The sequence below is a fragment of the Sarcophilus harrisii genome, chromosome 2, assembly GCF_902635505.1.
Source record: "Sarcophilus harrisii chromosome 2, mSarHar1.11, whole genome shotgun sequence".
Taxonomy (NCBI): domain Eukaryota; kingdom Metazoa; phylum Chordata; class Mammalia; order Dasyuromorphia; family Dasyuridae; genus Sarcophilus; species Sarcophilus harrisii.
The window spans coordinates 218,204,427-218,348,605 of NC_045427.1; the positions used below are offsets into that span (position 1 = coordinate 218,204,427).

The 144,179-nt window shown below is 35.4% G+C and overlaps 3 protein-coding genes across 7 annotated transcripts; 1 reads left to right on the plus strand and 2 right to left on the minus strand.

Moving 5' to 3' along the window:
- Positions 1-15,511: 15,511 nt before the first annotated feature.
- On the minus strand, positions 15,512-57,184 carry CCDC25 (coiled-coil domain containing 25). 2 transcript variants are annotated; one of them, XM_031951474.1, is made up of 9 exons: positions 57,027-57,184; positions 48,829-48,876; positions 36,488-36,527; positions 30,318-30,369; positions 29,772-29,847; positions 26,876-26,979; positions 26,266-26,468; positions 22,810-22,855; positions 15,512-19,235 (listed from the first exon to the last, which is right to left on the minus strand). In XM_031951474.1, exons 1-9 carry the CDS (start codon positions 57,049-57,051, stop codon positions 19,206-19,208), a joined length of 624 nt encoding a protein of 207 aa, XP_031807334.1. In that variant the 5' UTR covers positions 57,052-57,184; the 3' UTR covers positions 15,512-19,205. The 2 variants fall into 2 exon arrangements, with proteins under 2 accessions (XP_031807334.1, XP_031807335.1); XM_031951475.1 differs by lacking the exons at positions 48,829-48,876; positions 57,027-57,184 and adding an exon at positions 38,122-38,500.
- A 4,110-nt stretch (positions 57,185-61,294) lies between these two features.
- On the plus strand, positions 61,295-84,456 carry ESCO2 (establishment of sister chromatid cohesion N-acetyltransferase 2). Of its 3 annotated transcripts, none has more exons than XM_031951470.1 (11): positions 61,295-61,965; positions 63,152-63,214; positions 64,323-65,106; positions 65,791-65,887; positions 70,854-70,905; positions 75,729-75,876; positions 77,640-77,771; positions 79,909-79,998; positions 80,386-80,529; positions 82,448-82,629; positions 83,480-84,456. In XM_031951470.1, exons 2-11 carry the CDS (start codon positions 63,165-63,167, stop codon positions 83,610-83,612), a joined length of 1,812 nt encoding a protein of 603 aa, XP_031807330.1. In that variant the 5' UTR covers positions 61,295-61,965; positions 63,152-63,164; the 3' UTR covers positions 83,613-84,456. The 3 variants fall into 3 exon arrangements, with proteins under 3 accessions (XP_031807330.1, XP_031807332.1, XP_031807331.1); XM_031951471.1 differs by lacking the exon at positions 61,295-61,965 and adding an exon at positions 62,503-62,956; XM_031951472.1 differs by lacking the exon at positions 63,152-63,214 and having other exon boundaries at positions 61,299-61,965.
- An 11,293-nt stretch (positions 84,457-95,749) lies between these two features.
- PBK (PDZ binding kinase) lies at positions 95,750-118,948 on the minus strand. Of its 2 annotated transcripts, none has more exons than XM_012539766.2 (8): positions 118,845-118,948; positions 114,516-114,614; positions 109,700-109,796; positions 108,691-108,833; positions 102,752-102,921; positions 99,186-99,315; positions 97,598-97,771; positions 95,750-96,709 (listed from the first exon to the last, which is right to left on the minus strand). In XM_012539766.2, the coding sequence occupies exons 2-8, from the start codon at positions 114,571-114,573 to the stop codon at positions 96,510-96,512; spliced, it is 972 nt and encodes a 323-aa protein (XP_012395220.1). In that variant the 5' UTR covers positions 114,574-114,614; positions 118,845-118,948; the 3' UTR covers positions 95,750-96,509. The 2 variants fall into 2 exon arrangements, with proteins under 2 accessions (XP_012395220.1, XP_031807336.1); XM_031951476.1 differs by lacking the exon at positions 118,845-118,948 and adding an exon at positions 118,591-118,609 and having other exon boundaries at positions 96,011-96,709.
- Positions 118,949-144,179: the final 25,231 nt, after the last annotated feature.

Here is a 144,179-nt window from a genome sequence, read left to right on the forward strand (position 1 = left end):
GTGTGACCATATATATCATTCTCCTGCTTAATAAGCTCTAGTGGTTCCCCACCAAATCCAGGATCAAACATAAACTCCTCAATTTGACTTTCAAAGCACTTCACAAGGTACTCCCATCCTACCTTTCCAGTTAATACACAATTACCCCCTTTTATGTGCGTCAGCATTGAGCTAGGTTGACCCTCTCACTGTCCCTTGTGCCAGATTGCTTTTGTACAGGCTGTCCCTCTATGCCTGGATTACTCTCTTTCCATCAATGATTCTTAGAATGCCTAATTTCCTTCAGAGTTCAGATCCAAGGTTCCCTACTATGGGAGTATTTCCCCAATCCCTCCCCCAAATGTCTAAGATCTTTCTCCAAAACTACCTCATTTTTATTTTGTTGTTATTTACACATAATCATGTTGTCTCCCCAGAAAGAATGTCAGCTCCTTGAAAAAAGGGACCATCCTTGAATCCTTAGTACCTAACACAGTGTCTGGAAATGGCTGATATTCAGTGACACTGAATAAATATTTGATTGATTGATTGACTTAAAAGACTGAGCCCCTAAGTTTGAGTTTCAACTCTTATATTTAACAGTGGTGTGACTGTAATCAAGTCTCTTGACAATGTTAACCCTGAATGCCCTTTCTGTTAAATGGGGATAATTTTATTTGTTGGATATTGTCCTTGGTTCTCAAAAAGGACCAAAATATCACTATGTCAGAGTCAAGTTACACTGTGCCTGACTGTGGCTGATCAGATCAATATGAGTTCAGAACACTATCATAGGTCAGGCACAAATAGTGTATGTGAATGTTCAAGAATAGATTTTCTAAATTTGCTCATCTCACCTTTTTTTGAGAGTTATACTTGTACTATTTATTAGAGTTGTTGTGAATCACTGAATTTATCAGAGGCAAGTAGATGGTACAGTATATAATTCACTGGTCATCAACTCAGAAAGACATGTTCAAATTAGGCCTTAGATATTTTCTAGCTATGTGATTCTGGGTAATTCATTTAACTGTCTTCATTGGTTCATCTGTAAAATGGAGATAATAGTAGGATTTCTCTCCCACATTGATGCATTGTTGGTGGAGTTGTGAACGAATCCAACCATTCTGGAGAGCAATTTGAAACTATGCTCAAAAAGTTATCAAACTGTGCATACCCTTTGATCCAGCAGTGTTACTACTGGGCTTATATCCCAAAGAGATCATAAAGAAGGGAAAGGGACCTGTATGTGCACGAATGTTTGTGGCAGCCCTCTTTGTAGTGGCTAGAAACTGGAAAATGAGTGGATGCCCATCAGTTGAAGAATGGCTGAATAAATTGTGGTATATGAATATTATGGAATATTATTGCACTGTAAGAAATGACCAACAGGATGATTTCAAAAAGGCCTGGAGAGACTTACACGAACTGATGCTGAGTGAAATGAGCAGGACCAGGTGATCATTATATACTTCAACAACAATACTATATGATGACCAGTTCTGATGGACCTGGCCATCCTCAGCAATGAGATCAACCAGATCATTTCCAATGGAGCAGTAATGAACTGAACCAGCTACGCCCAGAGAAAGAACTCTGGGTGATGACTAAAAACCATTACATTGAATTCCCAATCCCTATATTTATGCCCACCTGCATTTTTGATTTTCTTCACAAGCTAATTGTACAATATTTCAGAGTCTGATTCTTTTTGTACAGCAAAATAACAGTTTGGTCATGTAAAAGAAAATAAAAAATAAAATAAAAATGAATGTTAAAAATGAATAATAATTAAAAAAAAAAAAGGATTTCTCTCCCAGGATTGGGAGGATAAAATAGCATTGGGTAAAGTGCTCTGCAAACCTTAAAAGAGGCTAGAAAGTGCTAGCTTTTATTGCTATTCACATTATTGTGGTTATCTCATTCTTCTTATCTCACGTTTCCCATTAATTCAATCAGAAATGGTCCTGTTACTACTAGGTAGTAAAATGGATAGTGCACTGAGACTGGAATCAGGAAGACCTGAGTTCAAATCAGACTTCAAATATTTACAAGTTAGATGGCTATAGGCAAGTTACTTAACACTGTTTGCTTCAGTTTCCTCACATATAAATAGAAAACGGCAAATCATTCCCCAGGAAAACCCCAAATGGGGACATGAAGAATCAGACACAATTGAATAACCACAAAATTTTTATTTTTTTCCTGCAGATTGGTGGATCAATAATTACAATTACTGTAATTCAAAAGTGGGATAGGCATTCTCTATAGACTCACTGGAGGCATCTTTAGTGAAATTTCAGTAATAAATAGGATTTTGGAAATAGCATGTTTCTCATCCCATTTCCACATGATTTTGATTTCTTATGTTAGGTCTGTATATTTTAGAATTCTTTCTTCCCCTTGTGCTTGGAGATTATGAAGGTAGGATTCCTTTGGGCTACCTCTGCCAACATGTACTTACAGACTGCTTGCCAGGTTCAAAGTATTTTGTGGATATACAGTTCTAAAATTACAGTATACGGCTTATCATGATTCTGGTCATCCGGATGACACAATCGACTCAAAGCCATTTCCTGAAATGATAAAGCAAGAACAGTCTCAACTCAAGCCATCTTTAAACTGTAAACCTGAAGTACACTTTCCACAATACATGGAATCAGCAAGAAGGGTGGACCCATAAAATTCACAAGCAGAGAAGTGAATATATAAGGAACATATATAATCAAAGCAACTTGTATCTCCTATACCAAAGCCTCTCACCTCTATGGCTTTTCATAATATCCTTGAGCTATTTCTCATAGGGTGTGATACCTGTACAGGGCAAGTCACCCAGACCTACTGCTAGGCTAAGAATTCCTAGGCTCCAATTCTTGGCCATGGTTTGCTATATCTCTAGTTTCAGTTGAAATCCTGGCTTTAGATATTGTAATTCACTTTCATAAAGAACTAGTCATTTAGAAGCAACAGGAGTTTCAGCTCTGGGGCCTGCCATCTCCCAAGCAGGATGTTGGTTCCTAGTCATGTCATCAATTTTTCTCACTGATTTGACTCTAGAGCTGGACCCTATTGTACTGGACACTGCCATGTATTTTCATTGAAAAAATGGGAGATGGGAAAAGAACAAAATCTCCTTTTTTTCACCTCCACTGTGTTTAAAAAGAGACACACACACAAAAAAAGGTGAAGAACAAACTCTTAACAGCTGAGTCCTTCCTCCATCAATGACTGTTTTCATAAGACTACTTGGTTCAAATCTAGCAGGGTTGGCTTCTTCACTTTCAAAATCACATTCTCTTCTGTTTGCTGCCTCAGTAAGTAGATGGAGAAAAGGGTTCATTGTCTTTGCCAGTTCTCAACTATGGGCAAGTAGGTCACTCAACATTTCTTGTTGTTACAGGTGCATGGATCACTCAAAATCTGAAAGGGCGTACCCACCCATCTCATTGTCTCTGTTATTTTCCCCTTGCATCCTCTACCTTCATCAAGTGGACAGGGAGATTCAATTGAAGAGGGATCCTGTCATTAACCACAATGCATAAGTATTTGGTATGGCAATATCGATTAAAAACAATAAACATAAATTTTTGTAGATAAGTGTGCTATCTGTTGGATCAATAGTTCTGGTTGTGATAACAGGTCAGTAGCAATATTTTGAAGCCTATATTTATAGAACAGAGATTTGTTGTCTATTCAGTTATTAAAGACCAAACTTCAAATGAATAATTCTAGCTAACATGCTATGTTTTGCTGGGTAATCAGTAGGTGCTAAATTTTTGAACCTTAGGGATGAGTTACACATTTTCTATCATTTTTTTCATAACTTTGATAAAACCAGGTTCTTCAAGGATATGACTTTTATAACTTCTGATGGCAATGACCTATACTGCATAAACAAATGTGACAGTCATTTTTTTGCATGTTATTGTTTTCTTTTTATCATTTCCGAGTCATTTTTTCAGTCATGTGTGACTCTTTGTGACTTCATTTGGAATTTTCTTGGCAAAGACACTGGAAAAGTTTGCTATTTCCTTCTGTAGCTCATATTATAGATGAGGAATAAAGGTAAATAGGATTAAATGCCTTGTTCAGAGTCACACAGCTAGTAAGTATCTGAGGCCGAAGAAGATGTCTTCCTGACTTCAGGCCCAGCCTTCTATCCAATGTGCTGTCTAGCTTCCCCCATTATTGTCTTACTAAAGTCTTCCACCCAGCCCAATAAAGCCAAGAGCATTTATCCTACCTAGGAAAGTCTACTGTTAGGATGTGGCCCATTTTCTTCTTTTTCTTTCCCCAGATAGATGTTTCAACAGCATCTATCATACAAAAGATAACAAAAGGGGAGTAAATAATCACCTTAAGTCCAGGGTTTTAGAAGTGGGTTTTAGAAGGCCATGAGGACCTCCAAAGGGTCAATGGGGCAGCAGATACAGAGTCCAACTGAATGGTAGACTGCAATCATACCAAAAGCTTTAGAAGAAGAAGGAATCAATATTGGGGAGAGAAAAAGGGACCACAAAAAAAAGATTAGACTTCATAGACTGCCCTCTGTAAACCATATAAAACAAATTATGTCCCCCAAAATCTTACATTAATTAGACTCCTCAACTGACTGTACTGTAGTGTTGTTAGTAGACTCTGGTTCTAATCATTCTTTGCTCTTTTTGCTTATCATTTCCTTTTCTCTGTGGGAATCAACTACCTATTTCATACCTACTTCATATGTATGTTGGATACCATTTTTCTTTTCCTATTTCCTGAAGGGAACCATAGACTTCAGATCTAATCCCTTCTATAATTGCTATTAAGTAGCAATTTTGTCTGGAATAATAGCCATAATCAATATTGTTTCTAAAGAGTTAATGAATAAGAGAATTGGGGAGCCTATTTTCCCTACTCAGAAGTTAGGCAACCCTACAGCAATAAACATGAGGCAAACCACAATGGCACAAGACATTGGCACAGGATGATAGGCCTAGCGGCCTTAATCAAGTGGTACCTGGGCAGCACAGTGATGTCTGCTGTTTGCAAACCAGCTTAGCTGGGATTCGAGAAATTTCATCACTCACTTGACTGATGAGCAATTAATTTTTTGGTCACAGCTCTCAAAGACTATTGAATAAAGAGGGACTACCTCTTTAGAGTGTGACACTCTGCCTTGGCACTGGGAGTTTGGGTCCCTCAGGGATAGAGGGCCTCTCAGCACTGGATGGCCTGGCTTCAATCAGTTGTCTTGGGTGCCTGTGTTTGAGCAAAATCACCAAGTGATACCAGGTCACTCAATAACACATGAGCAAACACACTTGGCTAATCGAGGTACCTGCTCCCTGACATCTACATGTCCACAAAAAGCATCTTACCATCCTGGGCTTCACCAGAGAGATGTAACATTGACTGGGTCCCTGCCGCCTTCTTGGGTGAGGAAAAGAATTTACCTTTGACTGAGATGGTTGAATAACAAGTTGGAGAGGGAGGGAGGGAAAGAGACAGAGACAGAGAGAGAGGGGAGAGAGAGACAGAGAGACAGAGACAGAGAGAGGAGGGAGAGAGAGAGAGACAGAGAAGGAGAGAGGGAGGGAGGGAAGGAGAGAGACAGAGAAAGACAGAGACAGATAATCAAGAAACATTTATTTAGCATCTACTATTATACCACACTTTGCTAAGGACCATGAATACAAATAAAGAAAAAAACAGTCCCTTCCCCTCAAAGAGCTCATAATCTAATGAGGAAAGATACATTAAAAACTGAAAAGTGGAGTAGGGAGGAAGTTGGTATACAGCAAGGCCCATTGGTGGTAGTGGAGAATGATGAAGTCCTACAATTGGGTTGGAAATGATGTCAAAGCTGGTCCCTCATTAAACAGAAAATCATGGAAGAGCTGTCTGATGTTCACTCTCCAATCAGAGAAGTCCCAGAGGTAAGGATGTGAGTTTCAGAATTGACAGAATCTTGCAGGAAGATGAGTGTTTTGAAGCAATGAAGTGACAAACAAAAACAAAGAAAAGAGAGAACAGAAACAGAGAAAAATTTTAAGTATTTACTATATCCCATTGTTCAACAATGGGAATATAAACAAGAGCAAAAATACTATCCTGTCCTTCAAGGACCTTCCTTTTTAAATGAGGAAAGTCAACATGTAAAAAAGTTCTTGAACAGGATAAAGAGGGCTGGAAAGGGAAGGTACTCACACGGGGGCTTGAAAAAGAAACTGAGAGGGTGGGAGAGAAGGAAGGAAGGAAGGAAGGAAGGAAGGAAGGAAGGAAGGAAGGAAGGAAGGAAGGAAGGAAGGAAGGAAAGGAAGGAAAGGAAGAAAGGAAGGAAGGAAGGAAGGAAGGAAGGAAAGGGAAAGGAAGGAAGGAAGGAAAGGAAGAAGAAGGAAGGAAGGAAGGAAGGAAGAAAGGAAGGAAGAAGAAGGAAAGAAGGAAAGGAAGAAAGGAAGGAAGGAAAGGAAGGAAGGAAAGGAAGGAAAGGAAGGAAGGAAAGGAAGGAAAGGAAGGAAGGAAGGAAAGGAAGGAAAGGAAGGAAGGAAGGAAGGAAGGAAGGAAGGAAGGAAGGAAGAAGGAAGGAAGGAAGGAAGAAGGAAGGAAGGAAGGAAGGAAGGAAGGAAGGAAGGAAGGAAAGGAAGGAAGGAAGGAAGGAAGGAAGGAAGGAAGGAAGGAAGGAAAGGAAGGAAGGAAGGAAGGAAAGGAAGGAAAGGAAGGAAGGTTGGAATTGGTAGGAAGATCACATATAAAACAAGGAAATTTTAGATTGAAATTAAAAATTAGGATGAACCTTCTGAATTTTATCAGAAGGTATTGATTTAGAAGGCAGAAAATAGAAAAGAGAAGGGAACGACAATCATTGCTGTGCCAGGCACTTTGTTAAGTTAGTTTACAAATATTATATCCTTTGATCTCACAACAACACTGGGAAGTAGGAAACACGGACAAAGATTAAATGATTTAATGAGCTCATACATAATGAGCCTAAATTTGAACTAAGTTCTTTTCAACTCAGACTCATCACTCTAACCTTTGTTCCACCTTGGACCTAATTGCCAGAGATACCCTCAATTGGGAGGCAGAACAACCAGATGGAATCTTGGTTCTACTTCTTATCTTATTAGGTTTCTACCTCCCAGACTCTTGGTTTCTTCCATTTTTTAAGTGAAAAGGAGGTCAAATCAGGGATTCTTAACCTAGGGTTAAGATATAGATTTGAAGGAGTTCTTGACATTAGATGGGGGGTAAAATTACAGCCTTTTTTTCATCATATTGTATGTATATGTATATATATATATATATATATATATGTGTGTGTGTGTGTGTGTGTGTGTGTGTGCATGTGTGTGTGTAAATTATGCATACAGAAATTATGTAATATAGAAATATATTTATATTTCATCTTATGTTTATATTATGATGTAATAAAGTATTTTATATTATAATCCTATATTTTTATGCATTTAAAATCATATACCAGACTGCCAAAGGGATCAATGACAGAAAGAAAAATTAAGAATCCCACTAGATCATAAATTCCTTGAGCATAGGGGACTGTCTTTGCTTCTTTTTGTATCCATAGTGCTTAAAACTGTATTTTGCACATAAAAGATGCTTTATAACTGTTTATTGGTAAGTAAAGAGTTTTTAAATTTCCCTATGGCCATCTTGCTTATTCCTCTCTTGCTTATCTCTGGATCTAGCTTGTCTCAGATGCAATTTTTTTATTTTTAATTTTTTTCTGTTTATAGATGTATATTAATTTTTCAAATACATATTTCTTTATAAATCATGTCAGAGGAGAAAAATCAGAACAAAAGGAAAAAAACATGAGAGAGAAAAAAAACAGAAAAAGGAAGTGAACATAGCATATGTTGGTTTACATTCAATTTCCATAGTTCTCTTTCTGAACGTAGATGGCATTTTCTTTCCAAAGATTATTGGGATTGCCTTTGATCACTGAATCACTGAGAAGGACCAAGTCTTTCATAGTTGATCATCAGATGTATATATTGATAGACAAAGACCATAGGGCATCTAGCCACATACCTGGCACATAGTAGGCACTTAATGGTTTTTTATTAAGAATCCCTGCCACATGGTTTCTGAGGTACCTTTCTAATCTGAAACATATAACATCAAATAAGGGAAAAGCTTTAATGAACTGATGGCTCTGATCTCTTGAAGTCAGAAGACCAATACAACTGAGGCCTAGGAAAGAATAATGGTGTCAGGGACTGAGGTCAATACTTATTCTCTCCTGCCATCTGCTGGGCTTTTTACTCACTTCCTATTTCTCCCAGGTAGACTAATATTTGTCATTTAACACTGGAAAAGCCCCTTGAGATACTCTGTACAATCCAATTCAAAAAATCGTTAGTGAAAATGATATCTTTCTCGTCTCTCTGGGGTCCTGGGAGTAAAAGCAAAACATCACCTCTGCTCAGGAGTCAGGAATCTCCCAGGAAGCAAAGGGAATATTCCCATCTTCAAAGACTTCATGGATTGTTTGACTATTAATAGTGAGACCTTAGCCATCATCTCAGTGATGAGAGTTGGAAAAGATTGCAGGACCTAGAGTCAGTCAGATGCAGTTTTAAATCTCACCTGACACCTTGTGATCATGAAGAGATTAGAGATTTCCTTACCGAGTGATTTTTTACAATATTCTAAGTCTTTTTTCTAAGATCTATATGGAACCTGGCCCAGTCATATTGTGCCCATTAGCCTGGGAACACTCAGGGCAGTATTGAGAGAAAGTAGAGTTTATAAACTAGTATCCTCTTTAAACTAAAAAGATATTGAAGACATCAGGAAAGTCACAACAAACACCTAATGAAGCTACTGGACTGCTATATTATATATTATATAAAATATTATATATATGCATATATATAATACAGAGTCAGTTGTGTCTGACTCTGTATGACCCCACTTGGGGTTTTCTTCATCAGGATACTGGAGTGGTTTGCCATTTCGTTCTCCAGCTGGTTTTACAGATGAGAAAACTGAGGCAAACAGGATTCAGTGATTTGCCCAGGGTCACACAACTAGTGAGTGTCTAAGGCCCAATTTAAACTCAAGAAGATGAATCTTTCTGACTCCAGACCTTGTACTCTATCCACTGTGCCAACTAACTGCCTGCCCATTACACTTTCTTCCTGATTAATTAATAGCCTGCTTCTATGCCAGTGAAGAAAGCATGGAATGCTAGTGGTTAGTTACAGCTTCCTAGCATATCCATAAACATGCACATGAATACATACACACATCACATATGCAAAAGATTTTGCAAACGTTGTGCTATATATAATTGTTGAAATGTCAACAATTATCAAAAAAACCCAGTAGTTTTGAACTTTTCAATATGATAAAAAGGGCAGGATGTAAGGAAGGATTTAATACGTAGAAAGGAAACATAAGGATAGACATGAAATTATGAATTAAAAGCCCATTTATAATCACATTAGACTTTAAAACTCTCTTTAAATTTAAACTTTGTTTTTGTTTGTTTCTAAGTATGCTGTCTCAAAAGCCTTTTAAGAAAACGCTGCTTGCCCAAAATTAAACATGCAAATGATCAAATTAAATATTTGTAAAATGTCCTTATCACAGTGCCTAGCACATAGAAGGCACTTAATACTTATTCCCTTCCCCTTCAAACCTAACTCTATTCACTAAATATGACGAATCCCCTGTGAATAAAACACAGAACTTCACATTTTAGATGGCCTTAATATTATGAACTGAATCCTAGGTATTTTTTCACTGTAAAGGCTAACTTTAGCACAGCTGGACTAGATAGATACCCTCCGGGATCTAATATTTTGATTACCATTTCAAAAATCATAGATCCTATGATAACTATTAACTCTAGAATTCTCATCAAAAAGCCAACAAGACCACACTATCCTAGGACTACTGTCTGAGAGTTTCTGAAAACACAGGCAAGTTCTGGATGCCTCTGGGAAAGGTAAGTGCTGGAGCTGAAACCCAAGTACTAGAGAGCCCCTGCAGCTGGGGCCTCATCTGGACAGGATATAAAATGTCAAGCTTCGCCTTTATGTTTTTACTGCAGTGGTTACAGGGTGGGGTTGATGTGGAAATGAAAAAATAATACTGACTTTGGAGAATTCCCTGCCATTAATTTTTTTTTTATTTTTTTCCTGTCTTAAAATCAGACACCCACTTGGTAGTTTTGGTAAACAGTATAAACTGTTTGGGGGCTTCTGTGGCAACAAAATGTCCTGAAGGGAGGGAGGTACCAGCCTCCCCAAGTTCTATACTCCCTTTTATTGCGGATGCAGATGATGCCAAATTGGCACTAATGAGAGCATTCTGGGGGGTTTTTGTTCTAATTGGGTCAGGATTAAAAAACTAAGCTAACTCTGGTCTTCAGCATCAATTAGGAAATCATAAAGATGTCCATTGTCTCTACAAAAGGAAAAACACTGGTGTGATCTTCCTAAGGAAGACTGGAGCGAGGTATCTTTTAAGAACTTGTGCAGCTCTAAATCCTACAACCCTCTGAATTGGGTGATAGCAGTAGGAACAGAAGAGAAAAACAGATAATGAAATGTTTTAAAAGTAAAAACAAGATTTGGTGACTGATCGACCAAATGGGGAGAAAGAGACAAACACTGAGTCCAATTCAACATTAAGTGACTGGGAGATGGTAAATATAACTAAAAGATATCAGGGAAGTAGGTTTGAGGGAAAATGTTTCACTTGACCTCACACTCATTATATCCAAGTGGAAATATCCTATAGATAATTGGATATAGGAGTTGTAGTTTGAGAGATAAAGATTGAAAAAATTAAATTCATCTCAAATTAGGGTGGCTGGTGCTCTCTTAGTTGCTTAAGATAGAGTAATGAGAAAAAAGCAGGGGACTGAGGACAGTGCTTTAATAAATGTTCACAGGTAGGGCAAAGGATTGAGTATGATGTAGACAAGATACTTGCCAAGGAACAAGTTGAGGATTATTCTAGCTCTGAGATTCCCTGAATTTATTTTTGTATTTTAGTTGGTTTTGGACTTTCTTGGAGCCTTTGTGTATAATGAACAAAACAAAACAGAATCATAGCTACAAAGTAATAAGGGACCTCAGAGACCATCTGGATCTCTACTCACTTGGGTAAATATGAACATTTTCTATATTTAAAAAAATTAGGTTTCATCCTACATTCAACTGTTAAATAATATTTAAGAATTCATTAAGGGAAAGTGTATTAAGGGATTACTATATGTGAAGTACTGTTCTAGGTACTGGGATATAATAACAAAAATGAGAGTTCCTGTTCTCAAGGAAATTACATTGCCTAGGGAAAACGTTCATTCCTCCAAAAATATAAACTTCACTCAAGCTTTCCTCAAGCCAGGAAAGCAAAAGACAATAAGATGCAAATTTTTGCTCAGGTCAAGGCAAAGCTTTGTGTCACTAAAGTTCCTCAAAACATCATTCAAAGACATCTAACAACTTCTAAACCAAACCAGGCCAGATGGCAATTCAAGTGTTAAGAACTAATTGCTACCATATCAATTTTGTAAAGCTGTATGATGATTATGTGATGTTCCCAAATGAAGTGGTTGGTGTAGACAGTATAGTGGATAAATCACTGACCCAAGAGTCAAGGATACCGGAACTCAATTCCCACCTCAAACACCTAATAACTTTATGACTTCTGGCAAATCATTCAGTGTCTCCTGTTTTTAGTTACCCAATCTATAAAATGGAGATAATAGCATCTACCTCACAAGGCTGTTATGAAGATCAAATGAGATGATGCATTTTCTTAAAATGAAATATTTAAAAACCATATTTATATAAATTTGCATGTAAGTTTATATGCATATAATTTATATAAATAAAAATTCTGTATAAAATGTATATTTAACTTTATATTAAATCTATTTATTATATATAAAACTTACATTAAATATATTTGTAGTCTTATAAACCTTAGCACCTGACAAAGTCTTTCATGAAATATATGTGGCCAAGATGAACAGCGCTATATATATAATTCAGCTTTTATTATTATATCAAGGAAGCACTTAGACTAGAACTGATACAAGAGACTAAGGTTTAAATCTTAGCTCATATGAGCAGTAATGATTTTAGGCGATTCATCCAAGTCTTTCCTAAATTTCACACTTAGATTAGGTGTGTAAAAACTTCATTCCACATAGGAAGGCTATTTCGGTAATTAATTTAGCCAACTATCTAATCACTGGTCCCCCTCACTTGACTTCTGTTCTGCCTGGAATCATTCCTCAATGATTCTTCCATCCTTCCAGCCTACCACGTCTTACTCCGATGATTCAGAACCCACAATGTCATTGGATAAATCCCGGTCTTTGACCCAGTCTCCTCCAAAGATCCCATCTCCCCATGGGCTTCCCCTATACTGTGGTTCTTCCACAAGTCCAATCTTCCGCTCAGGTGTCTGCCTCTTCTCCCTTCACATCCGTGTATGGCCCTTTCTCCTGACACATTAGTGGCCATTTTTCAATCCTTACTTAGCTCGAGGCTTTGCCGGTGCTGATCTCCCTCCTCTCTCTCCAGGCTTTCCTGCTATCCCTCTGACTGCTCCTTCATTGTACTTTCTATGCTGACCACCTCTCACCAGGGCTGGTCCTCAAGTTCTGGCCTGGGGGCTCTTCCCTTGCCCCACAACACTGCCTCCCTTGATGATCTCACCGTTCCCATGGATCTAATCCCCACCTCTGTGCCTGACGACCCTATCCCGACCTCTGCTGACCTCCTTTCAGCTCCCTCTTCCGCCCTCAAAGCTCCTCAAGCCCACTCCCCTCCTAGCTTTCCAGTCTTCTTAAACCTTACTCCTCAGCAGACACTTTTTGATCCAGAGACACACTGATTTCTTTGATGTTCCACAAACAAGACAGTCTATCTCTTGGACCTGGGCATTTTGTCTCCCATGGCAGGAATGCCCTGCTTTCTCAGTTCTATCTGGCTTCCCTGACTTCCTTTAAGTCTCAACTAAAATCGCATCTTCTATCCTTTCCCAATCTGTTCACTAACTTAATGTTAATAATTAACTATTTATTATTTATATGTATATCCTGCATATAGCTTGCTTTGCATATATTTGTTTGCATGTTGTTTCCCTCCTTAGATTGTGAGCTTCTTGAGGGGAGTAGTAGTCTTTTTGCCTTTTTTACTCATAGCACATAATAACAATAAATAATGAACTACTTAATGGAGTTGTTATATAGGCTAAGCATTCTTTAAATTTTGTTTAAATTACTGAGCAGTTTTTTTTTTCATAGACAACACAAAAGTGGACTTAGTCAACAATTTGATCAACAAGCATTTATTACGCACTTAATATATGTGCCAGATAATGTGCCAAATACTGGGGATATAAAGAAAGTCAAAGATAGGTCCTGATTCTAGTCACACAGCTACCACTCTGATGCAGGCTCTCATTATCTCATTCCTTAGATTAATGGAACAGACTGCTAGTTGGTCTTCCTATTGTAATCTATCTTCAGTTCAGCTGCCAAAGTGACATAATATGGTATTCTCTGTTGATATTTAATCCTTTCAGAACCTGGTCCCTTCTTAGCTTTCCAATTGCTTTTCCTTGAACATTAACTCCATTTCTCTCAATTCCCACCTGTTTATAAGCTATTATACATGTCTCTGACTTCTGGCTTTCCTCAAACTTTAATCCCTGCAAGAGGTTCTTCCAACTCCTTCCCAGCCCCAACTTTTTCCTCTAAGGTTATGACCCTTTTGCCTTATAAATATTTCATATGTATGTGCATGATTATTTGCATATTGTATTCCCCATTACAATGTCAGCTACTTGAGGGCAGGGACCTATCTTCAGCTTTCTTTGTATCCCCAATATTTGGCATATTGCCTGACACATATTAAGTACATAATAAATGCTTGATTATCTTGTTGACTAAGTTCACCTTTGTATTATCTATGGAAAAAAACTTTGCTCCATAACTTAAACAAAATTTAAAGAATATTTAACTTACGTAACACAATTAACTTCTCTAAGAAGTTAAATGTCAAGTATGTGACATGAAATCCAAAAACAGAAAGTAAAACGACTTAAAAGTCAAGAAATATGGATTCAAATCTTATTAACTTTGAAATGATGGACAGATCACTTACCTTCTCAGAACTCTTTCCATATCTGCAAAATGGGCATAATACTGCTTGGATTATCCATGTACAAGGTCATTTGCTCCATACAAAACCTCAAAGCATCATATAAATGAACCCATAGTTTAAAAGCTAACACAATCACCAACAGCCATGAGAAAGAACTACCCAGGACTTGTGAAGTTCAATGTACTTGACGTACTCAAACCATAACCCATGCACCGTAGTCAATTCATGGAAATAGACTTTTAGGGGATCAGGCTGGTGAATGTCATAGATCATTTAAAAGAATTGGGGAATTTAACCTGTGGAAGAAAAAATGTAAAGGAGTTCTGATAATGGCTGACATGTGCCCAAGAGATTAGATTCTGTGTGTACCATGACAGCAGAACTAGGAGTAATGGGTCTTAAGTTGCAGAGGAGCAGAGTTAGCCTAGATTTAAGGAAAAGTATCCCCTCAGAGCTCAAGTGAAATGTGTAGCCTTGGAAGATTCCCTCAGCATAAGTCTTCAAGAAATAGCTGGAGGACTGTTTGAATGAATTTATTCAACCAGTTCTGAATTCAGCTACCATTATCTTGGTTACAAGTATGTATTTCATGAAAGCCTTTGCCAGTTGTTTAGCTGAAATTCAAATGCATTAGGTCCATTGCATTCCCCTCATTCACTATTCTTGTCATCTTGTTTAAAAAACAAGCTTTTAGAATCACAATTTAAAGAGGCTTACGACCCACCCATTCAATCCATATTTGAGTAAAAATCCCTTCCAAAACATGTTTTCTATTCACACTTTATGAATCAGAGATCCCACTTGCTACTCATAACATTTATTCTTTGTTTAATCTTTTATTATAAGGAATGCTTGGGGGGGGGGGGCAGGAAAGGATATATTTAGAAGTTAAAGTGACAAAAACATACCAAGGAAAATAATTTTTAAGTTGGGGGGGGGGGGGGCAATATTTAGTTTGGAGATTTAACAGGTTCGGGAGGAAAGTCAAGGAAGATGTATAGTTGTCTTCAAGTAACTGAAACTTTCATGTAGAAGAATAATCAGTATTGTTAAAGGGCATTAATAGGTGCAATAAAGTGGAAACAAGCTGATTTCAAATGAATATAAAGAAAGGCTTTCTGAAAGTAGAACAGACCACTTAAAGTAGCGAGTTCTCCTTTCATTGAAGGTTTTGAAATGAAGGCAGATGACTTGTCAGGATTGTTGGAAAAGATTCTTACTTAATCAGGAAAAGATATCTCTTAATCAGATAGAATATCTGAGGTCATTTTCAACTTTCTAAGTCTGTAATTATATGAAATGGTTTTGATCTACTCTGCTTTCAGAGTATTCACTTTATTGGAGAGTGGAAAATGAGGTACAAAGGAGTCCCATAAACATGCTAACAAGGCTCTAATGAAACCAAAGATTTTATTTGAGTTTTACATACCACTTAAGAATTAGAACAAATTGCCTCTCAGCTGAATGATCAAATTGGCTTGAGGTTGCTATTGTCCAGGATTTTCCATTTTAAGCTTGGAATAAAGTTTAGCCTAATCTCTTTCATGAAAGCATCTTCAGACTTCAGAGATAAGCTAATCACTTCTCTGTGAGACAGTTGAAATTAAGTGTAATTATAGTCATAAAACTGGGCTATAAAAACTAGGCTTCCATCAAAATAAGAGACACTGTGATTAGGAGGAATTGAGAAACCATTCAAAATTCTTATCTTGCAATCCAACTTGGAAACTTTCCTTATTTAACCATTATACAGTGGGAACCAAGTTTCATCTTTCTGAAAACTGAGAGGAATAGTTTTAGCTTTGAACTAGAGGGTACAAGTAGGGTGAGCTATCAAGGCTGCTAAAATGTCATCCTCTCAGCCTTAACTTGTTTCAAATATGGTTCACACCTTTCTTGAATGAGGAAAATAAATGTTTGGGCTTAACTGACCTGCTGAACTAAAGACTGCAGCAATAAAAGAACATAATAGAAAGTGAATCATTTCAACAAAGGCCTTTATCATCTACATTGAGGGGATTTTCCTACCAATGAAATCAAAGAAAATTCTCAGACTGTTCATCGGGTTCCACTGGACAGAATGCCAGTTCTTGGAGGGTGATGAATCTTCTGCTAAGGCACTGTAATCACCCCTTTCTTCCCTCCCACCCCTATCATATACACACAAATCCCTATAGCATGATAATTGACCCTAGACCAGCTAGGGTGGATGTAATTCAATGTAAATTCAGAATCTGAAGAATATTGGAGGCAGAAGTATGAAATAGATGGGAGAAAAAATGTGAAATACTAATGTATCTAGTGTATCTTGCAACCAATTATATTAGTGAATCTGGTGGCAGTTGTGTAAGGTTCATGGGCAATGCAAAAAGTGCTGATTGAGACTGGAGGCTCAGAGGAACCAAGCAAAGTGCTAAGTACATGAGAAAGAATAGAATATAATCAAACAACTTCTGTAATTAGGATCCAAAGGACATCTTACAAAGTATGATATATTGTTCCAACGAGAATAATTTTGAATTGAATTTGTGGAATGGGCCTGAGAACAAAAGGAACTGAAATATTCCAAGTCTTGGACTAGAAACTAGAAGTTGGACCATTCTCCCACTCTAAAAACTAAACCCTAAGGATGAAAGCTAGAAGGGAGATCATCTGTCTAGTAAGGCAATGAAAAAGGGATTTTGAGATGGATTAATATTTTTAACAGGCAAAATGAACACCATGAATCAATGTAACTACAACTTATCTCATCTGTATATCTTCCTCTACAGAAAGTTCTAATTTAATTTTAATTCTGCTGTGAAAATCATGTTGACTTCTCAAAGGCTATGTCAGTAGACAAGCTCTGGAGATCCTACTCAAGATGAAAAGGCTTTAAATATGGACCTAGAATCTTTCTCTCTCATTTACAAAAGAAATCTGTTAAGTTTAGAGAGGCTCATCACCTGAAAGTCAATAGATAAGGCTTTGGCCAGACAAATTCATGTTGGAAATGTCTACACCAATGAAATCATAATATTTTAAAATTTTAAAGGGTATAACTTCAAGATCTTCCTCAAACTAGTAAAAAAATGCATAAATATGCATTTTAAACTGGTTGACTGCCCTTTCATTACAGAACTAGACAAAGCAGGAAAAAGCTCATGGAAGTAGGAGATATTCTGAATCCTGGAAGGTCAGATTAAAAAGAGAAAATTCCTTGGGTGAAAGATGTGGGAAATAACACTGGAAAACAATCAAAGATAGTGTTGAAAGACAGAATTGTTTGGATCATAGTATGTTACTTGAAAAAAATGTGACAGATGAGAATGAGGATCCCTATTTTTTAAATGATACCAGAGGTATTTGGAATTATCATTGATTTTCTTAATCAGTGATGATATTTAATTCTTTTCTAATGGTAAAAACCCTAAGTTTAGAAGAGAGAGAAGATTATATGGGAAATCATTACTTTCTAGCAGCCCTTGTTCCAAAGTTGATTCCAGTAGTCTGGAATAACATTAACTTTTCAAGTCCAACTCTGCACATCACCTTGGAAATACATATAAATAGGCCTTCCAAATCAATTTGGCCAAATGGCCTCTGAAAATGCTTTAAGTTGTAGTACTTTTAGGTTAAGGCTTTTTCCTGGCCCTAGAGCACAGGGTCAGCAAGTGAAAGAGTGAGAGTCTGGACAGGGATAGGTTAAAAAGTAAACTTACTAGTTTTTGTTTTTTCTTTCATTGTTTCTTTATCCTCTTTTACAGGACTAAAATCACTCTAGTCATTAGACATAAGATGATCCAATTGTAAGAACCTACTTATGCTTTTATTCCAGATCAAAGGAAGAAATCTAGAGTCTGGAATTACAACTATAAAAAACAATCCTACTATTTGAAGACAACAAAGCTGGCCCATTGATTATAAAACTCTTTAAATTTTCTATTTTTTTCTGGTATCATACCTGCATTGTGGACATTAGCTTCTTGCTACATTCAGGAGATAAGAACCCTAAAAACAAAACTCACCTTTGAAATGAAGATTACAAACCTAGAAAAAGGTTTAGAAAATACCATCCTCCCACTGCAACCATGTTATTTAGCTGCTCTTAGTGAATCCCTATAACTATAAATCATGCTTTGGTTGCTATAGGGTTTTTAAAATAAAAGAGCCTGAAGTACATTCAGAGAGGACAGGGATCATTGTACTTAAAAACTCAATAACAAGAAAGGTGTTTTGGATGGATGGCATGCCTCATCAAAGCAAATTGGGACAAATAAGACTGAGGTCTCAGATACTAAAAAAGTTAAGAAACAATAAAAGCCAAGAATTTGTATGTGTAGCCAGAGTTGAATGTCTGCAAGTTGGTATGAATCCCAATCTCAAGGATCATGGACTGTTCCTTTTAATATTATAGTATTATGATGGTCAATGGATGACCTCCCTTGTCTTAAAAAAGCTAGAACCTGGGGTTTGACTAAGAGATCATAGGATCATTATACTGATAGGATAAGAAATGACAACAGAACGTGCATATTAAATCTTTCCTTGAATAAGGTAAGCAATACAAAAAGTAATTAAGTCCTTCTTAATTGTCTTCATTCAAAAAAGTACAGGTCCAAGTTCCTGTCATTTCAAATCACATACATATCCATTTCTAATTGGTGAGATTGTGAGAAAACATTGTCCCCCCAAATACCCCGTTCTACTATACAAAACATACACGGGGGTGAAATTTGCAAAATAAGCGGGTCTTCTATGGCATTATTTTTTTTCAGGGAAATAATACAGCAACACAAATACTTCCCCAAGTTAGTTATTTTGGAAACCTATTCCAAGAGCAAGGAGAGCCAACTCTCATAAGGAGCCAAGACATGTTCTTCTGGTACAAACATTTCCTCATTCTTAAAGCTACACACTTGCTGTCTCCAAGCTCCACTGTATTACATGGGATCATTTTCCACAAACAAAAATTGAACCAAGTTCCCAAATCTCCAAAGTGAATGATATTCATGTAGATTTTAGGTGGGGTTTTTGGTATGCAGAACACATCTGAAAATCAAAATGTCTATCTGTCCAAAAATTCACACAGTCCATTTTCTTCATTCACATGAATTCATCTGAATCATTGCCATCCTGTGAAAAGAATAGTAAAATCATTAAAATAGTCTTGCAAATGAAGACTTCCAAATTTTCTAGTTCAAAATTTATTTGTTTTGCTTTTGTTTTGACTTTTTAGTGTTATTCACATACTCCTCCCTCCTTCCCTGGTTGTATATAGGAAATTAAATAATCACCTCTCTTTATCAATTCCAAATTATTACAACTGGGCTAGTAACCAGTTTTTAGAGTGGCAAGAGATCAGATAACTGTAAGTGAATGCGTGCTCCAAATTATCAAAACTATTACCCAGTTGAGCAACTAAACAAAGGTGTGCTGTGATTTTTTTAATTCAACACACCAGAATTTATTCCAAATGAGTGTTATGCCTTTTCAAAGTAATTACTTTGTGAAATCATATATCTTTATTCCAAGTATTATGACAGCAGTTAAGAAGAATATGGGATTTAGAGTCAGAAAGACTTTAATTCAAATCTTGCCCTCAGATACTAGCTGTGGAACCCTGGGCACCTAACCTCATCTAAACACTAGTTTCTGCATGTGTAAAATGGAGATAACAATAGCATCTAGCTCTCAGAATTGTTTTAAGGCTCAAAGGAGATAACATGTAAAGTATTTAATAAACCTTAAACTACCATATAAATGCTAGCTACTATTATTGTTATAAGGTACAACTAGGTGGCACAGTAAGTAGTGCTCTCTGCCTAGAGTTAGGAAGTTTCACTTTGCCGAGTTCAAATCTACTGCTTTGTTATATTATTTTTCAAAATATTTCTAGAATTCCTCTTTGAAAATTCCCTTTAATGCTCATATTATGTGCTTTTGAATATTACCTTGGTTACACATTTTTGTTTTGTAATGGGGGCTTTGATTTCTCTGAAATACCCAAATCATTAATAATCAAGTCTGATCAATCTGGAAAATGATTCAATTTGGGGAATAACGTGTTTTGTTTAAAAAATGAGTTGTCTCTATAGAACAGTGAGGCTGAATTTCTTGTGTATGGCTCATAAATGAGCTCCAAAGGAAATTCCCAAAGCAGAGTTCCAAGAACAGTCTGAACAAATAAAAATACCATTGAGATAATGCCTGACTCGTCCAAACTGATAATTTTGGAGGTGATAATTCACACTGGAGTTAGGTAATTTCCAGTCTATCAGAACTCAGTCCCATTAACTTTATGTACATGGTTCTTGCCTCCTTTCCCATCTTAAGGCCCTGCTCTTCAAAGTTTTCACTACAGGACTATGCAGGAGAGAGAAAGAGGTCTTGTACTAAAAATTTAATGCAGTCATTTGGGGGCTTCTTAGTAAGCTCTATAAATATTAGACAGAGAAGAACAAGGGTCAAGAATACTGAGAAATCTGGTGATCACCTGTGGATTTTAGTTTAAGATCCCCACAATCAGTACAATTAATTAAAATATAGGAAAAATAATGTCATGTGACAACTCTGGACATATAAATATAAAAAGCACAGAATAATACAAGGGTTTGGCATCTAGATACCAAGGGAGATTATAGCTTTTCTCTGGAAAAATTATGAGAAGGAAATCAACGTCTTATTGTTCATTCAAGTGCCAAAGTGAAATAAAAATGTCACCAAGGTTGAAAACAACCTTAAATGCAGGTCTATAGAACCTTTTATTGACCAACTTCAAACAAACTGATGGATTAAAATATTTATTTCAAGAAATTTAACTGATATCAGTAAAAATTCCTTAGAGGCTAGATCTTATAATTGGAGCTCAGTGATGCTTTTAATTACCATTGGTCCATGTCCAAATCCTTCTATTTAGCTCAGTAATCATTTCAATATAGCAATCAGATTTGTTGCTGTTGTTTTTTCCATCTATTTATGAGATGAGGCATAGAGGAGTTGGGGGTGGGAAGGGCACAATAATTCCTTGTGCCCATACAACTTCAGACGGTAATTAATTTGGCTTAGTTCTTCCTTGGAGACCTGAACCAGATTCAAACCTAGTACAAAGAACCAAGCCTGGCAACCCCTGCAAAGGAGGAAGCACAAGAGAAGCACGAGGATGGGGAATAAGGAGGACAAGAAGAGGAAAGAAGATCATGAGGAATAAACTCCTTGCTCTATAAATTACATTTCTGAGCACGGTGGTTTTAAACATCTGTCACTAATCAGATGGTATTTGTGCACACATATTAAAAGTTCCAGATTAACTCTGGCACAATGTTCAAAAATTTTTATTCACTAATGCTTGGCATGAAAATGTTTAAGGTCATAACACAAGCTGGGAGCCAGATTCTGATGAAATACAGCCGGAAATATTCTTTATACAACAAATAACAGAGAGCTTTTATAAATAATGTTGACTTTGGACTTGGGACATATCAAAATTTTCAGCAGGAAAGTTTTGAGAACTTCAAGCATAGGGTCCCCAAAGTGATAAATATGTATTACTTGTTGACATGGATACCGTGTGTAAAAGCAGCATCAGGGGCATACACAGACCCTTAAGTAGGAGTTCTAATGGTAACTTCTTTAATCCAAATGGATGTTAATGCTTCATAACAGCAGAAATGAGTCTAGTAGCCTTATTATTAATCTTTCAGAATTAAATTATTAACCGTACATTAAATACTTTTCATAAATAATTCTAATATTTTACCCAAAGATCAAAAACATATTCAAATAAAATCACTAAAACATCTGCAATATTATAAATGCATGCTCTATGGGCATTAATTTCAATGTTTTGCAAAAGACATTAAATGAAACAGCCTTATCTCTAAAAGTTTCAAGAGAAATACTGAGAAAAGCAATTCTTATGGGATTTCTCAAGTGTTTAAAGAAGTTACAAGCTATGTATGTTACAAAATATTTGCTTCATAGTATGTGATAGTACAAATATGATCCCCATTCTCACAAAGAAACTGAAGTTCAGAGAAAACTGTAACCTGCCTCAAATAATAGTGCTAGTCACAAAATTGGGATTCAAAACTAATTCTACTGAGTTGAGGTCCAGTGTCTCTTCTACCTAGTAATTGTGCTCCTCCAAAAGGTATGGTTGGCACATTTGGAATATAGAACATGCTTTCTTCTTTGTTCTGGGTAGAAGTTATGAATCAAAAAACTTAAAAAAACAAAAAACTCCCAAGTAGCAAATGAATGTGAATACTCTCACTATTATTGTTTTTTTTTTTTTTTTTTTAATTTATTTTAAAATTTTGTTTCTGGCTCTACTTTTAGAAAGAATATGCTGCCACATAGATACAGAAAAAAAAAATAATAATAATAACAATAAACAGTCTTGTATGACCAAGGCAGGGAAACACAGTGAGAAAACAGAGAAAAGGACCTACAAGATCACTAACAATGGAAAAAGTACATAGATTTCTTGACATTTATTATAATATCATTTTTAAAAGTCCCACAAGGAGGAGCAAAGATTATAAGTGAGGCTTAAAGATAATGGAATCCAGCCCTTGTATAAAACAGATGCCAACTAGTCTATAAAAAGAATATAAATCAGGGATATCACTAATGAGAATTCAAAAATGAATCATTTTAAACCAAGCTCACTTAAAGGATATATTAAAGCAAATAACCTGGAATATACCTGATTTGAAGACATATTCTCAGACTTCATTAATGAAGAATAGCTCCTAGAAGAGAAAATATATTCAAGAAATGTTAGGGTTTTTCTGGAAGATGCTTATTTTTTAAACTGGTATATCTCTTCTATACACACAGCAGTGTAATAGTAGCACTTACACACAGCAATGTAATAGTAGCACTGACCTAGACAAGTCTAAGTAAAAATCAGTTTTAAAGTAATTTTGCTCTCACATATACTATTGTATTGTATGCTATGGTCACATGACACTATTGTACAAGCAAAGCATTTCTAAAGCATTGGAAAACACCAAAAGGATACAGGAAACAAATGTTTGTATTTCAATGACAAGTAGAAAGAGAAAGAAAAGACTAAGTACACTCTAAAGCAATTGGGAAGATAACAAATCAACTGAAAAATTGCTTGAGATTATAAGTGGTAAATACAAAAAGAAGCTTGAGACATGTTACCTAGCCTACAGTTGGGGTGACAGGACTTATACACATGAAAAAACAAAGACAATAAATAATTAAGAGCTAATATTTGCTACAAAAAAAAAAAAAAAAAAATAAGTCTTATAGAAATCCAAAGAAAAGATATAGAGGCATGAAATGGTCAGGAAAGAACTGGGACTTGGATCACATTTTAAAAGTATAGAGAGAATTTTAGCTAGCCAGAACTGTGAGGAGATATATAAGAAGTATAGTGGATCCACTGGACTAAGAATAAGAAGACTCTCACTCTAGAACTTACTTTAGTGATATAACCCTTGTGCAAATCATTTACCCTCTCTGGGCCTCAGTTTCCCCATCTATAAAATGGGGGGAGGAAGGAAGAGGTGTTGTATCTGTGTTCTAAAGTCCCTTTCAATTCTAGATATATGCAGGGGACAAATAAGCAGACCTACAGGAAATTAGGATAACACAGGAAGAATATTATGAAGATCAAAGCTCAAGGAAGAAAAGAATGGAAAATAAATCTGAATCATAAATTAAGAATTAGAAAAGGCTCTAAGATAATCTTTACAAAATGAGGCACATAAAAGTTAAGTAACTCATAATTAAGTGACCCAAAACACATCGGTATCAGGTAACAGAACTGTTACTTGTTACTGACAACAATTCAAATGTTCTTTCCACTAAACCTAGATGAAAGCAAAAGAGAATTGGTTTTGAAAATCAAGAAAACTTTCCAATGGATGTGAAGTTTTCTAATCTTTTTTATTCTGAATTTAATATTAAATAAGGTAGACATTTACATACAAATATAGTAAAATAGAAGAGGAGGATTACATGTGAAGCTGCAAATTTCTATCATGAGCAACTTGCTTTTCATTTTGAGTATATAAACTTTGGCTAGATAATGTTATATAATGATCTTTGTTCTGTGCATTTTTAAAATACACTGTGTTCTCTCTTTTTCTTTTTTTAAATTTAGCTAACTCCACTGGTACCTTTCTTCTGCCCAACTTTCTCCCCACCTCCTTAAAGACATATGAAAACCCATATATCAGAAAAGTATACTCAAGTAAAATTATATTTTCACATTAGCCATGTCCAAAACATGTCTCATTCTGCATCCTAAATCCCATCATGACTGAATCTGGAAGTGGATAATAGCATGTTTTATTATCAGTCCTCTGAAATAATAGGTGGTCACTGCACTGACCAGGGTTATTAAGTCTTTCAATGTTGTTTTTCTTTACCCTGTTGTTTTTGTATAAATTATTCTACTGGTTCTGCTTATTTCATTTTGCATCACTTGATACATCTCTTTCCAAGTTTCTCTTTCTTGATTTCTTAGGGCACAATATCATTCCATTATGCTCATATGTCATAATTTGTTCAGCTAATCTCCAAATGGCGAGTACTCCTCACCTTTACTTTCCAGTCCTTTAATACTACACAAAGAGCTATGATAAATGTTTTTGTACTTCTGGGTCCTTTTCTTTGTCTGTCTGGTTTTTTAAAAAACTCTTTTAGTTAAAAGCCTAGTAGTGCTTTCATCGAATGAAAGGGTCTATGCACATTTCAGTGACATTAGTGGTATTGTCCTACCTAGTATATTGAATGACTAAATGAATTCACAGAGCCAACAAACAGCATACCAATGTGCCAAGAGAGCAATTTTCTCTTATTGATATCTCTATTACAAAATGCTCCAAATCACTAAAGAGAAATACATGTAACAGTTTGGGAATGGCTGAACCAATTCTGGTATGTGAAAAGTTAGATTATTGCACTGTAAAAAATGTCAAAAAGTATGGAATCAGAGAAACGTAGGAAGATCTCTACAAACTGATAGAGAATGGATTTAGATGAGTGAGAGGGTAAATAGAGTAAAAAGGATAGTAACGAAAAATAGGATAGAAAGAAATACACAATAAATAATTATAACTTTGAATGTAAATGGGAAGAATTAACCATAAAATGGAAATAAGAGAATGGACCAAAAATCTGAATTAAACATATCACTTTCAGGAAACACAATAAAAAGGAGAGATACACAAAAAATTCAAATAAAGAGCTGGAGTAGAATTTATTACGTAAAAAAAAAGCAGGATCTCAGACAAAGTTAAAGCTCTGATTAAAAGAGAAAAAAATAGCGAAACTACACTATGTGTCACCAATATTCTATTGTTTAGGTATCATTTCTCAAATATATAAAGAACTTTGTCAAATTAATTAGTATCTGAGTCATAACCAATTGATAAATGGTCAAGAGAGAAAAAAAAGCCAATTTTTCAATGAAAAAATCAAAACTATATATAATCACATAAAAAAATGCTCTAAATCATTACTGATTATAGAAATGCAAATTAAAATAAATTTGATATATTATCTCACACATATCAGTTGGCTAAAATATCAGATGCTCACCAATTGGGGAAGTTACAATCTGTGTGTGTGTGTGTGTGTGTTTTATTATAGCCTTCTCTCTAGTGGAAGGGAGGGAGAGAGAGAGAAAAAAAATTTTAAAATACACCCCCCCCAAAAAAAAAAAAAACCTAGAAGAAAGCACAGAAAAACTAAGTATCTTTGAAAATAAGGCACAGATTTTCTTGAAATGGACATTTATTATTTTATATTAAATCCTCTCTTACATTTTACTGTGTATATGTAAAAGTGTTTTTTTTCTTTTCTTTTCTCATTTTGTATTTAAGTTTAAAATGAATTAAAAAAATTTCTCATTAGGGAGAAAGTTAGAAAAGGGTTAAAGGGTAAGGATCGGGTAAGACCAGAAAGACTGAATTTGTAGCCCACAGTTCAAAACCAGATTAAAATGTCATTGGCAAATATTTAACAAAATTGATAAAAATACAACACAACACAGATAATGTTAATTTGAGGTATTTAACTATTTCTATTTGACTTCTGACATTGTAGATTTATTCCAAACTCTTTTACTAAGAAAACTGGAAATCAGTCTCTAAAGTGAGCCCTACAAGTTCCAACTCACCTAAGTTCATCCATTTCCTTCTTCTTCTTCATTTCCTCTTTTTCTTTCCTCTTCATTTCTTGGATCTGGGCTTTCTTCTCATTCCTCTCTTCTCGGTCTCTGCATTCCTTTTCTGCTGCTAGGTCTGGGAATCGCTCCATTTTAGTCTTTTCTAATCGGTTCAGAATCTCATTTACTTTCTTTTCCACTGTTACAATTTTCACCTTGATAGAAAAAAGGGAAATTAGGGTAATGGTAGAAGGAAAAGAAAGCTTTTTTTTCCTGTTCTTTGGAATATTTTTTTCTTTTTCTTTTTTTAAATTTAGCTAACTCCACTGGTACCTTTCTTCTATATATAGAAGAGAAACAAGCTAGTTTAGAGATGACTGCGAGAAGAAGGAGGAAATATTGAGGAACCTATCAAAGAAGCCATCAGCTACTGTATGATCACTCCCAGTTTATTTCTTTTTTTTTTTTTTTTTTTTTTTTTTTTTTTTTTTTTTTTTTTTTTTTTTTTTTTTTTTTTTTACTTAAAACATATCCATCCCTCAAAAATATAACACTAGTTGGAAAAACTGGGTATGTATTCAATACAGGAGCCTATTTCCTTCAAAAGATAGGAAACACTTACATCCTTTTGCCTGTGAAATCCTATCTGTCCCACATCCATATCTGCTGTTTTCTTCAGATTAGACCACGGTGTATATACCACATTAACATTGTTCATCTTGCAACCTGACAAGAGAAACTTTTTTTCAGCATTTAGGACAACAGAATACTAGACAATGCTCTCCCCTCAAACTTCCCATCAACAATCATAATTAAAATTAAAATGATAAAATGTTTAATCATTCATGTATTTTTCTATTAATCACAAAATGACAGCTGATTCTTTAAATAAAATCACACTAAATTATTATACTATAGTAGAAAGAGCCTTAGGGGCAAGAAATAAGAAAATCAGACTCTGCTGTGTGTACCCTTAAGTAAATTAACCTCTCTGACCCTTGGGTTACCTCATATGTAAAATGATGACGTCAAACATAGAATTCTCCGAGGTCCTTGGCTATTGCTATTCTAACATTATGATATACATTTGCAATCCTTCAACTAGCTATATCTGAATAATGAAAGTTCCATGAATTACAGTCCTCAGATAGAGATAGTCTTTTTAATTTTTTTTTAACCACACCACAAAGACACCAAAAACACCAAACTATAACCACAAAGAAAAGAAGCTAAAGAACAAATACCCCCATTCTTCCAGTGGGGAAGTCTCAGGGGCATCAAGGGAGAACAGGATGGCAGCACAGGTTCTGGTGTTGTGGGATAGTAAAACATGGTAGTCTTGAGATCTCTGGGGTGATTTGAGAGATGGGAGAGTCTTGGGTGTAAGCCATGTGATATTTGGGCCTCTGCAGTAGAAGGCATGCTGTGAGGTGAGACTTGGGTTCATTAACTACCTAAGCAAATATGAACTTAACACTTACCTTCTCTGGACCTCAGTTTGGTCCTCTGTAAGAGGCTTGGATTAAATATGATTCTAGTTATGATTTATTTCCTATGCTAACTCGTAGGAGCTGCTTTGATTTTGCTAGGCTGATTCCACTAATATAGAAGAATAGAGGACAGAGAGAAAAAAGGGAATGAAAAAAAAGTTCAGTGTGTTGGAAAGATGAGCAAGACTTCCATACAATGAAATTGGGAAGGAGAGAAGGGGTTTGCGGGGGCCGGTCTTCCTTCTTTTCTCTCTCCATCCTGGAACCAAAAGAAGGGTATAAAGAACTAGAAAACACTTAGAGCTCACATAAGAAATGAGAATGAAAGAGCTAAAGAAGTGAGAAACATTATTTTAATGATTAAATTTCATTAAGAATTTTAAAAATCCTACTTTTTATTTACAAAAAGCTAAGTGTCCTAAAACAACAAAGAGAATTTACCAATTTGCAAAACAGAAAAGAAGGGATTTTACATAACTATTACCAGTAAGACAATATAGTATAAAGAAAAGAACTCTAGGCAACAGATCTGGTATCTAGATGCTAGACTTATAATTTGGAAATTCATTTAAATTCCCTGGGTCATGATTCTCTCATCTATAAACAAGCTAAGACTACATGATCTTTAACAGAAGCTCCTCATATAACATCTTATTTAAAAGTATACTTTATTTCCTTGAAATATAGATTGTCTTAAAAAATGTATGAAGGGCAACTTGTCCTAAAAAATGTATGAAGGGCAACTAAGTGCCAAGCCTGGAGTCAGGAAGACTCAACTTTCTAAATTCAAATCCAGTCTCTGATATTTACTAGCTGTCTGACCATAAGTAGGTCACCCCTGTTTGCTTCAGTTCCTCATCTATAAAATGAGTTGGGGAATGAAATGGCAAACCACTCCAGTGTCTTTGCCAAGAAAACTGCAAATAGGATCACAGAAAGTCAGACATAACTGAACAACATCAAAGAAAATGTAGGCTATATATTTCAACTAACTTTAAGCACAACGCCTATCATCTTAACACTTCATTTCCTCCCAAGTAAAGAGTACTTCCTTTTTTTAAATTTTTTTATTTTTTATTTAATAGCCTTTTATTTACAGGTTATATGTATGGGTAACTTTACAGCATTAACAATTGCCAAACCTTAAAGAGTACTTCCTGATGAGATAATAATAATAAACAGAACAAAAGGGAGAGTGAAAGATAAATCTACTTGCAAGACCCCATACTATCTTCTGACACTAGGGACATATCCCCACACGTCCAATCCCTATTTGTATCACAAATTACATTTCTTTCCCACTTTTACCTTCTTCTCATAGATTCCTTATCAAATTCCAATGATATCTGTTCTATCTGAACTCTCTTAACTCCACTTTGGTCCTATATGTCAATCTGTCTCTCTCAACAAACTCAACTTCTAATTTACTTTTTGGCATTCATCTACCTCTAGAATACATCAATCTGAAACTCTCTTCATTACCTGCCTAATTATCAAGAGGTTATAGCTAGAACATATGCTCTAACAAAACAATGGATGACAAAAACTGTTCTATTTCCTCCCAAAAGGAAAAAAAAAGGCAAAAGGAAAAAAAAAAAAAAGACAAAAAGTATAAATGTATAAAAAGAATAAAGGAAAACAAGTGATCTTCAACAATGGAATCTGATGACCAATGATAATGACCTAAAAATAAATGCTTCTTTTTATGCTGACCTGCCAGTATTAACTTAGTGTACAAAAACTTTTTATAACTCACCTAAGTGGCAAACTTTAAAGCATGTAAGGCATCTTTCATTTCAGGCAAGAAAAATAAAGAGATGGGAATAAATAATATGCAGGGAAATGAAAAACATAAAGTTTTATAAGAAAAGTATAAATGTTTTTAATGTATCAAAGTCACAGTCTATAGAGAGTAAACTAAAGAAGGCATGCTCCCTAAAAATTAAAAATAGTGTATTTTTAAAAGAAATAGAAACATTCTTGAATAAACTCAATACAAATTCTGAAAATGCCTCAAGTAAACATTACCTTGAATACTATTGGCCTTCACAAGGTGTGCACAATCCATCAGCACTTCCTTTGGAATGTCTTCTATCCTTTCCCCCTGAAACCCAAAGGTAATTTAAATGGATGATGTGATTTTAATGCTGATCAAAATCTAAGCATGAGCATAGTTCAATGTTCCATTGGTTTTAGTTAATTCAATGAGAGTATCCTAATTATAGCAGAGAACAAAAAAAAGTAAAGTTGACAAGAACAAAGCTTATTTTTATTCTCTCCAATTTGAGTAATTAATATATTATTTTAAATAAATTAACTGCAGAAATATAAATAACATAATGCTTCTCATTGATATAAATAAATAGATACATATATACATACATAAATGAGGCATGGGATCATAGATTTGAAAGCAGAAAGAACTTTAGGTTATCTATACCAATTCTCTCATTTTATGGATGAAATAGGTCCTGAAAAGTGACAGAGACAGGATTTAAACCTCTTGATTCCAAATCCAGGCCTCCTTCCATTGCACCAAAAATATATGTTTTAAAAGGAGTTGGCTCTAACTACCTTGTGTAACCGAAGATACACATGAGCTGAAGAAAGTTTGTCCACGTGAAACCTATAAAAGAGGAAAATAATTTTTAAGGAGGCTTAGGACTACCATCAGTACAGTATGAGGAAAGAAAGAAGATTAGTTAGTATAATGAAAGAAAACTAAATAGACAGGGCATGATCATAATAGAAAGTCTCAGGAAACAATCCAAGTTCTTCAAGACAGGTCTCAAAACATCCACATATCCCAAGTATATATAGTTCCCCTTCCTTTCTTTTAAATAATCCATTCATTATAGCAGTCATTCATTTATTTAAAGTTTCATCAACCTGTTTACAACTCCAAGCTACATGTAATCTCTTGGGGGTAATGATTTTTACATGTTAACTTTTTATGTAGTAAAGAATTACTGCTTTTTATTTCAAGCTTCAGTAAGTACTCCCAGTTCTGGTATGACCAGATTCTGTTTACATATCTGTACCTACAGCTACCATATGCTTCGATGAATTTGATCATTCCAATCATATCCCTTTCTTACTTTTTCTTTCCAAACTAAGGAGTATCTTCTCTTTTCTGAGAAACAGTGACCTAGTGGCAAAAGCATCATGATTCTGCACAAAGGTGAAATTATGTTGTTGTGATTCCAGTACCATTCTTGCTGATATCTGACAACTGAGAAGCAACACAAGAACACTTTATCATTTTATATTGCATTATTCTTCCCATATAAATTCATCATCTATTTTTTACCCATTCACAGAGCCAAGATGAGCTCTTAATTCTTCATGGCATTTCTTCATAACATTTCACAGCCCAAGAGAACTAAGTATCGTCTACATAAACCCGGAAATTTCAGTGTACCATTATAAACCATTCTCCATCACCCAAAAAAAGGGGACTTTTTCTTTCCTGTTTACAATCCAACCCCCTGTTTTTGTAGTTTTTATTTTTTCAACCATAGAGTATTTAGTATTAGCATTCTTTTTTAAAATTCTGAGTTCCAAATTCTTCCCCTTCCCCTTCTGACTCTCCATTCTACTGAAAAGGCAAGCAATGATATCAATAATACGTGTAAAATCAAGCAAAAAAATGTTAGCTATGTTGTCCCTCCCCCAAGGCAAGAAAAATAAAGTGAAAAAAATTACACCTCAATTTACAATCAAGAGCACATGAGTTCTCTCTCTGGAGGTAAATAGCATTTTTTCATCAGGAATCCTTTGAACGTGTTGAGTCAGTAGCTGGCTGTTGCTGTCTACAATTGCTGATATTGTATACAATGATCTCCTGATTTCATTTTCATTAGTTCATATTGAACCATTCCCCCTCATCATTTCTTAAAGTACAGTAATATTTTATCAGAAATATTCTACAACTTGTTCAGTCATTTCCCAAATGATGGATATTTTGATAATTTCCAGTTCTTTGCCACCATAAAAAAGAGCTGCTTAAATATTTTTGTACAAATAGGTCCTTTTAAATTGAATGGATACCCATCAATTGGAGAATGACCAAGTAAATTATGGTATATGAATGTTATGGAATATTAATGTTCTGTAAGAAATGACCAGCAGGATGAATAATGAATACAGAGAGGCTTGGAGAGAACTACAGGAACTGATACTAAGTGAAATGAGCAGAACCAGGAGATCATTATACATTTCAACAATATTATATGAGGATCAGTTCTGATGGAAGTGGCTACCTTTGGCAATGAAGCTACCCAAATCAGTTCCAATTGTCAGTGATGAACAGAACCAGCTACACCCAGCATAAAAACACTGGGAAATGAGCGTGAACCACAACATAGCATTTGCACTCTTTCTGTTATTGTTTGCTTGCATTTTTGTTTTTTCTTCCCAGATTATTTTTACCTTCTTTCTAAATCCGATTTTTCTTGTGCAACAAGATAACTGTATAAATAATGTATACATATATTGTATTTAACATATATTTTAACATGTTTAACATGTATGGGACTACCTGCCATCTAGGGGAAGGGGTGGAGGAAAGGAGGGGAAAAGTTCGAACAGAAGTGTTTGCAAGGGTCAATGTTGAAAAATTACCCATGCATACATTTTGTCAATAAAAAGCTATAATAATAATAAATTAGGAAAAAAAAAAACAAATAGGTCCTTTTTCTTCTTCCTTTGATCACCCTGGGATACAGACCTAGAACTGATATTGCTGGGCCAAAGGGTATGCAGTTTTATAGTCCTTTGGATATAGTTCCAAATTGTTCTCCAGAATAGTTAGACCAGTTCATAATTTCACCAACAGTGCATTAATGTACTGTATTTTGCCCCCTCAGCATTTGTCATTTTCTTTTTCTGTCAATTAGTGAATCTGATAGATATAAGGTGGTACTCTCAAAGCTATTTTAGTTTGCCTTTCTCAATTCAATAGGGATGTAGACAGGGCTGCTAGATGGTACAGTGGGTAGAGCACTGGCCCTGAAACCAAGAGAACCTGAGTTCAAATCCAGCCCCAAACACTTAACGCTTAATCCGAGACAAGTTACTTAATCCCAAATGCTTCACAAACACAAAAATAGTGATGCATACTAATTTTTTAATATGAGTACAAATAGCTTTGATTTCTTTTTCTAAAAATTGCCTATTCATATCCTTTGACCATTTATCAACAGAGGAATGGCTCATTTTTACAAATTTGACTCAGATCCCTAAGAAAAGAGGCCTTTATTGGAGAAATTCACAGTAAAAATTTTTGTTATTATTTCAATGTCTATGGTACTTTTACATAGCTTTCCTGATTATCTCTCTTTTAATTATTTTTTTTGTTTTTGCTTTGTATGAGATTATAATTGCTTCTCCTGCCTTTTTTTACTTCAACTGAAACATGATAGATTCTGGAATGCTCCAGCCACTTACATTAACTCTTTGTATATATTTCTGTTTCAAGTGTGTTTCTTATAAACAATATATCACTGGATTGTGGTTTCTAATCCATTATGTTCTTTACTTCTGTTTTATGGATTAAGTTCATCCCATTCACACCAATGTTTATTTCCCTCAATCCTATTTTCTTCTATTTATCCTTCTCTTTCTCTTGTCTGTTTTGCTTCTAACCACTATCTTTCCTTAATCTGCCCTCCCTTTTATCATATTTTCTCTTATTTCCTTGGCTACCCTAATTCCCTATTGGATAAAATAAATTACTCTATCCAATGAAGTGTGTGTGTGTGTGTGTGTGTGTGTGTGTGTGTGTGTATTCTTCTCTCTTTCAAACAATTCTGATGTGAGTTTCAAGTGTTGCCTACCATCTCACTCTCCAATTTCCCCTCCACAGTGAAACCTTTCTTGTGTGCCTCTCTTTAATGTGAGATAATTTCCCCCCCTTTTTTTTTCCTTTCCCTTTCCTTCCAGGACATTCTTCTTTCTCATGCCTTCATTGTTTTGGGGTTTTTTAAAGGAACATCCCAACATAATTAACCCTCTGCTTTGTAGGCATTTTCTAGCTTCCCTAATTATGATAAAGTTCTCAGGAGATTATGTATCATCTTCCCATACAGGAGTATACACAATTCAATTTTATTAAGTCCCTTATAATTTCTCTTTCCTGATTATCTTGTTATTCTTCTCTTTTGTTTTTAAATGTCAAAATTTCTATTCATCTTTGGCCTTTTCATCAAGAATTCTTAAAAGTTCTCTATTTCATTAAATATCCATTTTCCCCCCATGAAGATTTATACTCAATTTTGCTGCATAGGTGATTTTTGGTTGTAATCCTGGCTCCTCTGCCTTCCAGAACACCATATTGCTCCTTTATTTTGGAAGCTGCTAAATCTTGTGTGATTCTGCCTGGAATCTTTGATACCTCATTGGTTTCTTTACAGTTGTCTGCAATATTTTCTCCTTGATCTGGGAGCTACAGAATTTGACTCAATATTACTGGAAGTTTTTCTTTTGGGATCTCATTTCAGAAGATAATTGATAGATTCTTTCAATTTCTATTTTACCCTCAGTCTCTTAAGATATTGGGCCTCTCTTAATAATTTCTCAAAATATGATGTCTAGACTCTTTCTTTGATCATGGCTTTTAGCTAGTTCAATAATTTTTAAGTTATCTCTCCTGGATCTATTTCCCAAATCAACTATTTGTCTAATGAGATATTTCACATTTTCTTCTATTTTTTTCATTCTTTTTACTTTATTTTTTCTTGATGTCTCAAGGAGTCATTAACTTCTACTCGTCCAATTCTGATTTCTAAGGAATTATTTTCTTCAGTGAGCTTCTGTGTTTCTTTTTCCCTTTCACCAATTCTACTTTTTAAGGAGTTCTTTTACTCAGTGAATTTTTGTGGCTCTTTTGCCATCTAGTCAATTTTTTTTTAAATTAAAGCTTTTCATTTTCAAAATATATGCATGGATAATTTTTCAACACTGACCCTTGCAAAACATTGTGTTCCAATTCCCCACCCCCCTCCCCGCTTCCTCTCACCTCCTTCCTGAAATGGCAAGTAATCCACTATAGGAGAAACATGGTAAAAAAAAAATATGTTAAATCCAATATCATGCATACATATTTATACAATTATCTTGCTGCACAAGAAAAATCAGATCAAAAAGGGAAAATAAGAAAAAATAAAATGCAAGCAAACAACAACAACAAAAGTGAAAATGTTATGTTGTGATCCACTCAGTTCCCATAGTTCTCTCTCTGGGTATAGATGACTATCTTCATTACAAGATCATTGGAACTTTGGTCAAATTTTTTAAAGATATTTTCTTCAGTATTTTTCTTCTGTGCCTCTTTAAGCTATTAATTCTCTTTTCATAATTTTCCTGCATCACTCATTTCTTTTCCCAATTTTTCCTCTATCATGATTCTTTCTTTAACTTCAGCCCTAAATAACATACCCCTAACCACTATCATATCCATGGTGAACAATTGGAGTGAGGAAACCTGGGTTTGAATATTCCACCTCAAATGCTGACTGTTTCTCTAATCAAATTAATTATCTCTTTTTTTTTCATCCACTTAAATGGAGATAATGACACCTTTCTCACAGGTTTTGTTTTGGTTTGGTTTGGTTTTTTGGTGAATCTACATAAAAGGGACCTGAAGGAGCAGCTAGGTGGAGCAATGGACAGAGCACCAGCCTTGAAATCAGGAGGACCTGAGTTCAAATCTGATCTCAGACATACCACTTCCTAGCTGTGTAAGGGGGCAAGTCACTTAACCCCAATAGCCTCAGCAAAAAAATTACATATTTTATATATATATATATATTTATAATAAATGACTGAATGGATAGATAAATAGATAGATAGGACCTGAGAGGCCATACATCCTAACTCTCATTTTACAAATAAGGAGACTAAGGCTCAAGATCCTGCCCAAGGTCAGAAAGGTTATATAAGAGACAAAAACTGAACCAAGCTTCTCTGTGCCAGGACTCATTATTACTAGAAGTTTTTTTTTTTTTTTTTATTCAGTCTTTAACAGACATTTAATTTATAATAAAGTTCTTTTTCTGAGTCAATGAGCTATGGCAAATCAGCCTTCTTGGTGTACCTGTCAGCGTAGCTTATATGTAGATGTTTAAACCCTCATATCTCATAAGACAATGACTTTTCAAGTAATAAAGTGTCTTTTGTCTTCCTCAAAAGATGGCTCTAGATAAAAAAACAGAAACTTTTAAAAAGTAGACTTTTCCTATAGATAGATAAAGGGATCTTGGACTAAAAGAAAATCAATGGGGCTGGAAAAAGGTATCCAAACTAGAGGAAAAGAGTAAACACTACCTCCAAATCTACACATAAGAGAAACATATAAATGCCATGCCTTTAAATATCTTACATTCAACTATCTTCATTCTTCATAGGAAAATAGTGATTATATTATTTAAGAAGAATATGAGGAAAAAAATATATCAGTCAAAAAAGGTCCCATAAGAAAAACAAAAAGAAAAGTATGTATTGATATTCTGATGATTGCCAAGACTGTAGCATCTGGAAAAAGTTCCTGTCTTGGGCAGTGGTAGCAAAAGCTGAGAGCTAACAGCATCCAGCTATATATAAGTTAATCCACTTAAATAAGAATACAAGACACTAGATGCATTCTCAATCTTTGAGGCTTTATCTTTGATCATGAAGACTTAAGATACACTCTTCTTCATAGTTAAGGAATAATACTCCATAAAAGAACAAAGAGAGTTACTTACCAAATATCTTCTGGCCAGCCATATTTAATTAGATCTTCATCTGAAGGAAACACAAGAGAAGGGTAAGAAACATATTCTTGTTACCAGATATCACTTAAGTTTGGTCAGGGTTTATAATACAAAAACAAACCAACAAACAAAAACTACTCAGTTGTTGTTTTGTTTTGTTTTATCACATTTCAAGCATTTTTAGGGGTGGCAGTAGTAGTAGTAAGCTATTTAAACCAATAGTTCTCATTAGATTGTTGTAAATATTCAAACAAAGAGGTCAGCAGGTTAGCCCAACATATGAGATGTGTTTGATTGAAAATTCTTTGAAGCCAAGCACTTTTATGTTTCATTAATCTTTGTATAGCTCTCAGTACCTATAATGGTGCCTTGAATACAGTAGGTTCTCCACAAATATGTGTTGAATATCTGAATGCACAAAAGTTTCTGGTCAAAATTTCCAAATGGAAATAAGAAGTAGTGAGTATGTTCAAGTGATTTTACTGCTTTAAAACAGATAAGTTAATTTTTTCAGTTGAGTTTAATTTATTTTTTTTTAATTTGACAAATGGTTAAGATTCTTTTTTTTTTTGAAAGATTTATTAAAAACCCACAATCATAATCTTAATAACCATCTGCTCTTGGACCTTGATGGCAACAGCCCAAGAGTCTTGGGAATAGCAGTGATTCTGGCCTATGGATGCCTACTATCATCTTGGGAAGTAATCCCTAAGGAAATGCAGGTTGATAACTGTTTCTAGAGGAGTTTTTGCTACAATTACTGAATATCAAAAAAAGAAAGTTCTTGCCACTAAAAAGCCCTTGGCACTGTCAAACAGTCCAACATTAGAATCTAATATTTTATCAATGGAAATGACATTAAATAAAAAATATTTCATGTGTTTTACTCTTCACTCTATGGACCATAAGACTTCTCCATCAGACTTGCAGCTAAAACTTTCATTTGTGTTTTCTTCTCCATTAGAAATGTGAATTTCTTGAGAACCTAGACTGTTTTACTCTTCTATTTATACCCCTAGCTCTTAGCATAGCGCTTTGCATGTAAAAGTAATTAATAAATGCTTTATAATCATTCAATCATTATTATATTTTAACTTCAGCTTAAATATTTCACCACAGAAAAGGACTTATAACTACTGAGAATTAATTTAACATCAATAAATTCACTTAGCCCTTTTAGAAACATTTTAAATATCAAATGTTCTATTATAAATTTCCAATTCATGTTTCTTCCAATATTCTTAATATCCAATTACCATAGCTATTTGCTAATTGCAGATGAAGAGTTTAGTGTTATCCTAATATGGGCCATTAACAGTACATGTTCTTGATACTAACTACAATAAATCATACAACAGTAAAGCATAAGAAATGTGTATACAGATAAGTGTGTATTTATGGGGGAAAAAAAATCACATCTGAAAGGAAAATTATTTTGCTTTTTGCAGATGAGACAATGGTTTGCTTAGAGAAGCCCTAAAGAAATAGCTTAAAAATTAACTGAAATTTACAAGCAAAATATCAGAATATAAAATAAATCCATAAAAATAATTAAAATTTCTATACATTATCAACAAAATTCAATAGGAAAAGATAGAAAGAAAAATTCCATGAAAACAACTTACTGTAATTCAATTGTGTCCAACTCTTCATGACCCTAGGGCATCACAGCACATCAATTCTATCTATAAGGTTTTTTTGGCAAAGGTCCTGGCATATTTGCCATTTCTTTCTCCAGTGAATAAAAAACAGAGGTTAAGTGTTTTGCCATGGGTCACACAGGATAATTATCTAAGGTCATCTTGACTTCCAGTGTAGCACTCTATTTACTGAGCCACCTAACTGCCTCTTAAAATAAAATGACAGAATGTATAAAATACTTAGGATTCAACCACCAAGATATATATAGGAACTACATGGCTATAACTACAAAAGACTTACCAGAAATAGATCTTTAATCATTGGAAAAATATTAATTGCTCACAGAAAGACTGAACTAATAAAATAAGAATGACACTAATACTTAGCACCATACCTATCAAATACCAAAAGTTTATTTTGTAGAACTTAAAAAAAAAAAAGAAGAAAAGAAAAAGAAAGAAAGAAAACTGAAGAAACAAAAGGTCAAGAATTTTGAGGGGCCCAGTAGTACCCAGATCTCAAAATGTACTACTATGCAATAATCAACAAAACAATTTGGGACTGGTTTAAAAATAAAAAGACTGGTCAGTGAAAAAGACTAGTGATAGGTATGGTGCTAAGTATTAGTGTCATTTTTATTTTATTAGTTCAGTCTTTCTGTGAGTCACATACAAAAGCAAAGGAACTTAATTACATAGTGTTCAATAAATCTAAAAGCCCAGCTATCAGGGTAAAAACTGGAAATGGGCCTTGCAGAAATTAGGTTTAGACCAACTTCACATGACTTAGATTTAATAGGTCACATCTTAAACAAATTAGAGGGTCAAAAAAGGAATTACCTTTCAAATCTATGAATAAGAAAAGAGTTCATGATCACAGAAGATAATAGCTTATCTTGTTTACTTAAAATTTAAAAAGTTTTGCAAAAACAAAATCCAATGCAGCTGAGGTTAGAAGAAAAAAAATAGTTAACAGGAAAAAATATTTTCAGAAAACTTCCTAACTGATAAAGATCTCATTTCTAAGATATACAAAGAAATTATTCCTATTTTTAGGAATAAGAATCATTCTTCAATTGATAAATGGTCAATGGATATAAGCAGTCAGTTTTCAGAGGAAGAAATTCAAGCTACCAATAAGCCATACAAAAAGCAAACATTATCCAAATCACATGCAAATTAATTCAATTTTACCACTAAAGTATTTCAGCATCAATCTCCTAATCATGAGGCTTTCTGAATTTAATTAGCTTTGTCCTCAGATTATAAGCAACTGCACAACACAGGCCTATATTCAAAGGCTTTTTTTTTTTTTTTTAACATGACCTTCCAGAACTATCCTGAGATTTCTCAAACGAAACATATTTGTAGACATTTATGGACATGGGTAATGTGAGAATGTGTTTTGTATGACTATGCATATGTGACAAGAGTTTTGTTTTTCAATGAGGGATGAAATGGAAAGAGGAAATAAATGTCAAATTTATAATTGTTTTAAAGAATCATGAGCATGATCTCTAGAATAAACAAAATCACACCAGTAAACTAAGGAAAGTTATTTAATTTGAATGCCTAGATTCAAAGACTACTAAAGTGCTAATCCAGTTTTAACAGCAATAGCATTCTCTATGCAGGGGTCCTCAAACTAGGGCCAGCGGCCAGATGCGGCAGCTGAGGACTTTTATCCCCCTCACCCAGGGCTATGAAGTTTCTTTATTTAAAGGCCCACAAAACAAAGTTTTTGTTTTTACTATAGTCCGGCCCTCCAACAGTCTGAGGGACAGTGAATTAATTGGCCCCCTATTTAAAAAGTTTGAGGACCCCTGCTGGTTTAGAATGAGTATTGATTTCTCAGGCAGTTAAGATGGCTCAGTGGATAAGAGCGCTTGGTTTGGAGTAAGAATTTGACCTCAAGATACTTTGTAGCTGCGTGACCCCTCACAACTCATTTAGTTTTTGTCTCTGGAGGAAAAAAAATGGCAAACTAGTATTCTTGCCAAGAAAAGCCCATGGCCAATATTAATGTGATATGGTTCACAGGGTCAGGAAGAGTAGGATACAAACAACAACAAAATTGATTTTTTCCCTCAATTCATTGCAAATTGAGGAACTCCCTGATAATTTAAAGATAAATTCTTATTTTTCTTATATAAAGTAATGAGGTATTTTATACTTGTTACACTGAATTGGCTTAAATAATCTATTTAATTTTCTTCTTAAAATACTTAGTTATCAAGTATCTATATTTTATTTGGTGTGGGTTCTCCTTCCATTAATGTAAACCACAATTTTACTATGCTTATCAAAAAGTCTATAATTTTCACAATCATAACACTTCAGCACCAACCTTCTGATGAGGAGCTCAGATAATTAGCTCTGCCCTCAGATAATAGGTATGAGGACCGTATTTCAAAGCTTTTTTTTTTTTTTTGGTCTAACATTAGTTGCCAGAAATTACTATTTCCTGGCATAGCCCTCAAGACTCTGATTTATAATCATACCACAATGAGATAACAGAGTTGATCTCTGGTGGAGGTTAAAAAACAATAACAAAACAAGAAATACACAAATAAAGGAAAACATATTTAGCATGATATAACTCCGAAAAATGAGAGTCAGAAGACTAAGAATTAAAATTCTGGCTCTCTGACTAACTAGTAGAATGACCCAGAATTAACTGTTTCCTTCCTCATAAATCTTACATTTAGTAGCACTTAATAGTTTATAAAGCATTTTTAGATATATTACCTCATTTAATTTATTTTCCCTTACAACAAGCCCTTTGGGATAAGTTTATCTCTCTTTTTTTTTCAGATGACAAAACTAACACTACTCTAAAGGTAATGTTGAATATAGACATTCTGGTAGTTTAAAGAACAATCATTGCTTTTTAGTCACTTTAAAACATAATATTTAGTCATTTGAGTTTCTTTTTGTCCTCTCTTTTTGGTATTTGCCCTTTCTTTTGGTACGCATTCTTTCTTTTTGGCCTTTTTGCTCTCCACTGTGGGGTGGACAGAAAAGATAAAAATACATTCAGGAATTTCAATGGTCTCCAGAGAACCTAAGATGAAGTATACCATCTCTTAATAGAGAGGTGATAAACTCAAGATGCAGAAGACATAATTTTCAGATACAGCCTAATGTGGACATTTGTTTTACTTGAAACTAAACATAGCCTCATAAGAAGGAGGAGGAAAGAAAAAAGAGAGGGAGAGAAAAAAGCGGGAAAGAAAAGAAAATCACTGAGGCATTTTCCCTTTTTTTCTTAAATACAGAGAAAAACGATCAGGAAGAAACATAACCAAATGGTAGAGTTTGAAAGTTTTAAGTTGAACTTGAAAAAAAACAAACAAAAAAACAAGCTATACATAACAAAGATCTAGAGTTTTATGTACAATCTTTTTCTATTCTACTATGTATATGGAAATGCCCATTTTGTTTGGGGTTTGTTAAGTTTAGAATAAAAATAAAATTATAAAAAGAAAAAAACAAATGAGACTATATCCAAGCTGAGAGATTCTATGATTTACCTCTTTTCTCTCATTTTCAATAACACCAAGATTGATTCTCTGCTTCCACCTCCTGGCCAATGAGAGAAATAAGCTAACCTCAAGTAAGAGAAAATAAGCAATTGCCAAAGCTATGATTTTTAGTTGTTTGTCCATAAGATCAAAGAACTGAGCATAACAAAGGCTACTAATTGAGAAGATCTTGCTTATACCAAAATTTTCTTTGCTATATATAAAGTAATTTTTCTGCTATACCAGAAGATAAAAGGGTTGTAAGATAAGAAAAAAATTTCCATAATGTAAGAGCAGTGAAAGGTTTAATTTAAAGAGCTTCAGGTAAGAAAGCAAGATTAGAAAATCAATAATTTCTTACTACTATCTCTGGCTATAAAAATAAAGGAATAGCCAAAATTTAATAAAATGGGTTTCAACATAGTCCACATCCACCAGGCAACAGAGAGGGCAAAAATATAAAGCATCATTTTTGGCTCAGAGAAAAGTTAATACATGCAGGTGTCATAAGCCTCCTATACATGTCTACTAATCTTCTATAACTCCTTCTACTGCCATTATTTTGAGGAGACAAATGGGGAAAAGGCTTCAACTACAAGACAACTGAAATCACTAACACTGTGAACACTTTTGGTGAGCATACAATTTCCCTGTTTTATGCCTTATTTGATATTTATGATCAGCGTATCAAAGAACAGGGATATTTGTGTTATTGTGTGTCAAGGAATCTTGAATAATTACTGTAAGTGGGAGATAGTTTATTGAAAAAGTCTTTAAGGTGATATTTTTCTGACCTACCTTTTCAAAATCAGTAAGAGTAAGATCTTATTTTTTTTTTTTTTTTAGGGGAATTTCATTTATTTTTTAAATTTACTTTTAATACACATTGCTTTATGAACCATGTTGGGAGAGAAAAATCAAATCAAAAGGGAAAAAATCATGGGGGAAAAAACAGAAAAAAAAGAAGTGAGCATAACACAGCATATATTGATTTATATTCATTCTCCATAGATTTCTTTTTGGATGCAGATGGTATTTTCTGTCCAAAGTCTATTGGGATTGTTTTGAATCACTGAACCACTGAAGTTGATCATCGCACATTCTTGCTGTTATTGTATGCAATTATATATTTCTGGTTCTGCTTGTTTTGCTCAACATCAGTTCATGTAAATCTTTCCAGACCTTTCTATAATCAGCTTGTTCATCATTTTTTATAGAATAATATTACATTACTTTCATGTACCACAACTTGTTCAGCCATTCCCCAACTGATGGGTATCTACTCATTTTCCAATTTTCTGCTACCACAAAAAGTGCTACATTTTTGTACATGTGGGTCCTTTTGCCTCCTTTATGATTTCCTTGGGATATGACCTCATAATGGCACTGTTGAGTCAAAGGGTTAACCACAGTTTGATAACCCTTTGAGCATAGTTCCAGATTGCTCTCCAGAAGAATTGAATCATTTCACACCACCACCAACAATGCCATAGTGTCCAGTTTTCCCACATCCCCTCCAACATTTATCATTATTTTTTTCTGTCATCTTAGCTAGTCTGAGGTATTAGGTACTACCTCAGAATTATTTTAATTTCCATTTCTCTAATCAGTGATTTAGAGCATTTTTTCATAACTCTAGATGGCTTTAATTTCATCATCAGAAAGTTGTCTGTTCATATTCTTTGACCATTTTATCAATCAAGGAATGACTTGTAGTCTTATAAATCTGACACAGTTATTTATATATTTTAGAAATGAGACCTTTATCAGAAATACTTGCTGTAAAGATTTTTTTCCCACAACTTTGTACTTCCCTTTTAATCTTGTTTCTGTTGGTTTTGTTTGTGCAAAAACTTTAATTTAATGTAATCAAACTTGGCCATTTTACCTTCCATGTTCTCTAGTTGTTCTTTGGTCATAAATTTCTCCGTTCTTCAAAAACCTGATAGGCAAATTATCCTTTGTTCTCCTAGTTTGTTTATATCATCCTTTATGCCCAAATCATGTATCCCACCATTCTTTGTATTTTTTTTTTCATTAATTCCCTTGATATTCTTGACCTTTTGTTCTTCCAGATAAATTGTTATTATTTTTTCTAGTTCTATAAGATAACATTTTAGGTGTTTGATTGGTATGGCACTGAACAAGTGCCATTTTAGGCAATTAGGCAACCAATTTAGGCGAAATTATCATTTTCATTATATTAGCTCAGCCTAGCCATGAACAGCTGAGATTTTTGCAATTGTTTAGCTATGATTTTGTGTGAGAAGTGTTTTGTAATTATGTTCATATAGTTCTTCAGTGAATTTTACATTTTTTTATAGCTTTCAATCAATTGTGAAATGGTAAAGATATAGCCTATTATGGCACCTGAAAAAAAAAAATCTGCTTATTCCCTAATATCCTCAATGAAGATGACCTCAATTTGCATAAATATGACTCAGATAAAAACTTTGTATGGAAAAAAACTTAAGTACAAAAGTAGGCAGGGTTTTGTTTTGGGGTTTTTTTTTAGTTGCCTTTTTTTGGTATTAACAAAGATTTTCCTCCAAATCTTTGGTATTTCTCCCTCCTTTAGATATTTTGCATATTGAGCCCTCAGTTCTCTTACAATTATATCCCATATACATTTAATCCAATCTGGGTGGTTTTTCCATTTCTGTTTCTCATAGGCCCATTTTAGTTCTCCCATGAACACATTTCAAATTAGTGTTCAGGCTAGTAAATCTGGTAGCTCCATATCCACATGACAGTGAAATATTTAAAATAGTAAGTTGTACATAGATAGTGAAGCTGTTCCTCAAGATGTTCCTGTTTATAGTTAGTTATTCCTTGGTCCTAGAACAGGGAAGCTTAGTAGAAAAGGGTTATAACCCATAATCAATTTAAAGAGTTTAGTAGTTTAGTCTGGATGAAGAATGTTTATTGTCCAGATTATGACAACTGGATGGAAAGTCTATAGACCTTGTCTATCAGGGAGTTGATTCTGAAGAAAAACAAAAGGATAGTGAGTTGTGTTGATTATGGAAAAATGCAAATCTCCTTTACCCACATTTTCCATAAAAACAAAGGCTCAAATTTCAAACTATGCTCAAAAAGTTATCAAACTGTGCATACCCTTTAACCCAGCAGTGTTTCTTATTAGGCTTATATCCCAAAGACATCTTAAAGAAGGCAAAGGGACCCACATGTGCAAAAATGTTTGCAGCAGTCCTTTTCGTAGTGGCAAGAAAATGGAAATGAGTGGATGCCCATCAGTTAGAGAATGGCTGAATAAGTTATGGCACATGAATGCTATGGAATATTACTGTTCTGTAAGAAATGAGCAGTAGGATAATTTCAAAGAGGCCTGGAGACACTTACATGAACTGATGCTAAGTGAAATGAGCAGAACCAGGAGTTCATTATACTCGGCAACAACAAGACTATACGATGATCAATTCTGATGGGCGTGGCTCTCTTCAACAATGAGATGATTCAGACCAGTTCTAATTGTTTAGTGATGAAGAAAGTCATCTACACCCAGAGAGAGGACTGTGGGAGTTGAGTATGGACCACAACATAGCATTCTCACTCTGTTGTTGTTTGCTTGCATTTTGTTTTCTTTCTCAATTTGTTTTTCCTTCTTGATCCGATTTTTCTTGTGCAGCAAGATAACTGTATAAATATGTATACATATATTGGATTTAACATATATTTAACATATAATATTGGACTACCTGCCATCTGGGGAGGGGGTGGAGGGAAAGAGGGAAAAATTTGAAACAGAAGGTTTTGCAAGGGTCAGTGTTGAAAAATTACCCATGTATATGCTTTGTAAATAAAAAGCTTTGATAAAAATTTTTAAAAAAGAAAAAAGGCTCATCATCTATGTAATACCAACTTTCCATCTTCGCTGTATATGAGAGAGACATAGAATACAATAAATAGCCTCCTAAGAATTAAAAATGAGTATCACACAGGTGGCAATAGATAGCTCACTGTGGGTATGAGAGCAAGCTACAATTTATGAACAATAAGGAATTTTGAAGAAGAGGAATAAAACATGTCTGATATGGAAAAATATATTTACAGTCCTGATATAAGAGATAACAGAATTCAGTATGTTCCCATGTGGAAGCATGTTTCATTGTCTGTAATTGTGGCTGGTTATGATGTGGATCAGAACTCTCAGATCTTTTGGGCCGTTTACCTCTATAATGCAATGACCTTTTACAGGTTATTGACCCATTTTGCCTTTTGGGCCCTACTTTTGTTAACTGTTTGATACTGAACATTTAAAACTGCAAAACCCCAATACTTTATGTGCCTCTTCAAGTTCAGCAATCCATTTTACACTTTGCTTTAAGAGACCTAGATTTTCATCCACATTTCAAGAAGAAAACAGGAAACTAAGGGAAAAAAAACAAAAACTAGAGAACTAGAGGGATCATACAGTGATTCAGCTTTATATTCCCAGGGCAGAGTTATTTTGCCAGTTGGGGGGAGAGACAGTGACTAAAGGGAGTACTGGATAAAAACCTCTGCTCCATGGCTATGGAATGGAAGCATTGTGACTAATTTTCCTCTGGACATCACTGCTGCTTTTCCTTTCTATATCTAACCACTTCCCTACTCTCTCTTTTTCTCTCTCCCAAGGTCCCCAGGAATCCAAGCAACAAAACTACAAACTATTACCTTAAGTCCACGGGAGTCAACCTGTAGTCCAACCTCTCGCCTCAATTTTTGTAATGCAAAAAATATACCCTAAATTATAAAATCCAAGCAGCAATTTGGACTATAAAGAAGTGACCATCAAAGTGACACAAGTTATAAAGCATAAAAAATGTTTCTTATTCAATCTCAGAAACATTACAGGTATCAAAATCAATTAACAAGCAATTATTAAGAAGCTAATAAGTGAAAAATAAATTTTAAGAAAATAAGTTAATAAGCTTCAGGCACTGTTAGGTGCTGAGGATACAAAAACAACATTAAAACGGAACCTGGCCTGATAGAATCCAGCTTGAGGCGACAATAGGTACTTATATAGGTACATACAAATTAAGTTGAGAGGAAAGGCACTAGGACCTGGGAAGAAAAAATGGGGAGGACTCATGAAACATTTAATGTAGAAGGTGATGTTTTGCGCTGAGGCCTGAAAAGAATTAAGGAACTCTTTCTTCTCTGCTGTCTGACTTTCAACTTCATCTTTCAACTAAAAATTTCAAATTTATTAATGCTCTTTTAAGTGTTAAATCTAATGGCTTTCTCATCTTTCTCAATCTCTCTGAGACAGTTTCTGTTTTCAGGACTGTCCTCTTCAGAGTATCTCCGATAGCCATAGGTGTCCCAGAGTTCTGTCCTAGAGCCTCTTCTCTTTTCTCCCTATTTAACCTTGAGTCTTATCAACTCCCAAAGATGAAATTGTCTCTATAATGATTCTCAAATCTACTTTGAGGACCTAATCTCTTTAGTATTCTCCAATCTCAGAATCCAACTACCTACTGGACAATGAATTAGCTATTCCTTAGACATCTTAAATTCATTATCTCCCAAACTGAACTCGTCTTCTTTCTCCCCAAACCTTTTGCCCCTTTCTAATTTTTCCATCCCCCCATTCAGCCAAGTACGTTGTAACCTAGGTGTCATTCTAAATTCCTTGCTCTCACCCTACTTCACACATCCAATCTATAAAGGCCTATAAGATCTCCCCTTTCTCCTCCAACCCTGCCAGCTTCCAGGCACAGACCCTCATTACCTCACAGCTACACTATTCCAATAGCCCAATGGCTTGTCTCTTGCCACAAATCTTTCCCCACCCTACTCCCCCCTTCCTCCACTCCTGCCAAAGTCATCTTCTTAAAAGCACAGGTCTATCAATGTCACTCTCTCTACTCCCTCCTGGCTCCCTGCTGCCTCCAGAATCAAATACAAAACACAAAACCAAAATCTTCCCTGACTTAGCATTCTCCCCAACCTTTCTGGCTTTCCTGCACCTAACTTACTCCTGTCCTGTCCCATTCTGGTCTTCCCCTCTCCCTCACCCGCCCCCACAGACATACTCTACAACCAGTGACCCCAGCCTCCTTGTTCTTTCTCCAACAAGAGACATCATTTCCTGCCTCTATATATTTTCCCTGGCTACCCCAAACACCTAGAATAACTCCCTCCTCATCTCTCCCTCTTGGTTTCCTTCAAGACTCAATTATAATCCCCCTAAAATACTTTCCTGATTCCTAAATCTCAGATCTTTCTACTGTTGAGATTATCGATCCAACTTTATCTTCTCTGTAGTTTAAGACCCAGTTGTTTGCATATTGTCCCTCCCCCATTCAAACTGGGAGCTTCTTGAGAGCAGAAATGATCTTTAGCCCTTTTTTTGAATGCCCTACATCTAGAATAATGTCTGGTACATACTAGGGGCCTAATAAATGTTTACTGAGTAGTTGACAGATTGTAAGAAGTGGGACTAGGTAGTGCATTCCAGGAAAGGAATTTTCATTCCTATGAGAAACTATAAGGACAGTTTAGTTGGAGTTCTGAATGCATCAAGGGGAGCAATGGTCAATTTGAAAAGGACTCAAAAAGTCTGAGAAGAATTTATATTTGATCCTTGAAGTAAGTAACAGGGAGCAATATAAGTTTACTAAGTAGAAGTGGGAAATGATCAAGTATTTTGGAAAAACCTGTTTGGCAGTATTGTGGGGAATGGATTGGACTTAAAGCAGGTTGATCAGTCAAGAGGCTATTAAAATGGTCCAGGTGAGAAGTATTGCTTTTCTAAACTAAGGTAGCAGCTGTGTGTTTGAGGAGAAGGGGAGAAGCGGGGAGAGAAGGGGAACAATGTGAGAACAATGTCTTCAAAACCTGACATATAGGCTTTTTATCTGATCTCAATGAAAATAGGTTGCTAGAGGTTTCAAATTTCATTAACAAATAGCATTGAAATGAAATTATAACATTTTCAAGCATCAGCTATCCTAATAATTTCAAACTAATAAGCACAAACAAAATTCAAACCAAAACATTTTGACACTTATTTGAAATTCTTAATAGTGAGATTTTGATCTGAAGGGCAGATTCACAAAAGCTCAAAAACTCATTCCCAAAGCAAAATCGAAGAAAAAGAAAAATAGTATCACTTACCTGTTGGAAATTTCAAAATCAAATGTTTTGTAAAACTTACTTTCATATTTATCCTTTCCCATATAAATGGTGTAAACAGATGAATCAGCTAAGAAGAAAATGCAAAAAAGAAAAAGAAATCAGGTAACGTACATTACAGATCTATGGCATGAGGAAATTCATCATCACTTTTCTACTTCCTCTGAATAAATATTATGTTAGTTTTAAGATCTTTGTAATTTTTTGCCTCCTGAAGAGCAAGTGGTCTTATAAAATGCACAAATATTAACAAACTTCATTCAAATAATTTTTCTAGGAGTACTATTCAGCATAACTTTCAAGTCAAAATAATGATTGGTAGCCTTAAAAAACAAAAACACCACTATAACATAGTGGAAAACTGCTCAAGCACTTAGAAACCTATGAAATTTGGTCAAATTTTATTTCATAAACTTAGATTACAAAAACTTAGCAATCTGGCAAAAATCTTCATGCCAACAGAAAAGATATAGCACCTCCAGGTCATATAACTAACAAGATGGAAGACAAGATAAATCAAAACTTCTCTGAGGTTCTACCTCCCAACCCTGAAAATTCACAAAAAATGAAAAAAAAATTAGCAATAGTTAATGTGGGAGAGAGATTGGAGAATGATAATCATACTAATACATTATTGGTGAATCTGTAAAACAGTGCAACCATTTTGGAAAGCAATTTGGAATTATACAAATAAAGTGACTAAAATGTCCATACCACAGATTCTATTACTGGGCTTATACTTCTACGAAATCATATCTGAAGAAAGTCACCATATATTCCAAAATATTTATAGCAGCATGCTTTGTGTTGACTAAGAATTGAAAACAAAGTAGATGCCCATTAACTGGGAAATGGCTAAATAACTTGTGGATATTGAATGTAATGGAACATCACTATGCTATAAAATATATATATATATATATATATATTTATGTGATGAATATAGAAGTATGGAAAGATCTACATGAACTACAGCAGAATGAAACAAGGAGAGACAAGAAAACAACATACATAATACTTACAACAATGGAAATAGAAGTATCAACCAGACATTGTAAAAATAAAAAAAATAAATGAAACAAAATTACAGATCAAAAAAGATCAAGCAGGACTGGAGTGAAAAGATATGAGAAGACTTCAGGAAGCCCAAAAGTATTTAAACACTGAATATTTTCAGACTTTTCCAATGTGTTTGGTAGTTATGCACTCTAAAAAGTTCTGTTATATGTGTCTCTGGGAAAGGAAAGAGAAAAGATGCTTGAAAACCTCTGATGATGTAAGAAACAGAAGACAGCAACAAAACTAATTTTTAAAAAGAAAAAAAAATTTAAAGGTATGGCAGCATATACTATAAATTCATATGAAAACCATTTAGGAGAAGAATAATTGAATATTTTGAGCAATTATGCTTCATAAAAAAGAAAGAATGCTAGTCATTAGACCTAACTATACTAAATTATCCAGAGAGAATTTATGGATGAAAATTATAAGAAAAATAAAGAGAAGTGAAATGGAATAAGTATTTCCATAGCAATTGATTCCCATCACACATAATAGTGGAACTGCAACAAAAGAACTTTACTCTCATTATCCAACATGCCAAATGAGAGCTTAGAAAGTCACTTAAGAAGATGAAATTGGGAAAAGTGGCTAGGCCAGAAAACATACAGAAGAAATCACATGGTGACCCCTAGGATTATTGAATTTAGGTCCTCTGGAAGAGCACTTAAAAAGTCACTGAGTCCCCATTTCCTCATTTTACACATGAAGAAACTGAGACCTAAGAGTTGAAAGAACCTAATCAAAGTTACGTAGAACATAGCAAGGCTTAAACCTAGTTCTTCTCTATACTCAGTCCACTATATCAGGCCATCTCACCTTCCTCAGAGGTTAAAGTTTGAAAGATCCCATGTAATATTAGCACAAAAGGACAAGCATACAAATATCAATTTATGACCCATATATATATATATGGGTCTATATATATGCCCCTCAGCTCTATAAAACTGAGTTCAAATTAGTCAGAGAAATACCATTATCATAATCATTTCCACCTATGAAATCAAGTTTCAACTATTAAAATATTTTTCTAATTCTAACGTTTATTTAGGCAAAAGTGTGCAGAAGAGGAAAGCCTTTAAGACTAAACATTGGACAACTGAATTTAAGGAAAGAATTTCAAAGTTGGAAAGGATTTTCATATCTGTGGACACTGAAACAAAGAATTCCTCTCTTCAATACACTGTCAACACCCTAATTCATAGTTTTAACTAGATGTTCAGTGAGAAGAAATTCATTTTCTCCCAAGGCAGCCATTCCCCTCCTTTCACTACTTTAATTGTGAGATTTTTCCAAACATCAAAGCCAAAGTCTACCATTCAGGAATTTCTATCAATTGTTTATAATTCTGCCCTCTGGGGAAAAGAGAAACAAACCTAACACCTCTTCTTAAAGGCAGCTAAGCAGTTGGAGTAACATAGCATTGGACCTAGAGACAAAAAGGCCTGCATTCAAGTCCAGCCTAGGTACATTTACTAGCTCAGTCACTTTAACAACTCAACTGTTTCAACTGTAAAATGGAACTCATAATAGCATCTACCTCCCAGGACTGTTATGAAGATTAAATGAGATAATAATTATAAGTTCTTAGGGTAGTGCCTGGCACATACGAGGCTTATATAAATGCTTATTCCCTTCCCTCATCAACATGACCTGAAAGTCCTTCAAATATTTGGAAATAGCTACCATAATACCTGACACTTTCAAAATCTCCTTTCCAAGCTAAACATCCCCAATTAAACTCATTCTCATAAAACAAGAACTCAAGGTCCTTCACCACCCTAGTTGCCCTCCTCTTAACATTCCCCAGCTTTATCAAAGTTCTAAAACATGATATCCAAAACTCACACAATTCTTCAGACTATATAACAGAATACAGCAAGATTATCTCCTCCTTCTCATCCCTGGTTGGTACACCTCTCTTAACACAGCCAAAGATCACGAGTTTTCCTGCCCACCACCTTATACTGCTGATTGACAAGTGATCTCGAATTCTATTAAAAATCCCCAAACTTTTTTTTTTTTTAGTTATCCCATTTGTGTTCTAGTCATTTCTTATCAAATCTTATACTTGTTCAGATGATTTTTTTTAATCTAACTGTAAGATTTTATATTTATCCTCATTAAAAAAAAGAAAGCACTTATCAGATTTACTAAGGTGTTGAGGATACAAAGTCCAAAACAATCCTTGCTCTCAAGGAGCTCACATTCTAATAAATGCATGGAGGGCAAGAGACAGAATACAGTGTGAAAGGAATAACAAGTAGGCCATTATAGCTGAATCATGGAGTGCACAGAGAACAGCAACGGATAAAACAAGAAACTATAGAAAGAGGCCAGGTCATTAAGGGCTTTAAATGCCAAAAAGAGGCATTTCTATTTGATCCTGAAGTTAACAGGGAGGCACAAGAATCCTCTTGGCGGGTTAAGGGAGTTGACATGTTCAAACCTACAAATTAGCAAAGTCACTTTGGCAGTTGAATAAAAATTCATTGAAACAAAAACAGAAAAACTAGTTAGAAGGTTACTACAATAGTCTAGGCAAGAGGCAGTAAGAGCCACCATGTGAGGAGAGAGCAAAATAAAGATGCTGTGAAGCTAAAAACAAGATTTAGCAAGAACTGGATGTCATCGTATGGATGATAAAGTCATACCACCTTTGAAATCTGCACTCCCCAAATTTAGCTTTTCTTATCCCCTAACACCAACTTCTAGACGAAAAGGTATCCATCACTTCTGGGCAGTCGGGTAGATAAAGCGCGGAGTCTGGAAACTTGGGCTCTTGTCTTAGGAAAACGAGTTCAAATCCAGACTCAGATAGTTAATAGCTGCGTGACCCTGGGCAGTAACTTAACACTGATTGCCTCACTTTCCTGATTTGTAAAAATGAACTAGAAAAGAAAATGGCAAACCATTTCAGTATCTTTGCAAAGAAAACCCTCCAAAAAAGGGTCACAAAAAATCAGACATGACTGAAAACCAGCTAAATAATATCTATCGCTTTTACCTTAGCAAATATTTCTACTTTGTTTATGAGAAAAGAATTCAAAAAATTAAATTAAATGTGCCCTGATAGTTTCCTCCCATTTTTGACTATCTGGACTTTTGTCAGCAAGGTAATGTTGCTACTTTTTAGTATGCTGTCCACATTTGCTGTAACTTTTTTTTTCAAGGAGCAGGCATCTTTTAATTTCATGGCTACAGTAGCTGTTGGCAGGGATCTTTGAGGCCAAGAACATAAAAGACCATGCTGCTTCCAATACTTCTTCTATTTGCCAAAAAGTGGTGGGATCAAGTGCCAAGATAAAAGGTATTTTTTAATATTAAACTTCAAGTCACTTTTTATACTCTTCTTTCACCCTCATCTCTTGATCCTAATTTCTCTTCACTTTCTGCCATCAGAATGGTGGTATCTACATATGAGACTGTTGATATTTCTCCTGGCAACTTTAATTCTGGCTTTTGATTCATCCAGCCTAGCATTTCACTTGATGTATACATATGATGATATACATACAAGTTAAATAAATGACAGCCTTGTCATATTCCTGTCTAATCTTTAACCAATCAGTTGTTCCATGTTCAGCTCTAACTGCTGCTGCATGGTCCACATACAAGCTCCTCAGGAACAATATGATCTACTCCTTGCTCTTCTGGTAATTTAGTTCACGTTACCAAAGCCAAGCTTGTACAGTCTTAAGCATAGCCTTGCTATAATTGAAATGAGTTCAATTGTTTGGTAATTTGAACATTCCTTGGCATTGTCTTTCTTTTGCATTGGGACATAAACTGATTATTTTCCATTCAGTGGTCACTGTTGGGTTTTTCATATTTGCTGGCATATTGAGTGCAGCACTTTAATAGCATCATATTCTGGGATTTTAAATAACTCAGCTGGAATTTCATAACTTCCATTAGCCTGTTAGCAATACTTCCTAAGGCCCAGGATGCTCTGGTTCTAAATTATACCATCATGGTTATTGGTGATGCTAAGGTCATTTTTTATATATTTCTTCTGTGTATTCTTGCCATTTCTTCTTAATCTCTTCTGTTTCTGTTAAATCCCTAATAATGTCGTCTTTTATCATAGCCATTTTTGCATGACACTTTTCCTTGATATCTCAGAGTTTCTTGAAAAAATCTTTGTCTTTCCTACTCTTGTTTTCTTCTATTTCTTTGCTTTGCATTTAAGAAAATGTTCTCTCCTCACTATAATCTGAAATTCTGCATTCAGTTGAGTATAATCAAGAATAAGTTTTTGGAAGGAGGAAGGGAAGAAGGAAGGAAAGGATGGAGGAAAGGAAAGGAGGAAAAGAGGGAGGAAGGAAAGAGAGGGAGAAAGGGAGGGAGGAGAGAGGGGAAAAAAGCATACAAAATATTTCTTCCACAGGTAGTGGACTAAAGATTAGAAATCAACAACCCTAAATCTCAGATCTATGAGAATCAGTGTTTCAAGATGAGAGCTTTATTGCTTTTCTCCCACAGTAAAAACTTCCAGAGACACTAAAACTCATGAATTTCAGAATTAAAGACAAGTACACAAACCCTAATTTTGTATTTTATATTCAATTCTAACAAGTGTCCCTGTCTAGATCCATTGCAAATAAACCTCAAATTGGAAGTCAAGTTAATAAGCATATATTAAGTGTCTACAATATGCTAAGCAATTTGCAAAGTACCAGAGATACAAAGAAAACCAAAAATAAATAAATAAAATAAAACCTCTATTGTCAAGAAGCTAAAATCTAATGAGGTAGTCTACTTACAAATAACTTTGTACAAAGACTATATACAGGATAATGTCGAAATAATCATAAAGAAAAGGCACTAGTATTAAAGAGAATCAAGAATTTTTAGCACAGAGAGACATACTGATGCAGCAAAAAATGACTAGTAGTTTTTAAAATAACTTATTATAATCATCAATTCATTCAAAATGTTAAATTATGTAAATCAGTATTATATGAAAGACAAACTACACCAGAAGGTCAAGAAAATAGAGGCTAAACTTGCCGTGGGGACTTGGAAAATATTTCTTCTTTACTTCTCCGAGTCTCAATTTCCTCATCTCTAAAAGGTGGGGAATTGGACTAGATTACCCTTAAAAAGTCTTTAAAGCTCTTCAACTTATAAAGTATGATCCATTATCACTATGAAATTGATGTGTCCTTAGCAAAAAAAAAAAAAAAAAAAAAAAAAAAAAAAAAAAAGGTAAGTACTTTCTCTGGGACTCAGTCTCATGTATAAAATAAAAATGGATCAGACCAGGTATCAAAAATCCCTCCCAGTTCTAAAAATTATCACTGTTCCATTAATATCAGATCCCATTCCAAAGCAAACTCAGAAATGAAAGTAATTATGAAGGTAGATAAAACAAGGCAACATCAAGGCTCAAAAGCCACTATTCTATCTAAAAGCCCTTTACAAAAGAACATACCAATCTAATAAGTAACATAAATCAATCCTATCACCACTTAGCTGGCACAAGATGAAATTTAATAATCTTTAATAAAAAAAGACTCACCTCTAGTAAAGAATCAGAAATAGAAAAAGCTTTATAAAGGACTAAGGAATAGCATTTTTTTTTCTCTCAATCATCAGTGAGGCAAAATGCCTCAGGTTTTTTTAAAAGATATACACAGAAAAAAGTTTCTAAGATCTATAATACTGACCTTACAGTGACTGAATTTCAGCTTCACAAGATCATTGGTTTTTCTTCCACAGGTAGTGGACTAAACTTCAAAAGGGCCTTAGATTTAAACTTCAAAAGGCACCTCTAATCACAAATGTGGACCTGGAAGTACCTTTAGAAGGTTTTCTAATTAAACTGGAGGAAAAACTCATATGTAATCCAAGTTCAACTCACTCTACTGAAAAATGAGACCACAAAAGGTGATTTGATTTGATCAAGATAATAACAGTAATAAAGGTTATAAATGACAAAACTCTTAACTGTCCCACAGAGTTCTCCAAATTACAGGTGTCAAACATGAGGGCCCACCAAACCTCCACTCTCCACTTGGATTGGGGCCAAATCATATTAATTAGTGGGAAATTTTTAACACACACACACACAAAAAAATGCAATAGAACATAGATAATGGAATATATGGTTTTCCATATGCAGCCTTTAGGGATCCTTTTTTTTTTTTTAAAGTTTCATTTATTTTATTAAACATTTCCAATTACATTGTTTTTCCAAATTCTTTTTTTTTTTATTTTGAGTTCCAATTTCTTTTCCTCCTTCCAGCTTCTCCAACCACTGAAAAGGCAAGAGATATATCATTTATACATATGAAGTCATTGCAAAACATTCCCATATTAACCATGATGCAAAGAAATAAATGTATGTGTCAATAAAAATAAAATGAAAAAAGTGTGTTTCAATGCTAGGATCCTTTTGTAGGATTTAACGGTCCCCTTTTTTCCTATTTAACTTTGACACCAGCGCTCTAAATCTTCGTTTGTGTTTTCCCATCAGATTTATCCAGAATATTCTTGGTACAATTGATTCAGTGATTCCCCCAAGAGTTTCAGCATCCACGTGGCATGTCCTGTGCTGTATAATGCATCAAGTTCAAGTCATCTTTTCCCGCTTTCTAACTGTTTCATCTAAGTCCCTGTAAGCGTTTAATAAATGTTTGTTGAATCCTATAGGCAGACTAGCGAGCCCTGCACAGCTCTGTAAGGGACGCCTTCGCTAACCCATAGCTGTCACAAGGTGGCACTGGATCTCAGCAGGTTCCCAGAAGGAAGAACCAAGTGAGGCGAGCCAACTCCGGGGAAAGTAGGGAGCAGAGAAGCCCCCGCGGGTGCACAGCCTTGGAGGGGAGGGGGAGTAAGATGATAAGTGACAGCACCTGAAACAAAGGGGCAACGAATGGGTTCGTTTTTATCAAATGGGGAAACTGAGGCCCAGAGAGAGGGAGTCACTGACTTGCCTCAGGGCTGGAACTAGAACGAGCTCCGGGTCTCGGCCTCCGCGTCGGACATGCTCGTCTACCTGATGGACAGCGCCCAAGGAGAGCGAGGCCTGCACTGAGCTGGCCCGGGGAGGCAGGGCTCTCTCCGCGAGACCAGGCGCACTTGGAGGAGAGGAAGGGGGGAGAGAACCTCCCAGCCCTAGGGTGCCGCAGACTCTCCCTTCCCGCCCTCACTCACCGTGGCTGGTGAAGTAGAACACCATGATGCTGGTGCCGCCGGCGGCTCCTCCTCAGGCCGCGCTGGGCTCCGAGATAAGGGCTCAGAGCCGTGGCCGGGAAGCAGAACTGAGACCGTCTGTCAGTCAAATTGTCTCTCCGCCGGAACTTTCTCCAGGCCCCGCCCCTCCGATAGTCACTTCCTGTTTTACGTCACCTCTCAACGTCATAACGTCGACTTCGCCATCTTAGTAACTGGCGCGTGAGCGGCGCTCCTGTGTGGTTTTCCGCTATTTAGTATTGGCTTGGGTAGGCAAGACTATAAGAACTGAAATATACGAAGTATCTTGGGCAAGTTTGAATTGCGTCAAGATCCCTAAAATCCAATTTCTCCTCTAAGTTGCTTCCACTTCGTTAAAGCAGAAACAATGCAGTTCAATTTCAGTGAAATTCAACAAGCGTTTGGTGGGAACTGGAATGCAAGCACGTTTCCTTTTCTGTTTTTGTCTTTCTAATGCTGTGCACACAGCAGCTTGGGAACTAGATCTGTTAATTGCACCAGTGCCATTAACCAGGGGCACAATCTCTGCTACTTAATAGTCAATGTCCAGAAGCTGCCTATTGGAACGCTTAACTTAAATGGTCCTCAACGTGACCACAGCCAGTATGTGTCTCGAGTCTTGGACCGAAATCTCCCTGATACCACGAGGTTGGCTCTAGATCCCACACCTTACATATCAAGCTTGGTAGGAGCATAATAACATGGCATTGATTAAATTACTATGATTCAGGGAATGTAGGAAGAACAGAGGAACTAGTATACAAAGTAAAATACAGAGTAATTTCTGGAGGATAGGGAGGATGTGTTGACACCTTAAAAGAATATGGGGAAAATCTCTTGTAGGTTGCTACCTTGTAGGAGGTAAGCCTTAAAATTTGAATGGAGCTGAGGAAGCCATTCATCGCAGGGTGAACCACACCTTGGGTGGAGGTTGCAGAGTTGGGAAGTGAGAAAATATAGTCTAGCTTGGCTTATAGATAGGTAAAGATGGTCTTGTGAAATCAAGACCATACTGTTCTTAAAACTGCAATTCAATGACTTTCAAAATTGCATCACTATTTTTCAAAAATTTTTATTTGTATTTTTTTTAATATCCCCAGAATTTCTCACAATATAGTTCCTCCTCCCAAAGAGCTATCCCAATACATTATAAAAGGCTGAAAGTATATGTAATCTCTACAGCTGTGTACCTCCCACCTCTGCAAAGGAGTGGGTGGGTGCCTTTTCACCTTTGGGGAACTTGAATTTCTTCTTTGTAATTTTGCAACACTCACTTTTGGTTGTTTTGTACTTATTTACATTTTTGTTGTCTTTGTGAAAATTGTTTTCTTGGTAAACAGAGCCAACTTACCCGCATTAAGATAATGTAAATCTTTCCATGCTTTTCTGTATTCAACATATTTCTGCTTTCTTATAGCACAAACATATCCTTTTACATTTGTTAGTCAATGGATATCTGCTTATTCACTTCTCACTTAAATTCAATGCATTTGAAAGTCAAGACATGGATGTAGCAAAGTCATTGGTCAGCCGGAAACATGAACAGCAGCACTTTTGTATTTTAATCTCTTTTGTGTTTCCTTTGTGATTTTATGTACTATATTTTATACATTTTAAAATATTATTCTTAGAAAAGTCACCAGACTGCCAAAAATGTCCATGACACAAAAACAATTAAGAGAGTGGCCTCTTCAAGGTTAACAATATTTTCTCTGTGAAGTCCTTGAATATTGTGTCAGATAGCCTGGCAATTGGCTCAGTGTAAGTATGGTGACCATATTCTCTAAAGCTTTTTTTTTTAAATAAGAACTGTCATTGCCTCCCAACCAAAAGAGGAAAACAAGGAAACTCCCTTCCAAATAATGAACCATAGACTTTTAGGTTTGGATAGAGCAATTATCTAATCTGACCTTTTATAAATAATATGAATACTTTATAAAGAAGGAAAGTCAAGCGGTCAAATCAGGATTGGAAAGTAGATGTAATTTTTAACTTTAAATATGATGTTTTTTCTATCTAACTCCATTTTTTGGCAAAGATTCTAGAGTTGTTTACCATTTCCTTCTCAGCTGAAAGCTGAGGTTATGTGATTTGCCCAGGATTACTTAACTAGTAATGTCTGATGTCCAATTTGAACTCGGGAAGATGTTCCTGATTCTGAATCCAGTGCTTTATCCATTTCAACACCTAGCTAACAATTCAGTTATATAGTAATAATACTATAATATTGCTTTCTTTTGTTGAAATCAAGGTTGCTTGAAAAATAATTATTTACCTAACTAACAAATATTACACAGTTCCTGACTCTACTTAAGGACAGACACAGAAACATCAGAAGTCAGACATGCGAGGAAAAAGCCAGGTCTACAATATGTCCCTAATTTCCAATTTTTTTCCTTAGAAACACTGGGGAATTTCCCTTTGGGTTAGATCAAAGATTCCCTCTCTTGATTCAGCTGAAATATCTCACTTTCATCTAAAGAGCTCATTCACTCATTCTAATATATATAATTTTTTTGATTTCTGGAATCTACAGATAAATGGATTTACTTAACTATTCACTACTTGTGATGGTCTTTTCTATAACTGAATATATATATAATACATAATTATAGTTATTATAAATTATAAAAATAAGCATTTGATGGAAAGAATCAAGATTTCAGATTGAGCTTAAGATACTCCTCTCTTTTTAAAGAATAATGAACACAAAAGTGTTCATTTCTCTAAACTAGCAATATTTAGGCTGTTGATGGAGAAGGAGTAGAGTAGTGGATATAAAAATAATTATAGTTCAATATCATTTTGAGGAGATCAGAGGGGCCAGTCTTTGACCATTTTCTCTTCTCAGCAAGAATCAAAGTCTACTTTGGAAAGGAATGAGTAGGATTCTCAAAATCTCTAGCAAAGCCTCCTCCCAAACTCCCAACTACAAAAATAAAATGTGGATATAGACTTTCACAAGCAATGTACACTCTTTACATCTCTATGCCTCAGGCAACTTGCAGTTTTCCCTAAGTCACAGATAAGAGGTCCTTTGGTAGAACTCTCCAGGCTGACACTCAACTCCTTCCCTTGTACTACCTCCCTAATGGGATCGCTGATACTCATTTAATGAATTAAGTGCCTGCTATAAGCTAGATGAAAAAATACTAAAGAAGTTCACAAATAATAGAAACAGCATGCAAACAATTATGTACAAATAAGCCATATATAGGAGTTTATTATTGAAAAGTCGATAGAAAGTACTCAAACTAAAGGTAATTGGGAAAGCCTTCTTGTAAAAGATGGGATTTGGGGGAAATAGATTAGTGGAAATGAGAAAAAGCCAAGGAAAAGGATTGGAGTTAAGAGATGGGAGCGTCTTGGAGAAACAATCACTAGATAGAAGGGTGGAAAGCCAAGGTGGATGTAAGATGTAGGAAAACTCAACATTGGTATCATTTGTAAAATGAAACACTTGTGCAATATGACCTCAAAGGCCCCTTCCAAGCAGTCAAACAAGCATTTCAATGCCAATTCTTTGCCAAGTTTGGGGTAGATTTTTTTGTCTTGGGAGAGGGGGTAAATAGCGTAGGTAAGAAGATTGAATCAGGAATTTCCCAGCTGTGTTAATCGATGCAGTTGGGCCCATAATCTGCTGTTTTAAGGAGTCCTGCGGCACTGAGAGATAAATGTTACTTGTCCAGGATCACACAGCCAACTTGATTCCCTTGTAGGACTTGGTACCAAGACATTACAATCTGAAGAAGCAGATTTCATTAGACTTGAACCCAAGACATTGCAATCTCAAGAAGCAGACTTCTATTTCAAAAAAAAAAAAAAAAAAAAAAAAAAAGGCAGCAAGAGCAGCTATGTGGGGCATGCATGAATAGATTAGAGGAATTGAGTCCAAAATTGGCCCCAGACACTTACTAGCTATGTTACCCTAGGCAAGTCACTTAATCTTGATTACCTTAAAAACAAAACAAAAATTTTAAAAAACCCTCCTATTTCCAAGGAACTTATTTTCTATTGGGGGCGGGGGGGAGGGAGGGAGAGAAGATATCATAGAATTTGTAGGTTTGGAACTGAGAGGGGCCTTAGAGGCCAACACCCTCCAAAGTAATGAGAGAACCGAGACTCGGATTATTACACAAGGGAGGTAAAAGATAGAGCATTTGAGTACCGCCAAACCCTTTGCTCTTACATTGGAGGGCACGGAAGTACTAACGAGCAGCTGGGAGAGCTAGAAAGGCCACTTTGCCGCCTCTTGAGTTCAGCTTTGAGAGGAGTTTGTCATCCAAATGCGGGTAAAGCTTAATGCCTTGCACACAATGGGGTGGGCGATAACAAGTCACGGGAGCGGACAAATGGTCCGGGAATGGGAGCAAGGTGAATGATGGGGCCTGCAAAGCTAAGCGCGGCCAGCTGGGGAAGGACGTTAAATGAGAGAGCTTGCCTCTGACCTTCAGAGGAATAAAAGACCCGCTAGGTTTTTGAACCGGGAAGTGACATCATCAAGCCCAAGCTTATGAGCTCATAAAAGAAAGGCAGGACTACAACAGCGCCCGGCCGGCGTCAAACCTTGGGCTTTAGCCCACAGTGCCTCGCCAGCGCCCTCCTACAGTCACGTAGCGGGGAGCGTCCCGTAACAGCGAGCACCCTGGGACTTGTGGTTCTCCATGGGCTTGACAGACGCGAGGTTTCTAGGTTGAGAGGCGGCCGCCCGAGCCTAGAGCGGGAGAGACTTCATTGGAGAGCTAGTCGCTCCGAGGAGTCAGGACGAGCCAATGGGAGCGAAGGAGGCGTGGCCGCGTCTCCGCGCGCTAATTTGAATACACGTTTGAAACGGTCGGGCGGCTTCAGTTGCTGCTAGAATACAGCTAGTTGAGCCGCTGCTCGTGGGCGCCGGCGAGAGGTAAGAACCCGCCAGTCAGTCTTCATGGGTGGCGTGAGGGAGGGGGGGCGCGGAGAGCGTGGAACCTCAGCGGGAGGGAGGGCAGAGTTGGAGCACAGGAAAAGCGAGCTGTTGCGCGGCCAGCCCTCGGGAGGCTGCTTCTGGGAGCGGCGAAGGGGGTCGGGTCGTCCTGGGCAGGGGGCAGCGTGAGCCGCGGGGCGTCGGAAGGTGGGCGATGGAATGCCCGCCTCGCACCCTCAGGCTTGTGGGCGCCTCGCCTCGCCTCGCCTCGCCTGCAGCTTCCTCCTCTGTGAAATGGGCCAGCGGTGTTCGCAGTGCCCGAAGCAGGGGGAGGGGCGTGACCTTGGACGAGTCCCTTAACTTCTCAGGGACCCGGGCAAGCCTGGGGGGGGGGGGGGGGCTTCCTTAAAATGGCCCAGCCGAGAAGTTTTCTGGTAGCGGGGAAAATAGCGCATCCCGGCCGAAAGGCGGTGGGGGGCTTAATTACAGTAGTATTCTGCTCCCCGAGGGGGCCTTGGGACTAGTGCATCTTTCCCTCCCTCCCTGCTGAACTCTGTGACTCTCTTTGCATCTTCACACTCAGAAACCTCCTTCTCAGGGTTCCCCCGCCTTTTTTTAGTTCTGCTTCTACAAAAACCGAAGGAATATAACCCAGTTCAGCAAACTTATTATTTAGTGCCTACTATCAGCATTGGAGGGGAAAAAGCCTCAAATCTGAAAGCTTCCTCTAATGCCCAAGTGCACTGTTAACTTCTGGGTGAAAGCTTCCATTTTATCTGGAAATAATATAATAGCTATTCCAGCAATTTAACATAGACTCCAAATAAAATGGTGTCAGGTATAGGCAGCTGCACTGGGCATTGGTGAGATTGTGAGCAAGAAGTAAATCACTTAGCCTTTGAGCCTTAGCTTCCAGATATTTGTGCTGCACTGCCAAGACACAGGGTTTTCATGAGGAAAGCACTTTGTGACCCTTCATTATATATAGCAGGTGAGGAATTACTATAATTCTCATAACTTGCAAGCAGACCAGAACTCCTTTGTTAGTCATTGTTAGTCATTCCTTTGGGTTTCTGGTGCAGAGTAAATAAGTGTGGTTAAATATGTCAGTATGGCATTTATGCAAGGGTTCTGGTGGCTAGTTTATTTTATGCATTTGGTTATCCTTGAAAATCTTATGTTCCAGGCATTCATATAAAATGGCAAATGTCACTCCAAGGAAGAGGAATCAAAGTTCTAAATATGGCAGGTGAGTTCGTAGGACCCCAGCCCTGGAAAAAAGTCTTGCAGGCCCATCTAACCCATACCTGAATCTCTTCTGCAGCATGCCTAACGACTTCTGGTGAGACAAGGGGAACCTAGTACCTCAGTTAAATTTTCTGCATGGCTCTCATTGGGAAGGTTTTACTCGCATCAGAATGTCTAAGCTTGTGGAAATCTTCCTGCTGCCTTTTTTTTTTTTTTCTTTTTTTTAGAACATAAGGATTAAAAAGGGAATTTGTCTTGCATATTTCTAATGAGTTTTCTCTTTTCTTCTCCAAGGGAGCCAAGGGGAGAGGAAAAATTCGGAACTGAAAATCAAATAAAAATCTTTGTCCTTGCTCTTATCCCCTTATCCTTAAAAGTCTTCTACCTCCATGTGTCTAATCTTTGCAACCTTAATAAAGAGGCATTATATCCTGTCACAAATTTTTAGTTAGTATACAACTTGGCAATAACTTTATTTTATACTTTTCAAAACAAAAAATCTTGGTGCTGCCTCGGGTAAACAACAGGACTGATTCCTAGGCTCCATAGTAAATTAGCAATTGAAAAGAATATTCTAAATTCCTTGTTATTTTTGAGTGAGTTTTTCCTGGCAACTAAGTAGAAGAGTGTTGGTTAGAACAGAGGTGTCCAACTTGAATTAAATGAACAGTAAAAAATACAGCATAGATATTTTGTTCTGTGGTTTTCTAAAGCAATATGGAGATGTGAATTTTAAACCACAGGACTAACATTGCAAATGGAGAAAAGTAGAGTTAAAACAGCAGCCTGACAATATTTACGTAATAAAATGAGTAATTGTTATGAATTCTGTTTATCCAGGTCAATAAAGTAGTGTCACTGTGCTATATAATAGTCTCTTCTCCTGAACTTAAAAATAGTTCTTATAAGATGCTTCTTTGTAAGGGCATCTTGTTCTATGAAATTTGTTAAAATAGGCTTTTTTTGGGGGGAGGGGATTAGAACCACAAGTAATTAGCACAAAAGTATGGAATCTCATTTTTAGTAGGATCCAATAATTGTTTCAGTATTATGTGATGTTAGATCTGAAAGTAGTAATATTTAATAATTGATTTGTTTTGTTTTTATAGTCTATTTGAAAATCCAATGAAGAAGATAATATTGGACTTTTCTGAAAGTGTGTCTCCATCCCCAAGTGAAACCCCTAAAAAGGAAATAGCACAAATTAAAGATTTGGATAAAGAAAATGTATGTTATCTCTTCCAAGGACACCACGGTTCAAGTCAGGTCAATAAGTATCCACTAGAAACGGCCTGTGCTATTCAAAAAGGAGGAGGGGAAGTGACCCCAATGAAGCCTCCACAGCAAGGATCTCCCTTCAAATGTGCCATGTCGACTAGATCCTTTTATAACAGAGATAAATGGTACTTGAATCCACTGGAGAGGAAGCTTGTCAAAGAGAGCAGATCTCATGGTCAGAAAAATGATTGTGGATATAACAAGCCAGTTCCTAACTTGACAGAAAAAAAACATCAAAAGGTGAAGAAGACAAAAGCTAAAGTAAAAAGGAATTCAACTCCTAAATATGGAAATTATAAAGGCATTAAAACTGTGTTAAAGAATGCTGTAAAACCCCAGCAAAAGAGAATTATTTTTAAATCGGCCATGGGACAGGAGGATAACAGTCATGAACCTGACAAGAGTTTGACCTCCATTCCTCGAGTGCTGAGTCTAAAAGTTAAACCCCAAGTGACTCTTCAGAGTGGGGCAGCGTTTTTTGTGGCTGGGAAAAAATCTCACTCTTTGTTCAAAAAAATGATTTTGGATAGTCAAGCTATGTCTGAGCTCAAGACCAATAAACCTAAATCAGCAGTGATTAAGAATCCTAGCCCTAATGAAAAAGAAACTTTTGAGGTGAGTCAAATGATCTCTGGATCTGAATCAATAGGAAAAAAGATGTATGTTGGCAAATTTAGCTTAAGAATTGAAACAAGGAAAAAAAAATAATAAAGGGTTGAGGAGCAGTTTCCTGATTTATATTTGAGGTATATAGTTGGGGGGGGGATCTCTAATCTGTACTGGATATGATGTTACATGAGGAATGTGTTGTTTTGAAATTAAATTTAGACCAAGAGGTCAATTTATATAATTTCCATTACATTTCCTCAGCACACAAGAACTGGTGACAAACAGGTGTCATCAACTGTGGTAAGTGGTTAGCAAGGGAAATACCAGGTGTTAAATTTCTGGGATAATCCTGAAGGTTGAAACACATGAACCATAGAGTTGACTGTAAATTTTGAAAGTTAATGGATTCATTAATAATTTTCTTCTGACTAGATAGCAAATAGCAAATAAATTAATAATGTTCCTTTAAGTTAAATATTTTGGTTTTTATTTTTTAAATGCATCTAGGAGAAATTAAATATGAAAAATCAGATGAAGGAGAACTAACAATTTTTTTTAATTTTTAAAACATGCCTTTTAATATATAATCTACTATGAAACATACATAGTATGGTGTGAATCTTATTAATTAGAAACTAAACATCATTGGTGATTTTTTTTTTTTTTTTTTTTTTTTTCCCCCCTGTTTAGGGTCCAAATAGTAGAGTAACTTCTCCTAAAGAAGGGAAGCTTGTTGAGAATAAGTCCCTTTCTTTAAAGGGGCCTCACAGTCAGAACAGTAATAAAGGTAAGTTTAAAAACAAGATTTTTCAAAAATTGTTGATTGTTAATATTTTAGGAAAGCATGCTGACTCAGAAATTGAATATTGGCAACTGTATTGGGAGTATATTTTTTCTACACCTAGTTCTGTATGGGAGTATATTTCTACCCTCATTTGACCAGTTCAAATTATAAGATTCAAATGGCCTTTGTCATTTCTCTACCCTCCTTATCTACTATATTCTTCTCTTTTTTTCTTCCTTTAAAGATCATCAAAACATAATATAACCACTTCAAAAAAAGAACACACCCAACAAGTAATCTAATCTTTGACCAGTAAGGAAAAACAACCCACTTAAAAGATGACCCATTTCACTTTTTTTTTGTTTATATATTTCCAGTTACATGTAAAAGTTTTTTGTTTCATTTTTTGTTTTGTTCCCCACACCTAAATTGAGAAGGCACATGTAAAATTATTCACAACATTTCCATAGAAGTCAACAAAGATTTTTACTCTTCTAGTTTGAGCTGCATTAATTGGTGCAAAACTTTTTTATGCAATCAAAAGTATAAACTTTGTTTCTTAATCAGTGCCAAATTTGAGATCTGGCTATCTTGTTCAGTGGATAAAAGCAGGACCCCTGGAGGCAAGAATACCTGAGTTCAAATTGGGCTTCAGAAATTTAGTAAGGCACATTGTATTTTTTTTTAATATGGTCAGTGGCTTTCTTTTTGGCTGTGTTTGTTTTGCATCACTCTGCATAACCCTCTACTGCCTAAAACTGGAAGAAAAAAAAAACTTCATGACTAATCATGGTTAAATAACATTAACACCACTTCATACAATACCTTCCAGTTGCACCAATACATTTCTGTGCCCTTGTTTGTATTTTAGAGGTCCTACTCAGGTCTGATCTCTTATCTTTTTTTTTTTTTTTTTAAATCAGAAATGATTGGAAGTCTTCTGTTCCATTAAAGGTCATTTTTTTTCCCTTTGCAAAATAAGTTATTAGTTCCGAGCCTTTTTATTTTATCTTTTAGAACACTGTATTCTAAGATTTCTTGGGATTTTTATGAAAGCTACCATTTTTGTGTGGTCCTGACTAGTTAAGTTAAACTTAAATGTTTTGTTTTTTTTGTTTTGTTTTTTTCTGAATATTTGATTTTTTTTTTTTTCCTTTGACTTAGGAGATTTAGATTTTTGTATGATATTCTTGGAACTTTTTCCCTTTCTTCCCCAGGAGGTGATTGGGGGAATTCTGTCTGTCTATCTTCTGGTTCTAATAGTTCTAGACAGTTTATTTTTTCTCTTTCAATATTATTAAATAATTTTGCTGGATGTGATATTTTTGGCTGCAGGCCTAGTTCTTTTGATTGTCAGAAAGTATGACTCCTAGACCTTTGGTCTGGTCTTGTGGCTGCTGTATAATTCTAATTGTAGCTCCAGCATTTTTAAATTGTTTTTTCTTGTTTCTTTTTGATCAAAATTTGGCAAATAATATTCCTATGTGCTTTCCAAAAAGGATCTTCTTGTGGTGAGTGATGATCAATGAATTTTTGCTATTTCTAATTCCATTCATGTTCAATTTTCCTTTCTAATTTTCAGGACAATTTTCTTAGATTATTTCTTGCATTACTGTGTCAAGGTTCTTTTATTATTATTATCATCATCACAGCATTCAGGCAGTTCAATTATTGTTTCTTTTTTCTTTATTGTTCTCCAGATCTGTCATTTTTCTTAAGTTTCATATTCTATTTTTTCATTCTTTAGAATCTTTTATTTCTTGGTCTCTCATAACTTCACTTGGCTTCCCCTTCCCCATTTCTTTTTTTGGGAGGGGCTGGGGAGAGTGTGGACTATTAAGGATCTGAGGCCAGATTTTAACTCAAGTGTCCTCCTGACTTCAGGTGCTGTATCTGCTGCACCACCTAGCTGTCCCTCCCAATTCTTTTTTTCAAAGAATTATTTTCATCTTTGAGACTATCTCCTTTTCTAGTTGATTTGCCCAAGAAAACTAAAGATTTTTTTAAAGCTGTTTTTATTTTTATTGGTTTTTCCTCAGTATCTCTCATTTGATTTTTTTTTTTTTACTTTTTTTTTGACATCTTCAAATTCTCCCTGGGCAGGGAGCCATTTCAATTACTCTTTGGGATGGAAGTTTTGTTTTGTTTTTTTACTTCATTGTCCTCCTCTGAAGATGTCATTCCCATAGTAAGTTTCTATGGTGAGGGTCTTTCATCTTTGCTTGGGTTTTTTGTCTTTTAATGAGTTATTAAGTATAATCTCCTCTAAGGGTTGGGTGGGGAGATAAAGATAAGCCTCTAGCTTCACTTGAGCTCTCCAAACCAAAAGTTCCCTCTTCCTGTTAAGGACTCACAGTCAGCAGTGTCCTTGCCCCCCCCCTACTTTGGCCCTCACTGTCTGCAGCACAGCCAGGCCTGGCAGTTCCTAATCGGCAAAGGTGCCTTCAGTCTTCCCAGACTTATACCCTAACTCCTCCTGCAGTCTGGGAGATGAGTCTGGCTCCCGCAGAGGCTTCAGCCACACCCAGGTGCCCCAGGGCCCTCCCTCTTAGTGTTTCTGAGGAGCTCATACACATACCCCTCCCCCAGGTCTATCTTCAGATCTCTGCTGTATCTGGAAGGACCCCTGTTCTGTCCCAAGTTGTCTTCATTTTTTTACCGGTCTATGCTCACAAATTTGTTGTATATATGAGAGAGATCTGGAGAGCTTTAAATTTACCAATTTATCTGCCATCTTCCTAAAATCTCCAGTTTTATTATTTCTCAAAATAGTTTTTAGGATTATTGTTTTTTTATTCCATGATTTTCAAGGAGTCCCATCAGGTACATTTCTGTTTAATTTCAGATTTACACATGTGGATTTGTTTCAGTTGTATTTTTTTGTTGTTGGGTCGTTTTTTAAAAAATTGTTTTGTTCTAATATTTCTTGCTTGCATGGAATCGTTGGTTTCTTTTTTATCTAATTTTCAGAGAATCTGTTACTTGGGTGAAGTTTTCTAAATTATATATTTTCTAATTCTTTGCTCCAGAACTTAAATTTCTTTTTTTCCCTTTATTTTTTTCTAGATATTCATGTAACCCCTAATGGAAACTTCTTTCCTTTGAGTCTCTGCTTATAGTTATTAAAGAATTACTCTTTTATTATTTCTCTAGATATATAATAATTTTTAATTATTGATCAATGTCTTTTGGTTTATTTTTCTCTGAAGCTTTGTACTAGGGACTTGCTACATCCCCTTTTTGTATTCTGTGGCCTTGCCCTGCATCACCAGGGTTTCTGAACAGACTTCTCCTACTAAGGGATAATAAAGGAGGTAACTAATAACCCAGGGTGCCTGGGCCTTCCCAAGTACTGACCTGGTCTTTGCTGCTCCCCAGGATTCCAAGGCTTTCTCCAAGGCCCTGTATTCTTGTTTGCTCTAGATATATAGTGCCTTTACAGGCTACTACAACATTGCTGCTAGTTTGTTTTCTGGAGATGGGCACTCACTTTCCTGAAAATCCCTTTCCTAGTATTGCTTTTGGATTTCTGGCTGACTTTTTGTGCAGTTCTGGGGTGAAAGAAGTCACTTAACTATGGTTTTTCATTGGATTTTCCTGATCATTATTTGCTCTGATGTGAATTGTTGAATTTTTTGCTGGACTAGATATGTGGTAGCTAGATGATTTTCCTCCTTTCAGATAGCTGTCTTGGCCAAAAGCCCCCACTTCTTTTTTTGAATATTAATGCCCTATTAAACATTTTTGTGCTTTCCTTTCTAATTCCAACATCATTCTTCTTGGAGAGAAAACAAAAGCAAAATAAAAGTGTGGGCCCTTTTGCCTGTTTCATCCACTCTGAGCAATGAATGTCCTTTCCCTTTTGTAGTCTTCTTGTTTACCTCTAGTATATATGTAATATCCCATGTTATTTTTACCATTGTGGACTTTCTAAACTTTAGTAGCACTTAGAAATTTTTTTTATAAACCATGCCATCTGCTCTTGTTTCCATGTTCTAGTTATGTCTTTTTAACAACTGTTCCAGCCCATAGTTCATTTTAAATAACCGCTTTTTTCATTCTCTTTGGAATAGTTATTTTTGTGTGTCTTTATGGTTTCATTCCAATCCCCTCTGGGCTGATGTTCCCTGTAGAGCTTTTTGATCTGTGAACTTCTAGAACTGTTTTTTGTTTGTTTGTTTGTTTGTTTGTTTTTTAAACTTTTGAAAGCATTCACTCTTCACCTGCCTAGTTTTTCCTTTTTGGATGGTTATACCAAATTCTTGAATGGTTATAGATCTCATCCAAGAAAAAACAATAGCTTATGTTTATTTCTAGATGTCACATTTGACAGGTGTCCTTTAGCAATCCTTTTAAGAGGAAATTAAAAAGCTGAAACAGATTCAGAGGAACTTTGAAAAAGTCCTTTTTAAGGCAAGTTTCTTTAAAATAGCTTCTTTTCAACATGTTAATACTAGACACTAATCAGTAAACATTTATGAAGTACCTATTGTATACTAGACACTGTTCTGGAGATACAAAAAGAAGCAATAATCAAGAAATTTACTATCATGCCTTTTTAACTTTAGTTCTTTTGCTTTGCCTTTTTTTAAAAACTCATTTTATAATGAAGCATGCAGTATTAGTACATGAAAAATTAAGTGATTTAAATAATGTGCACAAATCAATTCTTTCCCCCCCCCCCCCCTCATATATATACCATATACCAACTGGTATTTCACACTTTTTCACACTATTTCTTCGGGTTTTGTTATATTTGATATGTAAAATATTGTTTGAAATATTCTAGGAATTAATCTAAAACCTTATATTTGGTCATTTATATTTTCTACACAGCTGATTAAAGTTTGGCAACTAGTCTCTCAGGGGTTGAAGTTGAGCTGTGGGCCTGGTAAAATATCATTTGATTTCTGGTGTTATATAGTAATTAAATTTACAATGTGAATTAATAGATGCTTTTCTCCTTCAGGATCTTCTGTTACCTATCCCATTTTTAACAGAAATTCAGTCAATCAAAAAAGGTATGATCATTTTCATTATGTAGTCATGATCCTTAAGTAATTTTTATTAGTTAGAATTTTAAAATACCATAATATACCACCTTCGTTTATTTAGTGGCAGTTTAGCCAATTATGGATAATGTACGAATTTTCTTTTTCTCTGTCTTAAGGTTTGGGAAGTATCATTTCTTAGTTAAATGACTTGAGAGGAAGCAGTTGGGGAAAATGAGATGAAATTCATAATTTCTAATTTTGATGTCCTTTTCTTGGAAATAAAAAATTCATTAACCCTGTATAGTCAGCTACAGTGACTGTTTCTATTGGTTAATGTTGCATTAATATGATTAATTCCAATTTACTTTGGAATACATTACTTGACATTTTGCATCAAATTGTGTTTTCTGTAATTGTTCCTTATCGGGTTTTATATTCCATATGAATCTTATCTGATGGCAAATGAAAGATGATCAAGAGACATCTCTGTAATAAAAGAAAAGCTAGTTTAGGATTGAAAGTTGTCTGCAAATGGTTATTCACTTGTTAATAATGGATAATTAAACTTGACTATTTATGATTATCTCACTTGGTACTTACCATCTAATACAAGAATATTGGCTGATGGTGATTTTGACTTCTGAATTTGACTTTAGAGCTGTTAGTTTCTGTCTGGCTGATAATATATTCCAGAAACTCTTCTCCTTCCCATTAGAATAGTGATGGCACCACAGATAACTAGGAGTAGGGTCTGGAGGTCTCATACTCCTGGCTATGGGATCTTGGGGAAGTCATTTAATCTTTATCTTCATCGTTTTTTTCCTATGGTAAAATGGAAATAATACTAACAACACACCTGCCTCCAAGGATTGTTGTGAAGACAAAAATGAGAGAGGCTTTGTAAAAGTGCTGTAAACCCTGTATAAATGCTAATTATATTAACAGCAGGGACGTGGAGGGGAAGGTTAAAAATTATCTGGTCCAATCACCTTGTAAATAGTTGGGGATATTTAGGTCTTATGAAATAAAGTAGTGACTTGGAATGGTCTAGAATCCAGACTTCTGATTGCCAGTCTCTTGCACTTTCTGGTTTACCAAAAGTGGTTATTCTCCTTCAAGGAGCTTCAAATCCAGTGGGGGAAAAGCTTAATTATTAAGTATTGCAAAATTAATAGATTACAATGACATGATATTGGTATTGTTTGTACACAGGAGCATTCAAAAAAGAAGCATAAAGTGTCCATTAGAATGGTAACAAGTTTTCATGGAAGAGATAGATCAACCTTAAAGGATGCACCAAGCAAATGAATGCAGAAAATCATTTCTGATAAGAGACATAGATAGCATTAGTGAAAAAGTGGAAGTGGGAAAGACTAATGATATTTATATGATCATATACTTAGAGCTAGGAGGAAAGTCGGAGCTCATCTAATTCAGCTCTGATGTTTTACAAATGGGGGAACTCGGGTCCAGAGAGGTGAAGGAGCTTTGTTATACAAGTAGTGGCAGGGATGGGATTTGGATTGGGTCCTCTGATTTACAATCCCAGCATTCTTTCCATTATATCAGCCTGGGAAATAGCGAGGACACAGCTCTACAGAGATCTTGGGGGTATCGGGTAAAATTTAAGGGTAAAGTGAGGCAGTTCTCTATGCAAGATAACATAGCATGCATCTGTAAAGGGGTCAGTGGATCGCCTATATTTATATCAAAGATCCTTGGTGAGTGGACGGCCTCCCCTTCAGGGTTTTGAGGCATACAGAACAAACAAAGATGAACATGATTTGGTTACCGAGCTGAGGTTCGGAGAACAACATGATCGTTTGGAAGTTTGATAATGAGGGCTAGCAACAACACACCCCTACCCTTCCCCGCTTTGGAATTAATGATTGTTCTTTGCTCGAGTTCAGATGTACTATGGCACCCAGACCTTTTGGATAGCAAACCTGATATCCTTGAAGGCTAGCTTAGTGTGGTCTAAAGATGTTAGACCCACTTCTCTGTGTCTGTCTCTCCCAAGATTAACTTAAGGCAAGACTAGATTAGGATTTTACAGAAGAGCAAAAAGTAAGACAGATAAGGCAGAATCTAATTAAATTTTTGATATGCAAGGAGATGAATTTGGACTTGAATAAAGCCATTAGGAAAAATTATATTTTCACTTTTTTTCCCAAAAAGTGACATGTTAAAATTATTAAGAAAAATTAGCTTTGGGGTTAGATCAGGAAGACAAGTTCTTGATTATTCTACTTATTAGAAGTGTGCCATGTTAAGGTTTGTGCTAGAGCAAGAAGACTGGAAATGGAAAAGAAAAGAGTTGGTTTGAATAGAACCTGACTCCAAAGTTTTTTTCTAGCTTAAGAAACTGAAAGTGACACCCTTGTCTGAGTTAGATTGGAAAGGGAAGCTATTTTGGATTTAGAAGGAGGGAAGAGATGAAGAGACTGGTTTTCCTAAAGCATAGACAGTAAATTTTGCTCTCTCTGGACCATAGAACTTTTATTTTCTGGCGTCAGTTTGCTCATATGTGGCAGTGAGATCCCAGATCCATATATAATACCAGTTATATTGGCCTAGATAGCACAAGTGCATTAAATTTAGTTTTAGGTTTGTCCCAGCAACAGACAATGTCCTATAAGCTCTGAGAAGTGAGAAACCAAAAAAAGTTCAGACTTCGACCAGCAAGTATGGCTTTTGGAATCATGTATATATATCAAGGGAAAGAATTAGAATTTTTTATTTTTAATTTTAAGCATGTTTTATTTTTCCAAATACAGGCAAAGATAGTTTTCAGCATTCACCTTTGCACAACTTTGTGTTCCCAATGTTCTCTCCCTCTCCTCTCCTGCCTTGCCTTCCCAAGATAGGAAACAATCTGATATAGGTTAAACATGTACGATAAACATGTGCAATTCTTCTAAACATATTTCCATATTTGTCATGATGCACACACACAAAAAAAATTAATCAAAAGGAAAAAACAATAAAAAGAAAGGTGAAAATACTATGCTTTGATCCACATTGTCTCCATAGTTCTCTCTCTGAAGGTAGATGGTACTGCCTTGAATTACCTCGTTTCTGAGAAGAGATAAATCTGTCATAATTGATTATCACATAATCCTGCTGTTACGATGTACAGTGTTCCCCTGGTTCTGGTTACTTCATACAGCATTAGTTCATGTAAGCCTTTCTAGGTTTTTCTGAAATGTCTGCTCATTATTTATTACATTCATATATCATAACTTATTCAGACATTCCCTAACTGATGGGCATCCAATCAGCTTCCAGTTTCTTGCCATGTGAATCGTTTTCCATCTTTTATGGTCTCTTTGGGATACAGACCCAGCTGGATCAAAGGGTATACACAGTTTGGTATCTCTTTGGACATAGTTCCAAATTGCTCTCCAAAATGGTTGGATCAGTTCACAACTCCCATCAATAATGTGTTTAGTACCCCAGTTTTCCCATATCTCCTCCAACATTTATCTTTTTTTTTTCCTGTCAGTCTTAGCCATCCTGAGATGTAAATTAGTAAAACTCTGAGGTTACCATTTCATACATTTCTCTAATTAGTAGTGATTTAGAGAATTTAAATATATATATATGGCATTAATTTCATCTGAAAATTTTTCATATCCTTTGACCATTTATCAGTTGGGGATTGGCTTGTATTATAAGTTTGAGTCAATTTTCTATGTTTTAGAAATGAGGCCTTTATCAGAAATACTGGCTGTTAAAAAATTTTTTTCCCAGCTTTCTGCTTCCCTTCTGATTTTGACTATACTGGTTTTATTTGTGCAAAAACGTTAATGTAATCAAAATTATCCATTTAAATCTCTAGTTATTCTTTGACCGTAAATTCCTCCCTTCTCCACAAATCTGAGAGGTAGACTATCCCTTGTTCTCCTAATTTGCTTATAGTATAAACCTTTATGTCTAAACCATGAACCCATTTTGATCTTAACTTGCAATGGGGTGTGGGGTGTTAGATGTTGGTAAATACCTAGTTTCTGCCATATTATTTTTTTAGTTTTCTCATAAATTTTTGTCCAACAGTAAGTTCTTATCCCAGAAGCTAGGATCTTTATGTTTATCAATTATTAATTACTATAGATATTGACGGTCGTGTCTTGTGAACCTAACCTATTTATTCTACCAATCCACTACTGTTTCTTAGCTAGTACCAAATGGTTTTGCTTTGACTGCTGTTTTATAATATGGTTTTAAGTCTGGTACAGATAGACAACCTGAAGTTAGGAATTAAAAAATTGAAAAGCAAAGAATATAACTATAGGAGCTACGCTCATTTAGAAGAAAGTTGAGGATTGGAAACTAAGTAGTAAAGAAGTCCAATAGATGAGCATTATATGGAATTTTTGTTTTTATAGGAATGCATTGGCAGTTTAGAAATTAGAGGTCACCAACTTTGGTTTACTACACTAAGGGCTAATACACATTGCCTTGAAGCATGAATGTATAGAGATTGGAAAATGGCTGTTTGTGCATTGACAGAGCCAGAGACTGATCTGTTTGCAACTATCGGTCACCAATGTATACACATTAATAATTTTTCTTCATTTTTAATGTTCTTAGGAAGGAAATGACATAATAACAGTGTTTTAGTTAACATGTAAGGGCTAATACACAGTGCCTTGAAGCATGAATGTATAGAGATTGGAAAATGGCTGTTTGTGCATTGACAGAGCCAGAGAATGTGATCTGTTTGCAACTATCGGTCACCAATGTATACACATTAATAATTTTTCTTCATTTTTAATGTTCTTAGGAAGGAAATGACATAATAACAGTGTTTTAGTTAACATGTTAACTGAATGTGTTTCTGTTTTAAGTTCTTTAGCTTTTCTGGAAGAACCATCATCTTTAGGATCCAACACAGCTATTAATGAATCTTCAAATGCCTTGAAAGAGTTCCCAGCACAGAAAGCTAACAAAAATGCCAGAGAATTAAACAAAGGATTGAAAGACCAGCTTGTTATTGTGAGTAAATTCAAATGCAAGTCCATAGGTCCTGTTCTCAGTCCATTAATAAGTAATCTGCTCTGTTTTGGCATAATATATGTCACACAGTTTTGTTATATAGCTAATGATGATGTTAGCTTTGTGGATAAAACGTATGCCTTATGTGCCTATTTATGTTATTTTATAAGAAATCATAGTATATAGCTTTGCCCAGAAAAAGAACTCTGGGAGATGACTAAAAACCATTACATTGAATTCCCAATCCCTATATTTATGCCCACCTGCATTTTTGATTTCCTTCACAAGCTAATTGTACAATATTTCAGAGTCTGATTCTTTTTGTACAGCAAAATAATGTTTAGGTCAGGTATACTTATTGTGTATCTAATTTATATTTTAATATATTTAACATCTACTGGTCATCCTGCCATCTAGGGGAGGGGGTTGGGGGGGGGGTAAGAGGTGAAAAATTGGAACAAGAAGTTTGGCAATTGTTAATGCTGTAAAGTTACCCATGTATATATCCTGTAAATAAAAGGCTATTAAATTAAAAAAAAAAAAAGAAAGAAAGAAAAAAAAAAGAAATCATAGTATAGTAATAAGAGTGTTTCAATGGAATGTTGATGACTGAATTCTGAAAGTAGATAAAAAATTGTATTTTTTAATTTAATGAGATTTAATGAGAAATGCCATTCTGTGATCACAGGATTCTCTCTCTGACAGTGACCCTAAGGACCATTTTGTTGGAAAATGTGGCCTATGTCCAATCATGATACTGAAATCGGTTATCTTGACCACCTCTAACTTTCCTCAATGGATCTGTCAGCTATGAGTTTTTGTATCTTTTATGACCTGTTGAAACAGACTTCTATGTAAATCAAGAGTTAATATAGTAACTCCCAATATCTTGTCCAGGTTGACCCTCAGGTGACATTAAGATTGATGTATATGAATATATATTCATGTATGTATCAGATTAGCATGTATGCAATATTTATATTAGTCATTCCTGGAGCCATTATTTAAGGCCTTTCCAGTTTGATAGGACTTCTAAGAGCTCATATTTTACTAGAACAACCTCCCAAAATTCTATATAATAAATCCTTTGCAAGTTGAGTTCTACAAATTGAGTTTGGAGAATATCACTCATTTTGGCAACTCATGAATAGAATCTGTGGATTATAGATTTAGGATTGGAAGGGATTTTAGCGATCTTCTGGTCCAAATATTTGTTTTTACAAATGAAACAACTCTGAGAAGGGGGCACGACTTGTCAAAAGTCATACTACTGATAAAGGGCAGAACCAGGATCCAAACACGGGCTGTCTGACCCCAACCTACCACTCGCTCTGCTGTTCCACCGTGCCTTAGAACATAAGTACCTTGAGCACAAGATCTGTTTCCTATTTTGACTTTGTATCTGTAGTACCTAGCATAATTTCATGTACGTATTAAGTACTTCATCTCTGTTGAGTGAAGACCATCTACATAGAGCAGTTGTAGTGCATTACAGGAGAACAAGGAACCGCAATGATTAAATCATATATCCTTGAGCTATTGAAGTTCTAATGGAAATCTCTCTATGTAATTCCTAATTTTATTAACTTCAATCACATTCTTTCCCATAATCCTAATCTGGACCTTTTCCTGCCTTTTGTTTGGCATTGTAAGCAGTGATGAACCACAGGTGGCTAAGGGGCAGTTTGGGCAGACCCTGAGGGGACCTTAGGTTTGAATCTCTAAAAGTAAAGCTGCTCTGTTTCACTCTTTCCTTGGATTAGGATGCAGGTCAGAAGTATTTTGGAGCCATTATATGCAAGTCTTGTGGCATGATCTATACAGCAGCCAGCCCCGAGGATGAAGCGCAACATGCCCACTATCACCAGAGACTCCTGGAAGGAATTAAATATGTGGTAAGCAGAAGGTGGATACTGCCCCTTAATGGGGTCTGAAGCACTCTGTGGTGTTACAGATATGTTTTGTCATTTGTGCAAAGGCATTTAAAAAGGGATGCATGGAATCAAAATGTTGAGAATCAGCTTAGTCAATTCTTGGCTCTCCTTAGCAATGCTTAAACTTCCAAGCTTTTTCATTTGACTAAATGGTTCGTAGTAGTCTGGTTGATTAGATGGCCTAGACTTATAAGTGCCAGATAACTGAAGCAGAGAGGTGTATTTTAGAAATATAATCATCAGGTTTATTCATGACTAATAGCAATATGTAGAATAATTCAAAATAACCAGCAAAATTATATCTACCTGGGCCCTTTGGTTTCCACTGGCTTCCTGAAGAATTTAATTCCATGAAGCTCTAAGTTTCTCTTCCTTAATCTTTGCTTTTTTTGTTTTTATTTTTAATGTTTTCATTGGTGTCTGTTTTTATATCACCTTCATTTTCAAATTTGTTTTAAAGGAAGGAGAGGGAAAAAAAGCAGTTCAGCAATGTTAGCTCATCAGCTGAGGGTAATGGCATATATTCAGTGTTTTCTATCTCTGTGACAGACGGTGAAAGAGAGTTTATTTTCCAGTCTTTCTTTGAGACCAAGTTTAGTCCTTACAATTACACAGCCTTCACTTTTCTTTTTTGTTGTTTTTATTCTTTTCCTGTACATTATCTTCTCCTACCTCTCTGAATTCTTAGTAATCATTACTTCCTACTGCACAAGTTATATTTCCTTACTTTCATGAAATTTAGTAATTCTTCCCAGTTGGCATTGATTTAATTTCCAATTCTTTGTTAACATAAAAAGTGCCATTCTCTGCATTTTGCTGAATATCAAATCAGATTGCTTTTGTCCTTGACCTCTGCATTCCCTCTGATTCTTAAAGGGTACTTGCATGTTGATTTGCTTTGTTGTCTCTTAGAAAACTCTGCTTGTAAGGCAGACCCTTAAACCTAAAAATAATGTAGATTTGTAATGAAAGGGATTCATTCACCCCAAAACAACACAATAGGTAGGAGAGATTGGGAGCCTCACTACTGGCTTTATCTCTTAAAAAAGAAGAAAAGGTTAATTCAGTGTCTTTGTAACTTTCTACTAATTCAGAGCATTGTTAACTTCCCATCGTATTTCCCCATTGTCACTTTCCACCCTCCTAGTTTCCCTCGGTCCTTTAAATGTTTTCTTTCATACTAGTTTTGCTTTCTCTTAACTACTACTCCTCACCATAGTAATTTCTCCTAGATTCAGTCAGTGTTCTTTTTCTTCCCTACTCTTCCTGGACTATCCCTTTTTTCCCCCCCTATATTAAAGAATTCTTACAAATTCTAAACTCTTAACTTACATATAAGGGAATGGTTCAATATGAGAGTTAAAGGATGAAAATTGCTTTAGCATCTTTAGATAAGAATGAAAGTATTTTCCAGGAGTGTGCTCTTTTTTGAACTTGGCCAGGAACTAGTACAGAGGGGTTGATAAATCCACCTAGGATGGTATCTTTCAAAGGGTTAATTAAATTGGGCATAAAAATAAAAAGCATATGTGGAGAACTGCCTCTCCCATATATAGATGTTTATGCAAGAAGGCAAAACTCAGTTCTTAGAACCCGGCTCCTAGAAATAAAAATCAGTATGCAAGTTTTTCCCAGCCTCTGCTATTTAAAATATATGATAATAATCCCTGAAATATTATGAGCTTTTTTCCATCCAACTTTCTTTTGGGAATATAAAAACTGAAAAACTGGAGGAAGGAGTAAGCATGGGGCATATCAGCTCAGAGCTGAGGGCCTATTTATCGCTAAGGGTCTATAATACTATAATACACCTCAGATTAAAATAAACTGTAGCTAGGAGCTGCCTCCTCTGCTGAGTAGGCCCACCACTTACTGGTTAGTAGTGTTGAACCTTAGGGCTGCTGATTTTTACCAAGTCCTGAGCCAAGTACCTCAGTAAACATCTCTATTTTTGTTAGAGGGTTAATTTGGCCTCTTGATAATACCAGTATTACAAATTCCAGAATGGCTTTGTTTTAACTGCTTATTAATGAAAGGGAAAATGGGATCCCTAATCATTAGTATTGCTTCTCATTAATTAGACTCTTTCTCTTGGCAGGGTTGGAAGAAAGAACGTATCGTGGCAGAGTTTTGGGATGGCAAGATTATATTAGTACTTCCTGGTGACCCAAAGTATGCCATTCGAAAGGTATAAAATTTGACTTTTAAAAACCCTTTACTCTTTTTATTAAGGAGACAACATAACCTTTTATTTCCTAAATTTTATTTTCTAAAATTTTCTAAATATTTCTAGAATACTCTAAAATGATGACTTGCCTTCTTAGTCTCTTGGTTATTTAAAAGGAACTCTTCTCATTTTGAGATGATTTATGGAGAATGGGCTTTTTTAATGGCTAAAGAAAGAATTTTTTCCTTCCCTTGCATGTTTTGTCACATTCAGAATTGGAGACAAGAAAAATTGCATTAATTTATTTCAAGGAAACTTTTTTTAATATATATCATACATGTTTATTCTGCTTTAATAGTTAACAATTATAATACTAATGATTCTAGTTGATTTAACAACTCTTAATAGGCAGAAGATGTCCGTGAACTTGTAGATAATGAACTGGGATTTAAGCAAGTTATTCCCAACTGCCCAAGCAAAATTAAAACCTTCCTCTATATATCTGATGAAAAGAAAGTAATTGGATGTCTAATTGCTGAACCAATCAAACAGGTAAATATATTTATTTTTTAAACTTATGATATGATTGGAGGAGTGGGGAAGATAATGGGGGTTAATAAGTGACTCTCCCATGGTCATACAGCAATAAATATGTGAGGCAGAATTTGAACTTTGGTCCCCCTGAGTCTAGGGCTGGTGCTCTATCCGCTACGCTGTCCCTTGCTGTCCCTGCAAAATGTGAATTTGTAAAATTAAATGTAGGAGTCTGATTAAACTTTGGCACTATTAGCACTGAAGGCTCCCTTAATTTACTAGCACCAAACTTTTCCCCCACTGTTAGTAATTGTGTTATGGTATTATTCTGTCCGATCCATACTTCTCCCACCTACCCAAGTGATTGTCCTCAAGTGCACGTTGAGCTCCATCCATCAGCTAGGTGATCAAGTCCAGGCACTTCCTATTCCTTTTAGGGTGAAATACGAAGCCTCTTTGGTATTTACCATCTAGCCTCTACTTTTCGGCCTCCTGAATGCGTGCATTTGCCTGGCCCCTCCCTGGAATGTGCTCTGCACTCCCTGTTGTTTGCTGCTAACCTCTTTGGGGTACCGGCCTGACAGGAGTGTAGTTACAAGGTTGCTCCCCCTCTGCTGAGAAGATGGGAAGCCGCAGTTTTTTCAACTTTTATTCAAGACCAAGTTTGGTCACTAAAATACATCCCCTTCCAGTTGCCTTTTCATGAAGTTCTTTCTATTTACAGTATTGTTGACATTGTCTCTGTGTTTTCCTGTTTTTGCTTGATTTTTCTTTTACTTTATTATGTTCTCCATCTTCATTATTTATGACGCGATTATTTATACTTATGCAACCACAATTTATTTAGTCAATCCCTAATCAGTGCTCACCTACTTGTGTCTGCTTTTCTGCTGAGTACAGAAAATACTTCCATTAATATTTTTGCTACATATGGGACCTTTCGATCTTTGACCCTCATTATGGTTAAGGACTAACTCTGGTGGGAGGATTTGCCAAGCCTCTTTCAGGGCTGCTCATCTACTTTTGGGGGTGGCAGTGGGGGTGTTCAAATAAAACATTTTAGAGAAAAGATACTTTAAGAATAGAAATGTATAATTTGAAGTTTATGGTGAATACATAAGTATATGCATGTATACTTAAGACATTCTACATATATGTACACATAGGTAATCATTTCTATAGAGAGACACAATTATGTGATTTTAATCTGCTTCCTTCTCTGTCCTTATCTTATATGCCTACTTAGTCACAAAGGATCAGAGCAGGAATAAACTCCTTTTTGACAGTGAAAATTTGCAGTGTGGTTGTTTTCATATCTCAGTAGTGACTAGTGATCCTGTAAAAGGAAGCAGTGGAATGTGACTGATTCATTAAAACTGGGGTTCGGATTTTACACAAAGTTATTTAGGAAGTTCTTTTAAATGCAATGAAATTTTAGCATAGAACTTTCAGTAATATGAAATATATTAACATTAACAGTATTTTTAATTAGCATTAGCCTTAGTACAGATATCAGCTTTATAAGGTCATTTAACTTGGGGATTGGAACAAAAATCCTAGTTTCCATATAGCCAATGGAGACAGCTTTTGTTAACATGAGTTAATGGAACAGCACCTAATTGAAGCCATGGACAGAAGACCAGCAGGCTTGGAATCAGGAAGGCTTGAATTCAGATCTGATTTCAGACATTTAATTAGTGGGGTGACACTGGACAAGTCACTTAAATCTTTCTGCCTCAGTTTTCCTTATCTGTAAAATGGAGATAACAGTATCTACCTCCCTGGGTGGTTGTGAGAATCAAATGAGATTATAATTATAAAGGTCTTAGCAAATCTCAAAGTGCTTTATAAATGCTGGTAATCATCATAATTATTAGTCTAAGAAATGTTCTGCTCGTTACACCATTAGCTATAAAAAAGCTTCTGTATGTCACAGGCTTTCCGGGTCCTAAATGAACCAGCTAGTCCAGACTCTGCAAACCATCAGACATTTTACAACCAGCGAGCCTGGCAATGTTCCACCACCCCCGAGCCAGCCCTCTGTGGGATCAGTCGGATCTGGGTCTTTAACCTGATGAGAAGAAAGGGCATTGCTCGTCGATTGGTGGATACTCTCCGGTAAGGCAGGGAGAGGAGAGGAGGGGGGGGGAGATGCAGTTGTCTTCAGGGGACTCTTCGCCCTTGCCCCTCTCTCCCTGCTTGGCTGAGTGTACATACTGCGGAGTTGGGTCTGCCCCTGCTCTTGGGCTAAGCAAAGGGCACCAGAGAGTCAGTGGCTTAGATGCTTTGTGCTTGCTTCCATGGACTTCGTGCTCTTTGCACGAAGGTTCACAAAGTGCCAGGTATCAAACACACAGACTTTTGCTTTGCTATTTAATGTGTACAAAGTGGAAAGGCTTAACATAATGCTATAATTGCATCCTTAGTAAATATTGATGGAGATGACTCCAACTATCCTCTCTTCCCTCTCCCCCCCAAAAAAAACTTGCAGGGCCTATGAAGGTACAATTAGTTATGTTACAAGGACATCGTGTGTTTTCTGTGAGTCTCAGGCCACTCGTTTTGTCCTTCCTCCTGTCTCCTTTGTGGTCATTGTCCTATCAATTTCTTTGATAAAGAATTATAGTAATGCAAGAGGGATGTGGGTGTGTATGAATATTTCAATTAAGCTAGTTTTAAAAACTCCAAGAATGAATTTTGATTTAAAGATGCAATTCAGTGAGCTCCTATTTCTTCAGATTGCAGAATTTGTTTTAGTCTTGTTAATTCTTTTTCTTCTCAGCCAACTTCTGAGCTAGAAAAAACATAATTACAGCTTTTCAGAAGGGAAATGGGTTCTTTCAGAAGGGTTTGGAGGATCCTGGCCCCTTACTCAAAGTTTAGAAGTTGCCAACCATTTGTGAAAATGTTGTTTCTTAAATAATGTAAGTTGTTTCCATTAACATTTTTTTCCTTCTCTTTATTTTAGGAATTACTTCATGTTTGGCTGCTTTCTGAGTACTGATGAAATAGCCTTTTCTGATCCAACACCAGATGGCAAATTATTTGCAACCAAATACTGCAATACACCCAACTTCCTTGTTTACAACTTCATTAGTTAGACAAGTTTAGTTATACTCAGAAATATTAAAAACTCTTTAGCAATTTTGTGTTAGTTAAATTGGCAAATTAGAGAACAAATTCGGCCTTTCCCCCCTGAAAATCCAAGTTATTAAAAAAATTTTGTAATTTTTTTACAGGATCAGCGATTTTTAAAACAGTTTTTGTGGCTGGCTGTGTATGGTTGTAGAAAACGATCATTTGCCTTGCTTTCTGATATAATGTACATTGACAACATTTGGTCTCCCATAGTACCTAGTCATTAGTAATGAGGGATTAATTTTCAGTATACAGTATAGCTTGTATTAAAGTATTATCAGTTTGTTATATTGAAAGAGAACTTTTATAGTTTTTTATTGTTAATTCATCAAATAATGTTTCAAATTTCTAGTATCTTCATAGTAAATATTTGTTTTATTGCTATTGAAAAACTCTGAAATGAACAAAATATGTTCATCAGAGTTAGTTCTTATTAGGTTCAGTATTATAAATCCTAGAGATGATTACAGTCAAGTGAAAATTTGACAGTTTTTGTACTACTTGGCTTACTTAAAATTTATCATTGTTATTTAATACCGATGTTAAACTTAAGGCAACTTGAAATTCTATTCAGTTTTATTTTTATAATTTAAAAAATGCACCTTAATCGTTAGGCATTTAATTAAAAATGGGGAAATGTAAATTATAAGATTTCATTTCAGTATCTCTTCAGATGGGATTGTGCTATAGAGGAAATGATGAAAGGATGTAAATAAGTCTGCTTATGTCTTTTCTAAGTCATTTTCTGATGACTTAGAAACAAGTTTGTTAATACATTTAATTAAAATAAAAGTTTTATTGATGTTATAATGGTTCATTGATATAATCTAAAGTTGCTTTTAATGCTCTTTGTATGTTCTTCAGGATGCTACCATTTAAAAATAAAAACTGGACTAATGGTTAATTTAGTGTTAAATAAGATGTAGAACAGAATGCAGCGTAAGGGTTCTCTCAAGCAAAAAATATGGGAGAATCAACTTATTATCTCCTATACTAAAATACCTCTATACAAAAGTTAGAACAAGATGCTTTGGGGGTTATAATAGGTTCCCACTCAGAACTCTTACAAGCAAAAGTTCATTTGTTGGTTATGTCATAGAAGGGGATTATTTAGAGGAATTGAATTTAGATGGGGCATTTCCAACTTTGAAATTTTCTGAAGAGCATGTAAGATTATGTGACAGGTGACCACAACAATTTCTCAATTAGAAAAAGTTCAAAAACCCATCCTACAATTGTAGTCAGTCCTACAACATAAATGGTTATCCAGCCAATGCTTACAAAATTCTAGTAAGAACAATTAGAAAAATACAGATTAAAAGAACTACACATTCTACTACACATCCTTCAGAATGACAAAGTTTAAAAAGGAATGCGGAAAGTGTCCTAAATTAGCAGCTGGTGAATTGGTAAACTGGTCAAGAATGGCTGCATTCTTGAAAGCAATTTGAAACTATGTCCCAAAAAACTTAAAATTACTTGAATTTGATGTAGCTATAGTGCTACTATGCCTAATACTTCCAGAGATAAGAGAGAGGAAAAGGTTCCATATATACCAAAATAAAGCAATAAAGAGTGTTTTCAGAGAACCTTGAAAACTTGAATTGATAAAAAAAGGAGCAAAATCAGAATTTCTAACAATATTGAAGATGACTTTGAAAGACTGGGGGACCTCTGACCAACCCAAAGATTCCAGGGGATTCGTGATAAAATATGCTTCCAAATAGAAAGCTGATGGAATTCTACAGTATACATTGAAACTTAGTTTTTAGCTATAGCTACTATGGGAACTGGCTTAGCTTGACTATATATGTAACACATCCAGACATCAAGCCATTATAAAGCAGTAGTCATCAAAACTGTATGGTAATCGATTGATTAAACAACAATGAAGATTAAACAACAATGAAAATTCCATAATATGTTTCCCAGCAGCTTTAATCAGTTTTATCCTAGGTAATGTTTTACACTTATCAAAAATTGGGTTATGGAATTTTCATATTACATGTATTTAGACTAATAACTTACAGTATATTCTATTCCATAGTGCATCCTAAATGAACATACCATCTTAATATTGGATTATGGTTCTTCATTGTTATAAGAATATTTTTTAAATTAGAATGTTTTAATATATTTTTTTAAAGTTACACAAGAGATTGAATAATTTTTTTTTTTTTTTAATGTTTAATAAAGCTTACATATAATGTCTCTGTATCAGGCTAAGGCAGTGTAGAGCCATCCTATTGCAACCCAGATTTTCTGGTTTTATGTATTTTACCAGTGTCCTCTTCCAGAGAAGCCATCCTATATAACAGAATTTTTAGACAAAAAGGGAAAAAACTAACGAATAATGAGTCTTATTAGCATATTACTTAAGACTTAGGGATAGGTAAATTATGAATAGTCGAGAGCATAAGATGGATAATTTCAGTTGTATAAAACCAAAAAGATTTTGTGTAAATGTAGCCAAAATTGGCAAAGAAGAACGGGGGGGGGAGGAAGTTTATCTGAAATAATCTAAAGCATAATTTTGTCAAAAACACAAGTCATTCCCCAATTAATAATTGGTCATAAGATATAAATAGGAAGTTTTCTGATGAACAAATTATTAGGAAAACATAAAATCTTGAATATTACCTCCCACATTGGCTAAAATGATTAAAAGGAAAAGTGAAATGTTGGGATATGGAAAAATTTTGGGACACAGTGAAATTGTTGAAATGATTATGCTCAGAGTAAACTACTTTTTGATCCAGTGCAACTCTGTGGTGGCAAAGAACTGGAAATTGTGGGGAAGCCTTTTCAATTAGGAATTGGCTGAACAAGTTCTGATATATGATTGTGATGAATACCACAGCCAAAAGAAATTGAGCCTCAATGATTCAAAAAAAAAACCATGGAAGGACTTATGTGAAGTAATGAAGTGAAATGAGCGGAACCAAAAGAATATTGTATAATACAGCAATATTGTTTTAAGAACTATATGGAATATAAGGACATAAGATATACATTGAAGAAAATCATGATTTTCATAATTAAGGTGTATAATATAATTTAAATTTCTCAGAGCTGCCTATTCTGGCTTGGGAGTCAGTCTTACAATGCAACTTGATAAGATTAATTCTTGACAATGCTTTCCTGTATATGTTTAGTGAGATGAATAAAAGATTGTAGAACCTGTTCCAGTCACAGAACTCTGGTCCTGTCCCCTCACCAAGTAACTCCTGTGATATGCAACAATCAATGAACTTCCCACAGGACTGGAGAATACCCATATTATCCTGTGTTCCTGGGCTTGTCATGGGAAACCTTCCCACATCCCATTTATGATTTATGTATAAAATATCTACTTTTCCTGCAACAAGAAAAAGGTGATGTGCCCAGGAGAACTTCCAGTTTGCAAACTATATTCCTCATTTTGAAAGTGATTAAATTGCTATTAGATCTCTTAAGTTTGTCTTGGCTTTGTGCAGCTCCAGCTATCCATTATTTAGAGACCAAGACAATACAATTCTAACATCCAGGAAAAAAAAAAAAAACCTGATAAAAGTATATATAGAATAATTTACACACATTATAATGCCTATATCTGATAGAATTAAATTTATTTTTGCATATGTCCAATTGAGTTTTTAAGGGAGTTTTGCTTTTATGGAATTTTTTCCATTTCACTTTTTTTTTTTAATTTTCTTTTTCCAATTCACCAATCCTTTCCTGGGAGTTCTTTACCTTTTCCAATTCACATTTTAGGAAGTTTTCTTTTTCCACTTTATCAAATTTTTCGAGTTATAAGCCTTTTCTGTGCTCTCTTGCATAGCTTCTCTTTGCCCATTTTTTCTTCTAGCTCTTTTTAAAGATTTTTTATAATTTCTAGAAGAGCCTTGTGCAATGGGGGGGACCAGGTTACATCCCCTTTTGGGGGTTTTGTCTGGAGACTGCTTTTTTTACTCATTTTTTAAAAGCCCTTGGGGTCTGCCTCAGGGCAAGGAGATTACCAGCTTCCTCTGCAGAGCAGGGATAGATATATGTACAGTAGCTGCAAATGGGCTGCTAAGAGTTGCGGAAGTGCCCTGGGAAGAGTCGGGCATGGGAAGTGTCTGCCCTGCCAATAGTACACTCTACCTTTGGCTTTAACTTCTCTGCTGCTCTACTGCTTTGCAACCAAAGCAGAGCCGCCAACCTGTGGTAGAGTCCTCCTTGTAAAATCTCCACCCACCAGTAGCTCGCCTCTGCCCCATCTCCTCAGTATGCTAGCCTGCCCCTGGTTCTATCTCCCTGCCTGCCCTGGCGCCTCCTGCCCATCAGGACAAACGTGGTGATCTTCCAGATTATCTTCAGCTGGTGAGTAGTTGTACTTCCCAACATTCTTAGATTTTACCAGTCAATGAGGTTGAATTTGTAATTAGTAGAGAGGGTATGAGAGGAGCTTAGAATGCCGCCTGCATCTTCTCTGCCATCTTGGCTCTGCCCCCCTTCCATAAATTTTAAAAGAAATCCAAAAATATGTTCATTGTGAGATTTAATGGTATAGTAAAGATAATTCTGGGCCTGAAGTCAGAGGACCTGGATTCAAATTCAGCCTCAGATACTAGGTATACGATACTGGTCAGTCCCTCAAACTCGCTTCTGCTTGTTTCCTTGACTAAAAAATATGGATAATAGCACTTGCCTTAGGATGTGAGGATAAAATGAGATAATTACACAGCTCTTATAATGGGGACGGGCACAAAGTAAACACTTAAGCATTTATTCCCTTTCCCTTTAATGTATTATATTCATGAATCTCCCACTTCTGAAAATGGGCGTTTTATCTCAAGACATGCTTGTTCTTTATAATTTTGCCACATTTTTTATGGTTCTCTCCATTTTATAATGTGTATGTTTTCTTAGACATGCTTCCCTCTGCACCATCAGTTCACAGAGATCTTCCCATGCTGCTTTACATTCAATAAACACAATTTGTTTAGCCATTCAATTGATAGGTATCTCCTTTGTTTTCTAATCTCTCATAAGTCAAAATTAGGCTGGAAGAATGAGAACACCTCCCCCCAAAATTAACAATTATAGTGACAGGAACATTCAAGACATGTGGAATAAGAGAATGGTTCCAAAAGATCTACAAGCATTGCCTCAAAGAAAATAACTTGTTCGCAAACTCAATCTGAATTGAAGAGAATGAAGAATAGAAGAGATGAAAAGTTTAAAAAAGGAGTTTAAAAAAATATTAAGTGGAATGAGAATGCTTGAAAGCTCTTATATGAGAGCTATAAAATCTTGCCCAAACAAACTCACTAAAACGTCAAATGAGACCAAATACAAGCCAAACAAAAGGCTGAAAAAAACCCAGAAGAAAATGTAAGATATCTCATGGTGAAAACTGACCTGGAAGACACTGAGGAGATAAAACTAAGTAATTACTGGACTATCTGACTACTGAACAAACATCCTATTTCAAGAACTCTAAACTGCCCAAACCTTTTAGAACTATTAAGCAAAATCAAAATAGAAAAGATCCACCAATTGCCTCTTAAAAGAAACCCCAAAATTAAAACTCCCAGGAATATTATAGCTCAAATCCAGAGTTGCCGAGTCAAAGGGAAAGATACTGCAACAACTAGAGAGAGAATTCAAATACCAAGGAGCCAGGATCACACATAATCTAGTAACCATCAATATAAAGCAGCAGAGAATTTGGAATACTAATTCCAGAAAATAAAGGACATAGGCCAAAAGTAACTTCTTCAGCAGAACTGAGAATATTACGACTGGGGAGTCATATAGATGATTTAATGAACTTATAAATATTTCTGATTTTTAAAAAAAAAATCTTTTGGAATGTGATATATCTTACATTTTCTTCTATGCAGAATTGATTTTGTTCTAATATTAACATCTCTGCTATATTCTAGATTTAAAGAATTTCCATTTCTTAGGTAGAGTTTACCACTTTCACTTCTAAACTACTCACTCTTCAAATTTTTTTCAGTCTTTTCCTTCTTTTTGTTATTTTCATATCTTTTAATTCATGTAATACTTGTAGAAAGTATTTTTTCTTGGAATCTCTATTTGAAGTTTTAGTGAAATTAAATTTGCAATATATTTTTTTCATATTGGTTGGTATTTTCTTTTAGTCAGCTCTCCAGATTTAATTCCTGAAACTTGGCTGGGGGGGGAAGAGGGGAGAGCCCTTTGTGCCAGAGCCAAGTTCCTAATCCTCCTTGACTTTTTTGAATGGGATGTCAGTTCCACTTGGCTTTGTACTAGGGCCCTTAAGTTCTTGTTCTGATCTTCATTTCCTAGAGTTGAGCCCTCTCCTTGAATCTTTGAGGTTCAGAGTGCTGGGTCTAGCAATGTTTCAGCTTCTATCCTGGGTTCTATAGGGAAACATTCATTGTGGAAAAGGAGCCTGTTTTCTCTGCCAGGTAAGCCCAAGAGTGGCAGTGCCTGCCAACCAACTTTCCGGTTGTCCCCCACAGCCATTATCCCAAGAAGCAAGGAATGCGAGCTTTCCTCAATATCCTTATCTCAGGTGCTTACTATAGACTCAGGCCTGAAGATACAAATAGAAAAGGACAGTCTGTTCTCATGGAGCTCACATTTTAGTGGCGAAATACAACATATAGCAGTTTCAGCTGCAAGTCAGACAGCAAAGTCCCATCATTTAGGATGACATGGGTTGGGGGTCCTGGGCTATCTCCTCATGGTGAAGGGTGCTGCCTCTTAGTTCTCCCTCAGGGTGCAGCTGGATTTGCCTCCCACAGAGGTTTAGTTTTCAGTCTGAGGGATGACTAGAAATCCGACCAAATTGGACCAAAACCACATATTTGCTATGTGACCCTGGGCAAGACACTTAACCTGTGTCTGACTCCATTTTTTTCTTTGTCAAAGAGAGAAATAATGGCACTTCCCAGGGTGGTTGTGAAAATAAAATATTTATAAAGTGCTTTGCAAACCTTAACGCTATATAGAAATACTATAAGCCCTAATGCTTTTTAATTCATTCATCATTCATATCCTCCAAGTCTGGTCTATCTTCATTTCCTTCCCAGTCCTATTCTTGACTTCCTCTGGACTTTTAAAACCATATTCCTAAATTGGGACACTAATGCACTGTTGGTGGAGTTGTGAATTAATCCAACCATTCTGGAGAACAATTTGGAACTGTGCCCAAAGCCCTATAAAACTCTGTATACCCTTTGATCCAGCAATATTATTACTAGGTTTATATTCCAAAGAGATTTAAAAAAAAATGAAAAAGGACCTACATATATAAAAATATTTCTAGCAATTCTTTTTATGCTGGTAAAGATTTGGAAATTGAGAGGATCCTTTTCAACTGGGGAATGGCTGAACAAGTTGTTATATGAATGTAATGGAATACTATTCTATAAGGAATATGATGAGCAAGATTTCAGAAAAACCTGGACTGACTTACATGAACTGATGCTGAGTGAAGTGAGAACAACCAGGAGATCATTGTATACAGTACAGTGATCCAAAACAATTCCAAAAGACTCATGATGGAAAATACTACCGCCAGAGAAAGGATATAGTTTGAATGACTATTGAAGTGTATACTATTTTTACTCTTTTAATGGTTTTTCCCTTTTAATCTGATTCTTTTTTCATATGATTAATATGAAAATATGTTTAGTGTGCTCTTATACATGATATCCTGTCTTGAATTGCTTGGTGTTTTTGGAGGGAAAAAAATTTTAAATTCAAAATCATACAAAAATGCTTGTTAAACTATCTTTACATGTAGTTGGGAAAACAATATTATTAAGTGTGGTGATGGGGAGGGGAGGAATATTCCCTCGGCTGCTAGCTCATCCTGGAACTTCCATCAGCATCTGGAACCTCTACTATATGAAACAGCCTTCTGACCTCATGGCCCCCTCATCATGGAATACCTTTACCCAAGGTGTACCCCCCACTCTTTTTTTTTTTTTTGATTTGTATTTGTGTTTCCTGTGCACATGAGTTTTAATTCTTTTCTTCCTTTTTCAAAATCCCTTTTCCTTTATGATTTTATGTAATTTTTGAACATCATACCCCATTTAATCTTTTTTTCCAGTTTCTGTTGAAGCCTTTCTTGCCAAGGTCAATACCTTTACTTGTGTCCTTGGTCTCATACATTCCCATTTCCTCATGTAGCATCTTCCTTTGTTCATTCTTATTCTCTCCAATGTTCACTCTCTCCTTATCCACTGGCTCCTCCGTAGCCTACAAACATCCCTGGATTTCCTCATCCTTCAAAAATCATCTTGACCCTACCATCTCAAGCTATAATTCTATATTTCATCTCTCCTATAGAAAAAGTTATTTATAATCATTGCCTCTATAGACATGCCTGGGAGTTATTTGTGGGTTTGATTCCTGACCATTACAATAAAGTAAATATTACAATAAAGGAATTTGTTTCTCATTGTACAAAAGTTTTAATTACACTTTACTATAGTCTATTAAGTGTACAATGGTATTGCTTTTTTTAAAAAAAAAAAACCCAATATATGTACATTAATTACTTTATGGCTAAAAATAATAGTACCAATCATTTGAGCCTTCAGCGAGTTATCTTTTTTTTTTTTTTTTAACTTTTTGACAATCTTGCTTCAGTGTTGACAGCTGCTGAATGATCGGAGTAGTAGTTGCTGAAGAATGGAGTGGTTATGACAAAACAAGACAACCCTGAGGTTTGCCACATCAATTAACTTTTCCTTTCACAAAAGCTTGAAATGCTGTTTGATAGAAATGCAAATTCTTTCCAAATTTGAGTTAATCACCTCAAAACCTGACACTTGCTTTATGAATTGTTTAGGTAATATTTTTCAATATTGTCGTGTCTCAGGGAATAAAGAAACCCAAGGATTTAACAGATGGGGGAGGCGAGAAGGTAGAGCAGTCAGAACACACGCAACATATATCAGTTAAATTTGCCATCTTATACTGGTTACGTTTCATGGCACCTTCTAAAAATTACAATACTATTACTGTTCTGTAAGAAATGACCAACAAGATGATTTCAGAAAGGCCTGGAGAGACTTACACGAACTGATGCGGAGTGAAATGAGCAGGACCAGGAGATCATTATATACTTCAACAACAATACTAGATGATGACCAGTTCTGATGGACCAGGCCATCCTCAGCAACGAGATCAACCAAATCATTTCTAATGGAGCAGTAATGAACTGAACTAGCTATACCCAGAAAAAGAACTCTGGGAGATGACTAAAACCATTACATTGAATTCCCAATCCCTATATTTATGCACACCTGCATTTTTGATTTCCTTCACAAGCTAATTGTACAATAATTCAGAGTCTGATTCTTTTTGTACAGCAAAATAATGTTTTGGTCATGTATACTTATTGTGTATCTAAGTTATATTTTAATATATTTAACATCTACTGGTCATCCTGCCATCTAGGGGAGGGGTGGGGGAAGAGGTGAAAAATTGGAACAAGAGGTTTGGCAATTGTTAATGCTGTAAAGTTACCCATGTATATATCCTGTAAATAAAAGGCTATTAAATAAAAAAAAATAAAAATAAAAATAAAAATTACAATACTAACTTCAAAGATAATCATGACAAACATAATGAAAAAGTTTGAAATATTTCAAGAATTACCAAAGTATGACAAACACAACATAAACACATGCAAACCCGAGAAGATCCCCCTCCAGATCTGCCCACCTCTTCCAAATCCTCTAATACACTTCTCTTTAATCTTAAACCTCTTATTTTTCATTCCTTTCATCTTGTGGCCCTTCTTGGTTCTCTCCTGATGAGATTTTCATCTTTTTCCAGTACTGGCTACTGTCTCTCATACTCCCTGACTGCTGTAGGAGAATCAGAATACTCCTTCTTCCTCACTGCCACATCCAAACTCTTCCTTTCCCACCACCTTCAGTAAGCAACCACTTCATTTGAAGTTCCTATTGTACAACTTTGTCACCCTTTCCATATCCTGGTGGCTATTTTCTATTGACCCCTAGGATATTCTTCATCTTTTCTCAATGAGCTCAGTGCCTGGTTTACAATCTTTCTCCCTTTTTGGACTTCCTGCCCTTAGAATACTTCAACATAAAATTTGGTGCTTCTAAAACCCGTTTAGTTCCTCAACTTATTAAATTCTCAACACTCTTTCATTCCATCTCAACTATACAAATACTCATTTCCCGAACTTACCATCCTTCATGAACTCTGAAATTTGAGTGATAGTTTATCACTTATTTCCCTATCTTGTAACTCCAATCCTGTTCCTGCTCATGACTCCCATTCCTTCTATTTTTTCCCAGACTATATCCCTGCAATTATAATTTTCCCTAGACTAGCACAACTCTATACTTTCTTTCCCTTTAGAGACTCTTACCCCCTTTTCCTGTTGCTGATCATACTTTGTTTAACTGCAACTCTCGACTTCTCCCATCATCCAACTACTTTGCTCCTTTTTAAATGCTACTGAACAGAGCTATCAAAACTCTGAAACAATATTTTTAGGACTACCAAGCAATTCAAGCTGTCAAATCTTAACTGGTTCTTCATTTCTTAACTGGTCTCCCTAAGCTACCAGAACCATGTTACACCTCCCCACCCACCCCCAACTCTCCCATCTGCTCACATATTCAGAGCTCCTCAATCCAAAACACATACATTTCAACCTCTTCCATCAACTCTTTCACTCTTTCCTTGAGAAAGTTAACTATAGTTTATTTTATTCCTCACTTTCTCTATCCCTTTCAATTAAGCTTCAGTTCATATTTGAAATCTCTAGGTTCTCATTTTTTCCTTTTTTGCTACTCAGATTATCATGTTGAGTCCTGCTAATTCCACAATGTTTATTGAATGAATATACTCCCTCTTATAAATGCTGCTTTAAGTCTTCAGTAGACTCTTCCTACTGCCTTCTAAATAAAGTTCAAACTCTTCTTCCTTACAATCAAGGTGTCCTCCATGATCTGGTCATCTTTTAGCCTTTTTTCATTACATTATCATTTTATACTTTAATCAAACAAGACATCATCTTCCAATAGCAGACTGGTTTCACACCTACTTGCCTGTACAAAGAGAGGAAATCACAAGCCACCTCTGTACCCATCCTTTAACACCAAAGCTTTCTTCTTCCATTAAAGCTTTTCCTGACCTCTTCAAGTGGTAGTGACCCTTCTCAAATCTCACATGGCATTATTAGTCTCACATGGTCAGTTAGTAAAACTGACACTTAACTGAAACCCAAAATTTAGTATTACATATCTTTGTTGATATCTTAGCTCCCAACTTGATTACATGTTTCTTGAGGGCTGGGGGAAGTCTAAAGAGACTTGCAGAAGACTCATTCAAGGTCTCTCCCTCAACATTTTAGCACAATGCTGGGCACACAGTTAAGTACTTGCATGTTAAAAGTTTTGCTACTTTCCATTCCTCTTCAATTCCAGATATTCTATTTTACCATTTTATCAATTTCCCTGACTCTTTCGCTCTTCTCACATTTACTGCTACCTGGAAATAGTCCAAGATATTTCATAAACAGGGAACAATATAGCTCTGTTCTCCTTAAAGAAACCATCTTTTCCATTAACTTTGTGCTACTAGATGTCTTCAAAACTCAGTTGCCTACTGTCTTCATGATGGTGTTGGAACTATTCAGTGCTTTCCCTGGTGGTGGGATAGACACAAGAATTGAACTGGATCACTGCTGCAACAGTATAGAAGTTATCACAATCAAAGCTGACACTTGTCTGTCAAAGTTGGTCATGTAGGCCATACTTAAGGGGACTGAATTATTCATGCACACTTCTCATATTATTTAGAAGACTATGCAAAAAAGTATTTCCTATCTTTATTTCTTAGACCATGTTCCTGTACTAAATATTTCTTTTTTTTTTTTTTTTTTTTTTTTTTGAGGTGATAGGAAAGAATTTTTGTTCACATATTCTGTCATCTTTCTGGAAGTCATCTTTAAAAAATCAACTTTATATTTTAAATCAACTGACTTTTATATTAACTTTTTTCAATGTTTTCATTATTTCAACCATCTCTTTTTCTGAAATAGAAGCCATAACTAACAATGAAAAATAAAGGAGAAACCAAATAACTTTAGATAAGATAGTTTAATAAATTATAACCAAAACATGAATCTATGACTTATAAATAGAAACTCTCCAGTAGAGATTCTGAGAGTTTAAAGAGAGCTGTAGCAAATAAGAAATGTTCACTGTTGAAAATGAATCCTGGGAGAAGCAGCCAGGATATTTTTTTGGTTTGTTTTTAAAATGTAACAATTTTCTCAGTTTCCATTGCTTATGCTTAATCGCAACATCAGGCAAATATAAACAAAAGAATGAAAAATTTTAAATATGCAAATCTTCCTGAACTGAGATATTTTATACTATAAAATTCTATCAACCTTTTGAAAGTGGGAGTTTTATAAGAAAATAATAATTTCCTTATAGATGTTTGAAATGGCCGTTTTACCCCAAACAATTAAAAACCAAGCCTAACCACACTTTATTGGCAGTGTTTTAAGCCTGTAAAGCAACTTACCATGAACTTTTTGAGTAGACATATGGCCATGTGGAATATAATAAAAACCCACTGACATCAACACTTCTTAAAGATAAGCATCATAAGTAGAAAACGAGCATCCTAGTGTTAAGAGTCTAATTCAATTTCTAAGAAAGCTTTTCAGTTCTTAATAGATTATATCAGGAAACCTCAATAATGAAATACTGGTATAATAATAGCCTTCAGCTGGTTATACAAATGTATGATTGTTAATATTGTAATGATGCATCAGCCAGTCACAAGGTTTGCAACAACAACAAGAAGAACAAGAAAGTGAACCCTACATATCATTGCATATTCATTTCCAAAGCTTCAACAATGTGTGCAGCTGAGGGACGATCTTTAGGATTCTCATTAGTGCAAACAGAAAACAGTTCAATCACTTTTTGATATGATTCATCCAATTCTTCCATATTAATGGCTGGTCTTGTTCCCAATGCTTCATAGTATGCTTCATCATCAAACAAGCTCTCATCAAAAGTTTTGTCTGCTCAGTAAAATTAAAAGATATAAAGTTAACATAAGTAATCATGGATAATTAAAAAGTCAGTTTCAGTCCCCCCCCCCCCCCCCAAAAAAAAATCACAGAATTGTAAGGGCACTTAGTCCTCATGTAGTTCAATCCCTTCATTTTACAGATGAGGAAATTTGCTCCCAGAGGTGAAATAACTTCAGAGGATTGACAATGGTATACCTGGGACCAGAAAGTACTTTGCAAACTGCAGTGTTGTTAAACAGGTATTCTACTACTAAATTAAGTCATTTGATTCTCAGTTCTTTCTATTAGACCAAATGAAATGCTTGTTAAGAAGTCTGAGATAAATTCTAGTGGAAATAATATCACCACCACTCATCTTAAAGTTTATCCTAACTGTGCTATGCCAGCTTGTACAATGGACCACATTTTCATATCTTATGAGTAGGAAATATGAATAGATGTCAACAAGAGCCTTTAGCAAAAATGTTTTGAATTAGTAGTTTAAATCTATTTTGGCAAATTTATGAATCATGAGGCCAGAGTATTTGGCAACTAAACATTCTAAATGTATTGGAATAATGGGTGCTCCTATATAGCAAACATTCTTCTCTAGAAAAATCTTGATATACATTACTGAATTATTTTTATTTTCTTTTATTTATTATATTTGTGTGGTACCAGGTCATACTTGCATGTCTCAAAAGTATTGAAAAGGTGCTTTTAACATGCTACTAAATCATGCAATAAAATGTTTTTTTAAACATGTTAGCTAAGAACAAATACATATTGAATATGAGTCAAGTTTGTCATAAAGTATACATGTCACATTTTACAGACTATCCCTTAGTCTAAAATAAGTAAACAAGATTAGTCTATGAGACAATAGCACACACATACCTTCATCACCATCCTCTGGAAGATTAATGTGTGGAATGGTTAGGGTCATCATCTCCCAAAGAGTTAACCCAAAGGCAAATATGTCAGCTTTATCAGTAATAATACCACCCTCTTCCAGAGCTTCCTTTGGTTTCCAGGGTTCTGTGCCAATGTAATGTGCCTCAGGATCACTCACTGAAAGGGAATAAGTATGTTGAGATATTAAGTGTGTCTATTATTCTCATTATTATTCTCAGCTTCAGTGCAAAATTGTATTAATGCCACTTCATCTACCAGATAGTCAGCATTTTTTGTTTTTAAAGAAAACAGTAACATCCCAGCATTTTAGGAAACATAAGAATTAGCAATTTGAAAATGTTTTAGCAGATGGCTAACTAGCACAAAATTTCTTAAGTACAAAATTCAATCTTGTTTCTACAATTTAACAAATCCAGCCACACAAAAAATATATATATTTATATATCTATATATTTAAAAATCTGAATTTTTAAAAATTAATGAAGTTAATAATACAAATCCAAATAACCAAATCAAAATCTTCTAGCCTTCTTGTCCTATGTGTTATTTTTATCTATTATCCCATCAATTGTTCAGAGGATCAACCCAACTCGCTGGAGACCTTTCTTTTGTGGTTATTTAGTAACTTGAGGAACCCAGCAGTGTACCATCATTTAGCTTTCCCTTCTGTTGTCTTCTTGTTAAATGATGCACCTATCTTTTTAGTTATATATAGCCTTCAACAACATTTCAATATGCATCATTGATGTAGTGTATCCAACATCAATCAATAAACAATAATTATTAACCAAGTAGTAAGTGTTGAGGAAAATATATTATCTGTGGTCCTCAACTAGGGAATGATGGAATAGAATAGCAATGAATTAATAGCCTGGAGGCAATAGGATAGGTAGGGCACAAACCACTTTCAGGTGCCTCCTTTAAAAGCAATTCTAAAATATTAATTTATGGAACTGTTCACAGTGACTCTTTAGAAGTTACTTTTAAGAACTTTTATGCTGCTTTTAGTAAACTAGTAATGGGTAGAAATGAAACTAATTTTTTTTTTTTTGATTAAAGAGCTTCCATTTCCTCATCTCTAAAATGAATCCAATTGGTCTCTGAAGCCCCTTCAGCTCTAGCTATATGAATATTCTGAATACTCAAAATGCATCACCCTCTTTCCAACTTCCCTCTGTGAATTGTCTTGCTTACATATGCATCCCCTAGCACTCAGCATATGCACATACTAAGTGCTTAATAAATGCTTTACTGCTATGTTGTAGCTGCTAACAGATACAAATCTCTAAAGCCAATCTCATAAGATTATGCCATAAAATGAATTACTCTACTTTGCTGTTAGCAACTTTCTAGGGTCCTTCTATAACCTGTTTTTGTTCATATATCAAAATTAAAATTATTTTGAAATTAGATATTAATATTTGAATTCTTAGCTTACAGGAAAAATGCAAGGAAAGTCCTTTAAATACCATAGGTCACTAAACACATACAAATTTATAATCTTGTCTTCAAGGAATGTATATCCTAACAAAACAACCTAGTTCAAACCCCTCAGAAGAGAATTACTTACCAGTCATATTTTCATCCAGTGGTAGTGAGACTCCTACATCACAGATTTTAATTGCCTCAAAGTCACCTTTAATTACAACATTTGAAGACTTTATATCTCCATGGAGGAGCTTCTTTTCCTGATGTAGATACTAAAAAAATTGTATAATTGGCACTCATAAGCAGAATGACAAAAAAAATTGATGGAAGAGTTGCGACATCAATGGTGCTGATAATGAACTATGAAATTTCTAATACGGATAAATGTTTTAATTCTTTCTAAAGGTGGACAGTGTTATATTAACTGTGACATAGTAACAGCATATATAACTAACTTAATAAAAGCTATTATTTACTAGGTTTGGAGTAAGAAAAAACTGATAAGATGTAGTTGATCAAACATAATGATAAGAAAACAATAATGTGCTTTATAAACATAATGACTGTTAAAACCTACTCCTCCTAATTCCTCTGTTATAAAGACTCCAAATTAAGCAATTTATATGCTATCTATAATAAGATTCATTATTTGGTATTGTTTAGTTATTTGAAGATCTATATTGAGAGCATAAATTTTAATATCTAGCATTAGTTAGTTAATAAGTAAAAAGTAACAGTTTTTCCTATAATTACCATCTACATAGATCTTTCTGGGTAAAAAGATAAAAATGCAAGCAAAGTCTGACATTGCTCAAAAAAAATGAGTATCAACCTCAAAAAGACCTAAACTGTGCAAGTAAATATGTAGGCATTTTGGAAGATGGAGAGCGTAAATTCCATCTGACAACAAAAACTTTCCTTCTCATTGGAGATGCAAGGTATGAATGGGAGAATCAGTAGAATAATATAAAGCAACTACAAAAAGAAGGAAATACAAATAGTAAGTCCTATATAGAAATTCAGAGGTGGACTGGCATAACCAGGGATTGTTTCATGGACGTGGAAGTTGAGTTCTGAAGGATAAGTAGAATTTGCAAAAATGATCAAGCAGTCTAGGGATAAACAAAGGCTTGGAGATATGAATGAGCATGAATATATACTATAAAAAATTGATCTGGTTGTAGCAGTTCTATGTACTTATTGTATCATACAATAAGGGAAGATCAAATAAAATTCAGTTACTCATCAATAACTAATAGAGAATAGGAAATAAGGGTTTTATTAAATTCAACTTAAGAAGCACATACTTATGATAGTAATACTTGTCAGATATTGCTCACTTCTTCAATTAGGAAATGCAAATGGTAAGAAAAACGAAGGAAAGGGAATAAGCATTTATTAAGCACCTACAAGGTGCATACTGCTGTGCTAAAAGCTTTATAAATATTATCCCATTTGATCCTTACAAAAAACATTTGAAGTAAGTGCTATTATCCCTATTTTACATTTGGGGGAAATGAAGCAGACAGAGGCTAAGTGACTTGCCCAGGATCACAAAACTGGTAATATATCAGGTCACTTTTGGACTCAGGTCTTCCTAACTTGAAGCCCAGAACTTGATCCACTATACCATCTAGCTATGTCAAATGGGAAAGGCAACAATTATATTACTTACTTCATGGGGTTATATTATAAGGCACAAATCAAGTAATTTTTTAAAGCTATAAAGTACTACACTATTATAATTGTTAAAACGCAATCCTCTTGTGATGGTTTCAAACTAAAATGGTCACATGCCTTTAGATTCTCTTAAATATGAACATGAAGTCTGGTTAAAAGATGAAGTATTAACAATGAGATATTTCAATAAATATATTTAACATTAATTTCCCCCCCCCCCAAAAAATTTACCTGATTCTTAGTTTTAAGGAAACCAATAATCATTCCCCTTTTTCCCCCACTGGAATTTAACAGGTTTTCCAATTTTTTCATTATGATTTAAAAACACAGGTTTGCTAGATTGTGGGTCACATTGTAAGATTAGAGTTAGATAATAGTTGAAAGAAAGAAAAGAATTAAAAAGCCTTATCAACTTCAACTACTTGATGCATTCAATGGTGATGTTATTAGTCATTTAAAAATAGTGGTTATACAAACTTGGGTTTAATTTTATTTTCAAATAATTGTCTAAAAGTTAAGTCCTAAATGGCATCTTTGCTCTCTCTTCTCATATTTAGGAATTCTCACCAGCCTTAAAAATATATATGTTTGAAAATCTACAATCCTTGGGATAGTAGTACCTCCTTGATAATACTCTGTCCTTTAGATAGATTGTATTTTCATATTTAAAAGAGGTATATATCTTAGAAGAAGTCATCACAAGAAGCTAGAACTTCAGGGTGTTTATGATATCCAATTCATGTAAGATAGAAGCCATTTATAATTTGTATGAGCATAACATAGAAAGCTTTTAATGCCTAATTACCACAATGTCTCTACAGGGGTACATAAGTATCCCAACTTCCTTTTCCTTCACTCTCCAAAAGACTATATCAATTTTGGATTATGAATTTTTTTTTAAATTTAAGTACATAGTTTTTCAGTCTTTCATTGTAGTGAATAATAAAATTCATATTAGTCAACAAAATTTCTGTGAAAGGAGCACCTCATTTGCATGCAACAATTCTTTTAACTCAAATAACACACATTTTTAATCAAAAGTTGGCATCCCAAATTATCAAGAATATTTATACCTCCCATTTAAGATTCAAAATTTACTTACAGCATTAGCATTCTTTATAATGTTACTATAACCTCTAAAATATATTTTTACCTATGTACCGTTAAATAGGTGGCACAGAGTCACATGAATTAAAAGAATGCAAGGACTCAATCTAAATTAAATTTTTGATAAATATTTTAAATTCTTCTTAAATTCAGAAAACTATATCCTCCTTATTCAGTAGCATATACCAATCAAACTCCTGAGAATTACTTCACAGAGCTAGAAAAAATAATAAAATTCATCTGGAAGAAAAAAAAGTCAAGAATTTCAAGGGAATAAATGAAATAAAATGCAAATGAAGATGGCCTAGCTATACCAGACCTAAAACTATATTATAAAGCTGCAGTCATCAAAACCATTTGTTACTGGTTAAGAAATAAAGAGGAGTTGATCAGTAGAATAAGTTAGGTTCACAGGACAAAACAGTCAATGACAACAGTAATCTAGTGTTTGACAAACCCAAAAACCCCAGCTTTTGGGATAAAAACTGACCATTTATCAAAAACTGCTGGGAAAATTGGAAATTAGTATGACAGAAACTAGGCATTCACACCCACACCTTACACCCTATACCAAGATAAGGTTAAAAATAGGTTCATGATCTAGACATAGTGATATCATAAGCAAATTAGAAGAGCAAAGGATCATTTACCTCTCAGATGTGTGTAGAAGAAAGGAATTTGTGGCCAAAGAAGAACTTGAATACATTACTGAATGCAAAGTGGATAATTTTGATTATATTAAGTTAAAAAGTTTTTGTACAAACAAAATTAATGCAGAAAAATATATCATGTATTTGATGAAGATACTGTTGAACTATTGTTCTCTATGTACTTAAGTATAAAGTATATATCAACTATTTTTGTATATTTGCTTCATGTGTGTTTTATATAAAAGTTTTAAATATAATGGCACAGACATACCTTTAATCCCCTAGCCATGTGTAATGCAACTTTCAGAATTGTAGCAGCTGGGAAAGGAGAGTGGCAATTGGTATTTCTTTCTTCTATTAAGTCGTTGAGAGACTTTTCTCCTCCATACTCCATAGCAAGACACATACTGCCATCTTGGGCTTGAGCATATGCACGATAACCTTAAAGAGAATGATATTTTCTTACCAAAGTAGGGAAAAATAATTAAAGAACTCTACTTTTATAGCAGTATTTGACTAAAGTAATACTGAGAGCTATACAATAAAGCAAAAATATTTGTGCAAATAAATGCAAAACTAATTTATCAATTTAAAATAGCTTTCCACTCCCTGCTAATGACTATCAGTAATACTAATGTAGTAAATTAATACTCTATAATAAAAGGCAACAGAAACTGTGGGGAAAGAATTTGGTATAGTACATAGAATAACAACAGGCCTGGACTCAGGGAAAATAAGAGTTCAGGAGCAGCTAAGTGATAAGGTGGATAGAGAGCATTGGTCTTGAAGTCAGGAGTTCAAATCTGACCTCAAACAGTTGACACTTGTTAGCTGTGTGACCTTGAGCAAGTCACTTAACTCCAACGGCCTCCCCCCAAAAAAGAGATGAATTCAAACACAAACTTAAGACACAAGCTAAGTCTATAACCCTGGATAAGTCACTTAACCTCTATTTGTTTCAGTTTATCTATAAAATGGGACATACTGGAGAAGAAACGGCAAACCACTCCATTATTTTTGCCAAGGAAACTCGAGGGACTTTTATCATGTAGAATTAGATAGCACTAAACAATAAAAATTTAGCAAATGCATTTGGGAAAACTAGTTTGTAATCTGAAGAGAAATGTTTACAAGAAACTTTAAAAAATTACTGCAAAATGGCTATGAAGACTTGGACAAGAAGCTGAATAGGGGGCAAAAACTGATGTTTTTCATTTCTTGAAAGTAAAGATTACAGAAGAAAAAAACTTGGGAAATAATCAGATAAAAAGATAGTACCTAAGAATGGAATTTGAATTTTTCCAACCACAGCTTCTCAGCCAAAGATGGAGTATACACAGCAAAGGCTGTTAAAATCAATCAATAAACATTTATTAAATGATTTCTTTGTCTCATTTTTGTGTAAGTACTAAAATATGGCAAAAAATAAAAAATGTCCCTCGACCTTACATTTTAACATGGGAGATGTGTTTTAAATAGGTACATAAAAAGAAAAAAGAGTGAATGAAAAAGAATCACAGGGGAGAAGGCACTAGTATCTGAGGCTGGTAGGGAACAATGATCACCTTGATAAGGTGATGTTTAAATTCATCACTGAATAAAGTCATGTAGCCTGAAAGGGAAAAATGAGGGCAGAAAGCATTTCAGGGATGGGAAATAAGCATAGAAATAGAAAATGTAGTACCATGCATGAGAACAAGATAACAGAAGAAGGGAATAATGCACAAGAAAGCTGAAAAGGCAGAAAGAGGCCAAATTCAGAAGGATTTAAATGCCAAAGGAAGTTTATATGTTTGTCTCAGGGACCTTGCAGGAACTGGGAGGTGGGGTGAAAGAGGAACATGGTCAGAGTTATGTTTTAGGAAAATCAAGTTAATAGCTATTTGGAGAATGGATTAGAGTGGGAGATGCTATGGGCAGGGTGACCAATTAGGAAGCTACTATAATAGTTCAGGCAAGATCTGAACTAGAAAGGTAGCTAGAAAGGAGAGATAATTTCTGAATACAAATCTCTTTTTCTCTCTATAGATCTACATATAAAATCTATATAAATCTACATATGTATATGGGTGCATGTATGCAATGGGGGATTGGAAATGTTATTTTATAATTGTTTGGATATACATGATAAGTGAGCAATAACTTGTTGTATACATACATACGCCTATGAGAAAATCCAGGAACTACAGAGCATGATGGGCAATGTTTAGGAGGGGGTTAATAGAGGTGATTCTATCATTAGAATATACTACATAACACCTAAACAGAAATTGTTGAAGAATTTGGGAAATAATAAAATCCAGGTACAGAGTCATGTTATGCTTGTGATGGAGGGCTTTGATTATCCAGACATATGCTAGAGTTTTCTACCAAAACAGAAATAAATTACTGGTTTGTTTTAGTGATATCCTTTAAAAGTATGAAGTTTTAAAAGATGGATGAATCAATAAAAGAAAATTATTTTATGAATCCAATTCACACTAAGATATCTTGGTTCAGTCTAGCATGCTTCCTATGTTAAGAAAAGCAGATTTCAAAGAGTTAAAAAATATGGGTAGAATTCCATGGACTAAAATGCTATAGGGGAAATCAGTCTGAGACAGATGGAAAATGCTCAAGAACAAAATTCCAATGAAAAGGGGAAAATGTGACTTAATTGAAAAGGTGGATGTTGATGCACAAAAATCATTAAACCAATTTAAATTTTAAAAAGAAATGTACAAAGATGAAGCCAAGGGGCAGAGTAGCAGGTAGAAGTACAGTGAGCTTCCTCCAAACTCCTCCAGAAAGGTCTAAAACATAGCAGACTAAATCTTTATTGAGAAATCCAAGGGAAAAAAAAAATCAATGAGTCATTTTACTAATCCAGGTCAGCACAGGGAAACAGAGATATGCAAACTGGAGATGGGGACTGACCAGCACTGCACCAGATAAAGCATTCCAGGGGGAAACTGAAGAGTAAGCAAGAAGTCCCAGATTCAAAGAGCCTAAGCTTGAGAAAGAGTGTATAGTCTCTTATAAGACTATATTCGGAACTTGCATCAGTACAAGGTACAATCTCTCCCTGGGTGTTGTTGGACTGTCACAAAATGCCATATGCTCCTGATGCAAACCTGTCCCCAATGTTTGTGTATGTTTTACCCCCTATGGTAAGCTGAGTGAGACAAATGATTCACTGATTTTTCCTGGATTTCTTCATCAAAATTTGGTTTAGTACATTTTCTAAAACTGTTTGGAGAGGTTTGTGGAAAGGAGTTCACAGAATTATTTTTTTAATCACTTTGCCTTCATCAAAGATCTTTTAAAATTAACAGTAGCATGCTTATTTACTACAACCAAAGTTTCTTGTCCTATTCACATTCTAATATGGAGAGATATGTATTCCTTCTGAACCCTATCATAAAGGGATACAGAGGGAGTTGGGGACCATTCTGTCTTAAATTGCTAGAATTTTAGAGGACTAACATTGACATCTGGTACCCACTTCCTGATAAAAAGAAATTCAAAATGCAGAATAAGACATATTTTTTTTGGACATGGCCAATAAGGAAATTTGTTTTGCTTGAGTTATTTTCCCCTATCTCAATTTGGGAGGGGAGTAGGGAAAGATAGGGAAAAGGAGCATTTTTTGGTAGGATAAAAAAATAAAATTTAATTTTTAAGCAACAAAGGTTAAAAATGAATATTCTTATAACCATGGACTGGCTCTCTAAAAACAACGTTAGGGGTGGGGAGAGGGAGGAAGGAATGTTAGGGAAAAGTTTTATCGTATATCAAAGTATGCAAAAGTATAGGTTTATAGCAACCAGGAAGAAGATACTGGGGAAGCAGACCACAATTGAATCTCATTCTCATCTGAACTAGTTAAAGGTTGAATAATACATTTCTCTAATAATGGAAACAGGGAGAAAAGCAATAAGGGATGGATAATCAAGAATAAGGGAAGGATTGGTTCTTAGCAAAACAAATTCAAAACATGTACAAAAATATTTATAGCCACTCTTTTTTATGATGACAAATAATTAGAAATTAAGGAGTATCAATCAATTGAATTGCTGAGTAACTTGCTGAGTAAATGTGATAAGAGTTATGTTATGCTGGAGTAAAAAGTGATGAAGCAAGCAGTTTCAAAGAAACTTAGAAAGATTTTTATGAACCAATGCAGAATGAGATGAGCAGAACAAGGAGAACAAATTTATATAAAGACAGTACTGTAAAAAACAATAAATCTTGAAAGAAGATTAAGAACTCTGATTAGTGTATTGATCAACCAGAATTTCAGAGGACTAACAATAACATCTGGTATCCATTTCCTAATAAAAAGATTAATAATTCAAAATGCAGATCAAGACACATTTTTGAAACATGGCCAATGAGGATATTTGTTTTGCTTGTGATTTTTGGGGGGAGTGGGAAGGGAGAAGGATGGGGAGAGAAAGCAGATTTTAAAATAAAAAAAAAATTAATTTTTAAGCAACAAAGGTTAAGGATGAATATTCTTATATTCATGGAGTGATCCCCTAAAAGCAATGTTAGCAATGTTAAAGTACAGAATAAATTGAAGCTGTCAAGGGAAGCCAAGGACAACAAAAAAAGGATGTGCTATGTTTGTTTTGTTATGTTTTTAATAAGATTGAGAGAAAAAGAGAGGATCAAAGAAGGGCTTTACAAGGAATAATAAATGAATGGATAATAGTGGTTTGAGTCCTCATTTGCTTTTGTTTTCTCTGCCAAGGACAATGACCTTTGCATGGGAAATATAAGAACAAAAATGACTAAAAGGGAGTTGATTTCTAGGATAAGTAAGAGGAAAGTAAGGGAGTACTAGCTGACATTACTGAGTTTAAAGTTACCAAGTGAACTACATTCTCAGGGCCTGAAGGAACTGGAAGATGTAATAACTAAACCACTGTTGATATCTGAAAGATCACGGAAAACATGGAGAGATACCACAAGAAGGGAGGGCAAATATATTCTAGATTTTCAAAAATAGAAAGAAAAGAGCCTATAAATTATAAGTCAGAGACAATGACTTATTTCTAGGAGAATTTTCGGATGGATATGTTAGAGATGGTTGGTGAACATGTAGGAAGGAAACTAGTATAAATCACAAAAAGTCAACAAAGGTTCATCAAAAGCAATGATACCAGTCCAAACACATTTCAACAGGATTACCAAATAAATGGGAAAATACAGTGGGTTATGGTTTGCCTAGATCTTAGCAAAACTTTTGCTCAAGTAGCTTACATTATTCTTATGAAGATGAAGAGCATATGGAGTAGATAATTGTAAATAAGATTCAGGATTAGTTGGCCAGCTGCTCTCAAAAGAGCAAGGCTCTAGATGACTGCCCCTGGAATCTGTGCTTAACCTTGTCCTATTGTAAGTAAAGGCATAAAATGTCTGTTCATCCAATTTGAAAATTATAAAGCTGGGGATAGCTAGCATATTGGCAGCATCAGAATCCAAAAAGATTTCCCAGGCTAAAGGCAAGATAAAAAAATCAATATGGATAAATTTCAAGCTTTACACTTGTGTTAAAAATGAAAAAAAAAAAAATCAACTTCAGAAGTACATATGTGATAGATGATAACAGAAATTCCTTCTAACTCTCAACATTTTATGATTTTATAAAATTGAATTTACATATTAACTATCTCCTCCTGGAGTGCCAGATAGATATCTGGCAAAATTTGTCAGCTAGACTAGATCTGATTATGATATAATCATTTTAATCCTACCCAAGTTACAACATCAAAATGTCAGTAAATTTACAAGAGATCTTGTAACTAAGTGTGGGGGGATCACAAAATTATGATTTATCACAAATGTTTGATTTGTATACTACTTCACATATCTATATACCCAAGATAACATAAAAATTTCTTAGCTAAAAAAGGGTCACAAATGGGAAAAGTTTAAGAAACCCTGGTCTAAACTACCAGAATTCATAATCTAGAGTTGATGGGTCCTCAAGGGAGGAAAATAATTACATTTTTATTTTTACTAACCTCTAAATGAAATTTAACATTTCATTCAATTAAGTATAGGCAACAAAACATTATTCTGAAAGGATCCATAAGCTTCCCCAAACTGCCAAAGGGGCCCAAGACACACAAAAAAGTTAAGAATCTCTGGTTTGAATAATTTGTAGCTAAGCTGAGTAAGATTCTGTTATATACTTCTTATAAATTAATTCTTTAAGCTTACCTACAATGTTTGGATGCTGAAGGTTTTTCAAAATCTTAGCTTCATCAGTTAGTCTCTTTTGATATATACTTTGAAAATGATCATTACATTTAGAATTAATCTTTTTCACTGCCCAAGGAGAATGAGATAAACCTTTGGGAGACCTAAAAGAGTAAATAGCTTATGAAACATTTGTGGAAATTTGAAGGTGGTCTATGAGAAACTACTAAAAGTAAATGATCCAATAAATATTTCAACTTAAAAATAAAGGAATTAAAGTGATTTCAATATTTAAAGAAAACTTTTTGTAGATGTCCATCGGTTAGGAAATGGTTAAACAAGTCTGTGTGGCACAGTGTAATAGGAAATTATTAAGCCAGGAAAAATGAATAGGATAAATAGGATGATTTATATGAAGAGATGCAAAATGAAACAAACAAAAACTGAACAGAATATAAACAGAAAGAACAAAACTAAATGCTATGAAATTATAATGACTGAGTGTAGCCCTTAAAAAGAGAAGACCCCTTCTTTGCAGGAAAGCTACAAGTGTGAAACAATGAATTATTTCAGATTTCTTTGATACATTGATTAATATCTATGAATTGAGTTTTTTTGCTTTTTTTTTTATAAGGGATGGCCCTGAGGCATGGGAGAGAAGATAGAAATATATTAAGAAATGTCAATGATATAAAAACAAAAGATATCCATTTTAAAATTTAAAGCAAAATACTTTCACTATCAAATATTTCTTTTTCTGTTATAAGATATTTTCACAATCTAAATTGCATACCAAAAATTACGCTGAAAATTCTTATATCCTCAGTCCCAAGAATAGAGCTAAAGGAGAAAAAACTTATAGTAGGGTTTCCTAATTTCCCACCATCTACATTATTACTACTTACAGACCTAAGAAATGATTGAGAATGGTTCAGTAATTTATTTCTACATTAAACTCTTTGCTTTACCCCCTGAAAACGCAGAATGAATTCAAAGAGTTCTATGCAAAATGTTTATTTGCATTCCTTACCTTTTCATAAGGTAAACATTTACCCCAGTGCCATAGCCAAGCTTTTGCATAAATGGAGAGGCTGGAATAGCTACAGATGATGGAGTCAAGCATGACACTAAATATAAAAAAAATAAAGACAAATTAATATCTGAAGAAGACTTTTACAAATATAGTATGTTGACCTATCGCTGACAATAATATTTTGTGTAAACTTTAAACACAGAATACAAAATTATTAGCGAATACACAATTCAGAGCCATGGTCAAAATGTTCCACTGGTGAATCACATAAGGAGTACTTCAATAAAGTGAATGAAAACATTCTTCCCAACATTTTTAGATGATGTAAGATAATTAATCAGTGGACAAGTATATAACAAATAATTCTATACATTAATACCCCAGATCCTATTAGTGTCACATGTGAATTGCTCTGCTAAAGCAAAATCATCACTGTAACATCATTCCTGGGAATGACAGTTTATGTTAACAGAAAACAAGTTAAAGTAGCTTGAAAATTAGGGGTTAGTAACTATAGAGCTTCTTTATAGGTCCTTCATCCTAGGAGGATGAAGAAACAAGGAATAAATGTGGCTCTACTCTCAACTACATATGAAGTATAAAACTGAAAATCAATTTTAATTCTACCTTTAAGATTTAAACTGGCATGGTTGTTTAACACTCTCTCTCAGGGTATAAATTCAAATTCCTTATGGTAACTCTATCTATCATCCACAGCCTGGTAAACTTGCCTGAAGGCCAGGTTTTTGCTTGATACTTATCTCTACTCAGGGACTCAGTTCCTATGTGGATTGAATTTGCAATTTGGAGGATAACCTCACTCCCTACTATTAACTCAAATTTAAATTGATTCAAACAAAGCAGTTGCAGATTATACTCAGGTCTGCAGACTAATTCTATCACCTGAGAATTACTCCCAATTTCCAAGGGGGAAAAGTAACAGGGAGCAGCTGAGAGAACTCTTAACCCACTTTATTAAAATATCTACTAAATAGGACTGTTATGATAAATGTTAGGCCAATCAGAATACAGAAGAATATTATATTACTAGAGATTTTATGGTCATTTTACTAACTGGTTTTCTTGTTTCTTTGTTTTGCTGAGGCAGTTGAGGTTAAGGGACTTGCTCAGGACCACATAGCGAGGAAGTGTTAAGTGTCTGTGGCCAGATCTGCACTCTGGTCCTCCTGACTTCAGGGCTGGGACTCTATCCACTGGGCCACTTAGTTGCCCCAATCTTACTAATTTTGTTATAAAAAACCTGTCAGCCCTCACTCAGTCTTTGGTCAATGACGGAGCCACTGATGCAATTTAATTTTTTTTATTGCTAGCCAAACTAATAAAATGGTTGTATTCAGAATCTTGTTTCTCAGTTTACTTTAATGTCAATCATGACAGAGGTTTGCATATCTGGAAAAGTGACAGAGAACAGGAAGAATAAAAATGCAAAAAACAAGTGCTACATTTGGAATCAAAGTACTTCCCTCTGAGCCTGTCTGTATCTGTAAAATGAGAGACATGGACTCAATGATCTCCATGATCTCTTCTAGCCCTAAACAAATCTATGATACTAAAAGAAAAAAAAATTAAATAGAAAGGTTGAAAGTGAGATTGATACAAGAAAAGTGATAAAATATTCTTTTCATGTTTTTAAAACTTCTTTCCGTGGCCTAACTTTTGCTTATAACCTTTTAAAATCATTTTCTGTACTTCAAGAAATCTGTTGACAAAATGAGATGTTCTAACCCAGGCTAATAAAGCCACTGGTGGCAGCTGTAATGATTCTGGATGACATTCATAATGGCATTAAAACAAAACAAATCTAAAAATATACATCATGATAAGGTGAAAATTGAAGGCATAGGTCTAAGAAGGTACAGCTTAAATTCTATGTTGAGAGAAAGTTATGAAAGTGGAATGGATGGTAAATACAGTTAGATGGATTCAAGACCCCAAAATCAGGCAATAAAGATTTGATGTCAGTTTGAAAAGGCATGGAATTGATGCAGTGCAGAAGGGAAGAGGTGATGGATTTTCTTTTTTCTCCAATACAGACACAGTCCTAGGCAAAATTTTGAAGTGGTCAAGTCTATCTTAAGTATCCTTACACTTTTTTCTCTATCCTCATGCTGTTATAAATTTTTTTCCTAGGATCTTTAATCTATGTCTTCATTCTCTAAGAAATGCTTCCTGCTCCAAAATGACTTCCTTCCTTCCAAATCAAAACCACCATTTCTAGGGTTGTCATTCTTTGATATTATTAAAAATAATATATTTACATGTTCAGAATAAGGGTAAATTAATACAATTATTGGCATTTTTGAGGAAAGCAGGCAATTGTTTTAACTCAAATGAATCTTGAATTATTTTCAATTTTAGCTTAAAAACAGTAGGTTAAATCTAGTAAGTTTAACTTTAATAGGAATAAAAGTAATTTGGTTTACAAAATTTTAATTTTATAATTATAAGATTGGGACACATAAGAGTGTTAGTGGACTAAAAGCTAAAAAAAAAAAAAAAACAAAACCAATAATGTAATATGGTACTTCCCCAAAAATAATTTCCTCTTAGGGTGCATTAAAATAGGTATAGTATCTAGGGGAAATGATAGTTCTTTTGAGCTGTGCCTCAATCAGTCAACATTTGGAATTTTTTTTTTCAGTTCAAGATACAATATTTTAAATCTCCTTTTGATTTTTCTAATCTGGGGCCATCTTGTAGCTCTGATGTGTGATTTAACTTTAATTTGCCAAAGAAACTTGTTAGATGGCTTTTTATACCCTTCTCACTTTCCTTGACCATGTATCCAATAAGAAATCCTTACATTGTTTCTTAGCATAAGACCATCAATGTCCAAGACAGCAAAGGTCTGAACACTGGGCAAGTCTTCCCTTACTCTGTAACTGGAAAATAAGATCCCAGCTTCCCCTCAGATAACCACTCAGACCACTGAGTGAGCTTTCCTTTACCCTGTCCTAAGGAAATAGGCTCTCATCCCAATGCAAATGAGGGAGTATGGGGGTGATATGGGGGGTGGTGGGGTGGTGTTAATCTCTGAAGATCCCAAATAAAAAACACTCAAATCCCTAGCAGAGTACTTGTACTGCCAGTTACTTGATTACCTGCTTGTCTCCCACACTAGGCAATCAGTGCTTCTCTTCAGTTCCACAATTTATCCTCCTAGCTTCCCGTCCCTATTCCTTCCTAAGATTTTGATGCTTACACTGCTGGCCTCTGAACCTTGTTCACATCTACAACAGGCCACCTGTAATGATTTGTAGTTGTCCCTTCCTGTCAGAAAAACTGCACCTCTCAGATGGGTAAAGGCTGAGCCTGGACCACTACTAGCTCCACTTGTTCTTGATCTCTGACCAAAGGCCAGAGACCATGTTTCCCAGCAGCCTCTCCTGGAACAGGCAGTCAAAGGCAGCTTTCCTCCATCCTCCCTCTTCTCTGGGGAGAGCAAAAGCAAAAGCATCTTTCAATGGTAGGAATTCCTCTTTTCTCCTTATGTCTATAAACTGTTGACAAAAACAGAAGAGGAGCCTCAGTGTTTTTGCAGGCAGGACTGTCTGCCTTCACTGAGATAGGAAGGGTTCAGATTTCAAAACCTGCGTTCCACTGACAAGGCACTGCTTTCTTGCACTGACAAGAGTCTAAATCACTGACAAGGGCTGGGACTAGGACCCTTAGCAACGTCATCTGACTGGTTGTGCACTTACTCTAAATAGGTCTGAAAAGTTATAAAATTAAATCTATACTACAAAAAGCTAAAGCTTCTATCAGCACCCTTAGCTAATGCTAATACACTTCTATGCTTTCAGTTTGGCCTCCTATCTTTGACCCACAGTCATTAGATGAGTATACCCACTGAGAGGTATGCCTCTCCCAAGAGGTTCCATTCCACTCAGATCAAGATAATTCTTCAAAAATATTGTGTTTAAGGAAGGAAACTGATAAGCTACAGAATTGCAACCAGGCAATTGTGAAGGGCTTTGGCCTTGAGATCATATAATAGTGAACGAAGGAAATGGTAATATTTAGCCTGGAGAAAGGAAGATGGTAGGATCTGAAGGACTGCCACGGGGAAGAGAAGAGATATCTATAGATAGATATTCTAAGGTCAAAGAAAACTAGGAACAATGGGTGGGAGTTATAAGAGCTGAATTTAGTCTGAAATGTAAAGATTTTTTTGCTAATAATTAGGGCTATCTGAAAATAGATTTGAGTTCTCTCAGGAGCTGGCAGGTTCATAATCCTTTGAGCTACAAGTCTCTTCCCTCCCAACATTCTTATAAAATGTAAACTCCTTGAGGATAAAGACTATATGATTTTTGTCTTTGAATTCCCAGCATCTGGCACTTGATTAATTAAAAAGAAGTCACCTGCCCTTGAGTTTTCTTAGGACTTAATACATTTTAAATTCTATTTTGAACTATAGCTTAGTTATGTTCAGTACAATTGTTCCTTTCCTAAATGCAAGGTCTTTGAGACACAGACTATGTCTAATTTATGTAATTTCTCCCAGTATCAGACACAGATCTGCTATGCAGAATGTTAACATATGTCAATTTACATTAACAAGGATTTCTATTACTAGTGGAATGGGATTTAGAATCACAACTCACCCACCCTCATGAGTAGGTGAGAGTACCTCCTCTTTATTGTTGATTTTATATTTATTTATACTTATATATGATGTCTTTCCCAATAGGAATAAGCTCCTGGGCAAGGAATGCCATTTGGGGCTCTGTATCCTAAACACTTAGCAAACTACCTACCACATAGGCCCTTGCTTGTTGATTAAACTTACAAGATTTCTTCTTGTCAGATAATTTGCTAGGTGTCTTGAATGCATTTGGTCCTTCCATTATTAAAAACAAAAAAACAAAACGGCAACAAATCCTAGGTTCTGTAATAGAAAAAAAAATGGTTATATTAATTCACATGAAAAATACTTCTCATTAATACAGAATTATGTAATTTTAGCACTGGAAGGGATTTAAAGATCATGTGGTCTAGTCACATGGCTTTACAGCTTAGGTAATTGAGGCTTGGAGAGATAAATGACTAGCCTAGGATCACTCAACTAGTTTGGCAGTTTTGGAAATAGAACAAAAGTATCTCGATCTGCAGTCCAGTACTTAATTCACTGTACTGTTCTTAAAAGACAAAAAGCATAACAACAAGCATAGCAAAAGTCCTGTAGCTCCTCTTTCACACCACAATGTTCTTTCACTAGCTATCCTTAAAAAGTAATACAGGAGCACCTGTACCCAAACCCAGGCCCATTCACTGATCTTCTGCTATTGAAGAGGGATAGGGAGGACTGTCTACTGCCTTCCTGAAAACCTCTTCCATCTGCCTCTCAAGTCAAGGAATGGACCCAGATCAAGCTCACTCTCTCTGCAATGTTTGAGTCTAGAGTTTCTATTATTCTCTACACACCTCACTTCTCACCCCATGGTTTCTCCTGTTTTTCCTCTCTAATATATATAGTAAATTATAAACCTATATTAATTAATAATCATTTGGGGGAAACTGTCCCCTGCTCACTCTTTATGTTGTCATCCCCATCTCCCCTCAGTCTGCTCCCAAATTCAATCATGTCCATTCCTTCCCTTTCCACAATGAACAAACTGCCTTTTTATCCTGTATTTCTTTATTTACACTCTTATCAACCTTCACAAGGACCTAGCTTCCTTCTGATGACAGTGCATCCCTTGCCTGTTCTTCTCACCTTTATTATCCACCTCCAATAAATTCTACTCAATCAAAATTATGGTAACTATAGAACACTGACTTCCTCTCCATTCTCTCCCCACCCAGGTCATATTGCCTTTTCTGAATAGTTTCAGCATCTTTTCCTCTTGTGTAAAAAAAAAAAAAAAAAAAAAAAAGTACTTTATCAATTGGGTTGAGGTATTCTATTTATTTGATGAATCAATTCAATTTTATACTCTTTTTCTCTTACCATCTTTTTCTACTGCAGATTTGCAGCTCTCTCTCTTTTTGTCTTTTATTATGTATCCTCAAGGCTTAGCACAGTATCGGCACATAGTGCTTAATAAGAGATCCAGATAAATATGAACAATTTTCAGACAAAGAAATTAGCTATTTCTTCTTATATGAAAAAATTATATTAATTTTTTTAAAAGGACCAGAATTTTCAGACAAAGAAATTAAAGCTATTTCTTCTTATATGAAAAAATGCTTTAAATCACTATTGATTAGAAAAATGCAAATTAACACAACTCTAAGGTACCACTTCACATCTCTCAAATTGGCTAGAATTACAGGAAAAAATGATGAATATGGGAGGGGATATGGGAAAACTGGGATATTAATGCATTGTTGGTTGAGTAGTGAAATGATCCAACCATTCTGGAGAGCAATCTGGAACTATGCTCAGAAGGCTATCAAACTATGCACTCTTTGATCCATCAGTGTCTCTACTAGGTCTGTAGTCCCAAAAGATCATAAAAGAGGGAAAAGGACCCACATGTGCAAAAATGTTTGTAGCAGCCCTTATAATAGTAGCAATAAACTAGAAATTGAGTGGATGCTCCTCAGTTGAGGAATAGCTGAATAAGTTAAGGTATATGAATGTAGTATATAAATGTAACGAAATATTATTGTTCTGAAAGAAATGATGAATAGGCTGATTTTTAAAAAAGCCTAGAAAGATTTCCATGAACTAATGCCAAGTGAAGTGAGCAGAATCAAGAGAACATTATAAAAGATTATGGGATGGTCAACTGTGATGGACTTGGTTCTTTTCAATCAAGAGGTGATTTCAGATAATTCCAATAGATTTGTGATGGAAAATGCCATCCACATCTGGACAGGAAACTCCATGGAGACCAACTGTGAATCAAAACATAGTATTTTCACCTATGTTGCTGTTTTTTCTTTTCTCATTTTTTTCTCTTTTGATCTGATTTTTTTTTTTTGCACAGCATGACAAATATGGAAATATGTTTAGAAAAAATGCACATTTAACCTATATCGGATTGCTTGCTGTCTTGGGGAGGGAAAGGGTAGAGAAGAGGAAGAAATATTTGATTTTGCAAAGGTGAATGTGAAAACTATCTTTGCATGTATTTGGAAAAAATAAAATTATATTAAATTTTTTTTAAAAGAACCAGAATTTAAGAAACTTTGAAGGACTAAGCTTCAGTCTATTGACAAAATGTTGGGTTTTATTTGTTTATTAACAAGGGGAAAGAAAACATAGATATAAGATGAGGTATTTTATTTCAGATTAATTTTTTTTCCTTTTTTTATTATTATAGCTTTTTATTTATAAGATATATATGCATAGGTAATTTTTCAGCATTGACAGTTGCAAATCTTTTTGTTCCAACTTTTTCCCTCCTTCCCCCCAACCCTTCCCCCAGATGGCAGGTTGACCAATACATGTTAAATATGTTAAAGTACCTTCACAAGCTAATTGTACAATATTTCAGAGTCTGATTCTTTTTGTACAGCAAAGTAACGTTTTGGTCAGGTATACTTATTGTGTATCTAATTTATATTTCAATGTACTTACTGGTCATCCTGCCATCTGGGGGAGGGGGTGGGGGGGGGGTAAGAGGTGAAAAATTGGAACAAGAGGTTTGGCAGTTGTTAATGATGTAAAGTTACCCATACATATAACCTGTAAATAAAAGGCTATTAAAAAAAATAAAATAAAAAAATATGTTAAAGTATAAGTTAAATACAATATATGTATATATGTCCAAATAGTTATTTGCTGTATAAAAAGAGTCGGACTTTGAAATAGTGTACAATTAACCTGTGAAGGAAATAAAAAATGCAGGCAGACAAAAACAGAGAGATCAAGAGTTCTATGTAGTGGTTCATAGTCATCTCCCAGAGTTCTTCCGCTGGGTGTAGCTGGTTCAGTTCATTACTGCTCTATTGAAACTGATTTGGTTCACCTCATTATTGAAGAGAGCCACGTCCATCAGAATTAATCATCGTATTAAAATTTTAATAAATTTTTTTGTATCAGTTGTTATGCCTGGTCCTTCTAATGTTTTAATAAATTCTTACTGGTTGACTTCGTATTCACAAAACTTAGTGCCTGGCACAAAATAAGCAATTAATTTTCTAAAAAATTCATTCTTTTCACAACCAGAATCTAAAAAACATTTCTAAGGACACAAACGGCATTACAAAACAGTGGAAAGAGGATAACAGCCTAAGAGTCTAGAACCTCTTTAAAAGACTATCCGAAAAAAAAAAAAATTAAAAAAAAAAAAAAAAAAAAAAAGACTATCCGGTCCCATTGATCTCCGTCAGTGGATGGGGGAATGATCACATTTCCCAGTCTCCTCCAGCGCTAAATGATGATCTGTTTGCTACAAAAGGAATATAATGCCGCTTCTATTTCTCTTTCCATTTCTTTTCTCTGTCTGTCTCTCTCTACAGTCGTTTCCGTCTCGTTCTATGCTTGTCCACCTCTCTCTTTTTGTCTGTTCTTTTTTCTGCCTCTGTTTCCCTCTTTGTGTCTGTCCGTGTCTCGATGCCTTTTTCTGTTGCCATTTCTTTTTCTTTCTCTGCCTCACGCCCTCTATCTGGCTCTCTAACTTAAAACCGCGCAGAAAAGCGGGGGGAAAGGGACGCTCCGGGACAAGAGGACGGAGCAGGAAGCTCCCAGGATAACGGAGCTGCAGGGGACTCTGGGGCCACCTAGTGCTGCCGGCCACCGGAGGAGCAGGGTTTCCCTCCTTCTCTCCCGTTCTTCACACTCTTTTTAAAAAAAATCCCGGGGGCCTCCGAGAGCTGGTGGGTGGGTCTGTGAACACTTATCCTGGCCAGAAACTAACTTAAAAAAATTCTAACAGCGCGCGTCCTTTTAAAGTCACGATAATAAAACTCACTACGTGCTCACACATGACACACGTTTTCCTGTGAGAAGCGGCGACCCCAACCCCTGCGGCTCCCTCCCTGCCGAGAGGCCGGACCCGGAGTCCGAGGCTCCGGGTTCCAGGACGAGCTCCGCCCTGTTAGCGGGGTGCCGTCTCCATAGAACGAAGGGAAGGGGGCTGGGACCCCGTGACCTCTTGACCCCCAGGGGGTGGGAAGGGTCCGGAGGACACAAGCCACCCGAACCGATCCTCAGGCCCAGCCTTACCTGAGGAGAAGCAGATCAGCTGCAGCGCCGCAACCAACTCCCCGGGCTTCCAGGCTCAACTGAAGCCGTTGATTTTCGAACGCCCGCCGCCTTCAAATCCGAGCGCTCCATCCTACGGGGCGGACAGAGGGACAAACTGAACGAGAACGCGTTCTTGGGATTTTTTGTTGTTGTTGTTGTTTATTATTCTTATTCTACCTTCTCCCACCCACTTAATAGTGTCCATTATTTTTTTGGAGTTATCGTTTGCATACGTATCACTTATGTATTATCTTTTATACACTGCCTACTTAGCCACCTACCTAGCTATCTATCTAATTATCTATCCATCTGATTATCTATCTATAACTAATTATCTATCCATCTGATTATCTCTATATCCGATTATCTAATTATCTATCTAACTAATTATCTATCAAATTATCTAATTATCCATCCATCTAATTATCTATCCAATTATCTAACCATCTACTTATCGATCTATAATTATCTATCCATCTAATTATCGATCTATCCAATTATCTAATTATATATCTAACTAATTATCTATCCACCTAATTATCTATCTATCCACTTATCTAATTATCTATCTATAACTATCTATCCATCTAATTATCTATCTATCCAATTATCTAATTATCTATCCATCTAATTATCTATCTATCCACTTATCTAATTATCTATCTATAACTACCTATCCATCTAATCATCTATCTATCCAATTATCTAATTATCCATCCATCTAATTATCTATCCAATTATCTAATTATCTATCCAATCATCTAACCATCTAATTATCGATCTATAATTATCTGTCCATCTAATTATCTATCTATCCAATTATCTATCCATAACTAATTATCTGTCCATCTAATTGGCTATCTATAACTAATTATCTATCTATAACTAATTATCTATCTATAACTAATTATCTATCCATCTAATTATCTATCTATCCAATTATCTAATTATCTATCTAACTAATTATCCATCCATCTAATTATCTACCTATAACTATCTATCCCTCTAATTATCTATCCAATTATCTATCCATCTAATTATCTATCTATAACTAATTATCTGTCCATCTAATTATCTGTCCATCTAATTATCTATCCATCTAATATCTATCCAATTATCTAATTATCTATCTATAACTAATTATCTATCCATCTAATTATCTGTCTATCCAATTATCTATCCATCTAATTATCTATAACTAATTATCTATCCATCTAATTATCTATCCAATTATCTAACTATCTATCTATAACTAATTATCCATCCATCTAATTATCCATAACTAATTATCTGTCCATCTAATTATCTATCCAATTATCTAATTATCTATCTATAACTAATTATCTATCCATCTAATTATCTATAACTAATTATCTATCCATCTAATCATCTATCCAATTATCTAATTATCCATCTATATCTAATTATCTATCCATCTAATTATCTATAACTAATTATCTATCCATCTAATTATCTATAACTAATTATCTATCTATCCAATTATCTATCTATCTATCTACCTATCTATCGATCGATCGATCGATCGATCTAAGTTCCCCATTGCTCTGGCTGTCTCCTCTCCTTCTCTATTTACCTCCCAGTCTTTTAAGTCCGAACTAGAATCCCAGTTTCTGCGAGAAGCCTTCTCTAACTCCTCTTAATTTTAGCGCCCTCATTCCGTTAATTACGTTGTTCGTCCGTATACCGCTTGCTTTGTCTGTGTTTGTTTGCATCTCTCCTCCATTAGATTGTAAACTCCTTGAGGGCAGAAATTGTCTTTTGCCTCTTTGTGTATCCTAGGAGTTTAGCGCAGTGCATGACATATCCTGGTTGCTTCATAAATGTGTGTTGATAAACCTCCTTAACCGTTTGCAGCCCAGGAGTATCCTGCTAGTTATCATCTCTCATTCAGTTATCTCTATGTGTTTCTATTTATCTATCTACCTGTGCACCCAAAGCTAAGGGGCGTTCTGTTATCTATCATCCCTTTATCTGTCTGAATCTGCTGGCTACGCATCTATCTATCTACATCTATTAGATGTGGGCGCCTTTAAGAAGCCTGCCTGGCCTTGGGGATCTAGTCTATACTAGCCTAATGATGTAATTCTTCCTTTAGGCTATCTTGCATTAGTGTACCTGGTAAGGCCTGGATGATGAGCCCAAAAGAGTGTCGTCAGATCCCAGCCTGCTGGCCAGTGACAATGGGATGCTCGGAGCTAATTCGCATCAATAATTAGATGCCTAAATTTAACTGCAAGTACAGTATAAAATTAGAGGCCTATCCCAATAAACTTTGGATAGAAACCGCCGTCTGCATCCAGAGGGAGAACTATGGAGAATGAATGTAAATCAATATGTGCTATGTTCCCTTTTTTCTTTGTTCTTGTTTTGTTTTTTTTTTTCCTCGTGGTTTTTCCCTTTTGTTTTGATTCTTTTCTCCCAATGTGATTCAAAAAGAAATGTGTATTTTATTTTTTATTTTTTTAAATAACTTTCTATTGACAGAACCCATGCCAGGGTAATTTTTTTACAACATTATCCCTTACACTCACTTCTGTTCCGATTTTTCCCCTCCCTCCCTCCATCCCTTTCCCCAGATGGCAAGCAGTCCTATACATGTTAAATATGTCACAGTATATCCTAGATACAATGTATGTGTGAAGATCTGACCAGTTCTCTTGTTGCACAGGAAGAATTGGATTCAGAAGGTAGAAATAACCCGGGGAAAAAAAAAACAAAAATGCAAACAGTTTACATTCATTCCCCAGTGTTTTTTGGGTGTAGCTGCTTCATTGATCAATTGAAACTGAGTTAGATCTCTTTGTCAAAGAAATCCACTTCCATCAGAATTCATCTTCATACAGTATCGTTGTTGAAGTATATAATGATCTCCTGGTTCTGCTCATTTCACTTAACATCAGTTCATGTAAGTCTCACCAATCCTCTCTGTATTCATCCTGCTGGTCATTTCTTACAGAACAATAATATTCCATAACATTCATATACCACAATTTACCCAACCATTTTCCAATTGATGGACATCCACTCAGTTTCCAGCTTCTAGCCACTACAAACAGGGCTGCCACAAACATTTTGGCACATACAGGTCCCTTTCCCTTTTTCAGTATCTCTTTGGAGTATAAGCCCAGGAATAGCACTGGGTATGCACAGTGTGATAACTTTTTGGGCATAATTCCAGATTGCTCTCCAGAATGGTTGGCTTCATTTACAACTCCACCAACAATGCATCAATGTCCCAGTTTTCCCGCATCCCCTCCAACATTCATCATTATTTTTTCCTGTCATCTTAGCTAATCTGAGAGGTGTGTAGTGGTATCTCAGAGTTGTCTTAATTTGCATTTCTCTGATCAATAGAGATTTGGAACACTCTTTTATATGAGTGGAAATAGTTTCAATTTCATCATCTGAAAATTGTCTGTTCATATCCTTTGACCATTTATCAATTGGAGAATGGCTTGAAGAAATGTGTATTAAAAAAAATTAACATACATGTATAACCCGAAAAGTAAAGAAAACAATAATAAAGAAAAAAAATTAGATTCTGTCACCTGATCTAGTGATTGTTTCAGGCCTAAAAACACATCTCCTGAAGATTCTCCCCTCTACCCCCAGCTCTGTCTAAGGAATTATGGGCACCTGTACACAAAATTAAGACCCTGTCCACTCCTTAGCTCCAACTTTAAGATACAAAATTAGCATATCAGTGACATGAAGAATTTTCCCCTATAAATTTATCTTCTTGCTCTTTGTTTTTTGCTAACTTCTTTTGTAATGTAGACCACTTTAATTGGTGTTACAATTATAATAAACTTCACCCCTTGACTTGGATATGGGTCTGAGCCTGCAAATATTTTGCAACACGGGCTAGAAACCCAGCATTTTAGGGGTCCCTCTTGAATCCCAACATACTTATCAATTATCTAGTATTCTATGGTGTTATCTATATATAGAACAATCTATTATCTCTGGATACATACACACACATAATTTTCTACTTCTCTCTTCTTTTTGTCCCAATCCCTACATCAACCTATCTATCCATAATCTATTTATCTTCTCTTTCTCAAAACTTTATTTACTATCACTTTTTATTAAATCAACCAAGACAATTTAGAAAGACAGCAAGAAGAAATGAATTCTTAAAACTCCCATCTTACCAAAGGGCTATAAACTGTGTTTACTTTTTGTTCCAATGATACTGCAACTGAGTCTGTCATCCAAACAGGTCAAAGAGAAGGGAAAAGAACCTATATGAGCAAAAATATTTATAATGACACTTTTTGTGTTGGCAAAGAATTGGACATTGAGAGGATGCCCTTCAATTAGGGAATGGCTGAACAAATTGTGAGATATGATTATGATGGAATATTCTTGTGCTATAAGAAATAATGATGGAGTTGGTTTCAGAAAAACCTAGAAAGTCTCATATGAACTGATGCAAAGCGAAGTGAACAAAATTCGAAGATCTTATACAATAACAGCAATATTGTTGCTCAATGATGATCAACTATGAAAGACTCAGCTACTCTGATCAAGATCCAAGACAATTCCAGAGGACCCATGATGAAAAATGCTGCTCATCTCCAGAAACACACATAGAGAGAAAATCAATGATGTTTTTAAACATGTGTTTCCTTTTGGTTAATATGGCAAAGTATTTTATATGATTTCACATATGTAGCTGATATCATATTGCTCAATGGGTGGGGTAGGACAAAAGGGGGGAATTTAAACTCAGAATCTTTAAAAAAAAGAATATTAAAAATTTAATATTATTGGGAAATATTTAGGAAAATTAAAATACATTTAAAAAACCAAATCCAAATCTTTTCTACCTCCTCAATTTTCTGATCATGGGGTCCTTCTTTCCTTCTAATTTGAGAGAGTGGAAGGGAGACAATAAAAATGTCTTTATAAATCTTTTACAATTTTAGGAAGGCACCTCAGAATTCATCTCATTTTACTCTGCTGCTTTGCTGGATTTTATGATCTCCATTCTGCAAGAATTGCAGAATTCTGCAAGATGGAATCATCACTGAAACTCTCATTTCCTCAGATCATTTCCTCTTGGGACTTTATCTCCCCTGTCCCTCCATTTTCAGCTTCTTTTAGCTTCTTTTGTAGTCTTCCCCTAATAAATACTTATAGTGTTGTCTTGAATGGTATTCATACTTATAAATTATCATCATCTTAACTTTATTATTATTACACTCATTTATTGTTGGTTCAACATTTGTTAATACATAATGCTATACATAATGCCCAGTGTTGAGCAGATATAGAAACACAATTTCTTCTCAAGGAAGATTATATTTTAGTAGGGATATGTGTATGTGTTTGTGTATGTATGCATAAATTTAATACAAATTAGACTAAACCCCGAGCGTAACTAGACCCCAAGAATTTTTCTTTCTCTTTCTGTGCAGATTCCTCTTTGAGCCCAAGCTTGCAATGTCTCTTGCCATTATCCTTTTGGAAAGAAGTAAGCAGCCCCAGGTAATTTGCATAATCCTAGTTATCCTGGAGCAGGAATGCCTACCCAAAGCTCTGAAAAGACTCAGGAGGACATGTTGACAGGTGGGAATCCTCCCTTCCCCAGGTAAGAGAAGAGGTAAATAGTATAGACTCATCCTGAATTGACTTGAGGTGGGTAGGGAATTTACCAATGTTATCCAAGAAAAAAACTGTTTCTAAAATTATTTGAGAAAATCCTTTATGGGAAGAATGGGGCTATAGGAGACATTCTGGGCCCCAGAATAGAAAACAATCTGATGTCAGAATCACCCTCCAGTGTAATGCCTTCACAATTAATAGTTTTTAGAGTAGGGGCAGGGAGCAGAAATAGAGAAGGAATAACACAGCTCATAAAGAGAGGAAATCACTACAGGATAGCTGCCATTAAAAGATTAGCACAGTAGCAAAGCACTGAAGTAGAGGAGTGAACCTTTCCCTCAGGGTAGTACTATACTATAAGTAACAAGAATGGACAAATTACTGGAGAGATGGCCAGTAGAGACAGTGTCCAGGACTAGAGAGCAATTGTCAATGTCAAAAGCTTCTAATAGGTAAAAAAAAGGCTATTGGCTTTTCAGAGCCAAATGCTCTTAAACAGTTAAGAGATCATTGATAAAGCATTATTAATTGGAGGCAAAATAATTTAGTGTTAACAAATTGATGAGTCAAAGAACAAATCATAAAAGCTATAGAAAATTTCATCAAAGAAAATAACAGCAATGAAAATAATACATGCATATTTTAGGGATATAGCTAAAGCAGTCCTTAGGGGAGAAACTAGTGTCCTAAATATTTTCAGCTACAAAAAAGAAAGAGAACATATCAACAATTGGGATTATAAGTACAAATATTTTTAAAGAACTAAATTTTTTAAAGTTTCAAAGAAACACTAAATTAAAAATTCTGAAAATTATAGCGGAGATTAAGAGAATTTAAAAAGAAAGTTCCATTACATTGATAAAGAAAATTAAGAGCTCTTTCTAAAACATAAAAAAAACCAGATTTAGCTTCTTTGACCCTAATTTTGGATGCCTACAAATCAAATCATAAGCAAATTAATAAGAGAATTCACAACAATGTTGACATAAACAAAAACATAGCAAAATATTTTACCTAATTGTATGCCGAAATCTGAAAACTTAGATGAAATGATTACAAAAATATTAAATATACAAATTATTAGAAAAAGAAATTGATTATTGAAATTAATCAATATGAGATAAAAGAAACTGAACATGAACTATCCAAAGGGGAAAAAAAATAACAATTACTTAAAATATTACACAAACTGTTTGAAAAAATAAGGGGGAAAGGGAATCTTACCAAACTCCTACACTACAAATACAGTCTTTATACCTAATCCCTTTGCCCTTGTCGTGCCGACTTGGACAATTTTTAAGAAAATATTTCTCATATTTCAAGCAATAATTGATTTATAAAGTGTGTATTAATTTTGGCATCTCTTGAATTGAGTGGGTCCAACAAAATGTATTGATTAACACTTTTATGTAGTCTGTCATAAAAATAAATGGAGGTTTCATTTTCATTTTGGATAGTTTCTTGGAATTTTAGTTCTTGGGTCATGTTGAGCATGCTTCCATACACCTGAATAAAGATTCCCTGTCTAGCGGTAGCTGTGAGGTTGTCTGGGATATTGGGATCCAATTGAAGGTTTTGCAGTGGCCAGTTAGGTAAACCCACAGGTCTAGCAGCCAATCCCACTGGTGAAGCTTGTCTGTTTGCAGCTTCTGTAATGGTATCTCTTTCCTCTGAGGAGAATAGATTTCCATCAAATTTGTAACACCTTAGGTTGAGCCTGAAATTGGATTATACTAGCCTCAGGATCCTCATTAAATTTGGGAATATCTCTTCTTCTTGTGGAAAGCTCAGAAAGACTGAAAGATAGATGATATTTTATCCTTAATAAAGTAACTTGGTTATTTGGGTCAGGAATAAACCTTTCCCAGAAAAGATAATTTATAATAATAAAATACATATCTCCTATGTATAGGTTCCTCACATTCAAAAGAAATGAGTTCCGTCAGGGCAGGAGTGGGAGTGTAATAAGACAAAGAAGCTGAAAAAGGAGGAGGAGGGAAAGTTTGTTCAGTAGCTTGTCCAGCAATATGAGGTAGAGAAACCTCAGTTGCTGAAAAACAGGTGCTACACAGAAGGGGTTGAAGAAAAGTAGAAAGGATAAATATGAAATACATACATACATACATATATATATGTATATACATACATATATGTATGTATTTACATACATATGTATACATATGTATGTATGTATACATATGTATGTATGTATACATATATGCATACATACATATGTATATACATATATATATATATATAAAAACACCTATATGATGGTGGCTAGGGTATAAGAGGAGAGAAGGGTATCAAGAGCTACTCAAATAAGAAAAAGTATCAGGAAGGAAGTGGCTTTTTCACTGAACCTTGAAATTTTACAAACCGGAAGTTCCCTAGGACAGGGGACCTCTATCTGTTGCAAAAAAGGTAAAGATTTTATAGACAAATCATAAGGGGGAAGGGAGAGGGAAGGTGGTTTACAATGCAATTATTCCTGGGATTTGATTGACTTCCTAGGACAAGTTCATGATACAACATATACAACATACAACATGATACAACATAATACAACAATTCTTAGATTGTTTATATCTTGAGTGTTGAGATCCCCCCTGCCCAAGCCACAGAACCAGATGTGATGGGAACAGTTTTCTGTAGTTCTTGATTTGCTTCACTTATTTGTACATAGGTACAGCACAGAACAAGAATGTAGATAAAGAATGTAGATACTGTCAGAATGATTGATAATTTTAACTTGCTTTAGGAGTTTCTGACTCCCAAGCCAGAAAAGAGCTCTGAGAAATCGAAATTATTAGTATATTCATTATATCATATCAATTAATGTGAAAATCATAATATTTTTCCCCACAATCCTTTAATCATGTACAGGTCTGATCTCTGGATAATAATGGTCCTGCAAAATGTAAAACCATGGAGACAATGGGATTAATTACCAAAACACTCGGATCATCCATGCCCTCTATCCCCAAGCTTTTTCTTCCTTTGTAGGACGTACAAAAATTCCCTGAAAGCTATTATTTCAGACTTGTTCCCTGAGCTCTCAGCATCAGCAATGGATCCTGAGAAGAGTGATTTTTGAAGACTTTCCAGTGCCTGAGTGATGGGAATGATGGGGTGAATATGATGGAGTAAATAATTGGCTGAATCAGAATTCAAACCCAGGCTTTTTGGCTTCAAATCCATTGCTCTTTCCGCTGAACCAGAAAGTCATGAATTTGATACTCACACAGGACACCAAAAATGATGAGTCGATGTCTATAGCTTAACCTCCAAATTGCATAAGGTGTCAGTAATGTCAGATTATTCCAGATATATCCAGTCAGCTTGCTCTTCACAGGGCTCACATTTCAATACTGAATTGCTACCAGAAATATGGTCTTTTGCTGGAATCCATTCACCCCATCACATTTACCCCCTCAGTAAGATCTTGGGATCATAGATGTCAAGTGGGAAAGTATCTCAAAAGGCCAACTAATCCAACTCTCCTCATTTTAACAGGTAAGATAAAGCAGCTTCCCCAAAGTCAGATTGCAGAAATTGGTTGAATCCAAATTCAAACCCAGACCCTCTATATCTGTACTATTGCACCCATTAAAATGAGGCTTGATCAGAATGATTTGACTTGCCTCCATTTTGCACGTCCCCTCCCTCTTGCCCTTATCTCTTTTCTTCCAGGGTCCACACACTCTGCCTCGCGGGCTGAGGCAAATGAGAACATGGGGAAGAGAGAAGGAAGGCAGCCAAAGAGTAGAAAAGTTTGAGAACCTAATTCTTTTCAAATTGAGGACAGAAAGAATAAAGCAGGGAAAATGGATGTCTGTGACATCCAAGAGTGTAAAGCACGAAGGAATGTGCTGGGAAGGTCCAATGACTGTTGATGTTTGTCTCCAAGAGTTACTGAGAGATTGAGAGTTTGGGCCTTGAAGTTGTGGGTTTTGGAGCAGAACAGGGCTTGTGAAGGCTTCAAGATAACTACTTGGTAAGGAAAATTGGAGCTCATTAGTTTCTTTTTTGTACTTAATGTCTACAGATTTCCACTCAATGGATGATTTCTTTTCTTATTTTCTATTAAGAGGAGAAGTTTACTGGTTTGGGGAATATGTGGTTTGGAAAAAACAACGGCAACAGTTTTTGGAAAATGTCTGTGGGATCAGAGTTGTCTGTAATTGATGAGTTCCTTTCTCCATCAGGGCTTGGTGAAATGAGAAGATGGTAACATAGGATCCAAATGCTGCTTGAAAGAAGCCTAAACTCTTCACTTGGGATTATTATTTCTCTTCTTGATTGTGCAAGATCTCAGACACATCTGGCCACAATTTCTAACTGTAGCATTGTTCTTGCATTATGGTTTCTTTATTTATTGTCTGAAATATTTTCTGGATAATTTTCATCTGACCATTAAAGAATAAAATAATTGTTGAGAAAATGGGAAATAAATGGTTTAAGAATAAGATTTTATTTTATTTTTTAAGACTAACAGAACAAAATGAAACAAAACAAGGCCTAAGAGGAAAGAAAAAGTTAGCCTGGTAATTGAGAAGGACACAGTGCTATTTACATACATTATCTGCATTTGATCAGTAGAACAATATTTCTGGTGGTGAAAGATGGAAATATAATTTATCATTATTTTATAGCTATAAGGCAAAGGAAAGGAAGCTTATAGCTTGAGATTTTGCCAAAGACATATAGCTAACTAGATGGCAGAATGTTGATAATTCACTCTTCAGTTGCCTATCCACTGCCTCTTCAGAAGAATTTTTCTGGCCATAGGTTGCCAGTTGAAAATCATTTTTTGTTAATAAGTTATTAAATTGTTGCCCAGAACCCTCTTGGAGTTTTCTTAGCAAAGATACTGGAATAGTTTGCCATTTCTTTCTCCAGTTCATTTTGCAGATGAGGAAACTGAGGCAAACAGTTAAGTGACTTGCCTAGGATCACATAGTAAGTATCTGAAGCTGGAAGAGGAGTCTTCCTGACTCCAGCTCTTCCTAGAACTCTATCCACTGTGCAACCTAACTATCTGTTAGTGAATTATCTAACTACATTTATTGAGAACTCATTGTACACAATTAATACTTTAGGTTCTCAAGGAATGCACAATCTTACAGGGAGACATAAGACACATGTATGAACCATATATGACTACAAAAAACACAACTTTATAACATAACTAATAAAAATAAAGTGAAAAAACCCTATTGACAGAAAGAACTAAATTATTGAAAGACTGCTAATCTGGTCATCCTGATAGCCAAAGCACAAAAGATAAAAGGAAAACAAAAAAGACCTCTGAGCTTTCTAAGAGTTGCCATGAAACCCATATACTATATCCTGTGAACCCTTTGTAGACCCATATAAGAAATTGTTTAACATTATTTAGGCATAATTTTAAGTTTGATGATCTAGTTCACAGTTTATAACAGGTTAGAAGTAATAAATTAGAATGGTTGTGTGAGACTAATAGAGAAAGAAATTGAGACCCCAGAGATGTGACAGTTGATATCAGGGGAGATGTCAGACTGAGTAAAGGATTCCAAAAGAAGACCAGTCTGGAGCTATTTAGTGCTAAAAAGCCCCAAAGGACAGCCTTTTTTGAATCATTTACAGCAAAGTTCATAATGATGACATTTTCATTAGTAAAAGGTTAAATTATGCTCCATCCATTTTTAAGGATGTTGGGGAGTTTACAATGTATTTTTTAAATTGTTTTAAAGTTGTATTTTGCCTTTTGTTTTTATACCACAGGCTTTACCCACCACACCCCACATTAAATTTTCTTGTAATAACAAAAAAAATATTTAAAGAAAGCCAAACTGGCACACCACAGTTTACATCTGTAGTACTCACTTCTCCCAAGCAAGAAAATGAATTTTCTTATCAGTTCTGCAGTAATGAGATTTTTAATCATAATTCAACCACTGTGTGGGTTGATACAAAAGTATGGTGTGGTTTCACAACTTTCAGATTGGCTAAGATGACAGGAAAAGATAATGATGAATTCTGGGGGGGATGTGGGAAAACTAGAATATTAATGCATTGTTATTGGAGTTGTAAAATAATCCAGCCATTCTGGAGAGCAATTTGGGACTACACTAAAAGTGCTACCAAATTGTACACACCCTCTGATCCATCAGTGTCTTTACTGGGTTTTTTATTCCAAAGAGGTCATAAAGGAGGGAAAGGACCCACATGTGCAAAAATGTTTGTAGCAGCCCTTTTTGTAGTGGCAAGGAATGGAAATTGAGTAGATGCCCATCAGTTAGGGAATGGTTAAACAAGTTGTGGGATATGAATGTAATGAATACTATTGTGCTATAAGAAATGATGAGCAGGCTGATTTCAGAAAAGCCTGGAGAGACTTATATGAACTGAGGCAAAGTGAAATGAGCAGAACTAAGAGAACATTCTATACAGTTACAACAAGAAAATGTCATGATCAATTGTAATAGACTTGGCTCTTCACAAAAATGCAGAGATTCAAGGCGATTCCATTAGATTTGGGATGGAAAATGCCATCTGCATCCAGAAAGAGAATTTTGGAGACTGAATATGAATTAAAGCATAGTATTTTCATCTTTTGTTTGTTTGTTTTCTTTCTCGTGATTTTTCCCTTTTGGTCTGATTTTTCTTACATAATATGACAAATATAGAAATATGTTTTTAAAAATTATACATATTTAACCTATATCAGATTGAAGAGGGAACCCCAAACCTGAAAATCCTTAAAGGAGAAAACCTCCTTGACTCTGCCTCAGTGAAGGGACTCCACCCCAAGCACAAACAGCTTCATCCTTGTTATCTGGTGGGATCGGTTTAGTCCTGAAACCCATTGAATTCAATTTAATGGCTGAATTCAAACCATGGCTGAAACCCAGCAAGGAGCCAACCTGGGACTCCATCCATGAGCCCCCTTCAGCTTGTAGCCAAAGTCCCCATTATAAAAGAGTCAGACTGGAGCCCTCTCTTTGCAGAGGGTCTAAACATGCCAGCACCATGCTTGGTACTCTGCCTGGCACCCCAAGGACTCTTTGCCCACTGGAATGTTTCTAGTGTCCTTTCTTCATCCTCACCTATTTTCTTAACCAGACTTTATGCTTCCTTCGAATCCCCATAATAAACCTCTTTTATCAATCTAGGTTTTCAGATTCCTTTACAGAGAACTACTTGCGCAGTTTTTATTTTCATTGGGTACCCCAAATGTAAACCTCATCAAGATTATTTGCTCTTAGGAAGGAAGAAGGTAAGGGAGGGAGGGACAAAAATTTTGGAACATAAAATCTTGCAAAATGAATATTGAAAACCATCTTTATATGCATTTGGAAAAATAAAATACTATTGAAAAATTAAAAAAAAAAAAAAGAAAAGTTGCTTTAAAAGAATAGCACATATTTAACCTATATCAGATTACTTGCTGTGTTAGAGAAGGAGAAAAACTGGGAACATGAAAGTCTTACAGAAATGAATACTGAAAACTATCTTGATGTGCATTTGGAAAAATTAAATACTATTGAACATTTTTAAAATTACTTTAAAAAAAGAGTATAGTGATGCAGCTAGGTGGCGCAGTGGATAGAAGTCAGGAGGACCTGAGTTCAAATGTGATTTCACACACTTTTAATACTTCCTGGCTGTGTAACCATGGGCAAGTCACTTAACCCCAATTGCCTCAGCAAAAAAAAAAAAAAAAAAAAAAAGTATAGTCTGCTAGGTTAGGCGCAGGCTAGGCACATTGTAGTACTACATAGCCTTTTCTCCTTGCTCTCTTTCTCCCCAGATTCTCCTCCAGGATCCTGAGATCCTAGAGCTATAGGGATACCAGAAACCATCTAGTTCAACCTCTTCTTTTTACAGACAAGGAAACGGAAGCCCAGAATAAGGTGACTTATTCAAGGTCACACAGGTAATAAATATCAGAGGGAGGATTTGGACTCAGGTCCTGTCACTTACCTTATCACTGTAATGTTCTACTTTGTATGATCTGCAATATTCTCAGAAATCATAAAAATACTTGTTCTCTAATTTGTGGGATTCCCCCATTTTCCTCTGAGGGCTTCCCTCATCAAGTACCTTTTGCTGGTCATTCTAAGAACTATGTCCAGGGTCAATAAACAATATATATTTATTAAATTCTTATTACACATCTAGCAATGTTATAAGGACAGGGGTTTTACATATGAAAAAGAAAGATAATCTCTGCTCTTGAAATTTTTTTTCAGTTAAGTTTTTCTTTTCAAATTATATATAGAGTTTTCAACATTCATTTTTATTAGATTTTGAGTTCCTAATTTTTCTCCCTCCTTTCTTCTCCTTCCCCTTTCCTAAGACAGCAAGCAATCTGATATAGATTATACAAGTACAAACGTGTTAAATATATTTCCATATTAGTCATGTTGTGAAAAAAAAAAAAAGATCAGAATGAAAGGGAAAAGCCATAAGAAAGAAAAAAGTGAAAATAGGATGCTTCCATCTATATTCAGTCTTAACTTTCTCTGGATGTGGATGCTATTTTCCATCATAAGTCTTTTGAAATTGTCTTGGATCACTATATTGTTGAGAAGAACTAAAGTCTACCACCTTTTTCACCTAGAGCCTCAACTGCTACCTAGCCTTCACTTGCATGTTTTAGTATTACCTCCCTAATGTCATGGTGCTCTTTGAGAATGAAGGACAAACAAGAAGTCTATCATAGTTGATCAAAACACAATGTTGCTGTTACTGTGTACAATGTTCTCCTTGTTCTCCCACAGCAGCCAGGGATATCTCCAGGCATCCTGATCTATATCTGGCCACTGGACCCAGATGGCTCTGGAGGGGAAAGGGAAACAGGTGACCTTGCACAGCCCTCCCTCATTTAAATCTAATTCACTTGCATGTCATGGTATCACCTCCCTAATGTTATGGTCCTCTGAGGATGAAGGACTTACAAGTCTATCATAGTTAATCAACATACAATGTTGCTTTAACTGTGTAAAGTGTTCTCCCTGTTCTCCTCACTTCAATAAGAATCCTTGAGGATTTTATAATCTAATAGGGGAAGTGAATACACCATAATGGAGGTAGACAATAAAATGAAGAGGAAGGAAAAGGACAAAGATGTGAAAGAAGTGGAAAATAAATGTAGCTGGATGGGAAATAAGGCAACGTCTGAAGAGATATCAGTCCTGTATCCCTCCTTAGATGTAGATTTCTAGTCTACTCTCCAAATTACAGGGGCAGAGAATAACAAAGTATCACAAAATGTAATAACAGGAACAAAGCTGATTTGTTCCTGCAAGATGATGAGATCTTTCAATGATGAATTCAGCATTAGCATGATCAAATAGTTCTTCAGCCTAGCCCTTGCAACTTTCCATTACATGCACCTTTCTTTAAAACTCAACCCACTTCAACTTCTTATGGATCAATTATGATTTCTGCCCTCATATAAATCTCCAATAAAGTTTGAAGACAGAAAGACCTGGATTCAATCCCATGTCATCTTTGTGATCTCAAACTAGTAATTTATCTTCTACTCACCTCAGACAATTGAGGTTAAGTGACTTGCCTAAGGTCACCCAACTAGTAAGTGTCTGAGGCTGTATTTGAAATAAGCTCCTCTTGACTTCAGGGCTGGTGGGTTATCCACTGGGTCACTTAGACAAACTGAGACCTGGGAAAGATCTTAGTTTTAAAAGGCCATCTGCATCCTGGGTCATTGTCAGTTATTCTGACTGATGTCTTGCCACTGGACTTCACTGGCTCTGGACCAGAGTGTGTGTAAAATGCACGCTGATGACTTTGCTCAGTTCTGCCTCACTTAAATCCAATTCACTTTCAAGTTAAAATATCACTCTCTTCTTTGAGAACAAAGAACAAACAACAATTTCTCAGACATTTCCCTAAGATTATTTTTTAAATTGATGTTCCTAAAGCACTATTTGGCCATTTTTCCTTTGGTTCAAGAAGCTTCGGTGCCTCCCTCTTACAATACAATACAATACAAAACTCCTTTGGTTTTTAAAACTCTTCAGGCTATCTCTTCATGCTGATTTTATTTTATTTCTCTTCATAGACTCTCTGTTCTAGCCAAATCAGCCTACTCATTATTTCTGGTATGTGATATCCAATCTCCTACATATGTACTTTGGTTTGAAATTTTTATTTTCATAAATTTGTTTCATGTCTCTTGGGTTTTTTTTTAATGTCATTAAAACTTTCCTCAGTATTCCTTCTTCCTTCTCCCTCCCAGAGAGCCACCCACATAACAAATAATATTTTTAAAGACCAAAAAGAAGAAAGGGAAAAAAACCACCAAAATTGATTGATATATCCAAAAAAGTCTGAAAACAAATCCAGTGTACCCATTCCTGGACCTCCCACCTCTGTAAGGGGGTAGAAAGGGAGTTTTTCCCCCTCAAAACTCTTCTTCAAAACTCAGAACTTGTTCTTTGTAATTTTGCAACATTTACTTTTGGTTGTGGTATGTATGGTTGTTCTTTCTGTTTACTTTTTTGCAATTATTCTCTCTGTTGTTTTCTTGGTTTTGTTTACTTCATTCTGCATCTATTTATTTAGATCTTTCCATGCTTCTCTGTATTTATCACACATATTATTTATTATCTTACACTGATATTCTACTACATTCAAAGTACCATAATTTATTTAGCTGTTCCCCAAAGGACATTCACTTTGTTTTCAGTTCTTTGCTATTATAAAAAGTGCCGGTATAAATGTTTTGGTGTATATGGAGACTTTCTCCTTATAAATGGCCACTTTGTGGCATATAACTCTTCTAGTAGGGGAGTTTCTACAGCAAAGTAGCGTAGTGGATTCAACACCAGGATTAGAGTCAGAGCCTGGAGTTCAAATGTAGCTTCAGGCATTTACTTAGCAGCTGTGTGATCCTGGGCAAATCACTTATTTAACCTCAAAGTTTAGATAAAGGGCATTTTTTAATCTACTTGGGCTTTCCTGTGTGAATAATGAAGCCAAATTCTTTTGAACTGTGACAAATCCCATTCAGGAGGTCCTATAATGTTCCAAGGCACAGCTATTCCAATAATTAATAGACATAGTAGGATTCTACATTTTCTATATCTTCAGTCTGTTTTATAATGGTTAGGATGTAGTCTTTAGAAAATTACTTGATAAAACCCATTTCTTTCTTTTTTAATACAATTATAAATTATTTTCTATGCATTCTCATTAATGGATAGAAATGGCAAACTATAGGCAGGTAGCTGTTGATGTCTTCTTTGTCAATTCCCTTGATAATTATAAAATCTGAGATTTAATTCCTTCATATCTATGGAATATTCTTCTCCTTAAAAATGTCAATATCTTGAAAATTGTGTTGGCTCCATCATGGACCTATTCTGTGTGTAAGGATTGGGACTGGATCTCGTTTTATTGGTATATTCTATTCCCAGAAAAGGAAACTCCCTCTACCAATACAATACCTTCTTTTTAATTTATGATCTACAAAGAGCTTCTCAGGACACTGATAGGTTAAGTGAGTTGCCAAGAGTCACAAAACCAATATATGTAGGAAGCAAGAGTTAAGTCCAGGTTTCCCTGGCTTTGAGATCAGCTCAGAATCCACTATGAAATAAATGTTGCTTTTATTCAGTGTGTTTTTGATCTAATCTACATCTACTTGCTTTTTCTATCTTTGTTTTCTTTATGATAATTTCTACTTTTTCTACAGTTTCAGTACATTAGGAACTGAAATGTGAGTCTAAATGTGAACAAAATCACTATTCTTGATGTTGAAAAGTTTATTAAAAATCTTTGCAGATTTTTTCCATTTTTTGTCTCATTTCTGTCTTCCTTTCATTTTTAACCTTGTGTCCTCAGAATAATTTTGTTCAGTTAGAAAACTTTCTTTAAATTGTTTTTTTCCTCAATACTTCTGTTTTGGAAAGATATTAATCATAATCTTCCAATGCCCCAATGAAATTTTGCAAGTAAGTTCATATTATTTTCATGGTGGCCTTTTTATAGATATTTATAATAAGCACTGCAATTGGAAATGACAAAATGTCTCATGAGATTGTGTTTCTTGTTGTTTTTGGACATATGATAAAACCAATTCTTTAACCTGTGAGCAATTCTTCCATTTAGTTGCAACTTCCTTCTGTCTTCTAGTTTAATTTATAACAGGGCTTCTTAGTATTCTTCTTCTTCTTCATTCCATTTTATGAATTCCTTTGGCAGTCTAATGAAATTATGGATCTCTCTTCAGAATGATGTTTTTAAAAATATAAAATGAAAGACTTTGGATTATAAAGGACACCAACTATGTTATAATAATAATGTCATTATTTTTCTTCTCCCAGTTCACAGACTCCTTGGAATTTATTCCTAGAGCCCTTGGTTAAGAACCTCTGATTTATAATAAAAATGTCAAGTTGATATGATTAGATCTTTTAGGAGTATGTCTATTCATTGATCACTTGACAAAAATCTCATATTTAGGGTCCTCACTGCTAATTTAATATTTATAAATAGGATAAAAACCAGTATTCTCCTTCTGATAAATTGATTGATGAAGGAATCTGATGCAGAATATTTTTTGACATGGATAACAAGGGAATTTGTCTTTCTTGACTATGCATATTTATCACAAGGGTCTTGTTATTGTTTTTGTTTTTTTAAGGGAGGTAAGGAGATGAGAAGACAAAATAGATGTTTGTGACTTGAAAAAATGTAAATTTTTTTTATAACTTTTTATTGACAGAACCCATGCCAGGGTAATTTTTTTTACAACATTATCCCTTGCACTCACTTCTGTTCTGATTTTTCCCCCCCACCCTCCAACCCCTCCCCTAGATGGCAAGCAATCCTATATATGTCGAATATGCCGTAGTATATCCTAGATACCATGTATGTGTGCAGAACCAAACAGTTCTCTTGTTGCACAGGGAGAATTGGATTCAGAAGGTAAAAATAACCCGGGAAGAAAAACAAAAAGAAAAAATGTAAATTAAAAAACCCTTATGGGATACTTCTCTCTTCTATCTTCTACTATTTTGTATTAATCATACAGAAGAGGAAAGGCTAAGGGATATTTTGCATTTTTCTTTGTTGTCATTGTCTGGGCCAAATAATTTATTACCAAAGGGCCAGCCTAATCTAATAGTTGGTTGTCCTTTGTTCTGGAAAAGGACCAAAATGATATCACTATGTTAGAGTTAAGTTACAGTCTGATTGTGACTGATCAGACCAATATAAGCTTGGAATGTTCTGCCACAGATCGGAAACAAATAGTCCCCAGGAACATTTGAGGTGGACGCTCTAATTTTGTGTATTTTTTGTTTCTTCTGAGGTATTTCAATTGTGCTTTGCTCACAGAGTGTAGTACCTTCTCTGACAAGGGCCATTCTGTGCCAGTGGCTCCCCTGTCATACAATCAATTCTAAAGTTCTTAAGAGAGACCTTGAGAATGTCCTCGTATTGCTTTTTCTGACCACCTTGTGAGCACTTGCCCTGCGTGAGTTCAAATAATCTTTTTGGCAAACATACATTGAAATGTACAAGAAGCTGGTATGGTTATCTTGCAATCAAAACTAACTAGATAATGAACCTCTTCATACTTAGCTAGGCTGGCCATTGGAAGCTGGACTCAGTATTCTGGCAGGACGTACTAAAATCCTTTCCCTAATGATATATTTGGAATAATTTGTATTTTGGTGGTATAATCTCTGAGATTCTAATCCCTATCATGATGAGAACTAACAATTTCAGAGAGTAGATTAGAAGGGAGAAGATGAAATAGAATATGTCTCATAAAGGAGGTGTCATAGGCTTTGAAAAGAATGGAGGAAAAGGAAAGGGAAGGTAGTAATCATTTATTAAATACCTACTATCTGTCAGGTACTCTGCAAATATTATCTTACTGCCCACAACAATCCTGTAAGGTAGGTGCTAAGATTATCCCCATTTTATAGTCAAGGAACCTGACTCAGATAAAAGTTAAGTAATTTGCCTAGAATCTCATAGCTAGTAAGGGGTCCAAAACCAGATTGAACTTAAATGCTGGCTCAGTAGTACTCTGTCCAATAAACCTCCTAGGTGGCAATGAATGCCAATGAAAGAAAGTAGAAATTTCAAGGGATAAAAAGAAAGCACATTTTCCAAACTCTGCAAAAGCACAGAAACAAAAGAAAGAATTTTGTGCGCATAGAACAGTTAGCAGGACACTTTGAGTGAATAGAGTATAGGAAGAAGTATAATAATATATATTATTATATAGTATAATAATAATAGAGTAAGAAAAGAGAATGGAAGGGTGAGTAGAAGTTGTGAAGGGTCAGGAATGTCAGACTAAGGTAAGTGGAAGCTGTATTGTGAGGATTATAAATGTTACACTGTGGACTTTGTAGTATAATAATAATTAATAAAATAATAAAATTAATAAATAATAAAATAATAACAATTATTTTTGCTGAGGCAATTAGGGTTAAGTGACTTGCCCAGAGTCACACAGCCAGGAAGTGTTAAGTGTCTGACACTATTTGAACTCAGGTCCTCCTGACTTCAGGGCTGGTGCTCTATTAACTGCACCACCTAGCTGCCTCATTTTGTGGTTAATTTTGAAAGACTATTGGGAGCTATTAAAGATTTTTGAGCAAGGGAGCAACTATGGGTCAGATTTGTGTTTTAAAAACATCAATTTGAAAGTTGTCAGAGGATAGATGGAGATAGATGGAGAAGGGAGAAAATGGAAAGGAGGAGACAAATTTCCTTAAGTAATATACATTCTCAGGTGCAACAAGCATCGGGTTACTGAGCAGGCCAATTAAGGAATCAGGATAACTGGAGTGACCTCAACTGGATGGATGACTTCCTACTAAAGACTCTTGTATGTTTCCTCTGCTTGACCACATGGGGCAGAAAAGCTTCATATTTGCTCCCCTGCTAAAAACTCCCTGACTTGAGGTACTGTAGACCTTCCCCAGTGGAGTGAAGCTCTTAATGGACAATAATTCCAATCTGTCCATAAGGAAAAGAAATATCATCAAACCGGATCTTTACTTGGCGTGAAAACACCATCCTCTCTTTCCAACAACTCAGATTTGGGGGAGAAAAGGGGAAAATGCTAAAAGAATTATGATTTCTCTTAAAACATTTAGCGTTCCAAGAAAGAGGCATAAGGATAAATCAGCATTTGCTTTGGCAGTTCTTATACTTTGCTACAGTAATTGCTCCTATTTCAAATAATTAGGGAAGAGGAGGGGGGAAGGGGACAGAGAATAATTTGATTCCTCTTTCAGAGACAGCAAGAAAAAACAAAATGCTAATAACTCCCTAGAGGAGTAACTTGGATTTAAGAATGGAAAAGGAGGCACCAATAAGGCCTCTGATTTTCTTCCAGCAAACACATTGCAAGGATCCTTTGACCATATAATCAGCATTACCAGAAATGAACTTTGGGTTTTTTCCCCTCACATGTGAAATATTTTCTGTGCTTTGGTATGAGTGGGATCAAAGGATTGGAAATCCATCTCCCTCTCTTCATAGTTGAAGAAACTGAGGTATTGGGGAGGCACAGTGGGAAAATTCCCATTCATACTGGAGGGTAAACAGCAGAACCAAGATTTGATCTAGGAGCTTCTGACCCCAAATTCAGTGTTTTGTTTTTCCCATAATATTATCACACTCCTTTTGCAAGTTGCCTCAGTGGGTATTGGTAATTCTACTTTGGGATTTTTTGGCAGATTGTATTTGGTCGCTGTGAAAGGGAGCCTGTGATTTTTTTAGAAGTAATTTAAGAAACCATATAGACAGAGTAAGTTGTATAGAACCTAGAACAGGTGGATTGTTCAGAGCTGCATCATCTGGCTATGGAAAATGAATTAATTTAAATGGAAAATTAATCCAAATGGCTTCTGAGATTGTTATTACTGCAAATATGAGTGTGCCTCACTTTGCACTCTAGTTTATGTTTTTGAAAATTGTACATAAATTGAATTTTAAAAATATCGATGATTTGCATTATTATTTTAGAGATTCTTTGCTTCTGTTTATGATAGATTCTCAATTGACAAGGTCATCCCAGACTTCTGAGTTTTTCCCCTTTCTGCTAATCCTTCAGTTCTTCTGTTCCATAGATAATGACCTAGGTCAAATTTAAATGCACCAGTGGAAATTTCTCTTAATTAAACAAGTCATATGGAGAATTATTTTGCAAATTAGAGAATTCTTTTAAGTGAATAATTTACATCGTTAGTTTGGATTTTTACATGGTTTATTTTCTTTAAATGAACCTGGGACATTTGTCATCCTTTTATATGTGTTTGCTTTCCAAGTTTATTGAACCTGACATTAGAGGGACACTGACAGCAGATGGCAGCAGTACCTTAGCCATGGCCAGGTGCCTCCTAAGAGTAAGATTTCCTAAGAGTGTTTGAGAGGTTATTCCATACATGTGCATACACATCAGAGATGGCTAGGTGGTGCCATAGTGCACAGAATACTGGGCCTGGAATCAGGAAGGTTCCCAAGTTCAAATGTGACCTCAGACACTTACTAGCTGGGTGATCCTAAGTCATTTAACTTTTTTGCCTCAGTTTCTTGTAAAATGAACTGGAAAAGGGAAATAGTTGACCACGCTAGTATCTTTGCCAAAACAACAACAACAATAAATCCAGATGAGGCCATGGATAGGCAGACACAATTTAAAACAGCACAACTGACTGAAAATATATAAATAAAAAACAGAACACACAGGCTCACATATACACATATACAGTATTTTTTAAAAAGCTGAACTTAATATTATTAAATAGTAGATTTAAAGAAACTCACTGGGTTTGTTTATATGTGTGTCATCTATATTTTTAAGAGAAAACAAAAAATAAAGTAAAATTTGATACTTTTCTCTAGAGTATTTCATCCTGACTTACACTAGATGCCGTCTTGGATTCTTCTCAGGTTGTTAGTACCATTTGGCGTCAAAACTGGCTAACCCCAACCTTCTAAATGCCTCTTATCAAAATGCCCTGGAGTGTTTATCTCAGCTGTTGTCTAGTATTCTTGCCAATTTCTCCCTGTTTCAATCATTTGAGTAGAAAAAGAGAAAGATGTCTCTTTTCTCCTCTTCAATCGCTTCCTATCTTTTGTTTGACAATCTGGCTCTAGCCTAATCTTTCCCGGCTGATTCTGCATTGCTCCCCTTCACACACTCTGTACTTCATCCAAACTGATCTTTGTGATGTTCTCCATACAAGATATCCCAACTGTGGCCTCTGTGCTTTTGGACAGGCTGCTCCTCCAGAGCAGGAATGTTCGCTTTCTTCACTTTTTCTTGGAGTTCTCAGATCCCTTCAAGGCTCAGCTTCTTCAAGAGATCTTCTTTTCTCCATTTGTTCATGTCTCCCACCCCTTATTCACTGTGTGTCTATTTTGCATATATCCTATGTGTATTTATATATGAACACATTGGGACTCTACAGTAGAATATATTTTCCCTAAGCTCGGGGACTGTCCCACTTCTGTATTTGTGTCTGCATGTCAGCAGCATTTGTTGTTTGGTTGTATCCAATATTTTGTGTCCCAATTGGGGTTTTCTTGACCAGGATAGTGAAATGTTTTGTAATTTTCTTCTCCAGCTCATTTTACAGATGAGGAAACTGAGGCAAACAGGATTAAGTGACTTGCCCAGAGTCACACAGCTTGTAAGTGTCTGAGGCCAGATTTGAATTTAGGAAGATGAGTCTTCTTGACTTCAGGCCCTATACTCTATTTACTGCAGCATATAGCTGCATGTCAGGCGCAATAATTGGTCTTTAATAATGCTCATTAATTGATTGATTTCTTTTGAGCAGAAGAAAGAGAAAATGAAAGTCACATATACATATAAACATATACAGAATAATGTAGGGGAAGGGGAGGTCACAATTAGTTGAAGATAAATTTCCAAACTAGTTCCTCTGAAGTAGCAGGACTAAAGTCACTCCTGCCCACCTTAGTCTTTCAGTCTCTTTTGACCACTGCTTTTCTAGTCACTGACACATATTGCTCCATTGGACCTTGCTGGATGCTGTGAACCACTGGATTTGCCAGATTCTGTTCAGATGACGGATGCTGCTTCATCATTTGGCTGTAGTCATTCCTGCTATAGCTTCAAAATTAGCTGACAATCTGGCATAGGGATTTTAATCCTGTTATAGACAATATCAGGACCCATACCTTTTTTTTCTGCCAACCTTCAGCTGCTTTCTAACCTTTCATATGTGTAAGGTTAGCCCTTATATGCTAAGGTGTGTAGTGTGTGTGTGTGTGTGTGTGTGTGTGCGCAAGTGCTTTATGTGTACTTTCTAGTGTAGCGTCTAGGGACAGAGACATAATCAGGGTTCTGACTCCTCTACAGATCAGCTTCTTCCTAAAGTCTTTCTCTTCTTTTAGGGACCTGAAGAGAGTTTAGAACTGCTTGTTGTCTGTCTTGAAGCTAGAAATCAGAAGATTAGGATCTCTAGGATTGATTTGATCTTAGGATCCTAGGATCTCTTATCTCTCAAGCTCTAGTCAACTCCATCCCTATCACAAGGGCAGACCATTGTGTAATTAGTTTCCATTACTGAGGAGAATCTCCAGCAAATGATCTTTGAGCCATAGATTATATGGGCAAATAGGCTCTTCCAGCTCTAAAGTTCACAGAGTTCTGTTGCTACTAGCAACCAGCAGCTTTTTACAAAAAGCCTGCTTATGATATGAAATGAGCTAGCGAAAGATCTACTTAGTTTCTTAAGAAACTGAAGTTTTGTCAGAATATTTAGAATCAAACTGACAAAAGCTTTTTCTGAACATAGGTTTAAAGTGATTTTATGTTCACCATCAAAAATATTCTTGGTCACGTAAAGAACAAGAAGTTAAAACATCACATTCCTACAAGAGGTCCACAACGTAAATTAATCAAGTTACTAAGCAACATTTTAAAAGGGATTTGTTCAAACAGTAACAGAACATTTGCAGATGTCCAAAAATGGAGTAACATGGCCAAGACTTTTGGAAAACCATGAGGCAGTGCTTTGGCTAAGCAGTATTAGCTAGTACCAGATGCATTTATTTACCATATTGATTATTTATGTGCAGTCTAGGCTCAAATGTCCTGTAGGGATTATTAATACCATGATTTAACCTAGCCAATTTTTAAACTGTCACCAATTATGGGCAACTATTTTCTGTGACATTTTCCTTTCTTCTGCTTACATAACAATTTTCTTATCATTAATTTAACCCTCTTTAAAAAACAGCTTTTTGTGATCTTTGGCAATAGTTGCTTTAAATGTAGCCTTTAGCCACAGAGAACTATAAGGCCAAAGACTGTGGCTCACTATAATGGGAAAACCATTTCAAATAATTATCTCTACCACCATTTACAAAAGGTATGAGACATCTAGGTAACAAGTCAGAGGAAGGATAGCTTAGCTCATCACAGGCTAAATATATGTGATTCTAAGAGCTAATTGGGTATATTCTTTGAATAGGATTAGGAACAAGAAATGAATAAATTCATAGAATTTCCAAGGTGGAAGGGACTTCATTAACTATCTAAACCAACTTTTGTCTGAAAAAGAATCCTATCTATAACTTACCCAATAAGTGATCAAAAATGATCTCTGTTTAATGACCTCAACAGAAGGAAAACCAACTATCTTTTTACATAATATTCTGGAA

Coding starts and splice junctions, on each gene's coding strand:
- CCDC25 (XM_031951474.1), bottom strand. CDS start 57,051: ATGGTGTTCTACTTCACCAGCCACG. Junction 26,469..26,875: donor GATTTCACAGGCAAAAGGAT/GTAAGTGTTTCC, acceptor TTTTCTATCAAG/GTGAAAATTGTAACAGTGGA. Junction 19,236..22,809: donor AGAATATGTCTTCAAATCAG/GTATATTCCAGG, acceptor TTCTTTTCACAG/GATGGCAATGATTCAGATGA.
- ESCO2 (XM_031951470.1), top strand. CDS start 63,165: ATGGCAAATGTCACTCCAAGGAAGAGGAATCAAAGTTCTAAATATGGC. Junction 65,888..70,853: donor CAGTCAGAACAGTAATAAAG/GTAAGTTTAAAA, acceptor TTTCTCCTTCAG/GATCTTCTGTTACCTATCCC. Junction 82,630..83,479: donor CGATTGGTGGATACTCTCCG/GTAAGGCAGGGA, acceptor TCTTTATTTTAG/GAATTACTTCATGTTTGGCT.
- PBK (XM_012539766.2), bottom strand. CDS start 114,573: ATGGAAGGACCAAATGCATTCAAGACACCTAGCAAATTATCTGACAAG. Junction 108,834..109,699: donor AATGTTTACCTTATGAAAAG/GTAAGGAATGCA, acceptor TTACTCTTTTAG/GTCTCCCAAAGGTTTATCTC. Junction 102,922..108,690: donor TCAGCATCCAAACATTGTAG/GTAAGCTTAAAG, acceptor ATTCTCTTTAAG/GTTATCGTGCATATGCTCAA.